The sequence below is a fragment of the Ixodes scapularis genome, unplaced genomic scaffold (assembly GCF_016920785.2).
Source record: "Ixodes scapularis isolate PalLabHiFi unplaced genomic scaffold, ASM1692078v2 PGA_scaffold2__306_contigs__length_199485367, whole genome shotgun sequence".
In the NCBI taxonomy this organism is placed as follows: Eukaryota; Metazoa; Arthropoda; class Arachnida; order Ixodida; family Ixodidae; genus Ixodes; species Ixodes scapularis.
Window position 1 is genome coordinate 49246402 of NW_024609857.1, and position 144179 is coordinate 49390580.

The following is a 144179-nucleotide window of genomic DNA, read 5'->3' on the forward strand; positions in this document are numbered from 1 at the left end:
ACTGGAACTGATGGGAGCGTTACTGGGAGCTCGACTATGTGCCTACTTAAGGAAGTTCTTAAGTCGGATCTCTCAGAAGTGACGCTTTGGACATACTCTATGATTGCTCTACACTGGGTAACGGCCTGGCTACTCAGTGGAAACCATTCGTGGCGAACCGAGTTATGGAGATTCAACAGAGGACAAAACCCAGCAACTGGAGATACTGCCCTGGAGCTGAGAACCCGGCGGAATTACTAACCCGGGGTTGTCCGGATTGTCTACAGAAGTGTGACCTATGGTGGAAAGGACCAAAGGGGCTGGCAGAGTCACAACACATGTTGGCCTACTATGCCCACTGGTACCCAAGATACTGCAGCCAAGGAAGAAGGAAGGACCTCAGAACTAACGGTGAGCCATACTGCTACGAGCTCCTGTATGCCTGTGGTAAATATCGGAAAGTTTGGGGAGCTGAATTGCCTACAACGAGTCACTGCTTGGGTGCTACGTTTTGTCAATAATTGTAGACACACCAAAGAGAATATCCAGGGTCCACTCAAAACTGAAGACATAGGGGAGGCACGTTTTAGCTTGCTCTGTCAGGTTCAAAGGGAAGCCTTTAAGGGTGAACTAAACCAACTAGAACGAGGCGAACAGTGCAGTGGCTCGTCAGATCTGCGCACTCTGAATGTATTTATAGCTGGCAGAGGGTTGCTGCGACCGAGAGGACCCCCTACAACATTCAGACCTCGGTTATGAGACGGTACATCCTGTCAATTTGGTTTCGATGCACCACTTTGTGGAACTGCTGATCTTTAGCAGACATCGACGGCTGCTACATGCAGGGTGCATGGACACTCTAACTCAGCTGCGCGAGACGTTTTGGATTATACGAGCCCGACAAGTGGTTAAAAAGGCCTTGAGCCGTGGTCTTGTCTGCAAAGGGATGATCAGCAAGAGTGCGACCGAACCAGTCGTGCTGCTGCCACGAGAACGAGTGCTGGAGGCGGGCACTTTTGCGGTCACGGTACTCGACTTCGCCGGACCTGTCCTCAATAAGGACGAAGGCAAGATAAAAAGAAATCATAGATTCTGCCACTGACCTGCGCAGTCACTAGAACAATACATCTAGAGGTGGTGAGTGACTCGTCTACAGGTAGTTTCATTCTGGCATTTCGTGGCTTTCTGGCCCGGCGCGGACCCTGCCACACGATCTACTCTGACAATGCCCTAACTTTCCACCGAGCGTCTGCTGAATTCAGAAAAATATTAAAAAAAAAACAATGAAAGAACACGAGCCACTCAATTACCTGTCCAGTCAAGGCATCAACTGGAAATTCATCGCTCTACGAGCGGCTTGGTGGGGCGGGTTTTGGGAGCGATAGGTTCGATTAGTTAAGACCCCTCTGAAAAAGGTTCTGGGGGTGCAGTTACGTAACCTTTGAAGAGCTGAGCACCATATTGACGGAGATAGAGGCTGTGATCAATTCTCGACCTTTGACCTCCATCTCCTCGCACCCGGACGAACCAGAACCATTGACACCCGCACATTTCCTTGTCGTTAAATGACTGACTTCCTTGCTAACTCGAGGAGGACAGCCTGCGTTGTCATCAGCCAAAGATTTAACTCGCCGTTGGAAGTACCGTGAGACGCTATCGACCACACTATGGAAGCGCTGCCGCCAAGAATACCTCTACACATTAAGGTCATTTCATCACAGCAGACCGGCAGCCTCGAGTACTTTACGGGTGAATGACTTGGTGCTACTGCACGACGACTTCCATCTGCGACAAACCTGGAAACCTGGCCGCGTTGTGCAAGTGTTCCCGGGACGAGACGGCCACGTCCGGTCCTGCTTGGTCCGTTTGTCAGGAGGAACAACCATTAGACGTCCCATTCAACTGTTACATCAACTGGAAGCTCATAACGAATGAGCAATGCTCATTCGGCGGGGAGGATATTAAATATTGAGGACATTTCTTGCTAAATGTGGATGCGTGCCCAACTATACTCTGCTTCACCTTGTGTTGTACCGCACGAAAGGATACAAGCGCGATCTCCTTACTGTAGGGCACATCTCGGCGGCACAAGCTCTTGAGCACCAAGGGCAGCTGCCAACGATATGAGTTCGCGCTTCTAGCCTTCACTGCGGTACAACAGAAGGTGAAACGGAGTATAGGGAGTATTCACTGGACGCCATTTGTGGGTGCTGTATAGAGCGCATGCTCAGAACGAGCTCACATCAATAGGCTGCTAAGACTAGCACTCTTGATGGTGCGGAATGCACGTTGCAAGAGAACAGTGGAAGCTCGCCATCAGCACGCGCTCAGCATTCGTGCACACAGCTATGGCCTCCAGTGCATACTCCCTATACACACCTCACAAGGAAGAGAACAATGAGCATGTGCTAAGAAGAGAAGAGGAAGAAAAGGCTACCGGCGTGAGCAGAGCCCAGTTGGAACCGTTGGTCGGCACGACACCAGCCTTCAAGAGCCCTAGCTGCCATGTCTAAACTGTAAATACGTTGTTTAGACCTCTGTTGTAAACCGGAGTAATCTAAATTTTCGAATAAACACTATCGACGCGCAGTACAGATAAATAGATAAATAGATACAGGGAAGAAATGCGCCTAAAAGTGTCTGCAGACTGTTTTTTGTGCGATGTATTGGCAGTGAGACTGCGGATATATATAAAACGTCCGAAAGCGCGCCTTTCTTCTTGCGTACATCTACGAATAAAACGGCCGTCAACAAAGGCTCGTTCGAGTAATTGCGACTTGAGATAGCGGCGGTAAAAGCGATGGTCACGCTTCTTTCCGTCTCATGGGAAGTAGGACTTTAGATATGTGAGAATTCTGCGGCGTCACTCGCAGAGGGAAGTTAGTGTAGCGGGTGTTAGGATGCACGCACCGACTCAAACGTTTTTGTTTTCTGGCGACGCCAAAATGTTTGTGTTACAACCGTGGAACGGCAAGTCACACTGTAACAGTACGCGTGAAGTTCTAACGCGGAATGTGTTTTATAATCGGCCGAAATCTATCGGAAGACCGTGACCGTCATAATAAAGAACCGGCGCGAAGGACTGTAACGTCACGTGGTACCGTCACGGCGTGTGATGTCACCCGAGCGTCACATGTGACCAGCCCATTCACAACGTGTTCTCTGCTACCATGTCTCTGTCAGCACGATGAAGCTAGCGTAATAATTTTTTTTCTCGATGCTTTTCACCGCCTGATGCACTCCGACTACTATAGATCTATTTTCTATTTATCGGTAAAGTAAAAAAAAAAAAAAAGTAGTACTGAAATGCATGATATTTTTTGGAAAAAAAAGACAGAAAAAGTATATATGTATATATAAAGAGAGAGCGCGTGTACAAGCTCTAATAAAACATGAACAATTAAAAACTAGGCAAAACAACAACAACACCTTTATAATTTGTCATACGATTGTCAATATTTCTCCCGACAAAACGAAGAACCAAGCATATAAAAAAAAAAAAGGCAGATATACGACACGGATATTTACAGAATAAGGTTTCACCCGGGGAGCATAAGCCAACAGGGAAAACCCAAGTCCGTCCGAAATGCAAACACAGAGCAACCAAAATAACGGATGCCTTTTGCACCCGTAATCGCGTAGTACGGGAAGCAGTTACAGAGGAAGGAGTCTTTGCCCCCATCGTTATTTATTTGTACATTCGCCTTTCTCTCACGGCGACTCATTTAGCAATGGGAAAAACCTGGACACCCACCCCAGCGCGAACTTTGTCTCCGACCGGCGGCCGATGCTGTCAGTTTACCGGAGGATGCGGAAATATCTGACGCGTTCACCGGTAAAAGAGGATGCGGGGTACGTATACCACCAAACAAGACCGATAAGCGTCCGCAGACCGGGTCAAAGTGTGTATGTATCTGTGTATGTGTTTGGGAAGGGGGGGGGGGGGGGGGAGGGGCTTTCCGCTGACGACGCGGCACGCAAGAATCGGACTCCGAGAGCAAACAGGAAAACCGGGGGACTCGAATAAGAATATAAATCGCAACGGGTTATAGGATTTCTATCTAGAAGATATTGGGTTCGTTGCTTGTTTCAGTCTTTCGTCCATCACGATGCGCGTTCGCCTGGCACTGCTGGTGTTTGCGCTTCTCGAAGCGTCCGCTGCCAAGAAGTTCACCAGGTGCGAGCTGGCTTCTGCGCTGGTGAGGGGCGGCGTTCCCAAACCGCAGATTCCTGACTGTAAGTCCGATAGCTTAGAACGTGCCGGCAACAGTCGGTGCGGGACGGCCGTTTGCAGTGAAAGGCGCCTTTTTCTTTAACACTTACTAAAGTAACTTTAGCGTTTACGTAGCCGTTACTTGTAGGCGTAGACATTACGTCGATCGTACGTCACTTCTGCTTTACCGCTTGTTCTGCTATGGCGTTCCAGTCACCCCGAAATTGACCAGACAATAGGGAGTTTTTGTACACAGTGCTTCCTCCTCCGTTATGTTCTTCACAACGATGACGCCGACTGCGGTTGCGTGGCGCTAGCCTTTTATGTAGGGTTCCGGATCCTGCAGCATGTTGCGAAGAATGTTGCGGGATGTCGGAAACGCTCTAAGAGAACTCTATAGTGGTGGCCTTTTGTAATGGCTAGTAGACACGACAGGACAAGCTATAAAATAGGTGTGACATTATAAGCGCGACAGGCAGCTTATAGCAGCAATGGTGCGGCGAGCTTTAAACGCCAAACTTATTATAGTCTGTTTTTGCTGCTTGCAGGGGAGACCCTCCTGTCATGTCAAAATACGATTATAGCGAACCGCTTAATTCTGGACTAGAAGCGTACTTCTGTCAAAATGTGTTTTACGTTGTCTGCTTTTCACTTGGCCTCGAGGCAGTTTGAAGTCGGCCCTTGTAGCTATAAGGCAAAGCATTGATGGCGTGAACTACGTGTCCTACATTGTCTTATAAACACAGATGGCCAAAAAAAAAAAAAAAAACATGCGTATGCTTTGAGGATTTTCCAAACAACGTGCGTTACGTATTCTAGAATTACAGAGGTCAAAAGCCTTTTATAAATGTTCATGCATGTATTGTGCCATCTGCTTCAAAGTTATCTAAACTTGTGTTTTTTTTTTTTTGACGGATTGGTTAATTTTATAATCCTCTTTTTAAAATCAAAACATTTTCTCATCTCTCTCTCTCTCTCTCTCTTCACACACACACAAACCTTTATATATATATATGTATATATATATATATATATATATATATATATATATATATATATATATATATATATATATATATATATATATATATATTACGTTTTTTTCGTCATACGACAGGGATCTGCCTGGCTCAAGCTGAAAGTAGCTTGAACTCGAGGGCCACAAACAGGAACAAAAATGGAAGCACCGACTTCGGAATTTTTCAGGTAAGTTGCGCTCCTTTTTCAAGTTAGCCTATTACTCATACCAGAAGGATCCTGATCGTGCCTAGAAAGCTGCAGCAGGGGGGTGCCCCACCCAGGTGGTAGCACGAACTGAGATACTAAGCGCACAACGCAAACATAACACAAACGCGAGCATATAGGGCCTGTGCAATGAAGATTGGTCAACTAGATTTGAGTGAAAAATAGCACCATCTCCGTTTTGAGTGAAAAATAGCAACAACTGATATTTGAATGAAAAATAGCACCAACTCCGTTTTGAGTGAAAAATAAAAAGAACTGATATTTGAATGGAACAGCACGAACTCTGTTTTGAGTGAAAAATACTCTGTGACACGTACCACTGTCGCGTTCACCGTGCCCGAGCTCGAGCGTCAGGGTTTTCGCCGAACTCTGGCGCAGCACTCGTAAGGTGGCAAGGCGTGTCCGTCGGCAAACAAATGATGGCAGAGAACTCTGGACAGCTACCGCCATCTATGAGCGATGGTGGCAAACAGACAACCGGATTGCCGGTTGTCTGCATGGTTGCCGCCGTCGCTCATAGATGGCGGCAATCTCTCCAGCCTTTCCACTCTGGCTTGCCGTCTTGCGGCCGGCCATTCCTTCATTCCCACCATAGTAGAGCTTCGCTGGTCTTCCTTCTTCACCAGAATAAAAAAGCTGATTTCTTTTTTTTTTTTTTTTTTTTTTTGCGGCTTCAGCGATTTGTAGAGGTCGCCACTATTGGGCAGTTATGGCGGTCTGAAGCAGGTCCTGCCGTGTTGTGTGCCAGATCAACAAACAACTCTCGGGTTTCAGCACGCAAGCATTGAACTCAACATGGTTTACCCCAATTTTTATTCAGTATGTTTCAAACAGGCGGCGGCGATGTGTTGGCGTAAGCAAGTCTCCAGAGGTTCGGGGATATGCGATGGAAAGACCATAGAGTTATTATAATCTACGCTAGAGGTTCAACTGGCGCTAGTGTCTATGCGACTTCCGTGACGCAAATTGAAGCAGACAGCAGACCAGTCTACTTTTGCAGTGCTCCTGTGCAATCCTATGGGAAAACGCTCGTGCGTTTTGTCTCTTCGCCCGAAAATAACACGGAACACGTTGGTTATTTGGGTCGTACCGAATAGTGCGTACCTTGATTAACGTTGTAAAAATGTAATTGCTTTAGTTAGCGCATTTTCTTCATAAGTGAACGATGTTTAACTTCGCTACATTTCAGTCCCAGACGTGTGTTCCGCAGCAGGTATACAAAAACAAGCGACGATTCAAAGCAACATTACAATCGAAAGGAATATAGAGTTCGTTCAAGGCTCGCCAGCTTTCCGGTGACGCTTCTATATTGATAATATGCCAGTCCTGTCACTATATGAAAATGACCCCGTCGTTCATGAGCGGATAAAAAATTCAAAACGTAGAGAATAAAGCACATGGGCTATGAAAAGTGTCTCTTGTATTGTTTTCTCTGCCGGGCAGCTTTTATCGGGCACTTGTTCTCAAACATTTCGAGCGTGCGGGTGATTGTTTTAACGAAGCACAAACATCTCAGCTCATAGCAGAAAGAATAAAGCGGTACTACTTATTTAAAGTCGAATATATTGCGTGGCCTTCAATTTATTTTGATCGTACATGCACGGGTAATTACTAATCCAGTTTTGCTGCGTAGTTCTTGCCGTCTCCCTTAATTTTCAGATGCCCTCCGTTCGTTGGGCACGTATATCCCTCATGCTGAAAAGCGCCGGCGTCGTGTTCGCGCTAAGAGTGTCCGACAGTGCACATAAATACACGTACGAAGCCGTTTTAGCACCATTTTTAATGCGACGAATTTGAAATAAAAATACCGTAACTGTCCAATTATTTCGTCGGCCTGACTGAGAAATGTTTCAAGCTACTTAGTACGTACGAATGATTCGGGATATTTGCTCTTATAATCGAGCGCAGGGAGAAAATGCACTAATTTTTTCCCATAGAAATGCATTACCGGAAGTCAATTTTCGACTGGTTGCTGTCTGCTTCAATTTGCGTCAGCACACTAGCGCCACTTGAGCCTCTAGCGTACATTATAATAACTATATGGTAAGGACTACCCACTGTCCTTCGACGGTGCTGATGAACGTCGATAAACGCACAATGCCTGGTTCACGCTGTCGTGTAGGTTGCGTTCAGAGTCACAATATGGGCAACACGCTGCTGACACGACAGTCACGACAGAGTGACCGGGACAACTGTTCCATCGTGCCGGCGGCCGACAACACACAATCACGAAAGCGACAAGAAACGAGAAGAAATCGCGAAGAGACCTGTACCGTCCAGTTCAGTGTCTTCCCGTCATGCGCCAACCAGTTTGCTAAAGACAAGTTTTTACGGCGGAGCTGTTAAGGGCTAGGTTCCCCAGGATCGTGTCGGGTACCAAACAAATGTGGACACAACACACTGGTTGCCGCCGTCGCTCATAGATCGCGGCAACATTTCCAGCCTGTCCACTCTGGCTTGCCGATATTCGGACGGCCATTACTTCATTCCCACCCTAGTACAGCTTCGCTGGTCTTCCTTCTTCACCAGAGTGGAAAGGCAGAAAGTTTTATTGTGTTTTTTTTTTTCTTGCCTTTTAGAAGTGAAGACCGCGCCTGCACAGCTCTGTACACAGGCACCCATATAAGGTTTTGGCTTCATCGCCAAAAAAAAAGTTGTCCCTGAGGATAGCCAGTGTATAGCAGCCAACGTATACCATGCTTAGAAGAAGTCAACTGTTAGCGAGAGTCGTCTGTCAACCTAAAGCCGCGGTCGCCTTGCTAATACGTCACACAAAAGACAGTCATCGTCTGAGGCGTGCTTCTTTCTTGTACAGCGGTCCTGTCATATTGGTCGAATAAGGCCTGTCAGCAGACATGTCCTAAGCATGTGTAAAGCAAACATGCTTAGAACATGAATCATGAGGCGTGTCTGCAGATAGTTCTGCTTTCTTGTCCGCGCCTTCTTTAGTATGAGGTTTGAGCAGTGATACCACGGTTTAAACTTTAACGGGACATTGACAGGGTATTTATACTCGCCAAGGTTTTTATTTGTACATGACATACGTGAGTCCAACTTCTCAGAAAACAATTCGCGACTCGAAATTTGTTTTCTTTCCGCCCGAAAAACCGCCGATCGAGAACTGGCCTGTTCGAGTCGTGCTCACTCTCTTCTCCGTGGTCACGTGCCGTTTTCTATGGTTTAGACACAACCACCAAAGATAATCGAAGTCGTGGGTCATTAAAGGCCCCCCACATTATTAAAAATAGGAAAAAAATAAGACCCATTTTTTGTGACTTCTTAAAAACTGCAAATACGTTCATTGAAAAAAAAAAAGTTGCACAGTCACGTGACTTCTGCGAACTCTCCCCTCTATATTTCTTCTTCCTTCCAGTCCAGTTTGAATTTCGATTTTGAGCAGTTGCCTTTTTTTTTTTACTTTATTAAAATATATGTGAGGCTGTAGAAAAATATTGATTGGGCAGTCTTTTGCCTGACACCATAATAAATCGCCTGGCAAAAGATTTAAAATTTTTTTTTTTGGCGCTGTCAGTGTCCTTTTAATGCTTCCCAAAGAGGGGGGAGGGGTTAGTTTTTCAGCTCACTATTAAAATGCGCTTGCTTATGACTAAGCCCCACTAGAGCGACAAACAGAAACAAACGACAGCGGCAAGCCTCAAACCAGTCTTTCGCGATTTGGCGAGAGTATCTTTGGCAGTCTTGCAATCACTCGTTCCTTACTTCGCGGGCACCCAAAGACTAAACGCCTGCCAAAGGTACAATCGCAAGCATGATGCGTATGCTTAAGGCTTGTCGCTGTCGTTTGTTTCTGTGTATCGCTCTGGTCGGACTCCGGCATTACCAACATCCTAACACTCGGGCCCATTTACGCAAGCTTCGTATTAAAGAGTGGACACTTTAGGAAAACGAATGGCGTTGCGCAGATAAACAACGGCTATTGGTGCAGTCCTGGAAGACACAACCTGTGCAAGGTATCCTGCTCGGGTGAGTAAATCGCAGTCCAAAAGCCATTTGTCGAAGCGTTGTATATTTGACAGAGTTTAATGGTTTTCTCTCTGTTTCTTACGTCTCGTTCTTACAGCCTTGCAGTCGGACAACATAGGGCCGTCCATCAAATGTGCCAGGCAGATCTATAGGAGTTCTGGCTTCAAAGCATGGTACGACATGGCAGTCTACAAAATGCTCCTCTCCCCCCCCCCCCCCCCCCCCCCACCCAACTTCCCAAAAAAAGCAAACATTTTTTTTTTGTTACCATAAATATAAACTACGCATCGCCGAACGCTCAATCTCTACCCAATGTAACGCTTGAGGTCTAAATCAGATACCAAAGGTTCAGCACTAACTGTTGCCTTATTCAAAAAATTATAAGTGGTTTTCTGAAAATTTCAATGGGGGAAAATAGCGGTCTATGGAGCTCTTGAATACATGGAGCTCATGACGCCAGAAACCGAAAACGGGCAAAAATGGGCCCCATTTTCTCCTTGAAAATTTTCAGAAAATTTTGTAACCTTTGTATAAAATATCCGTTCGTGCTGAAACTTTCGCAACTGGTTTGGACCCCTAGTGCTACATTTGGGCGGAGAATGATGGTCCGGCGATGCATATCTAATTTTTGCGGAAAAGAAAACACTGTATTTTTAATTTTTTTTTTTTTTGGGGGGGGGGGGGGGGGAAGGGGGGGGGGTACGTACGCCTTGCACATGGTCTATTAGAGAAAATGAAACTTTGTTTTGCGACACGCAATAATATACTACGCATCGCAGCAAGCTGCAACTACATGTGAATGGCGCGTTTTCAGGAGTGATAGAATGCGAAAGTTTGAGAAGAGGACGGTTACCAGGTTGAGATGATAAAACCAAAAAAGGAGATTTATAATTGAGCCGTCCATCTAGGCCTAATATTCGTCAAATCAATGCATTGGGTTGTGGGCGCCTGTATAATTTATTTCAGCGAAACAACTTGTCAACAAGAAATAAAACAAGATTGTCTTTCTTATTGATAAGATTGTTTTATTGAAGTAAATGCTATAGTCGCCAACAAAGTTATTTCTTAGTCTCACGAGTCACGAGTATTATGCTGGACGTTGGCTCATAAAAAAAATTAGTTTTTCGCCTTTATTTTTTTGGTCCCAGTCGTGTTTTGAAACTTTCGCATTCTATCACCTTGGCAAGCGTCACATTCTCAAGGAGTTTAAGCTTTATGAGATGAGTAGTGCACTTATGGAAGCCGAAAACCAAGGTTTCCTTTTGTCTATATCGGACCCTGTACTTCCCTTCTCCATCTCTTTTCCAATAGACCGACGCGCGGAGCGGCTCTGTTTACCAACACGGCCGGAAGGCCGCGCATGCGCGGAAGCTATGTGGGCAAAAGCGGCCCGGCTCTCCGTGTTTTCGCCATTGCGTTGTGTGGCGTGTGCTCGTTGTTGACGCTGTAGGGACGCTTCTAGCTTTATTTGTGCCTCGTATTTCCTGACAACGTATGTCGCATGCTAATCCCGACTATTTGAGCTCGCTACTCGAGCCTGAACGGCAGTGGTATCGAAACAAACTGTGCGTGGACGGCGTTGCCTTCGAGGATCCGTACGCCACAAACAAGGTTTGCTGGACTTCCGACGTGAAGTTGCTGCCACCGAAATCGACGGCTCGCGCCGTCGTTTTTTAAGTTTGTTTTCGCCAAGCCAGTTCACGGCGGACACGGTGCAGACGTGCAAGTCTCTCGAGGCCTATACGATTACTTCGAGTTGGTTTCCGCCCATGCCGGCGGGATCAGCAGACTGTGGGTCTGCGGAAGTGTATTTATTAATTGATTAAATACACACAGCGTCTTGAAGTCAAGGTGCGATATTTTTCCTACCCCCATGACCACAAGGCATGACAAGCAGTAACACTTTGTCCGTTCTGCAGTCTTGGCAGTAGCACCTTACAAGTAACGGCGTTACCAGGAACGCGTTACCTTTTTTCAGTAGCGTAGTAACCTACTCGTTACTTTTTCGACACAGAAACGAGTAACGTATTTACATTACTATTTCAAGTAACGTTGTTATGTTACTCGTTACTACTTCCCAAGTCTTCAAGAAATTACACAAAATTTTTCCGTGTTTTTAGGCGTCAAGCCATGTAAATTTCTGAGTTTTCTGTGTTTTTCTGTGTGTTTTTTCTTGTGAGTAATTACGTGAAACCGTAAAAAGATACAAAGCAATTATTTTCAGTTTCTGCATCAACATAATGTTTCTTGATATATGAGCTTATGAATAATTGTATCGTCGGAACAGTAAAACGTGTTAAATCATAATTTAAGAAGTAACGCAGAAGTAATATGCGGTACTTTTTATCGGTAGCGGTAACGCGTTCTTTTTATTTTAAGGTTACATAGCTCGGTAACGCGTACCTTTCATTTGCAAGTAACGAGTAAAGTATTTCGTTACTTTTTTTCGGTAACGCCTACAACACTGCTGTTCTGTAGCCGTTCCCCTTCTGCTGGGTAGCACGGGCGTAACGAGCCTCCGACGAGCGCTTGGCCGGTGCTTTGTGCGCGAACACCGTGGGAACAAAATCCGGGTGGTCTCGAACAGACGACGGTTGCCTTACACATAAGCGAGTCCCGGGACGGAGATTGAAATGGAAGACGCACTTGCTTTCAAGAAAGTGCTTACCACACAAACGGTCATTCGCGCGAGGCGACCATACTTTTCGATCCACGGATATTGTCCACCTTCTGTGCCTTTCAGAGTCTGCCGGGAACTTGTGGAAACTCACTCGCTACTTTTTTCGTACCTTTCGGTGCAATTAACGGCAACACAGCTTCGCGGCATGCTGAAATTCTATGACGCCCGTGCAAAACGCGCGCCCTTTTGCCCACACCACCCGGCTCCGGCTAAAAGCTCCGGCGCGATCGCAGCGTCGCCGCAGCTCCGTGACGTCAAGCCCGCGTGTCGGTCTATACGTCCTTTCCATTGTCCCTCTAGTTAAAAAGGCAAGGAACCAACTCAGTAAAGGAAAACAAATGATAGTGTCCTGGGCGTATTGTGATGGAGTTGAAAGGGCGTATGTTACGAAAACGTTGTGACGGTTCATCAAGCATACATATTGTTTATTTCTTCGTACTCATACGGTTGGTTCATCGGTCACGCAGGTACGGATGGAGAAACAAGTGCCGAGGAAAGAACTTGAGCTCGTATGTCAAGGGATGTAGGTACTGATTTCTTCAAGGTCCTTGCGTATCAAAGTTGACCCAAGGCAATGAAGATGATGCGAGCCGCGTCTACCTCTACCTTTACCCACCGTTCTAGTCAGGCCAAGTTGGTGATCAAGTCAACGCTCATTTAGCTAAATCGGCTTGCCTTTACGCCGCTGGATGGCATTTTCTTTGCAACATAAATAAAGCTTATGAATGAGTCAGCTCTTCTTTGTTTCATTTGATTACTTAAATTTCCGGACCCGTAAGCACATTTTGGATAAGCTAGCGGGACTTCCCATCGAAAGATTTCTCCAATGTCATCGGTACAAATTGGTTGTTATAATATTCAAGTTTGAGTTGAAGTCTGCCTGTACTCTGCGAAGAAATGAGAGTCAATGTTCAAAGAGTGACAAACAGTTGCTCATCCTTTTGCACAGATAAACTCTCGTTATTAAATTATGAACATTTAAATATGGAGACTGTCGGTAGGTAGGGGGATCGGGCAAAAAAGTAATCGTGTTGTGTGTATGTTTATACAACAAAGTTAGTCAGCCCGTTGGTGTCTACGCCGTAGGTAAAAAAATTTAGCCAGTGCGGTACCACTGCCACCCTGGGGTCTTTAACGTGCATCACGCAGTAGTGATACACGACCGCAAGCCGGTACGATGCACATCCAGATCGAAACGGGCAATACTGGGGATTGAAAGGATCGGAACAGGAAGGCAGTCTGCGCGCTTTGTGGTAGCGACTGAGCCACTGGAGGCACTGAAAATCGAAGCCAATAGATCGAACTACAACTCATGTGTTTTCGTAAGTGGACGCTAGAAGTTCATTATATAATTTAATCTCTTCAGTTATGTCGTATCTTATTTATGGGGTTTTGGGTAACCACACCAATTATTAAAGGCTGGACTTTATGAAGCGCAATACGACCGCGGGAAACCGACGATCTTTGCCCGGGGCAGGTTCGTCTTGCATGCGTCGCAAACAGCCACTGTTCTGACAACTCGCGCAAAGCGAACGCCGCTGGGCGGACATGCTTTTGTTTAAAGAAATATCTATATATCCTGAATTGATGGGGACCAGACAAACAGCAGATCAAACAATGCTTCGCAGTTTACCAAGGGACAGCCAACAACTTTGGTCAACTGAACAAGCATGTTAACTTCGTCCTGCTCCTCCGCTATCTCTTGTTTCAACAGCGACCTTACAGTCCAGGTTAAAACCTGAAGCTCGAAACCTAGAAGCACATTTATCGAAAAGTTTAACGTATTACGTTTTAATTTTTTTTTTTTTTGCAACCTGAACTTACGAAAAGTTAACATGAATGGTAAAAGTTTCGCGTTTAATTTTTATTCAATATATTACAGAAATTTCCGAAAAATCTTTGAACACAGGGAAAAATAGCAGTCTATGGACTTATTTTTCTCTGCGTTCCAGAAAGTGGTCGTACGAGGTGCGGAAATGCAACAAGTAACGCGAACTGAGACGCTTTTCCGGGAGGATGTGAAGATGTACAGGTGTGAAGATATGCTGGTTGGGCCCACCCCCCCTAAAATGCTCAAAGGCCGCTCACTGAAATGTTGACGTCATCGCAGTGAGATCGAGCGCAGAAAAGGCAGACACAAGTGCTTCGTCCGCGTAAAGCTTTGCAACGCGTCCCATCAGACCATCGAAGGACGCTTGACGTCGGGCTCGGACCCAATTGCTGAGTCATCCTATAGCGTGATGGCGTAGGGAGACTGTTCACAGGCTTTGAATGGCATTGGCCCAATCCTAGATTTATTATAATGTACGCTAGAGGTTCAGCTGACTCTAGTGTGCTGTCGCAAAGTGAAGCAGACAGCAACCAGTCGAAAATTGACTTCCGGTAATGCATTTCTATGGGAAAATGGGAGTGCATTTTCTCCCTGCGCTTGGTTATAAAAGCGAATATCCCAAATAATTCGAACCTGCTAGGTAGCTTGGAACATTTCCCAGTCAGGCAGACGAAATATATTGGTCAGTTACGGGCCTTTTTTTCCTCCAAATTCATTGCAAAAAAAAAAAAAAAAAGTGCTAAAACGGTTTTGTACATGTATTGACGTGCACTGGTAAACACTGTTCGCGCGAACACGTCGTCGGCACTTTTCAGCCTGGGGGATATACGTGCCAAACGAACGGAGAACATCTGGAAACCACGAAAGACGGCAAGAAGTACAAAGCAACACTGGATCAGTAACTGCCTCCGCATGCATACAGTCAAAATAAATTGAAGGCCACGTAATATAGTCCGATTTTCAATAAGTTAGTAATGTTTTATTCTTTCTGCCCTGTGCGAAGATGCCTTTTCTACGTTCAAAACATCACCCGCACGCTTGAAATCTTTGATAACAAGTGCCTGATAAAAGCTGTCCGGCATTTAAAAGAGACGGCTTTCATAGCCAACGTACTTTATTATTTAAGTTTTGAATGTTTTTAACCGCTCGTAAAGATGCAAGACGAGGTCATTTTCGTATAGTTACTGACAGGACTGGCATAGTAGCAATATATAAACGCCACTGGAATGCTGGCGAACCTTGACCACACTCTACATTCCTTTAGGTTGTTATTTTGCTTAGAATCGTTTCTTGCACTCCTGCTGTGAAACACAGGTTTGGACCTGAAATATAACGAAGTTAAACATCGTTCATTGATGAAGAAAAATGATGTAACTAAAGCAATTACACTTTTACAATGTTAATAAAGGTACATACTATTCGGTACGAGCCAAGCAACAAAAGTGTTTTATGTTATTTTCTGGCGAAGAGACAAAATGCACGCGTGTTTTTCATGGGAATGCACAGGGGCATCGCAAAAGTAGACTAGTTGCTGTCTGCTTCAATTTGCGTCTCGGAAGTAGCATAGACACCAGAGCCAGTTGAACCTCTAGCGTACATGATATTACCTATATGAGCCCAACCTACAGAAGAACGACATAGATCCAGGATCTTCAAAGCGATCACGTTTAACGAACCAATTTTACCAAACATTAGACGCATGTTCGACACCACCATAACCCAGCATATTCGCTTCATGAAGTTCAGATATTTCTTTTTTTTTAAATTTTAAACAAAGCACTTGTATTACGAAAAGGCCATAAACCCTTTTCGAATGACTGTCCTGGTTGGCAGCTGTGGAATCACTGCACAATGGCGGACTCAGACGTCAAGGTCACGGCATACTTTATTCGTTCGGTTGGATTAGAAGGCAAGACCACACCCACAGAGAAAGGTCATGAGCGCAGTGACGTTGCACTTTCGAGGCTGTTTAACTGGCTCGTCAGTTGCTAGCGTTCGACGCGCTCCGACGCTATCTGATGGAATGACTCGCGCACGTTCCGTTCCAGGATGACAGTTGTTCCGCCATAATACGATGGTTTGGACCTTCTAATAATTGGCACGTGACTTCCGAAAGAGGTACATTTCGTACAAACGAGTATATCCGAATTATTGTGAAATAAACGAAACGTTTAAAAGGCACTGGCTAACTTTTCATCTACAGAGTGTCAAAAAAAAAAAAAAATTCAGGTTTTTTTTTTTTTCTAATTGCAAGACCAAACTAGGCATCGCTGAACGCTCATTCTCCGCCCAAAGGTAGCGCTAGAGGTTACAACCAGATGCCAAAGTTTCAGCCCGAGATGATAACTTAATCACAAGTTATAAGTGATTTTTTTAAAAATTTCAATGGGAAAATGGCGGCCGACGAAGTTTTCGAATACATGGGGATCTATGGACACCAGAAACCGAAAACGGGCAAAAATGGGCTTCATTTTCCCATTGAAATTTTCAGAAAATCACTTATCACTTTTGAATAAGGTATCGCATCGGGCTGAAACTTTGGCACCTGGGAGCTCTAGCGCTATCTTTGGGTGGAGAATGAGCGTTCGGCGATACCTAGTTTATTTTCGCGGTGAAAAAAAACCCTGTACATTTTTTTTGTGACACGCTGTACATCGGGGACACCCAGGACGTCCACTGGAGGTGACTATAGCCTCCCGTTGTCTACACCACAAAACACGTTTGGTGAATCGGATCGGTCGCGTTGCTTGCGTCCGACCAGTCGTAGACGGAAGACGGAGAATAATATATGGGCGGCGCGCCTTTCTTTAGTCGTGATTGCTTGCCTTTTGTTATAGACGCTTTCTGGCAGCTGTGCATGGACGCCGCCATAACCGACCTTCGGTTTTTGCTTTCTCTTATTTCGTTCGCTTCTCTCCATCATTGCCACAGTATAGGACAGGTTATTCCCACTTTAGGTGCTACTGCGTCCTTCTCCCCATGGCGTAGGCCTTTGTGGAGGCTGGTCAGTGGCTCGTCATCTCGGTGAGACAAGAGAAGGTCGGTAATGGCGGCTTATACCCCTGTTACACGGGCACACTTAACCGCGGTTAACTCTGCTTAACTGCTGTTTCGCGGCACCACAGATACCGCACTATACTCTCTGACAGCTATATCAGAAGAAGTGAAGAGCGCGCGCGCACTGCTTCGATAGCTGCTCAAGATGCTCAAGTGCACGTTCGCCCATAGCTTTGACTGCATAGCCGCAGAATGTTGTCCGCAAGTATTGTGCGCTATCTGCGGCTTAGCTTAACTGCAGTTAAATGTGCCCGTGTAACAATTGTATTAGTCTGGCGCGTGTTTAACGCGTCTACTCCACCAATGAAGCCAGTCAAAAAGCACTCAAGGTGCGTCGTCGTGGTGCATTGTGCGGATGCGTTGTGCGTGACTGAGTTACCCGCACGCGCACAACGATGGCAAGCGCAAAGACTTTTGACGCCGCTCGATTGGCTTCGATCATCGCATTGTAACGTCTGCTTCAGTGGGAGATCGTTCCGACAACCCCGATGACAATACCCGACATAACGCCGAAGCCTGTGCGCGTGCATCGTATCGTTATCGGATGTATCGGAACAATCTACTGAAACTCCCAGATGTGAAACGGGAGTATATATGGATTGCAATTAAGGAGTAAAAGTATGCAGGTGAGCTGGTCAAAAAACATCATAATCTAGACCCCGAGACAAGGAGAAATAAAATAACAGACAAGACTCAAAACCCTTCCAAAAAGGGCGCCTGACCGGTTTTATTTTCAGTGTTCATGCGTATGGCGCATGATTTGCTCGTTTTACGAAGCGACGAACATGCACGTGCTGGGCTGAGGACTTGTAAATATTAGAATCAACGCTCATCCCTGCCCGTTTTGACCTGGATGAGCATCGTACTGGCGTGCGGTCGTGTATCACTACGGCGTGATGCACGTTAAAGGGCCCTGCAAGGACTTTTTTTAACTGGTTTTTAGTTTGCATCGAACCTGAGCGCACTGAACGTAACTTAATGAAACTATTTTTTCTCGAGTTTCACTTTATTTTAAGAGTTAGAGGCAAATTATAATGATAAAAACAAGCAAAAAGGCTCGAGGTACACCTAAGCAATCCTTATGAGTTGTGAATGCGAAAGCACGCAAGCCGCTCGTCCGCTCCCTTTTTCGTCTGCTGCGTACCTTTCGTCCCAGGGGAGCACACGCGCCGGTCGCCTCGTGTGCTCCCCTGGTGACCTTGGACGCTCCGCGCTGATGGATACACAGCGCCATATGGGGTGAGCGGTCGTGGAAACTAACGAGCGCTGCGGCCAATGAGAGCCCCGTCGACGCGCGTCAGCCAATGGAACCGAAGGAAACTATCTGCAGTTTTCGCACTTCAGACTGATGACGTCAGACCGCTTTATGAGATAGTTAATACTTTCGCATTAAAATGCCCTCCTTCAAGACGTCCTTGGTCGCTGGAGTGGCTGTGAACTAGAAGAGGGGTAGTGAGCTCAGCGAGCGTTCAAGTCTGCCGCACTCCGTGTCGACGGCTCGAGAGGGCGCCACTAAAACGTGTTCTAAATAGGCTGTATAAAGTGGGCAGCCAAAGCGGCTCGCATTGCAATTGATGCGCGATTAAACACTAATTAAGCATGACTCTTTTGGCCACAAACGACTGCAAACATTGGGTGAAGATCAGTTCAGAACAGGAGCCACTTCGTGCTGCCATACCGCCAAACCAGCTCGCCGACGGCCCTCGGAACCGGTCGGATACTCGAGCCCGTTAGAGTGCCTCAATGTTGCTTGCCGGCTGCGCCTTGAGCCAGCAACATTGAGGCACTCTAGAGCCCGTATGACCGCAGCGCCGCCGAGTACATCCGGGACCTTTCTACGCTTGCCGGTCGTCGGTGCCTGATCCCAATACCCCTTTCTAGTATGCGCCGCGTTTTCCACCACTTGGTGGCGGGTATGTCGACGGGTCATTTCTTGTTTCCGTATTTTATAAACTGCATTTGTTTCTTTTCTTATCTAAAATAGTGAACAAAAACTACTTTCATAAATGATTGAAACGGTTCGCGCCAATTATATTTTGTGTTTCGACTAAAAAGAAGCTTTTAGCGGCTCTGACCAGTAGTAAACCCAGGACCAAAGACTTCCCATATTGCGCGCTTATGGCACCGCGGGTCGCCCCCGTAGGTGGAGGAGGTTTCCGCGTCGTCGGGTTAAAATATGACAGTGATATTTAGTTACTCTCCCCATTGCCGCTGGCTTGCCCGAACCCCAAGAGATGTGAAAACTTCAGAAAAGGTAGACGACTAAATATGATTGTAGGGCCCTTATAAAGACCCCGGGATAGCGGTTGTACTGCACTGGCTAAATTTCTCATCTACAGCTGGGAGACTCGTCGCCGTTGAGGCAGACGAAGTTTTAGACTGCATAAACATACACAGACCCCAATCTTTTTTTTTTAATATTGGGATGGTGCCTATTATGTTTACCCCTAAGCTGAGACTGCAGCCAAAGCTACAAGCGCGAGATAGCCGCGCGCTATTTCTGGCGCGAGTGATCGTTCTGCGGAAGAACACTTCAAAGCAGAGACCTTGAGCTCTCGTGCTTGTGGCATTGACTCCAGTCTCAGCTTAAAGGGGTACGGAAACCAAATTCTGAAGCTCATTTCTTTGTTTCAACACGACGCAGGTAGCAGCACAACCACAGAAACATAAATATTGCGCTAGAAAACGCAAGAAAACATATTTTAAAGTGAATTAAACGATAATCAAAAACCACCTGGTAGTTGGTTATGAAGCTTCAATGGAATGTCGTGACGACAACATGCCTCTGAAAGCAGCGCCGCAGCGGTATGTCCGCTCACTGGAATAGATTGCCTAGGCCTGAACGCAATACCGAGGCGTCTTGGTGGAAAGAGCCAAAACGAAGTGAGCCACCTTGGTTTCAGCTCTCGCGCGACGTGCAAACGCGTGCTTCGGTTGTTCTCAGGTTTGGTGCGCGTGCTGGCCCCGCGATCTCTACAGCCCTTGGGTACTTCGACAAAGCGAGATTGTAACGCGTTGATGCCTCCAAGTGGCAAAACTCGTCACTACGGTACGCTTGGTCGTCCGAGGCATGATGACGTCAAGACGTCTGCCGGATCTCCCGAGATGCATCGCGCTCCTCCATGGCTGATTTTGAAGCGCTCGCCAAAATCGCGGCATTTAGAGCATAAAATATAGCCATCTGCTCAAAATACGACCGTGCGATTATTCATTACAGGCTTAGCTGATCATATTGAACTCATTTCTTGATGTTTTCTCTATATTTCAAGTTTCGATTCCGTATCCCTTTAACGGAGTATAGACAAGACTATGGTGCCTTCATGTGCGCTTTGCTTAGGGTGGAGACATCTGGCCATTTTGTTCCCACTTTTAGATTTATTTTTTGTTCAGAAGCGCGTGAAAGTGCGTGTCCCTGCACGAGTCTGTGGCGCTGACGACATTTTGTTCTCGTCGATTTCTTTGTATTTTCCCCGTGAGCGCGTGCTGTCGGCACCGGGTAATACAAAGGGTGGCATCACTCTAAACCACCGTGCTCTAAACAGAAGGTCATTGAGGCACCCTAGACAAGACGACCCCGACGCACGCTTATTTTAGCTCATTCTACCCCGACGCGCGCTCTGTACGTGGTGGTTAATTTTTTTAAGAACTTATCTCGCGCAACTGAATATCTTCAGTACAAGCAATAGACCTCTTGCTAAATTACCCAAGCATCAAAGAGAATGCAGGGATTTGTGTTCCACACGCCAAACGTGCTGGCCTCAGCAGTAGTAACTTTTCTAAAACAAATGCCTAAAACAAATTCCATCTTGCAAGCGCGTTCGTCAACGCTTTATTTTGGTTATTTACTTCGAATCTTTTATACAGGGAAGGCGTGCGCGTGTGGCGCGTGGAACAGCAATCCCAGCGCTCTCCTTGATGCTTGGTAATTTAGCATTATGTCTAGTTATTATAAGAGATTGCTTTAATATTTTAAGACCAAAGCCAGAAAGAAAGAGAGAAAGAGAAGAGAGAATGTACAAAATTAAGTGTTCAGAATGTCCATTGCTTGGTATATATCAAGACCGTTTGATCTTCCAGTTGCTCCTGCACAAGCCAGGCACTCCAGTAAGTGAGAGGGGGGCTAGGGAGGAATCGAGTAGATACAACAACCGGGCAGTGTAGAAAGCAGTGTTCTAGATTGGCGTAAACCGGGGGGGGGGGGGGGGGGGGGGGGGGTCAGTTAGGTTAGTAGAGATCGGAACGGCATAGAATGTAGTAGAGCCTAGAGTTAGAAGGGTATTTGGATCTTTCTACGGATGTGTGTTGGCGTCACATCGAGGTCTGGGGTTGGGCCAAGGTATACGCGTTGCTGAGAGTTTCGGAGCTGTTTGTTGTGGGATTTTAATTAACATTTGTAGATTAAAGCCTCATCGCTGGTCTGGGGGCTAGGGCAGGGGATTACAGGTGCCCGGATATGCATTTCGCGTGCGAGTTGATGGGCCAGCTCATTACGTGGAACCTCTGCACGACCTGAGTCCCATCGAATGTTGACTGAGGATTGGTGAAGTGTGAGTAGAGCTGCCTCGAAGTCTTCTCGGAGATCTGGAGGAACTTTACGCTGTAGCAAGGCCCTAATGGGAGCCAGTGAGTCCGTATAGATAGTATAATCTGATGTGCAAAGCAGTTGGACTAATTCTTGAATAGCGTGTTGATGGGAACTAATTCTAGTGTGATGACAATGGGAAAAGGGGAGGGGGGGGGGGGGGGCGCTCCAAGATGGACCACTGGGGCGAACTCGGAGGGTTGGAGATTGTGGTGTGTAGATTGCGTATTACGCAGTTCCCGTGGCTCCTGTCTCGGAGACGGACGCCTGGACGCCTCAGAATAAGCTACGATTTGTGTGTGAAAAAATGGGTTGCGATTGCCGGGTTACGCTCTCCTGCGTCCGTTGTCTATGTCCGGGGACATGCGGCGAGGCAAAGAGGCAAAGCGCAGATTTGAGGGTAGGGGTTGGGTAGGTATATGGAAGAAAATGTTGATAAGAGAAAGTCCTTCCTGCTCCAGGATCCATCTACCCTGCGGTGTTCCCGAGTTGCGGGCTATTTGTCGATCCTGGTGTAGGTGCAGGAGAGGTGGGAGTACCATGGCGGGAGTACCGTGGCGGGAGTATCTGGTTGAAGGTGGAGATTGAGAGGTTCAGGGAGGCCTTGTATAGACTGTTCAATGCTGATGGGAGTTTCGTAAATTGTTGTGTTCTGAGTGTAAAATATGATATAAAACAAATAATTTGATTGAGAGTTATTGCATGAACTAGTTGGCTCGCTTGTTTTTCATTGAGACCCGCGTGCTTCTTGACCACTCTGCCTGCCAGAAAAGTAACCGAGTGTCATGTGTTTATGGGTGAGCTGAAGTTGGCATGGTGTGTCCTCTTCTGTAAATGCATGCCTAGAATTTTACATAAGGAGACTCTCGGGATGGGTTGTTGGCCGATGTGTAGAGACATGTGATGAATAACAGAGCGCTGGTACTGGGTCTGTGCAAGAAGAAGCAGTTCTGATTTGTCTGGGGCAGGTTGAAGGCCTGCTTGTGCGAGGTATTCACTTATGTTGTCCAGTCCCTGCTGCAGAGTTGACTCTATTTCCCCAGGTGACCCGTGGGTGCACCAGAGGGTGAGGTCGTCCGCGTTGATGATGTGTGACAGATGGGGGATTTGTTGGAAGCGACAGGCCAGCTGGGCCGTACCGAGATTAAATATGGTAGGGGATGCACCGCCCATTGTGGGGTGCCGCGTGTGAGCGTGATTGATGGGGACGTCTCATCAGCTGTACGAAAGCTGGCTTCACTACCGAAGAGGCCAAAACGTTCTGCTCGCGGAACTACAATCCAAGCCATTGTAATCATTTTGTACAAAAAAAAAGTAAGCAATTACCACGTGGTGTACGACGTTTGGTTGCCCCGGTGATTCTATCTTTCGGTTGTTTGCTGTTGTGTAGAAAGCTGTCTTCGCAAAGCAGATGATTACATATCAAGATTACGTCACAACAGCAAATGTCAACAACCTCTTACGTCCTTCATAAAGAAGCGACCACCCTTTCTTCCTCTCCATTTGCCTCTCTTTACTTCCGTGATTTCTGAAACGATTAGAGATGACGAGTCTATCACGTACGAAACATGACGAGCGCAAGAGAACACATGGAAAGAAAGATTGCGTATGCGTGCGGCTCAAGTTACAGCGGAGACTATCTGAATCCTATGTCTCTCTTATTCTGAAGACTCGTGGACGTGGTAAGCGCGTGTATTCGGCGAACGACAACAACAACAAAGTGCACGAGAAAGGGCATCACTCCCTTCTTATTTCGGCAAGCAAGCGTTGCGTCTTCGCAGATGTACGCCGGGAGACATGGAGGAGCGCCGTCGTCTGCTAATTGCCGTGTTTAGGGTGGGCCTGCTCCTGGGGCTTCTGGGCGTTTTGAAAGCTAGAATGTACAGTAAGTGCGAATTGGCGTACGAGCTGCACCGTAGAGGTGTCCGAGATCGGGATCTTCCTCACTGTGAGTACATTGTATCTACTACGTTTTCTCGTTCTATTCCGTCGCACGAGCACGTTAGTATTCGCGAAGCCGACGGTGTGAACTCCCCTTTTCTCTGATTCATGTCTTCGGTACCAGGCGTGCGGAAGTTTAGCTCCACATTTCGGCAGGCTCGAGCTACCCATTTCTTTGGGTCACGTCTTCACCGCTGAATGACGTCGCCTTCTCTGAAGCGTCGTATACTGCACGCATCTGCGGGCACTGACGTAGAGATGGGGGAGGGTTTGATATGTATGTGTTAACGGCTTGTGCACAGTAGTGCTTTGATTTTTCCGTGGCAATACCGGAGCCAGGGTTAACAAGCGTTTTGGTTGAGAGTTAGATTGTGCGAATATTCGAATTTTTGAATATTAGTTTCTAATATAGATGATTCGATAGCTGTGAAATAAACTTGCGTTATTCGTATGCTTCGAAGTGCTGATCGCGGTGAGTGCACCCTGTTGAGCGCGCTTCTTACCGAGCACCGATGCACTGCGGAGAAGCAACACCCATAAAGCTCGCTGTCGCCGGCGTTGCCCCCCGCAGTGCAGTGGTGCTCGGTAAGAAGGATGCTGAATGGTGTACTAGTACACAATTGTGTATTAAAAGATAAAATGCAGTGTGAATGCTTATATTTACATTGCAGTGAAGTGTTAAAATTTATACTGGGCCTATTATACAAGAGCGTATGTTAGGCAGGTATGCCCTGACAGCCTGTGTTCATCCTTAGTGACTGACATGTCTTTTTTTTTCTTATTCAAAATTAGAAAGGATTTTTGCATATAGTAGCAGGAAGATTTATAAATCCCCTCGTTGAGGTATAGCTGGGCATCTTTAAAGGCTTAATGTTATGTCAACTGCTTCATTTACTTGCCATCCCGATGTAGGCATTTATTTATTTATTTGAATATGTATACATCGCCTAAAAAGACAGTATAGTAAAGGGGGGGGGGGGGCACAGGCAGAAATTATAGGCTGAAAACCGATAGTAAAACAAGAATACAATCAGTAATACACAACGATAGTTGAACGTATTTTTTAATTAAAAAAAAAAAAACAGTTCCGACAACATTGTTTTAACAATGCCACTTGGCAGGTTATTCCAATCGTCAATAGACCGTGGGAAAGACGAACATTTGAAAACATTAATTCTGCAATTAAATGGACGAATTTATAAAAAATATACTTGGACCTTATTGCGCGATTGTGTGCCCACACCCTACCACAACCTTCAAATGGCGGTATCGTTGCAAAATAATTTATGTGTAAGTATGAGACGAAAAAATTTCCGCCTCTAACTCAGAGGCATCCGATTTAGAGGCGCTTGAAGTGTAGTTATACTGGCTCTGAAATCATAATTACTAGTAACAAATCTCGCAACATGACTTTGTCTCGTTGCAATTTTATTTACCAAGTTCTGCCTAAAAGGATCTCAAATCTCACTGGCGTAATCAAGGTCAGACCGTGCATGAGAAAAAAATATAGTGTCTCCTTGAAAGGTGGGGAAGGTCAACCTAAAATTACGTTTAATAAATTCCAGTTACCGGCTAACTTTCGCTATAATATATTCAACATGTTTATTCCATCCTAAATCAGACAAAAACATGACTCCCAATTATTTAACCTTCGACGCCTGTTCAAGTGAAACACCACCAATACTGTAGGACGAAGGAACAATGTTAGTTTTTCTAGTAAATCTGACGCTAATACATTTAGACACATTTAGACGCATGCGTCATTTGATGCACCAGGCTTCAATGTTATCCAAATCGCATTGAACAGTAAACCCATCACCATTACAAGTCCCATCAATGTACAAAACGCAATTATCTGCATATAATCGAATATGTGAAAAGGTGCTAACAACAATACCATTAATAAATATTAAAGACGGGAGAGCGCCGAGTACAGACCCTTGCGGGACTCGATCTGGATGTTATCTTTATAAAAAAATGACTGTTCACCGTCAATTAACACGGACTGTTTTCTTGAATTTAGGTAATCGCCGATCGAACAATAAATTCCCGAATCTATATTTAGTTTATGAAGTTTCTACATAAGGAGAGTGCACCAGGAACCACACTGAAAGCTTTTTTGAAGTCCAGGAAGGTTCAGCCAACTTGTCGGCCTTTATCATGCGATTGTGAAATGTCATGATAGAACTCGAGCAACCACGTGGTACAAAAAAAATCCCTTACGAAAACCGCCTTGAAGAAACTCCACGAGGTCAGTGTAAATGTAAATGATGTGCTCTATATTTTTGCAGCCCACGCTTGTGAGCGAGATGGACCCGTAGTTCTGTACCAGATTTTTAGAGCCAAATTTGTGGACGGGGACAACATTTGCAAATTTCCAGCCCAGGGGCAAAAAAAAAAAAAAAACGCATTTCAAAGGTACCGTGAACAAACTAACTAAGAACCTTGAAATAACTTCAGCGCGGACTTCAAGACAGCGTTGGGAATTCCGCCGGGACCAGATGCCAAACCTTGTCTTATTTTCGTTAGAAGTTTGAAAAACAATGAGTGTCAAAATGTATTTCAGACATCAAATTAGTAGGCGCAAGTACTTCATCGAAATCGCAATATTCCACCGCCACGATATCCGAGAACACTGACTTGAAGAGGTCATTGAAACTGGTAGGCTTCAAAGTGTCATTCGACGACAACTGGCTACCCCCGACGAGTAGGGACGGAATTTCAACGATATCCTTTTTATTCGAACGAATGAACTTCCAAAATTCCTTCGGGTTTTGCCTGAGTTTCACATTTAGAGTTGAAAAGTAGTTTGCCCTGGACGAGGTTATTGCGCGGTTAAGGACGGCGCCTATTTCTTTGAGTTTATTATAAGATGCACAGTCATTAACGACGCTTCGAGGTAAACATTTTTGGTGGAACAAACATGTCAACAAGAGTTTTAATTTTATTCTTGAATATGGTCCACAGAAAGTTAACGTCACCTGCTTCGCTCATTTCCTCAGACACCGGGTAAAGCACATCAAGATTACCAGACAAACCAGCATAATCACCCCTGTCAAACAAATACACTTTTTTTTAGGACGTAAAGGAGCACTGCAATGAAAAGAACAAGACAAATTTGCGATTACAGCCTTATGGTCACTTATACCGAGGATAACGGCAAGAGCAGAGACGGCTGAAGCACGATTATTGAACATGAGGTCGACAACACCTGAACGACTAGAACCGATCTTCAGATGTTCTGTAACAAACTGATGAAGATCGTAGTCATTGACAAGGTTAACAAATGCTCAGTATATACCCGTCTGGTTAGAAGTAAACGCTTTGAGATTCGTCTAATGAATATCAGGTAAATTAAAATTACCGCCGATGAGAAAGAAAGTCTGCTTCTATCACATTCAGATAGAGGGTTATACAACGAAACAATATGGTGGGTGTTGCTTGACGGCGATCTATAGAATCAACCCACAGTAAAATAATCCCCGTTAAAAAGAGAGACACGACACCAAACGGATTCGCACGTGAAGCCGGTGGTTTGTACAAAGCAACTTCTTAAACTTTCATGAATCAACAGAAACACCCCCCCGCCGTTTTCATTCCGATCCTTGTGATAAACAGCGAAGTGCGGCGGGAAACTTCCTGATCGGAGATAGACTCCTCGAGCCAGGATCTTGTTCCAATGACTATGCTAGGATTAGTGACCGAAATAAGAGTAGCAAAATCGTCAATCTTGTTGCGAATACTTCTACAATTGACATTTAAAACCACTAGATAAATTTAGGTGCCTTGCTCAGTCTTTTTTTTTTTTTATTGTTAAGTGTCATTACTTTTGACAGAGAGTATGACTGGATCGACGTAAAACACTTGATCACCTATGTGTAAGCGATCATACCGAAGTTAAAACTTTGCATTTTGGTTTTTGGCAAATTCTAGAATTATTTTACGTTCATTCCTGGTCTTCAATGAAAAGTCTTCGCTGAGTCAGCACGGAGTGTTCCTAAATTTGGACGCGCTGAACAAAATGTCTTGTTTTAGTTTGATCCATACAAATTTCCTGATTGTAGGCCTGTTGTTATTAGGGCGGAACGCTCCTCACCTATGTGAACGTTCCAAACTCAACGCATACGCTGTTCACCAATTGAAAGCTAGCGCTGCGTTAGCGCTAGTTTTCAATCTATGAACAGCATATGCGGGTAAAATGTTCTGACGTCGCAGTTAAACGGATATCTCCGGTCAAAGTTGCCCAACAGCCACATTTGGTGCTGGTGCGCCTCCTTTTTCACAGCGACAGACTCAAAATATAAACAACCACACATTTCAAGAATGCCAGTGCGTCTGTTTTCCCGCAATGAGCGCACAAGGCCTAAAAGGCTTTCCGGTAAAACTACTGACGCCCGAAATCTTACACCGAGCAGGACTCAGGGAAGGGACACGTCATGTTCATTAGCAGTTCGTAAACTTCCACGTATTTGTTCGGTGATGAAACCGTTTCTTCCGCGTCACCGTTCGCCGGCGATCTTGTCCGGCGAGCATGGGGCTCGGCGGGTATGTGGGCGCACGGGCATGAAAAAAAATCTGCTCGTTTTCGTCATCAAATGCTTCCCGAAGGTGGTGCAACCGCCAGTACGAATGAAGCGTTATCGGTAAAACTGCACCCCGCGGAAATGCACCTACATGTTCATCATCCTTTGTGGGGACATGCTCATGTGATACCATTATCAGTGTACGCAGTTCATGGTCCCATTTCATATCGTGAAGTGAACTAGCGTGCTCGAATCATGCAATGAACAAACACGTGTCCGTTCTATTATTTTCGAAGGGATTTGCATGGCTAAAGCGGAAAGCGGCATGAACTCGCTGGCGATCAGACGGCGGAACAGAGATGGAGGCATCGGCTACGGAATTTTTCAAGTGAGTCATAAACCTCGTCTGGTGGTTTTTTTTCGGTGAATAACAATTTGTCGCCAATAAGAACGGTAGGCGCGTCTCATATGCCTTCTGATTTTTGCCTGTTTCAACGTTCTTGGTTTCAAAATAACGGTGGTGGCTATCGGATCTTCTACGTTCTTACTTTTTGTTCTTACTTTCTCTCTCGTCTATTTCGTTTTGATTTTCTTCTCTTTTTTCGTTTTGATTTGATAGAAGTGAGGTTTACCATTGTTCTACAGATTAATGACAAGTGGGGATGCGGTCCTGGAGGCTTCAGCGGCTGCAACGTCACCTGTTCGTGTACGTTAAATTCATCGCGTTTTTTTTTAAACGTGACATAGGGTACCCAAGATTTGTCCTCATCTTCTTGTACTTACGCAGCGCTGGCATCTGACGACGTCGGCCCGTCTATCGAGTGTGCCAAGAAGATTCAAGTTGAACGTGGCTTCGACGTGTGGTAGGAGCTTATTTCGTATGTACAGTGATGCCACTCTACCTGGCCCTTTTCTTGGCTAAAGTGTAGCGCTCGATGTTCTTCATATAATCGACCGCAGGTTCACGAAACACGCGTCTTTCATGCGCACTCCCAAACTGCATGCCTGCGCGCCAGCTCTCTGCCTGGCAGGCTGATAAATAGACAGCAGTTGTGCGGGGTGAACAGAGCGGAACATTGGTAAAGGGAGCGATTGGGGAATCAACCGCACAACTGTTCTTTAAGTTACACAACACTTAGAGACTAAATCATTGCGATTTTTATCGAGAGAACCAGAGTCACTTAATAAATTTTCAAAACACCAAAACTTTTTTTTTCTTTTTTTTTTTTGGGGGGGGGGGGGGGGAGGGGGAGCGGGGCGGTTCACTGTAATCTTGGGTCCATTTGCTAGATGATTCTGTTCTTGCCCACTCCACTCTGAATGAGCCAATCGAAATGCGCAGTAAGAGGTTCCTTTACAAAAACATGTCTCGTACACCGACATTATCTTACATCAGCGGTTGATGACTGCATCCAAGCGCCACCATTTTTCATTAATCTCTAACAGCAGAACTTACAAAGCAAGTATTTTTTTTCGGCTACAAAATATTGCAAAAAAAAAAAAAAAAAAAAGAAACTAGGCACCAGACGGGTCGGCACTTCATTCTAGATGACGCCACTCGCCGAGCTGAATTTTTTGGCGGTGGTGGCGGTACTAAAAAGTAATGTTTGAAATAAAAACAAAGAAACGAACTATTACCTTTTTGAAGATTGTCAGACAAAAAGGTTCGTTGTTTTTTTGTTTTCTATTGAACTAAAACTGCGCAAACAAGGCGAAGGACCAACCAAGACGTAAACGAACAGAACGCTGACTTTCAACTGGTTTTATTTAAAAAAAAATCACACACATCGAAGTGAGAAACTACGACAAAGACCCTTTAGCAAGTCATTGACTATGCATTCTTTCATAAGCACCTAAGAATGCAAGTTCCTTGTCGTAGAGCGCTATCGATGCCACACAACACACATGTCATTCTTGCACAGTCATATGAGGCATGCCTCTGCAATCTCCCTCGTCATTTAAATTTTTTTGAAAGTACATACCCAACTCGCCCAAGTTTCCACCATTCTTCAGTGGTTGATTACATATTCATATATAAAGAACGAAAGAAAAAAAATTAATATCAATAAATAGCTTTCAGTGCGATGACGCGTCACTGCGATCTAGGTTTGACTAACTCAAAGTGGGTACGAATTTCTAGGACTCAAAATGGTGACTGGGTTGCCAACCGCAACAAGAGATAAACAACAAGATTGTTGACAAAGAAGAAAAAATAATTGTACACACTGGAAACCAATCCAGTGACTCCAGAGAAAATGTTTCGCTGAGAAAATAATTAAAGTCTACGCTGCGACGATGTTTCGCATGATCATATCATAGTAACTTAGCAAGTGTCATATCTCAGTTTCGTTGTTAGGACGAAACCGTTTTCTCAGTCCTGCCATTCGCCGACCTCCATTCGTAAATCCGCAGTGATTGGTTTTTTAAGCATGGATATTTTGTCGAGTAAACTCTCGTCTTTTCTGTCCTTAGTGACGTTGCGCTTTTTTTATCAGTATTAATGCGAGATAAAAAGCAAGCGATTAAATTGAATGTTAAATGTTTAGAGAGCATGATATCCGTATGTTTTTTTTTTGTTTTATGGTGAGCAATTTGGTCAGGGCGTTATGACTGCAAGTGCTGTATTGGCACGGTACAACTGGATGTCGAAGAGATAACACGATAATTTATTTTGCTTTCAGGCCCGGCTGGAAGACCAGGTGCAAACATGAAAAATACGGATTTATTTGTATCCACGAAAAGTTTGGGTGGCGATGATAATCCTCTTCAGGCTCTGAGTATGGTTCGAGGGAATAAATCATTACTGTATTGGGCTTTTGGTCTTTACTCCTCTTCCTGGGTTTACGTCAAACATATCAATAAATCGAGCAGGCCCTACGTCAAAACCAAATATGGCGACTGACACGCCTGATCACCAGGTAACGAGCCCCAAATTACGAGAGTAATGGTGGAAATAGCTATAAGATGGTGTCTGGAACGCATCTCCGACTATTTTTTAAAATTCTTTTACAGCTTCTTTATTTTGTTTATTCATTGTCTGCCTGGTAGCATTCACCTGTGTAATAGGCCATATGCGAAATTCCCGCAAGCTATCATCATCATTCCTCTGGGAGCCGCCATTCCGGAGGGATTTTTCCATCTTCCATCTGTTGACTAGGCGCATACGGTATCCACTTAGTTTGCAGGTTAGTCCAATGTATTTGTACATTCAATGGGATTCGGATTGGATTCGGTGCAACGAAAAAAAGAAGGAGAAGAGGAGGTTTATTTAGAAAGACAGAGAGGTCGTTCCATGCAGTTTGCATTAACCGGGTTCTCTGTGCTGGGGAAGGGGAATAGGGGATGCCAAAGAAGGGCAAGAAGGGGAAATTAATAAAAACACATTAAAATAACGTGGAGCTCCATATCTGCTCCTTAAGGACGACAAATAAGTAGGGTATCACGTAAGAAACGTAGTAGGTATTTGGTCGCATCAGCCAGCTTTTCTGGACTCTCCCGTGCTCCTAAGATCTTCTGGAGAGAGAACGGTCGGGAGTCCAGCTGGGAAAGTTCTTCAGTAATCACCTCTCTTTCCACGTCATAAATTGAGCAAGTGCATAACAGGTGGTCCAGTGACTCTACTTCTTCACATATCAAGCAGTTTGCAGAAGGTCTTTTCCCAATACAGTGGAGATATTTATATGTAAATGCAACGCCCAGCCTGATTCGGTGAAGTACTGATTCAGTCTTTTTTGTAAGGTTTCTGGGCGGTCTGAACTTCAGTTCCGAATCTAGATTATCAAGTCGTGGATAGTGGTGAGAAGGGCTTGCCCAGAGGGCCGCACCTATTTTTTTTCCGACCCACACAACCGTTGCACCAGCGTCGAGAAAAAAAGAAAGACTGCCGTGAGTCTGTGGAAGATGAATTGTCAGCAACGAGCTCTCAAGAGTTAAGACGTCACCGAAGGAATGATATGGCCATCCAAGTAAGTGAATGGTCGTAATGGAAAGGCTTTGTAAAGGGTTGGCACTGGACCTTGCCGTGTTACGCAATCATATTTTAGGTCCACGACTCTCACTTTGCCGCGACCAATTTCTTTCTGGCGAAACTATCGGTATATATAAACCCTTCAAAATGGTGGAAACTTGACAAATTATAGTAAATACAATAAATGGCGCTTATTTTTTCATAAGGTCTATGATGCGGGTTGCCGTGATCCTGGCAGTGGTGCACAGCAGCAGAAGCGGATACTGCAAGGTGTTTGTTCTGCTGCAGCCCGCTCTGTATTCGGCCAGTTGACATACTTCGTTTCAGCTGACGTCCAGACGCAGCCGATGCTACAAACTGGAGCTCTGGGCGTTCAGCGTCCAATTCACGCTCGCGCACTGCAAGCACTGTTCAGGACCATATGCACGCGCTTGTAGCATCGGTTTCGTCTGGACTTAGCTGAAACAAAGTATAGAGCCGCGAACACAGTGACGTCTGTGTTTACTCATATTCTTAGCCGACGCTTCGAACCAACCGCAAGAATTAAGGAACCCGTAGCGCGTTACCTGAGGGCTCTTGGGAAGTTGTCTTCTGTTCCGGGGCAATAGACGACGCATGGGAGGTAAGTATGATGCTAGACAGGCCAATCGGAGGAACGTTCGAAAGACTACTGTGTAACTGGAGTTCCGTGTTTTTGGGGTTCATTATTATTATTATTATTATTTTTTTTTTTTTCAAATCGAGGGTATTCTTTTAGTTCACTTTCTTCCGCTTATTCTGAATCTTTCGGTTTAAATGTTTGGTGTCTGACTAAATTTGGCGTTTATTGGTGTTTATGTAAAAGAAATCAGGAGTCGGGATCGCGACTCCCTAACCTCACGGGAACAAGCGCGTGACCCGAATTCTTAAAATAAATATCCCCATAATAAAAAAAAAACAAATAAAAAAGAAACGAGGGTGGAGTTTAGAAGCATGAAGAAACCTCGTGGACAGTTCATGACAGTTTATTGTTCCAGGTCAACGCAAGATAGAGATGTAAAATACGTTTTCCCGCGAAGCTTGGGCTCTTTTTATTCGAGGGCAGCTCTGATTCGGGGATCGTTCAGTTTTCTACGATTTTCACAGAACCGGCTCGGGGGTTTCCGCGGTTTTGCGGTATTTACAGAAAACACGAAACTCTGTTTAACGCTAAAAAGGCCGACGTAGTCACACCTTAAACCGCCCTTGGTCGTGCTCCTCGAAGATCCTAACGGGGTCGCGCTTCTTGTAACGGATCTTTGGGTCTTCGGACGAATAAACCTCCTGGTAACCGTCGTCGTAAAAGTCCCTAATGTCCGATGCCACGCAGGCAACGCCCGTGGCGAACACAACGGCCAGAGATAGGAACGTGATGGAAGTTCCGAAGTAGGAGTAGCGCAGCTTGTCCAAGTCGTACAGCCAGCAGTTGCCACGCGTTTCGCACTTGCTCTCCCAGACTAGACATGACCCGTCCATGGCGGCCCCGTAGAGCAGCGGGAACGGGATGTATGCTGAACGAAGAGAAGGCAATAGAGTTAAGCCCGTCGTTACAGACGTCTCTGATGTATCGGACAGCCCAGCGATGGAATACATCATTGGTATTCTTGCAATCAGCTTATCAAGGAACAATCGACATAATGGGCTTCAATAGCAACGGAGCTTTAGCGGCACAAGGATCGGATGCCCGTTGGAAGTCAGTGCTGAAAAGAACTATAATTCTGGAACGTTTGACCACTCAACAAAATGGCGGCGCCTTTGACTACGGAGACTGCGTGCGACAGTTGGGGCGCGATACCATAGACTCGTCTCTATTGGCTAAGATGATAAAATGAAGACCGATGATTGGTGCTCCGACTACATCGTGGTGAAATCGTTATGCTCGGAGTCCTGGCAGTACAGACAGCTTGCAGGGAACTAGATTAACGGGCAGTAAAACTGCCCATGGTTGCAGTAAAAGTGAGTTATTTTTTAATGTTGCAGTTTTCTTGTTCCTCTTTTTGTTTCGCACCACTAACATTTACTTTTGGTATCCCCACCCTACAAACATTATGTTGACTCGTGACTTTATGAGAACATTTGAAAGACTGGCCTATTAAAACATGCATATCCATTATAGTCATGGCCACATATTGAATGTCGCACAGTTCCCTTTTTTTTTTTGGCTTTCACGAACATAAGATTTTTATTGATAAATATATGCCAGCTTACCCAGTAAATTTGCCATGGCATTGGCAAATCCAAGCGCCATGCTTTTATCAGAAGGACTGACACTCCTGAAAACAAGGAGATGAAGTAAAAAATATGCTTGGTGTTCGCAGGGAACACAAGGCGCGCAAAATTGGCATAATATTCTTTAGTTTAAACAAATGACATGATCGTTTGTCAAGAAATCACGGCAGTGCTGTTTCTTTTTTTATAATTAATATTCTATGAAGACAAGCTTTCTATGTTCTTTGCTATTGCGTAGGTTTTATTATTGTAGAAAAAAAATATCCAATTGGCTATCAACTGAAAAAAAAAAAAAAAAACGCTACCAGGTTTTTGGCGGGGCGGCATTGTTGTTATTTGTTGCGTTTTTTGAAGCGAGAGATATTGCTAGCGTGCTATAACAACACCACCTAGACAGAAGGCCTCCGCATGGTTTCCTCTTCTTCTATGAAACATCATCACAGTCGGATCGCGCTCGGTCGGCTATTGGACCCGAGTCCAACCTTCGACGCGCTGATTGGCCACGAGCCGCAGCCGAACACTGACGCAGCACTCGTGCCCAATCCCTCGCCTCGATCGATCTGACTATGATGACGCGTGTGGAGGCCTTCTGTCTTGGTGGTGTTGGCTATAACCACTATCAACGCAAAAAATAAAAGAAGCAGGGCGAGTCTCGAGCATCTCATTATCGTTCGGCAGCCAATAAGATCGCAGCATAAGCCGAAACGAACGCCAGACGACCAATGACGAAGAGGGAACATAATAAGCCACGCCCCCAGCGATTCTTAGGCTTTCAGAGACAATACAACATTAGATGAAGGCTTTATGACATGTTTTTAGCGACCGCGTTCTTCTATCCTACGAGCAGAAGACACTGCAGAATCGGGAAAGACAAGGGAGCCGTCGTGCAATGCCCGCAAGTTGTCGCAACCCTCGCGGTCAATTGTGAGAGCGCAGCAAAAGTGACGAGCGGACGCAGGCGTCACTGTCATGGCGGCGGCCTAAAAGTGTGGCCTTCGTTTATTGAGTCAGCCGCAAAACGAACTACAGCATAAAACGCGTCTCTCGTGAGTCATCTCCGGTGCCGTTCCACTGGCACGATCTCGGCGGCGATCCGCAGCATTGCGGGGTTGTGACCACGGCAGAAGAAGAGAGATATGTGTTTGAACAAGGTCCGACAGGGCATCACAAGCTTACTCGGGCACTGTCGGTTTAGAGGCCTTCGCGCATTCGCGGTCGCGTGTCATGCGGCGCTGTCGCGGCCCTGAAAACATGCGCGAATAAAGACGGCTCATCGAGTTGCTCTGGCAGGCCTCCTACCACCCTAACATGTGTTGCGCCATCTCACGGCGATTACCAGAAATAATTTTAATAATAATAATAATAATAATATTAATAATAACAACAACATCTTTGTTTCCCATTTACAATGGTGGCCAAATGCGAGCGAAACTTCGACATTCTTGTTCCATGGGGAGGTGGCGCTGTCACACACTCTCCCCGTTCTTCCCCGGCGGATGTGACGACATCAGTCGGGAATTGAGAGGCGTCAAGATAAAGCCTGTTCACACATAAACTCTAAGAAATAGGGGGTGTATAGGAATACATCCCTTGTCCCACATGTAACACCCCGAAACAACAATTCGACGTGCAGTCCCCAGACGTCGAACCGCGATACCAACTTTCACGAGCGGCTTGATAGTCGATCGATACAACGTATTAAATTAGCTAAAGTACGCATTAAAGGATACAGTACCAATGTTTTCTTTTTGTCCTGCTGCAGAACCTAAGTGTTTTCTTTCTTCTTGTCTTTGATACGCACATTAGGTATTTAGTACGTTATATCCCACAGCTAACAAGCCGCTTTTAGAAGTTGGTATCGCCACTCGACGTCAGTGGACTGGACGTCCAAATGTAGTTTTGGGGTGTTACATATGGGACACGTGGTGTACCCCTATACACCCGCTATTTCTAAGAGTGTACACCGCAGCGCTAAGTCGACGCCATAGAGACCAAGAGCAGACATTTGGTTCTTTCAGCGCCGAGACGCACGTGTGAACCGGCCAATAGACCTATTGATAAATTTCCCAAACATCAAGGAGAATGCAGGGATTGGTGTTCCACGCGCCACACGTGCACGCCTTTCTCGTATAAAAGATTCCAAGTAAATAGCGAAAATAAATCGTTGACGAACGCGCTTGCAAGATGGAATTTGTTTTAGGCATTTGCTTTGCAGAAAGTTACTATATACTGCTGAGGCCAGCACGCGTGGCGCGTGAAACACCAATCTCTGCATTCTCCTTAACGCTTGGGTAGCTTAGCAATAGGTCTATAAAGACTAAACGCACCAGTCGGAGACACGTTCCACCTCCCCATGCTCGAGCTGTCCTAGAATCATGTGTACAGAGACAGACGCAAGATTCCGTAATCCGGAACAGTTTCGAGCACCCTACCTGAGCATGATGAGTGTGTTACCGACGGATGCCGACGCTCCAACGAACTGCGCCAAGGAGACGATGATGACGTATTGCACAAACATGACGCAGGTGCTCTTGCAAAAACCGCTGAACACCGACCCGGAGAAAAACTCGCCATCTTCGACGAGCTTCAGACACCGGCAGTTTTCGAGCTGAACCAAAAGAAATATTCACGCTGTATATATATCCCCGACAGCTTAAAGCCACAGTCACCCTGCTCGTACATCATACAAAAGACACGGGCTCGTCTGCTTCTTGCGCAGGAGTTGCGGTGACGTCAGAACGACGCCGTGCTCTAATTGGCTCTGATGGAGGGATAGTGGGTAGACCTCAATGCTAGTGGCCTCGAGGTCTACCCACTAATTCCTTCAATCAGCCAATGAGAGCTCTTTGTTCTGACATCATTGCAACCCCCGCGCAAGAAGCAGACAAACTTGCGCTCCGCATACGATAGCGGCATTGCCCCATAGGGAAGCAGAAAACGAATCACGAAGAGAAAACTGTGAGCATAAAAAGCCACGCCCTGCGCTTCTTAGGTTCTCGGTGGCTAGTATACACACTTTCAGATGCCCACCGGGAGCTAATTGCTGGCGTTTACCGAGCGCGTACAGTGAATAACAACGCGCGAGAAAAACACCTCGGGATGTAATCTGCTTTGCATGGAACAATTAGCAAGCGGAACGACGTGCTCATTGCAAGTGCACAGACTTGAGTTTTCAAGCCGTCTTTCGAGGCCTCGTTATTTTGCTGGATGCGCTCCGTGTACCTTGCAGTTTATCGCTCTCCGCGAGCGTTTCCGCGAGAAAACAGACACGCACGGAGTTTTCTTAAGCCGGGGTCCCATTGCTCATAGACTATACAAAAGACAGTCTTCAAACACGATTAACCGGAATATCTGTGGTTTGAATGCCGCGTGCCAAGTTTCTCGTTGAACTCATTACAACGCGGCATTTGAAGCACGAATCTCGCGGTGACTTCCGTTCGAATCTGTATGGAGACTGTATTTTGTGTGCAAGCGGCGTTGACATCACCGCTGTGGTGGAGCTGCTATTGGCAAGGCGCATGCGCAGACGGTCCACTCGACGCGAATCTGGTTCCTGCGCACGCGCAGTGCCCACACCTCGTACGGGCTTGTTTGTAAACAGCGCGTTGGCCTGTAGTTCGTCTCACCTTTGCATGGACTGGTTAGCCGCGCATGCTAAAAGCGCGAGTTTATTGATTTGGATGAAGCCTCGGCGACTGCACGAGCGCTTGTGCACCGAGTGCTCCAGCATGTGGTCGGCCTTCCACGATTGGCCGAATGCTGATTATGACGTCAGGAAAGGATTTCTCATTGACGGAAATAAGATGAATGTAAGAACTTCAATTTGGACGGTGTTTGCAGTGTTGGTTTCAGAGCACAATAATTTCAAGCTTCAACCATGCTCATTACAAACACCATCGAACATGTTGTTCGCAAGGTAATGACGTCACGAGAGGGAACCATAGGGGGGCGCCACCAAAACATCTCGCCGCTAATACAGACAAAGCCTGGCGGATCGCCACGAGAAGCGGCCGTCGAAATGGAAAAGGTAGACAACGAATGAGAGGAGAGCCACATGATTGGCGCCCCGCTGCGGCGAGACGCCGAAACGCAGCGTCTCGGCGCTGCCGCGAGACGCTGCGGCGAGACGCGAGGACCCGAAAGTGTGTTTTGGTTACTCGCCGCTGCAAAAGCTGTGCGCTGACGTCCAGGTTCCCTGAGAAATGGCTCTTTGATGCTATACGCTACCAGATCCTCGCGCTCCAAATCTGCGACCGGGCACTCTATAGGATCCGTTGTCGAACTACCAGACTTTTTGAGTATAGAGGAGGCTATGGGCCATGGCTCCAGTCAAAACGGTCAAGGCTAGGGTGCCTACATGTTTCCGCTCCGCTTTAGGGTGGCGCCAACTTCTTGTTACCCTTTCCCAGATCCTCTCCCACCGCCATTTTGACCCACTTCTTATTTGGCTAAACGTACACAACGTTGAGTTTTCGTAGTTTCGACACACCGGCAACACTGTGAGTCCACTTCCGTTTCCGTTCATATGAGGAGTCGGACGAGTCGGAGGCTCAGCGGGATGGCGGTCGTCGTGGCTGTCGCTCTCTTTGTTCGGGTGTTCCATACTTTGAAGTTGCGAGAAGGAAGTATGCCTTGCGTTTATCGAAGCGTGAGTCCCCTCGACAAAATGAAACGCAACAGACCGGCATCGCACGCCGAAACCTCGCCGTCGGAACGAGAGCGGTAGGCGCTCCCTAGCCCTAACGAGGATTAGCGGAGTAGCGCGAGCGCACGACTGGCGAGTGTGACAAAATGGTCGACGAAACAGCGGAGGCTGCCATGGTAACGAGGTAGGCAACACTGGTTTGTCGGCAACAGGTATCACAAACGTTGTCGCCACCCTAAACAGCGGAGCGGCGGAAACATGTAGGCACCCTAGTCAAGGCTAGCCGCTGGCGCTTGCGCAAGCCTTCGCAGTTGGTCCACGCTAAGGTGAGACGAAGTATATAAGCAGTGTGATCCCGGCTTTAGGCTTACAGATCGCGGCAGGAACGAGCGATCGCCGGTTTGAACGCACGTGTTTTATCAGTCGTTCTATATTAGAAAATCGTCATGAACGAGCGTCACGAACGATCGACATTGACGAACGTCATGAACGAGTGACACGCTGGGAACGTTACATGACGCTAAGGTTATACATACGTAAAAGTTTATATATAATGTTTGAGTCCCGGCGGTGCTCGAACGTGGGTCGGTGCGGTGGCAATCGAATACCATGCCACTGAGGTGCGTAGCACAGCTGCGCCGGTGAGAGTGGTGTGACGTCACACCATATGACAGGTCGCCTCATTGACGTCGCTCTCATTCGCTTTGTCTCGTTCTGACTAACATCTGTTGTGCATAATGAAAAGACTAATACAAACTCCACGCGGAGTGTTGTCTGTGCTGGCTCGCGGGACGCATTTTGTGCTCTGGTCTTCGTCAGCATGATCAAGCAAACGAGACTTTCTGCTGTTTCTTTTTTCTCACATTTGGAATACTTTTGTTTAAACAGGTGAGAACTGCTTATTCGAGGTGCCAACTTAAATGCTAAACGTTTGGCGCTCGTCAATGTAATAACTTAATAAAATTAAAAAAAAAATCGATGCCGTGCTTGCGCAAAACTGTTTCGTGCAGTTATACGCATATTGTGCTTTTCTTATATTTTCGCGGCGAGACACGTGTAAGATAGAGAATGCACGCCCTGTAGAAATGCCTCGCCTTGGTCAGATTCGACGTGTCTTCTTGAGTCGGCCTGGGGCAGCCGGCGAAGCACGGCGAAAAGTAGAGCGTCCCTCCGATCTGCTCGCAGACGGGTTGGTACGCCCTGGACGTGCAGTCGCAGCCGCGGTTGCAAGAGTTCACTAGGTCCAGCCTAAGGGAAATAAAACGTGTCAGCGATTCGCAGTCAAAGTTGATCATGCTCAGATCAGACTCTCATCGAGTCTTCTGTGTGTACCGAGTGTTTGAGAGGAGAGAGAGCCGTATTTGTTTCACCGCAAAAATGAGCTACGAATCGGCTATCGCTCAGAGCCCGTCCGAATGTAGCGCTAGTGGAAATGGGACACCAGATGTCTAAAGTTTATTTCAAAAGTTTGAAGCAGGTTTCGCCATTCTCTCATGCATAAGAGAATAGCGGCCGACGAAGTCCGCTAATATACGGAGATGAATGACGTCTCCTACCGCGAGAAAGGACCTCATTTTCTGATCGAAACTTTTGAAAATCACTTATAACTTTTAAATGATATTACGGTAAGTTCTGAAACACTGGAACCTGGTTCAAAATGCGTGGCGGTCCAATAAGGGCGATCGGTGTCACGGTCCGTAGGGTATACACTCACGTAAATAAATGTTCTAATCACCCGCAATGCACTCAAAGGGTCCATCACTGCGATCTGTGAACTGAGGGAGCTCGGCGAACGACGAGTTTTGAAATCCGTTCGGACTTTAAAGTGAAGTTTGCGATGGGCCACATTGTGCATGACGTTTAACTTGCTCACTCGATGGTCGGTATCTGATCACACAATATACTGATTACTGATTAAAGGGACATCGATAATCCGTTTTCTAAATGCATTCCGTGTAAGTGTAAAAGGTTATTTTTACCCACTAATCCTTCCGGTCAGAGCTCAGCGCTCTCGGCTCCTCCTCTCCCTCCGTTTCTACCCGTATAGCGTGTGACTCTCTTTTCTAGTCGCTCACCCGTCCTTAGAGACCGTGACACCCGGCATGAGACCGAAGTCGCATTTGATGAACATGGCCACGAGGAAGCCGGCGATGAGCAGAACCTTGACGGTGACGTTGTAGGACCCGATGACCCGAGGCGTGGGCCTGGTTCGATGGATGACCCACCCCGACACGAAGAAGCTCACGATGAAGAACGACGTCGACACGAGACCTGAACAGAACAGGACGCGCCGCGCGTACAATCAAGCTGTAGTCGCCGACAGCCAAAGAAACGCGGGGCGTGTCTCTCATTGCATCGTGATTCGCTCATCCGCGTTCGAAGGTCCCAGTAACTGACGAAGTGTGTAATAAGATTAGACAGAAAAAGAATAGAATGTACGCAGGGACACTGAGCACGTCGTTTGGCCTGCTCACTGTCCCTACGCATTTTTCAGATCTATAATTGTACTCTAAGCTTCTTTATTCGCTGAGACCATTTTATTGTTCGCCGCGATCAGCTGTCTCCGTGTTCTGCGGCACAGTGAACCAACAGACTTCCTTTTTAAAGTCTGCGTTCTTTTTTAATCTTAGAAAAACCAGCATATCGATTATTAAACACACACACACACACGCACACACTAAAACAAAAGTAGAAGAAAAAAAAAAACTGCGAGGGTAAACGCATGCGTTGGACCGCAAAAAACAACTGTTCCCAAAGTCTTTTTTCGTTACAACACCTGCTGAGTGTCAGATCTGAGCTAGTGCTCATCAGCTATTCCCCAACACGCGTAAAAAAAAAAAAAGTGGAGAAATAAAAAGAGATTATGTTCTGCCTCAAAGTTTTTTCACGGCCTCCTTTGTCAGGTATAGTATAATTATGGGTGATCTCGAAATACCGGGTTATTATACGCTCTCATAAGTCCCCGAGCATACCGCGCGCCGCAATCGGAAAAGCAATCATTCATCCTTTCTCAATTCATTCAACCAATGCGCAGGTCGATTGGTATGGTACTCCAATCTCGTAGAGTTTCAGTGCGCGGCCATTATACTTGAATCGCGCTGGTTGAACCACATCTTCCGAGAGCGTATACACACTCTAAGAAAAAAGTTAACTTTTACGCAGAATACGGAGATAGTCAATCACGGGGAACGAAAAAGGGGGATTCCAGCGAATCTGGTTATTTACACTCTCAGTAACCAAACACTTTTCAAGTCACTACAGAATTTAATGCCTGCGCATCTACTTACCCGCAAAACACTCAAAGTGCGAATCTCTGCGATCTACGAAATCAGCTGAGCGAATGACGAGGCGGTACATCCATTTAGACCGCGCTGTGGCATTGTGCAATGCAAAGCGTCAAGCTTGCATTGCGTAATGCCACAGCGCAGACTGAATTTTGAGGTCTAAACAGATGTTCCGCCTCATCATCGTAGATAGCAGAGATTGGGTCTTTGAGTGTTTTGCGGGTAAGTATAGACACGCACGCACACATTTCTTAGAGTGTACATGCGAAAAAACGTATGAGCATTTGTTTTCCTGTAGAACACGGGGACAGCCAACCACGGCGAACAAAAGAAAAATCCCAGCAAATGGAAAAATTAAAAATACAACTTAGTAAAAATTACCGCATCTCCACGTGGTGAATGATGTTGATTGGGGAGAAGCTCTGGTGGTGCTGATGATACTGATTTTATTGTTGATAGGTAGTGCTGAACGTGCTGATTTGTTTTATCGCTCATAGGTAGTGCTGAGTTCAGGGTTGCGTTCCAACTTCATTATTACTGCTTTATGGTCGGCGAAATGCAAAGCCAGTGGTTCTTCTAGCGGATAAGCTTGGATCCGCTAGAAGCCGTGGGAACGCATCTCCACCGCTTAAGCAAACGGTCCATGTCAGGAAGAAAATGTGTGGTATGGAAAGTGGTTATATACGCATTTGAGCATTTGACCGCAGCGCCCTCTCGTCTTTAAACGTTGAGCCAAAGCATGCAGAGTTTAGCGCGATTATATACGCATTTGACCGCAGCGCCCTCTCCTGTATAGACGTTGAGCGGCTACATGCAACGTTACATCCATGACAGAAACCCCAGCTCTTGAGTTACTACCTCATCTCAGAGCCCCCTACTCGACCCGTGGTCGTGGCCGAGGGGTTAAGGCGATGGACTAGAAATCTGTTGGGGTCTCCCCGCACGAGTTCGAATCCTGTAGACTGCGCAAACATTTTTTTTTCGTTTTATGAAAGCACGGACGGACGGACGGACGGCCAAGGCTAGACCCTAAGGAGCTTCGCCCCTAAAAAAACAAAGCGATATGTGCACGGACGACGAAAAAGGAGTGAAACGTCATGCCCGTAGTCCCTAAGCACATAGCATTTTTCTGACATAATCGTGTTATGAGCTTCGTCATTCGCTGGGATCCTTTCATTGTTCACCACACGATTGGCCCTCTCCGTGTTCTGAAGAAAAGTAAACTCTCAGACTTTGTTTAGAGTGTGTTGGCGAGTTATATTCAGCCAGACCGTTTCCGCTTGTAGCGCCGTCCACTTTGGCTTTAGCAACAAATTTCCTTTTTGGTCAATGGATTATATTTATTTATTTTTGATTCATTTAAACTTGTTATGCCATTTGGCGGTGTAGGTTGAGAGACGCACATTCTTAAATTTTTTTTTATATTCTCTTATTTAGAAATTGTAAATTGCAAATTGTAGCGCCGTGCACCATTGACGGAGTCCGGTGTATTAAGATAGTCACGCAGCGCGGCACGCACCCGCGTTTAACGGACCAACCTGCGAAAGTGCTTGCCTTGGAGGCTGATGTACGGAACTGTGTTTCCATGTACTTGGCAGAGAAGGTGGAGAAGCCATTAAAGCCGCTGACCATGAAGATGGAGGCCAGCACTTGGAGCACGTACACACGCCGACCGAGCAGGCGACGCACGGACTTCGCGATCTCTGGAAGAAGGACCAAGACAGACATAGAACGAGGATCGCTCCACAGTTTTAACACAAAAAGTGTTTTGACCAGCCGAATTTTATGGCAAGGTCGTCACAAATAACCTTCACGAAGAACCTTCACGAAGGATCGTAACGTCGTGTGACATCACGCGACATCAACGTGACATCAGAAGTCAGCTGCCCATGGCGGCGCCTTGAAGACCACCATCGCGAAGACCACTGCTAGGCCTAAGGATTTTCACCCTCTTCAACCGCAACATCAACCCCTCAACCTCATCCACAAGCTCCATTTAAACCATCATCACCATTTTTTAATTAATCTGTAAAATACCAGTTCATCATCATTGGACGCGGTGCCACGGGCCTTTACGGTATGGGCCACGTGCCGTTCCGCGACGCCAGGCTCTCCTGAGCCGAAATGAATAAATAAATAAATAAATAAACAAATAAAATCTATCTATCTATCTATCTATCTATCTATCTATCTATCTATCTATCTATCTATCTATCTATCTATCTATCTATCTATCTATCTATCTATCTATCTATCTATCTATCTATCTATCTATCTATCTATCTATCTATCTATCTATCTATCTATCTATCTATCTATCTATCTATCTATCTATCTATCTATCTATCTATCTATCTATCTATCTATCTATCTATCTATCTATCTATCTATCTATCTATCTATCTATCTATCTATCTATCTATCTATCTATCTATCTATCTATCTATCTATCTATCTATCTATCTATCTATCTATCTATCTATCTATCTATCTATCTATCTATCTATCTATCTATCTATCTATCTATCTATCTATCTATCTATCTATCTATCTATCTATCTATCTATCTATCTATCTATCTATCTGTCTGTCTGTCTGTCTGTCTGTCTGTCTGTCTGTCTGTCTGTCTGTCTGTCTGTCTGTCTGTCTGTCTGTCTCTCTGTCTGTCTGTCTGTCTGTCTGTCTGTCTGTATGTCTGTCTGTCTGTCTGTCTGTCTGTCTGTCTAAGTGACAACCAATGCAATTGTGACTCGATCACTAGTGAAACCCGCAATGTATTTTAATAAAGGGGTAACTAGCACACAGCAACCCGCATCCTGTTTTGTCTGAAATTCACTTCCTTGTGGCCTGCTAAATTAAGTCGGTTTTCGAGCGCAGCTCTTTGGCGCCCGTTTCCGGCTTGAGCGTCGTCGTCGTTGGTATTACCGCTAGTGGTGCAAAACTATCGATAGCACTATCGATAGTATCGATAGTCGCCAGAAGTCTGACTATCGATAGTGAAAAAAACTATCGATAGTACTATCGATAGTCGACTATCGAAAAACTATCGATAGTACTATCGATAGTCGACTATCGAAAAACTATCGATAGTACTATCGATAGTCGACTATCGAGAAACTATCGATAGTACTATCGATAGTCGACTGTCGAAAAACTATAGAAAAACTATCGATAGTCGACTATCGAAAAACTATCGAAAAACTATGGATAGTCGACTATCAGAAAACTATCGTTAATCGACTATCGGAAAACTATCGATAGTCGACTATCGTAAACCTATCAATAGTACTGTCGACAGTTTACTATGGATAGTTTTGCAACACTAGTAGTTTGCGTCGCTCCCTCTTGTCTATTTATCGCTTTAATTTTTTTTTCAAACGGGGCACCAACTAGCCCAGGCACTTACCATCCCAACTTTGGTTCAGCTTTCAGTGATGACGAAGATGGGGGTTTGGGCGAAAAAAGAAGAAGGGGGAGGCGAGCGGTAGGGCGAGGGCAAGACGAGCCGGGGAGGAGGAAGCAGACGAACCGCTGGAGAAGAGAGGGGGAAACCCCCTTCTCTCTTTAGCGTTCCGTCTGCTTCCTCCTCCCCGTCCCGTCTTACCCTCGCCCTACCTTCTTGAGTTGTAACGGACTATAGTGGTGCAAGACTATCGATAGCACTAGCGATAGTATCGTTAGTCGCCAGTATAGTAAAAAACCATCGATAGTCGACTATCGAAAAACTAGCGACAGTCGACTATCGAAAAACTATCGAAAAACTATCGATAGTACTATCGATAATCGACTATCGAAAAACTATCGATAGTCGACTATCGAAAAACTATCGATAGTCGACTATCGAAAAACTATCGATAGTACTATCGATAGTTCTAGGACACTATCGATAGTTTTGGAAAAACTATCGATAGTATCGATAGTCAATTTATCGATAGTTTTGCATCACTAATTACCGCGCGTTGCATTATGGAACGTTTCCCATAATGACGTCACACATGACATCACATATGACGTCCCGAGGGTCACTAGTGATGTCACCGCGCGTTGCGTTATGGGTAAATCTCCCCGCTAAATTTAGCGAAAAACGTTCCCGCTATATTTAGCTGAAAAACTTCCCCACTATATTTAGCGGGATAATTTTCCCGCTATACTTAGGGGAAAAATTTTCTGCAATATTTAGCAGGAAACTTTCCTAGCTAAATTTAGCAGAAAAATATTAAATTCAGCCCCCCCAAAAAAAAAGATTCCCCGCTAACTTTAGCAGAAAAAATTCCCCACTAAATTTAGCTGAAAAGTTCCCCCACTAAATTTAGCGGAAAGTTTTCTCCGCTAACTTTAACGGGAGAAATTTCCCGCTAAATTTAGTGATAACATTTTCTGCTAAATTTAACAGACAATTTCTCGCTAAATTTAGCATAAAAAATTCCCCGCTAAATTTAGCGGAAAAATTTTCCCGCTAGATTTAACAGAAAAAATCCCCGCTAAGTTTGGCGGAAAAAAATCTCTGCTAAATTTAGCGGAAAAATTTCCCCACTTAATTTAACAGGAAAAATTTCCTCATATATACTTAGCGCAAAAAATACCCCGCAAAGTTTAGCAAAAAAGTTTCGCGCTAAATTCAGTGGAAATTTAGCGAAAGAATTTCCCGCTAAATTTATCGGAAAAAGATTCACCGCTTTATTTAGCGAAGAAAATTCCCGCTAAATTTAGCGGAAAACTTTCCCCGTTAGATTTAGTGGGGAATTTTTCCGCTAAATTTAGCGAAAAATGTTTCTGCTATATTTAACAAGAAATTTAGCGAAACTTTCCCAATACCGTACCATCCCGTACCTTCCCCTCCTCCTCCTCAAGAGCTGCGCTCTAATTCGGCGTTACAGGAGATTGTAAATGTCTTTCATTTTTTAAAAGGAACCATGAAACCAAACGACTGTGCGAAACATGTCATCATCCTTTGATGTATGAGATTATATCATTATAACAACAGTGCGATGTTATGGCGACGCGTCCTCTGCCGCACGTGACAATTAATTGTCACTTGCGGCAGAGAACGCGTCACCATAACGTCGCTGCGCTTTAGCGGAAATTTAGCGTAAAAAATTCCCCGCTAAATTTAGTGAAATAATACCCCGCCAAATTTAGCGGGAAAATTAGCGCTAAATGGGAGGGGAGCGAGAGAAGGGGGAGGTTACGGATGAGGAGGAGGGGCATACCCTCCTCTCGGTACATAACCCTCCTCCTCCTCAGGAGCTGCGCTCTAATTCGGCGTTACAGGGGATTGTAAACGTCTTCCATTTTCTTTTTCCGCACTTTTTCGTGTCCTTATCGTAGCACGTTTCTTGTTTTACGTACAGTGAGCCCGCGAGTGAACGGATTATTTATCGACATCTAATCATTTTTATTGTTGGTTTGGAAAAAAAGAATTGAAGGATCAAATGATATCAGTTCATGATATGAACCAGTAATGAAATGGATAAAAAATCTGTGCCCTATCAATGCGTTTTCTTCAAAAGCTTGCGCATGTACATAAGATAAGGATGCATCAACATCTTGAACACCCGAGACTTAGAAACAGAAAAGTGGACAATAGACAGAGAGGTCTTAGCACACGCGTGTATGTGTGTGTGTCGTCCATCCTTTGATCCTCAATCTCGGGTGTTCAAAATGCTGAAAGTACCAGATGGCCTGCATGTTTTCTGTAATTTATAAGGGTTCACATTTCATCCCTCAAGATACTCCAAACGTTCATGCTAAAACGCTTGCTAAACAAAGAAATACATATTGGTTCGTATAAATAAATTGTTTAATTCCTTTAGCCCAAATCCATAAACTCAATCAGCAGCTAATGCACGTATATGCTGCTCCCCCCCCCCAATGCGCTCGGAACATGAACCACTGTTCTACCCTTAACCCATGGCCTACTGCAAAAATAAAAAAAAAAAAATTTAAAATACAGGTTTTTTTTTTATGTGCCCTATAAATTTAATATGCAATAGAAAGGGCAAAATCAAACACCAAAAATTTATTATATGAGAAATCTTTGAACACATTGCAAAAGAAAAGTGGACTAAAGTTCGGTTTCACTCCATTACCGTAGCGCGTAGACAGTCCACATCCCTTTGCACGTAAAGTGAACGCAAAACGTGGAGGGGTTGGAGGAAGATTTTTTTTTTTTTTTTTTACGTTGATTCTACGTTACTAGAACCAGTCAGTTGGGAAACTTCCATAGAGACTGCTCTGAAAAAGTGGCACCGATCCGTACTCGAAAACCGAACAAATGGCAATCACAACGCCGCCATTTCTCCCGCAGCGGCTACTCGAGGAACTACACGTCTTTAAGGGGCCATTCTGGCGCCGAAGCAGATACGGTGGAAGGGGTTTCAGGGGTGCCACCCCCAATCTCCCAAGCGGACGCGCCGCGAATTACCACTGAAGTTAAGATGCGCCTATGTCGTGACGTGCTACCTGAAAACACCGCCTACTCATGGTTGTATAAAAACAATATTAATTGTGCCGCAAAACCTTACAAACTAAAGATTTTAGAAAACATCACGCGCCCTTCATTTTGTACTAAACTCGAATAAAAGTTACAACAAAAAAAGCTTTTTCCGCTGGTTTTTACGCAAAAACATGTTTTCTAAAAGCTCGAGGTGACCACAGTTAAGACAAATGATAAAGAGTGGCGCTGTTGTCGTATTTAGCTCGGTATCGGTGGACGCCAGCGACCCAGGTTTCAACGGTGAGTTTCCCAACTGAGGGTTCTAGTAACCTTGATTCTAGTCCAATGCCGACACGCCGACACAATGTCCTTATCGGAATCGGAGTCGTCTGAGCTAATAACCTCATGGCGAATCCCACTGGGCGTTTTGGAGCGCGCCGGGATCACTTGACCAGATCCGGACTGGAGCACACGATCCGAACGGGGTCACGCCGCCTACGAATCACCAGTGGAACATGATTACTGCTCCGGGATCGGCGGATGCCTTCCCGTCATTCAACTGCCCGGGAATCCCCTTTCCGCGGCCGCCGCGGTCGTTTCGAAGACGTTTTCGCTATCGCGGCGCTAACACGTGTTCGACGCACGAGCGGCAGGAATGGCTCAGGTGCTTCTAGCAAAGATTGCAGGAATGCCCGTAGCGCGGCAAATACATTCTCTTCTCCTTCCTGGAAAACGCACCGGCTGTCGAGCCAAGGGGTAAGCAAGCGGCCATTACGAATTCATCTGATGTCGAGACAATCTAGGAGCCCAGCCCGCGACGTGCTTCTTCTTCTTCTGAGGCGAGATGGGGGAGATCAGGCGAGATGCCCCACGAGAAAAAAAGTCACGTGTGTGCGCCGAGGGCGGGCCCGGCTGGCTTCTGGTTGAATCCGCCGAAATCGTGGGAGCGACTTTTCTCGGATCCAGATCGAGATCTGTAGCGGGAGCTAATCCAAAACGACCAGTGAAACACGTCGGTCTCGATCCCGATCGCCCAGTGAAATAGGCTCGCTCCAGAAAAGTCGATCCCGGAGCGCTACAAAACGACCAGTGGAATTCGCCATCAGTTGCATCGCTCCCGCTGTCAGACGAAAGATTCATTTTCTTGTTTTCCGAATCTGAAGAGACGTCCCAATATCCTCGTTTTGCATCAATTTTGAGGGAAGATTGTTACTAGTAACGGAGCGACCAGAAGTTGACGCCGCCATTTTTAAATCTTCTGCTGCCTGCATTGAAACAATTTTCTGCCAAATTCAGAGATCTACCACGATTTTATTTTCTGTGAAGCGCCATCTATCCACGGCAAAGCTAACTAGAAACACGTGGACTAGCCCAGTTCGTTCATGGTAGCGTACTGGAGCCCGAATCAACGTGGACCAGCCCAGCTCGTCTTCAGGAGTAGCGGTACAAAGCATATGGACGAACCCAGGACGTCCATAGTAGGAGTTAATCGAATCAACCAATGATAAGGACGATCGGCGACAACTGGAAAATGATACCGACCTTACTATGGTAGTAAACCTTTCAAGAAATAACGACTACTGGGAGTGCACTGCGAGTAGCTGGCCCTTATCACATGACGGGCAAAAAGAAAACTCAAGTGCTGTAGGCCACAGTTGAGATAGCTCAGGCCCGGATAAGGCATACCGTGGAAATTCTGCTGTCTAAATTACGACAAAGCGCGTGTCTTCTGCGAGAGTCCTTGTCTCGGCGAACAATGGTGGAATACATGGCTTTGACAAGATACCAAGATACTACATTAGACTATTGCTAACTTTTAAAAAGCTTTTCTTTTTTTGCGAGGGGGGGGGGGGGAGGGGCAATAACACTGTAGACACTTATCCTGCAGTATTTTCTCAGAAGGAGTTCGATAACGTGGGTCGAACCACGGCCGGACTGGAAGCGCGCGCTCTCTTTCTCTTCTTGCGGCCTTCGCAATCGCCCGGGAGTCAATGCCATTTTTTCTCCGTATGTAGTTCACTTGCTTGCCGCCAGGGGCGCAACAACCTCACCCTACTTCACCCCACTCGGAGAGTCCCTTCGAGCTGCTTTGCGCTGGTGTTCGAGCTTCGTAGGTTGTTGTTTTGGCAACTTTGGTCTGGTGTACGGCGGTGGCTATCTGGTGAAACTCATTAGTGAGTTTGGGTGCGACGCCTATGTTATGCTGTTGACTACGAGTTGATCCTCTGTTCGTCTTATTGCAAGGCCAGGATAAAAGCGGGCTTGATTGTCTTAATCCTAAGTTCCTCGCACTTCTTGACAACATTGTTGCTTTTTTTTTTTTTAAAGGCTGTTAAGCATCTTTCGCGTACAAATGTGCACGAAGTTCTGCAACTAGATAGGGTGCAACACATTGCACAATATCTTGAAGACGCGCCAATCCTAAGTTGCCAAGAGGGCATTGACAACAGTCACTTAAAGCGCTTGGCTGGTTTAATTTGCAACAAGTTCCTCAGAATCCTTCTGATTAACCATGCAAAGACGGTCACGGACAGAAACGAAAAACCAGCTGGATATGTGCACAAGCCCTCGAGGAAGCACTTTAGGCTGTATTATACACGGTGCGAAAATTGTACAGACTACTACACCCTCGTCTAGAGCAGCTGACCGACTGCATGTGCGGCCTATGAAATGATGATGCAGACAACGGAAATAGATATATTGGGACTGCTTACATTTCACGACACTGTACGAATTATTTATAATCTAAAGATCCTCCACTAGAAGGAGTCCGTCTCTTCCTGTTCTTGAGTTGCAACAGAAGTCCTGGAGGTAAAGACGAGTATAGTTTTTCCGCAATCGCATTCGCTGTCTCTACTTACTACTTTTTACTCGCGAATCTCTCGGAGATGTGCGTCGAATATTCACCGTTTTGGGCTCATCAGAAGCGCATTAGATAGTGGCTGAGGGTCTAAACGGAAGGATCGGGTGTCAAAGGCTATAAAAATCTCGGCCGCAAGTTGCGACAGCGCTGAGATACACTGTCTGACGCGCTCTGTGCAAACGGCAAAGGGTAGCCCAGGGGTAATAACCAGGGGTGAGGTGACAGCGCCCCCCGCGAATTGCGGCGGGAGGTGGCGATTGCCCCAATTGCAAAGGCCGTAAGAAGAGAAAGGGAGCGCGCGCTTCCAGTCCGGCCGTGGTCGAACTTAAGACGTCTTCTCTGTGCTTTGACGAATACCTGAGCGAAAAAAAAGGTAACACGCATATTGATGGATGACTCCACGAAATTTTCTTTTCAAGAAAGTTAATAAACAAGGTGCAGTCAAAACTGAAGGACCAGAGAAAATAAATGTAACGTCAGAAACTCGGGAAGTCACGTGGGTTGTTTCACGCGTTCGAGATTTCTTTCATATAACAACGGATTTATGTTGTGTCAGTGGTCAAAAAATATACGTTAAGTAATTATTTAATGTTTTGTTTATCAATAAATCTCTAAATCACAGGGCGGATCACATAGGTCCGTTTGCTCGAAATGCTAACCGCGGCTAAAGTTAGCCGCAGTACCTAGGCGAGGGATTTAGAAGTCACGTGACTGGCTCGGTAGGGAAGCGGGGAAACATGGCGGTACCCCCGTGAGTGAGCGCCGCTTGCTTTGAAAGTAATGTCGTTATAGCTGCAATATCGGGCGCGTTAGTCAGCAATGAATGGTGCAGGAGGCCTTCGCCTTGCCTTACCTCACTTAAATCTCAAAGCATGAGCAATGACCTCGCCGCATTTTTTAGTCTTTTGATTCTGGCCATTCCTAAGCCTAAATGAACGCGATAATTGTCGGCATGACAACGTCTTTGGAAAGTGGATTGCCTTGATTCAATCGGTTGGGTATTGATAACACACAAAAACAGACAGCATCCCAAAATACCTTTTTCTAAATTTCCCAAGCACCAAGGTGCATGCTACGGGTGTAGTTACACGCGTTTCACGTGCTGGCGTCTGCAGTAGTAATTGTTCTAAAGCAAAAACTCTAGAAAAAATTTTACCTTGCACGCGCGTTCGTCAAAGCCTTATTATGATAACTTAATTCGACTCTTTTATAAGAGGAAGTCCAGCGCGCGCGGACCGTATAGAATTACACTTCCAGCGTCCTCCTCGATGCTTGGGTAATCTGCTAATAGGTCTATTTTCACTTGAGCCGAATTACAGGTTTTTCCAATTATGATGGTGTTATATACAGTTTTTACATGCTGGCCAACCATGCTGCCGGCGTACCACCTAACGTTGGTACCACCCGCCTTTCACTGGTTACTTCTTCCTTTTCGTTTCTAGGACTGACTTCGTCGTCCTCTTTCGAACTTGGAAGAAAATTTCAACGAAGCTTTTGTGTGCTATCAATATCCGGCCGATTGAGCCAACGACATATTAGTTCCAAAGCGAGCGGCGCTCACTCACCGGGGCACCGCCATTAGACTCTATCGCCATGTTTCCCCGCATCCCTACCGAGCTAGTCACGTGATTTCAAAATCCCTCGCCTAGGTACTGCGGCTAACTTTAGCCGCGGTTAACGCTTCGAGCAAACGGGCCCCGGGAGAATAGGCCGAGTTTAGTGTCCTAAACGCACATGCCTGAGAAAAAAAAGAGGGGTGGGGGGGGGGGGGGGGAGGAAGGGGTCATCAAAAGCGGCAGTTTATCGACCGGCCTCTTTATCAAATAATAATAACAGTTTGTATCGCAAGTATATTTTGTTGATGGCTGGGCCCTTGTACTTCATGTTTTTTTATCAAAAATAAGGCATGCCTAAACGCCTTGTGGAAGGCCCTTGAAGGAAGTAGACAACAGTGTGTCACGGTGCTCTGTGGAATGACGTGGATAACAGACGTCTGAAATGCTTTTGAAAAACCGGCTACAAAAAAAAAAACAAAAAACTGTGAGTCACTTTAGATTTACGAATGACATTTAGTATCACCGCATGGCAAAATAAATACAATAATTGCACAATAGTAAAATGCAAAAAAGTAAAAGAAAAAAAAAACACATTCCTGCAGGCTTTAGGTGTGAAGCCGTACTTTAACTATTACCGACGTGTGCAACCGAAAGCGTCGCTGTGGTCGAAGTCCGCGATTGGCCAAACAATAGCTTTCTGTGTAGTGATAACGCCTGCCCAACGGCTGGTTCACGGCGAGGCAAATCCTGCCAATCACGGCGAGGCAAATCTTGTTCGTGACGTCACGAAAGGAAACCATAAGAGCGCGCCACAGAAACATCTCGGCACTAATAGTCAGGACGTGGCGAGTTCCAAGCACCTAATTATCGTTCGACGTACACTTAGATTGAGGCATCAACCGATAGGAATTCCGAAAAACTTAATCACGAAGTCAAAAACGTGAGCATAATAAGTCACGCCCTGTGTTTTTCGAACTGTCAGTGACAATAAGGAACTCGACCTTTTCGGTACGAAACCTTCTCTGCCATTCCGAAGCTCTTGGGAAATTTCTTGGCAAGTTTCCTTATCTTCTGTACAAAACTTCGTGCTAGATTCATAATGCGCTAAGACGTGGCAGATTTGAAGGGTCAGTCACCTTTCAGATGAGTGGACTTTACTCCCTTCTTGTTGGCCTGCGGCGGGTCGGCCAGTCTGGAGGGCATCACCTTGGGGAAGAGGAGCACGGGCAGGCTAGCCAGAGCCATCACACAGCCACAGACCAGGTAGCCCAGCCACCAGCAGCCAATCCATCGGGGATCCGCCGGGTCTATGTCCGGTTCGTCTGACAGACAGAACGAGCGACGTTCAAAGAACGATTTCGAAAGTCCCTAAGGCTACAATGCGCCGCCACGCACTCGGAACACCGATCGTTGTTCTACTCTTTTTAAGAATTTTGCCCATTGCATGGACGATCGTATAAAATGATGCCTAAGTCGCTGTTGTCGCTAAGCTGATTCTCGATGAAATACGTTAGCATTTAGCGCAGAGGTTCATTGTCCTCAGAGAGCTAGTCTGTTTTCCCCGGCGTCGGCGGAGCCGCCTCGGTGGCTCCGAGGCGAGAGCGTCGGCCTACGGATCCCCATGTGGCGGGTTCGAATCCCGGCCGAGGTGCCCGCAATCTGACGGAGGTTTATTGCGGAGAAGACGCCGTGTAACCGAGCTTTCGGTTGCACGTCAAAAGATCCCCAGGTGGTCGAAATTAATCCTCAGTCCTCCGCTGGGGCGTGCCAGATGCCCGTCGTTGGTTTGGCACGCAAAACCCCCAAATTTGACCCGGCGTCGGCGGTTTCGGATGCAGCCACCACAGCTTTTAGAGGAGCGCGCGTCAACTGTAGCGCGTCTTTGGAAGCGTGCGAGCAGACTCCTTCCCTCTTACATAAGAGAGAAAGTGGACGCAACGAGCGAACAAACAGAGCGAGAGAGCAGGGCGGGAATCGCGCCGCAGCATCACGAAACCAGCGCACGGTCCAGTCCAGTCCAAACCAAACCAAGGACGGCTGCATGCACCGGGGCAAAATATGCTAACATGTTTAAAAGGTCGTTGTGCAGCGGTTGTACGGCACTGACTAAATTTCTCATCTACAGCTAAGAGACCGATCACCCGTTGGGGCGTATCTCCATCAAGGCTGTATAAACATACAAACCAAGTCAAGCCAATTTTCGTTCGGTGTCACTTATTGGTGACTCCAGCGAAATCGACGGCACCTAGCGGCTAAAACAAAAAGCTGTGGTGGCAGGTTCGCTCTCCAGTCTTCTCAAGCGAATCAGATATTATTCACAACGTCTGGCAACCAAAAGACGAAGTCGTGAAAGTAGGTTAAAAAACACGCGATGAAAATCGCCAATACTCCGTCTCGTACTTATAGAACGCCGTCGAGGCTACTAGAGCGAGCGCGCGGCTTCATCTCTGTGGTTTTGTTTAGGCGAGAGGGCGCGTGCAAATGATTTGCGAGATCGAACCCGATACTCGCGCCAGCAGCTTTGACAGCGTTTTACATTTAGTATAAAACAGAGTTTAAAGATGGCCGATGCGTATCACAGATATACCGATCTCACCAGCCAGTTTGACTACGCCACCGCTGCCGCAATGCACCGAGGGAATTTTAGTCTTACTGCACGTGCGACAACCCCGCTGGAACTCTGCAGGTGTGGACAACGAAACGGCATGAGTCCTCGCATGCACGGCAGTCTCCTTCATGTGAACCAAAGTTAGGGCGGCGTTACGCATGCGCCGAACGCTTTGTGAGATCGGCCTGTGGGGCACAAGTGCTGTGCCAGCGTTGCACTATTTTTTTTCTTCAAATACGCGAGTTTTAACTGAACGCTGAGGCAGCACTCATGTCAAACTTGCGCCCGCCTTGGCCTTCTTGGGTGACATCAAACCTTCAGCTCTACGGCTTTGTTATTTAGAAGTTGTTACCCAAAGGCATGCAGTCTTGGTGGGAAAGGAGGCTGTGTACAACTCTTCGCCACTGACTGTACGCCCATTGGAGCGAGATGCCGATCGCCTTCTCTTTGGCTCAACCGGTTGAAAAAAAGAACAGTGATTTGTCTTCTGAATGCATCGTGGTGAAACTGTACTCATTTCAGGATCATCTGAGTGTGTATACAGTTAGGGCCTGTGAAAATGTCAACAGTCAGCGTCACGCTAGCGTGCGCAGACCTACAGAAAGGATCTTCGTAGAGGGACAGGCACAGTCCGGCTCCCAAGAACCCGAGTGCCGGTCCGATGGCACGTACAGAATAGCTGGCTCCTGAAAAAAAAAAAAAGTACACTCAAAAAAAGGTTTTACGTAATTGGCACACAGCAGCAGAGAAAGTTTTTTTTTCTCTCTCGTGTGGGTAAAAATAAAAGATTTTATACTTAAATAATGTGGATAACGTAGAAAATAATGTAAGACTCATTTGTAAGAAGCTTTTGCGTGTTGTGAATAATTTTTTTTTATCGCCTGTACTCCGGCAAGAACACGTGAACATTCGATAATCAGATTGATTAATTTTTAGTTTAGAGAAAAGAATGCACAAATCTACTACATTTCGTTTCATTCTACGTCGGAGCGCAACCCACGTTGGGAGCCAATGGAGTCAATCAAACAGCGCTGAAAGAGCAAACTCATTGGGTTCGTCAATTTTCTGTGAGCGTGTTCTTATAATCCAACAAAAAAAATTAATAAAGGGTGCCTTGCGGTTTTGGTATGTGCGTATGTTTGCTTGTCTTCTCACCTTTAGTTGCGCTCACTGCAGACTTGAAACGAAGTGAGCATATACGGCGAGCAAGTGCTCTAATATGCGTCTTTGGCGCATCGAAACGCCTAGGTAACGCACGATGACGAGGCAGCCAAGTTCGCGCCATAATTAGTTGAGCCGCGTTGCGCACCTCGTGCGTTTGCTTACCCCTCAAACGCGTCCACGTGCGTTTGTTTTCCCCCGACCTCAACTAACCATTGCGCGAGCTTGGCTGCTTCGTCATCGTGCGTTATCTACACGTTCCCCTGTATTGCCATTCAAAGAGACACTGCAAGGAAAAAAAGTGTCTACTAAAGGGCATAGATGCGACACGAATTTGGTTTCTTCACAATAAAAAAAAAAATTCGCGCAATATTTACGCTGTTAGACGCAATTTACGTGGAAGTTACAGCCTGCTCTAAGCTCCGCCCACAAATCAGTGGTTCAACCCATTACTACTGGACTGGCTTGGCTGCTCGACCAAACAGGCTAGCAAGCGCAGTATCTCCCTTTCGCGTCATCCGGTCCGCGTAGCATAGAGTAATATAGTAAACGTAAAGAGAGGACACAGGAGCCGATTCGCGGCCCAGATAATGCGTTTAATACCCTCCGCTACGTGGCGCTTTTCTGCGATTCGGTTAAAATTAATTAAAACTCTCTCTGTGAAAACTATTTATTTTTTAAATGGCAGTGCTTTAAAATCATTTAAAGTACTTAAAACGACTAAATAGTTCAAATCAAATACGTCACAAAAACCACGTGATGAATGGCGCCTGCCATGGTCTGCCTGCCTGCACGCTGTCGCCTCTGCATCATTCTGCATGGCCTCTGCTCGTCCCTGCGTCGCTCGTCTGTGGCGTGCGTGCCGTCCATCTGTGCTTTCTGTTGCATCGTGTTCGGTCGACTTTGCATCAATCAAGGTGACGCATGACCGCCCGCGTGCTCGCATGCTCGGCGTGAATTCGTGGAGCCGATCGGTTCGAGCTTCTCGCGCTGTTATTTCTGCCGGGCTGTCTGGCTGCACTTGAACGCGTGTAGATGTTGATTTTCGATGAGATTGTTTTAAAAAAAGAATTTAACTTACGACCCTGCACACGACATTGTCCATGGGTTTACAGATGACGGTTTTGACCGAACCTCTAAAATTGCAGATAGAGCCTTGGTTGTTATGCTGTCTGAAATTTCCAGGAGGTGCGTTTAGCCGCTTGCATACACCGTTGTGCACACTCCAACAACATCTTCTGTGTAACGCAGTCTCCTCATTTTTCTCATTCGGGAGCTTAAGACGGTTGGCTTCACAGTAAAGGCTGTGGTCTGTGGTTAGGGGGCTTCAAACGTAAGCTTGGTGTGTGTGTCGATAAGCCATTTTCTGAAGTTGACAACGAACACGTTTACTTTGTCTTTGATGTTCCGCACCTTCCCAAAACAACCAAGAGCAATCTCCAAGCCCACAAACTTTGCATTGGAAATGAGGTCATTGAGTGGTCTTCTATTGTTTAACTTTATTGTTCTATCCATGAGATGAGCTTGCAATTGGCTCCGAAACTTACTGAAAGACACATTTTTTCAAGAGCCTTTCTGTAACATGGAAGAAAATTGTGCCCCACAGGTACTGAGTGCCTCACTCTTTCTTGCAATCATATCCCTTGTTTATGCCAAGGAACTTCCTGAGGCAGCCATGGCTACAGCCTATTTCTGTGATAGGATGTGCATACTTTTTGATTGTCTAAATAGCTAAAAAATTCAAGAAGAGAGGGCAGAAGTTGCGTCATGCCATTCTGAAGGGAGAATCTGAAATACTTGATTTTCTCCACCAGTAACTCGGATGGATTTCAGCATGGCAGTTCCAAAGTAGGAGGCAGCCATAAGCCATCATTGGGTGGCAAGTTACTATAAAAAATGGCCTCACGCTCTGGGATGAGCTTTCAAGCAGCCATGACTTTAAGTTATTACTTACACGACGCCTGCAGCAAGACACACTTGAGAACGTTTTTGGAGCTATATACGACAAATGCTGGGCTGCAACACAAACCCAAATGTGCATCAGTTCACCTCAGGACTAAAACACCTCTCGATAAAGAAACTGTTCAAACTGTCGGACAATGAAAACGTAGAGGATGGCAAGGCTGGGACCTCCTAAAGGAGTTGCAAATATCTTCGCACCATGAAAGTTTCATTTCAGACATTGTGGAATGTCTTCCAATTGATAACTTCCCGCCACTAGAGGATATTTCTGAGCTGGCATGAGACATCAGGTCTAACATAATTGATGACTCGTCCACTTATTACGTTTGGGGCTATTTGATCAAACTTTTGCTTGAACAGACAACTTACAGCTGTGGCTGTTCTCAGCTGCTATCGGATGAGTCTAGTAACTTGACCAGGCCTCACCAGTACTGTCTTGTTCCTAAAGCATACCACGTGCCTGGAAAATTCTTCGGGAACTTAGTAGTACTATCACAGGCTGCCTTTCATTTCATTCGGCAACTAGAAAATCACTTTCTTCCCATAATAGAGAGTGTAACACATGTTCGAGGAGTGTGTGCCGCCTTGTATAGCACACTTTGAGGTCTGGGTGGTTTTAGCCTTTGCCCAGAGGAGTACCATAAAGGGTTTTTAAAATTGTTTTGCAGAATACGCTTGTGTTGACATGTTTGATTTCTTAACCGGAATTTGGACAAAGTTCGGTTGCACTCTTTAGTGGCTAGTAAGCAACGAGACAGGTTTAACTGTTAATAGTGTACTAACAGAGGCGCGGTTGCCAAACCAAAAACAAAAAGTGCTTATTAAGTGGGCGGTGCAGCTTGCTCTTCAAATATTCGTTTCCACTTTTTCCAGCGAATGTGTATCACGGCTCCCTAACAAAAATATTTTGTCACTTTTTACAAAATTTCGATAGAAAATAGTGTACAGAGGCTAAAAATATTTGAAAGAAAATGTATCCACTTTTTTATCACTGTCGATAGTTTTTTAGCCGCTTTTTTCTGAAGCCATATTTCTTTTCTGAACAATTTCGGGGAATGTTTAGGGACGTTGAATCTTGTCAGATTTCGAATAGAGTTCTCATTGTTTGGTAATGGCTCGCCTCCAGTGAGTTTGAGGCTATGCAAATCAATGTTTTTTTGTTTTGTTTTTATTTGCCGGAAATCGGGAATTTGTACTATCCGGCGTGTGCTTTGCACTGTTATTATACTCTTATGACTGGTAATGATAGCGATGTCTTATTTATTTTTTCACTTACTTCCCGCACTCGAGTCGGCGTGAAAGTGAATGTATCATACAGCATGTTCTCCGTGGAAAGGTTTTGTTAGCTTGGTTCCGTTAAGAATCTATTAAGAAGTGTACAATATGCCGAAGTCCTTCATATTCATTTATTTCTGTGAGTATCCATCTCTTTCGTATAAAACATACAGACCTTCTGAAGTAAATCATGTATACATGAATGTGGTTCGATAAAATGTATTCGAACCACTTACTGTTGTTGACCACAAAATGCTCCACCATCTAGGAGTCAATGCGTCGATTGTGTAACTTCAATGCTTTACAATAGAAAAAGAACAAGAAATATATATACTTCTGCTTTGTGAAGTAAGTTGAAATATTGTTTGACACATTTTGCACGGACTCTATCGTAAAAATAAAGCAAAAGTGCGTCAGTATTAAAAAAAAGAAAAAAAAACAAAAAAACAGCGGCTTCGGGAGTCAAGGAGCTCCCGAGAGCCGAGCGAGGCGGGGAGAAGAGAGAGAAGGATACCGGAGAACCGGAGCAGAAACGCCCAAACCGAAACCGAAACTAACTTGACCGGAAACGGAATCAGATTATGCTTAATACCGCCCGCTAGGAGCGCTACCTGTCACTGGTCTATCTGGGCCGCTGGGGCCTCTGGTAGTGTCCGCTCTTTACCTTGTGTATATTACTCTATGCGCGTAGTCTGGACGTCTAACACCGCCTGCTAGGTGTGCGAGCAGACGAGCGGCAGCCTCCACCATCGTCTGCTATTTCACCACCGTCTATCGTCGTCTGCAATGCTCTGGGACGCGGACGCGAAAGCTGCGCGTCGGCGTCCGTTTTCGCCTCCGTCCGTCTGCTATTCATTCGCCGTCTACAAATTTCTGCAACACTCAGAAGACACGACCATGAAAACGGCGTTCTACCGTTCTATCATGCACGAGCCACGGTCCATTCAAAGCGTCTGTCAGTCAGCGTCTATCGATGTCAGTAATACGCAACCGAGAGAACTAACAAAATCAACAAAATAAATAAGCAGCCTTTCTAGCTTTACGGTTCGTCTTTCTTTTTTTTTTTTTTTTTTCACGTGGCATTTCCGAGAAGGGTGGGTGAGCGTCATGACGCACAATAGACCCTTTCCGGAATTCAGTGCCATCTGGTGACTCAAATGGCAGTTCATGTTTTACTATACTAATGGCGGCAATGAACCTGTGGTGTGCAGTATTTAAGGGGCACCGTCACTGAAAGGTCAACGTAAACGAGAATGTGCACTTCACAACAATTATTTTTCAATCTCTTTTAGTGTCGATGGCGAAACAAATGCAGGCAGTCGGAACGAAGCGCCAACCCACACAGACGTCTTGATAGAGTTTTATACACCAAGAGGCTTTGAAGCCGAGTGTGTGCTACTAACACATTGACTGCGACCAAGTTAGAAATGAACGCTTACGCAGCTCTTGCGTCCAATTCCTGCTTCACGCCGCGCTAACATCTAGAATGTATAGGCCTCGAATCATCTCCTTAGGAGCATCTTCAACTTCTTCCTTCATCAGTAAACAGAAGGCCGCCATTAGTATAGCACATATGCCGTTTTCAGATGACGATGATAGTGATCAAAGTGGCGAGACTGAATTCCAGAAAGGGTCTATTAAAAAAGTGACTTAAAAATTGTCCCTCTGGTAGGCCAGGTGCACTGCCAAATTTAAAAGCTTGCCTTTTGAGGCGCATGATGACGGGAACATCATCACCATCATCATCATTTATTTTCCTTGAGGGCCCGTGGGGCATTATACAAGGGGGTGGCAATAGAACAAAAACGAATAGAACAGTAAACACAATTATAACACTGTAAGCTAGCTAGGTAGGTTAGATAAAGAGAGGGTAATGGTTTCAACAAATTTAGTAGTATCATTAATAGAAACGATGTTATGAGGTAGTGAATAGACCCTTTCCGGAATTCAGTGCCATCTGGTGACTCAAATGGTAGTTTATCTTTTACTATACTAATGGCGGCAATGAACCTGTGGTCTGCAGTATTTAATAGGGCAACGTCACTTAAAGGTCAACGGTAAGCGAGAATGTGCACTTCACTACAATCATTTTTCAATCTCTTTTAGTGTCGATGGCGAAACAAATGCAGCCTGTCGGAACGAAGCGCCAACCCACATAGACGCCTTGATAGAGTTCTATACATCTAGGGGCTTTGAAGCCGAGTGAGTGCTACTAACATATTGACTGGGACCGAGTTAGAAATGAACGCTTACGCAGCTCTTGCGTCCAATTCCTGCTTCACGCCGCGCTAACATCTAGCATGTATAGGCCTCGAATCATCTGCTTAGGAGCATCTTCAACTTCTTCCTTCATCAGTAAACAGAAGGCCGCCATTAGTATAGACGCTTTCAGCGCGCGCCAGATTGAGCCGCCATTGCCGACCTTCTCTTGTCTTACCGAGATGCCGAGCCACTGAAGCGGGCGTTGAGGAGCCTCCACAAGGGCCTATGCTGGGGAGAAGGACACAGTAACATTTAAAATGGTAATAACCGGTCCTACTGTGGTAATGAGGAAGTGGTCAGTTATGGCGGCGCCCATGCACAGCTGCCTGAAAGCGTCTATATTTTCAGATGATGATGATAATGATCAAAGTGGCCAGACTGAATTCCGGAAAGGGTCTATTCCAATGGTAGTGTGGAAGTCTGGTGAGAAACAGTTGATGATCAAATTGAACATACCTAGACAAACTTGATGCAAGCCGAACGCCCGATTGTCTCCAACCAAATGGCTCGCAAATTCTTACCTGTGTAGATATCTTCTCCGTATTGAAACCGTGGTCGCAATCACAACGGTTGCACAATTCACAGAGCAGCGGGGCCGCTTTTACGGGAACCGATATCTGTATTCAGCATCAACGCGCGCGCAAAGAAAGAAGAAAAGCCAGATCGATCGAAATAGCTGATCTGGGACGCTAGGCTTAGACTAGTCCCGCTACGAGAACAAGCATCCGCAGAGCACTTCCGAAGGCGCGTACCTGCGGCAGTTGTTTGTTGCAAACTACGTCGGTTGAGGAGGTCTTCCTCTAAACACCTCTGTGAACTCAAAACCGCTCGCACTCATAAAAATTGACGAGCTCCACCACTCCGCAGACGCCGACAGCCATGTTTGTGAACGTTTCAAACGAAAGCGGGAGAAGCAATCTCAGAATACATTTGAAAACAATAATGACTCTGTCTTGATTATTTGCTTATCAAGCATAAAAAATAGTAAATTAAGATACTATTACGTCACGGAGATACAAATTTATAACCAACCTTTCACACATCAATCCTCTCTCCATCTAATGAGGAATGTAAGCACCTTGTAAGCACAGGGTGGGGCTTAGCGGGCTGCCACCTCCACCATCTGCACCTAAATTGCATCTAGCGGCGTAAATATTGCCCAAACAATATTAATGAATTAAAAAAGAAAGGATACGTGTTCTTTTTATGTCCTTCAGAAATTTTCTTTATATTAGCGTGCTTATTTTTGCGACCCAGTGCGCCGAAGACGCATAACACTTGCTCGCCGTATATGGGCACCATTTTACGGGCTAAAATTTAGCGCTCGATACTGGCCTATGAGAAGAAAAATCTAAACAGATATAAAATATGAAAAAAAGCTTCCAATTTTGTGTTTGTACAAATGGTGTACCGTACCCCGTGTTGGGAAAGTTGCCGTAACGAATGGCACAGTTTAAGAAAGTGGCGTCTTTTGCCGCAACTGCTCACTAAAAACAAAGCACTTTGATCACTCAGCTTCTGAACAGAGTCTATTGTTACGACAATCTATTTTGGCCTTCCCGTTCACCCAGATACGCTTCTACCGTGCACGACCTTATCCGTTGTCTCGTCGACAGCTGGACGCGATAAAAACTCTCAGCGCGGCTCGTACAGAGAAGCCGTAAATAAAGGCAAAACAGGAGGAAACTTTCTGACATGCGACGCTTAACACGCGTACGAGAGATAACGCGGCATATGGCCGCGATAGCCGAGAGAAACACACTCCAGAAACAATTCCCGGGCATCAACTCTCCCGCACGCATGACACTCCAAGGGCCAATAACGTCTATGTACGGGGAACGGGGTGATCTCGCCGAATGACGAGGTCCAAAAATATATAGTCATCACCTTTGAAAATATGAAATATGCGGTGTGAACTGGGCATGAAAATGCCATGAGCATGAAAGTCAAAACGTCATGTTCGATGTCACAATACCGACTTCATATTTTTAGGGAAACCCCATTTTGTCAGAGAAATCGCAGTCGTTGGTTTCCTAGATGCTTTGCGAAAAAAAAAAAAAAAAGACTTGTGTGGATTTTTTTCTTGGAGTAAATGATTTCATCTGTTTCAGAAAAAAAAAAGAAAAAAAAAGATAGCAGCATATTTTTTTTTTTTTTTTTAGAAACCCCTGAATGTATATTGCACCCCGTTGCACGAAGCAGCCATCATTAGTCTTTGTTCAATCAGCTTATCCAATAACAAGGATAATCTGTTCCATGATGCAACGGTAATTGTGCAGTCCACTGGGGACTGCACAATCACTGCAGTATGACTTCAGTGTTGCTGCTATTTGGTTGATTTGAAGAATTGAGGATCAGTGATTCACACTTCACATGCATCGCTGCGGTGTTTACTATCGCAGACCATATGAGCTGAAACATTCCGTCATGCTTGTTTGGCGTGAATGCTATTCTGTGAGAGCTGTGCTTCGAACTAGGGATTGAACGCGAAATTGAGGTCGCATACTTCAGACTCTGACAAATACAGAAATAATAGAGCTTGTGGGGACCACAGACTCAGAAAAAGGCTGGATCGGGTGTTTCAGCTCGTATTTTTCGCCGGGGTACTTACATGCCTAGTTCGCACCGCCTGTGAGAAGGAAAGGAAACAACCGAGCTCTCACCAAAGTACATCGGCGAGTTCTTCTTCTTAATGCTGTCATCCATGTAGGAACTTCCGGCCACGTGCAGGACACTCTGCCCGATGCCGTTCATGAACGACGCGACGAACAAGATGGCGAACGGCAGAGATGTGGTCACACCCGTGGGATCACTCGCGGAGCAGGGCAGGTCCGGCGGCCGACTTCCACAGAACTCCATCTTTCCGGCGTCCTCGAAGCCGTCGACACCCTTGGCGAGAAGTGTCGTCGCGGGGCCGTACATTGCGTAGGGCAGCGTCACCAGGATGGAGCTGGCGGACACGACCATCATGCCGAGGGACAGCATCTTGGGTCGGCTCATCCAGCCGGCGACGTAGCCCGTGAAGACGTCTAAAAAGACCGGGCTGATGCTTTCCGCCACCAGGATAACGGCAATGGAGCCCGTCGAGAGGCCGAAGCGCCGCTCCAGGGTCGACAGCGTGCCCACGGTGTACGACTTGTAGGCGCCCTGGCTGATGCCCAGAAAGTTGAAGAAGACGAACAGGGAGTGCGGCGAGGCGAAGGTCTGCAGCCATCTCGGTCGCCACGAACCGACGCCGCAGAGGAAGTCTTGGACGTGTGTGCGGATGGGCTTCCTCTCGGAGTCCTCTGAGTTGGACATGCTGCAGCCAGCAACACGAGTCGGCTGCTCACTCTCTGGAATTTGTTAAATAAGGACTGTAAGGTCCTGAGCGCCATAAGACCGGTTCTCACTCGCAGCGAAGCGCTGATGTAGCGCTGCTCACGTGTCGTCAGCTACTTATCGTCTGCCCTGAGCAACACTCTTCACGGTGCGATGTAAAGCTGGTGAACGCTCCCGTCAGCACGCGCTTAGCGCGAGGACAGCACTCTGCTTTTAGCGCTCCGCTACATGAGTGAACAGGCCTTTGGAGTGACAGCCGACGTAGCTCGATTCGGCGTCAACTATTTTGTGCTACATTGATAAAGCTAGCGTAGATTCTGCAGTGCTCCACCGTTGTCAAAGTTGCTCGAGCGCGTGCGAATGAGACGCAAGACGACGCGTGCTTTCACAACGGTACGGGGCTGCAGCACCACGGTGGCTACGCTATTTCGGACACCTAGCTATATAAACTTCAGGGCTTGAGGTAAGATTCCGGAAATTTTTTAGTTTTTTTTTAATACTTTTTCTTTTTTTCTTTTTTTACCAGTGTCAACTAACTTAGTTATTCGTCTTTGAAGTAAGAAAAATGCTATAATTGACAAAAAAAAAAGTCCAGAATTCAGGTGATTGAAACGTGACTCAAACGCGTGCGATTTGTTTCTTGGACGGTACAGAGATCACTTAGGGAATTGGAATGTGGCATAGCTATTAACTAATAAATGCAATCCAACCTTTTTTTTTTTTTTGTGCAAAATGCTATCTTTTTATGGAGAAACCCATTAGGACTGCACTTAATACCTGTCGAGAAGATTCAAATATTATTGCGATATTAAATTACGCGCAGCCAACAATTTCGAGCCCTTTAGAATGTAACGCTAGCTTTTGGAACAGGATGTGAAAACTTTAAAAATTACGGTTGTCTTTAGTAAAATGTTTAATCGAAAAAACTGATTTACATAAGGAGAGGACGCAGTTAGGCAGCAAAAGCGGATAAGGTATGTGTGTTTTCTGCTGCATTTTTTAGATGGCGTCCCTCTTGATTACAATATTACGTTAACACAAAAACAAAGGACGTGTTCTCGTTTACTCATGTCACCGATAGCGGCGCTAATGAGCGATTAAACATTAAAAAAACGCACTCTAGTTGCTTCTGATGCCCGATGGGGTCTTTTCGTTACCAAAATCACCTTTTTCGATTTTGTTTTTAGTTTGGGAAACTGCAAGTCTTCCAATTTTATTTGAATCGTCAGCGCTCTATATAGTCAAGGAGCCGGAGATTTCAACAGGAAATGATAATTGCATCAATATTGGGTGCGGGCTTTTTGTCCATAGACGATTGCAAGCAGGGCATGTGGCCGCCGCCATGTCTCTGCACCAGATTTGTGCCTATCTTAAATTCTCTACTCAAGATATTGAATTTTAAATATTTTTCGTAGTGTTTTGTTATTTTGAAAATACATGAGCATTTGTTAGTCTATCTTAATTTCCTTTCTCACTACCTTGTACTCAGTACCTCAAATACATTTTGCAACCTTGGAAAAAAAGAAAAAGAAAAAAAGAAACTTCGCCGGAACAATCTACGGATTGTCAGGCTCCAGGAAAAGCTGAACCGATTACCAACTTGGAGCCATGGCAACTAAATAAAGGACAGGAACCCAGGCACGAGCAAAACGCAGTCTCTAAATGCAAATAAGAGATTAGAAGAATAGCCCCAGGATAGCCCCCAGTACGCCCGCTTCTATGTGTCATCTTCTCCTCTTGTCCATTTTTTTAAAGCTGTTTTTGAACGTTACGGCACGCTTGGAGCTTGCAAAGTGCTGGTGACGTCATCCAAATTTCCCACTCTGACCTCACCTTTTGAGTGGAGGTTCCGTCAACGAAGGATTCTGGCACCAACGTTCGGTACGATCACAATGAACAATTTTGGGAAATTGCCGGTTCAAGAACTTCTAGTATGAACACGACCGAACAAGTTTTCATGCGGGCACAGGCGCTCTTTGGGCCAAAGACCTAGATTGGGCATCCCCAAAGCTCCTTGTGTGCCTATTGTGGCTTAACTTTTGCTCCAAATCTTATAAATGCGCGCACGGTTTCGTTCTTAAAATCCACAAAAGAAGTTTTTCACCAGCTGGAGTCATTTATACCCTAGTGGATTTTGATTCTGAAGTCTCAAACATCTTGACCTCAGTACGTTAAGAATGGTTTGTGAACTGGTGCAGAAGAGGGCAAGGGAAGGGGGTTTAGAAGCATTTTTGTGGACACTTTCCCGTGCAGCTCCTGTGTTTGTTTTTTTTTTTTTTTTGTGTTTGCCTCTTGACCTTCCTAATCTTTTTTTTTTACAGTTTGAAGGTACCAGGTGCTCCTTCTCTCTTTTGACTGGGAGAACAAGGTAGTCGCACTTGTTTGATAATCAGTTAATCAGCGACAGGGGCTGCTATCCTCGAGTCTGTATTTACCCTAGCGTGAAAGTGTGTCGTTCACTCGCGTAGTCATCAGCAAGTCTGGCGGCTTGATCAACTTCTAGTTCGACTGTTAGGAATATGCAATGCCGGACTACATATCAAGTCCCCCGAATAGCGGCTGGGCTTAAATACTTATTGTGGAATCCCTCATGAGCCGAGCCTGCCGTCAAACTAAAGCACGGCAGGCGCGATGTCAACAATACACGAGCCCTGTTTGTTCCTAATATATTTCGGCACGCATTATGTAGCATATCCTGAATTATCTCAGAGTAAACTTCAATTGCAGCAGTTAAGGCGCTTCTTGAAATTCAATAAAGACCACACAAAAACGTGATTTTCAGATAAGTTATCACAAGTAGAGCGCCATTTTCTTACTTTTTTAATCCTATATTACCATCATGGAAAACTTGCTAAATAGTTTCGAATTTAATTCAATTACTTCTTCAAATTATTTGTACTCTACTCAACATGGTTGGTACTAAAAGTAACTTGAATACTACTTTAAATACATCTTCAAATGGGTAGTTAGCATCTTATACTAATTACTCTTGTTGAGTATTTGGTACAACACTGCTCTGCACATGCGGCAAGCACATGCAATTCCAAGCCTGTCAAGCATATGTTCACGAGGACGCTTCGCGTGCGCGTGAACGATTCTTTCTGGCTGTAGTTCTGCGCGCCATAATAAAATAAATAAATAAATAAAACTAACTGCGCCCCTAAAAGTACGTTTGTCCATAAACTCCGGCTAGGCCAACTTCTGGGGGAAATAAAGTTAGCAAGCTGCATTAGTTAAAGAGCATCTCCAAACACAAAAATATAATTACATTAAATATGTTCAATACATAAGCAAAAACAAGTATAATAAAAATTGTTAGATGGAATTGGGTTCCTCTGGCAGTAGTTGTGTTTGTAAGATACACATAACTTTATGGATCTTGAAATTATTAAAACATTGTAAAGCATTAATCGGCTGGGTGAGAGATACTTAAAAAAAATTGTTGTCTGCATGTTTATACAGCTGGAAGTTAGTCCGCCTCAGTGGGCGTCTGGTGTCTCAGCTGTAGATGAGCAATGTAGCCAGTACGGTACAACCGCTAACCTGGGGTCTTTAACGTGCACCACGCAGTAGTGATACACGACCGCACGCCGGTACGATGCTCATCCAGATCGAAACGGGCAGGAGCGAGGATTGAAAAGAGATACTTATTAAATTAGTGATAATGAAAAGGCAGATAAAACCGCACCTTGATGATGCTTTGCTCGACGTAATGTCAAGTCGGGGGGAAAAGGGGAAAAAAAGTTAAACGAACTATATATATATACAATTAAAAGTACAGCAGCCCGGATAAGATTATCTGTGGAACAATGAAATAGGTATAAATGAAAAAAAAAGATAGTGGCTATATTTAGCAACAATTAACTAGTTTGTGCTTAGTTCTGAAGGCTAACCGAAAGACTTTAGGCTAGCCTAGCTTCCGCAGTGATTTAACGCTATCAAAGCTACTTCCGCGAGCTCGTGGCTTCATTTGCGTCTTTTTTTTTTTTTTTTGTACGAGAGTGCGTGCAAATGAGAGACAATACAAAGCCACGTGTCTTTGCTGAAGTACCGGGATGCATCGCTGTGGAAGGGAGGCAAAGCTGCAGGTAGCCCGCGCTCCTGGTTAGGAGACGTGCCTTCCTAGCACGAGTGTTCCTTCTGGGGAAGAACGTTTCAAAGCCTCGACCTCGTCCCCTCACCCTTGTCGCATTGGCTGAAGTCTCAGCTTATGGCTAAACGGAGTACAGAGGAAGGTATACGCTAGCCTTGATAACATATGACAACATAGTTGGCACCAAATATAAATTCTGCAAGTTGCTGAAGTACGATGTCTTTAGCAACTACCACCCCCGTCAATAATAATAAAAAAAAAATTGCCCGCCGTAATACATACCGGTTTGTAGTCGCACCAAGACGGCTGCTCGAGCGAAGGAGTCACAAACTTTGTGACGGCAACATCGCGGGCGTCCAGCGAGCGCACGGCCCGACAGTGTACGTAGGTCCAATATCGACGCGCGAACCTCGACGAGGGAGTCAGAGCCAGGTCCGCTCGGTAAGATAAGCCAATCTGACGCTCTTAGCAGCCTCCCATACCGGTCGCTGCAATGCAATCGCCACGTGATTCCAAAACGGCGTCTGTATGCCCTCGTCTCTCAGGCGCGTCTAAATATTGACGAGGCTAATCTGGGCATCCGTCTCTTTCGATTTTCGTACTTGTGGAGAGCGTAGCTTTGATAATTTTGAGTCAAATACGAGAGAAGTATTACGCGCTTAAAAAAATGCCCGTGCGTCCACTTTCCTGCACAATACTCGGAGAGAAAATAGGGAGTTTTCGTAAACCACTTTCCTCCCTCCGCTAAGCTATCCGCAACGAAGAGACCGCTACTGCGTCTGCGCGCCGCTAGCCTTCACTCAAGAAACCCGGATCTTGTAGCGGGTTGCGGAGAGCGTTGCGGGACGGCAGAAACGGTCTACGAAAACTCCCTAATAGGGAGTTCTCGTAGACTGTGTTTCGCCCTCCGCTAAGCCCTCCGCAACGAAGAAGCCGCTACTGTGCCTGCACGCCGATGGCCTTGACTGCAGAATTTCAGGTATCGCAACAGGTTGCGGAGAGCGTTGCGGGATGGCGAAGACGGTCTACGAAAACTCCCTAATAGGTGTGTGTGTGTATGTGTAAGCGTTGAAATTTATTTTAAAACCAAGAAAGGGGAGGGGGAAGGAAGACCGGAACAGTGTGGCCACTCCTTCTAATGGGGGCCTGCCAGTCCCGGTCTGAGCAACAAAATAAAAGGGAAAGAGAGAGAGAGAGAGAAGGAAGAAAGGGAAGGAAGGTTCAAACAAGACACACACTGATCAAAAGATATTAAGTGGTGTCTAGTCCAGCACTGTCAGGTCTGCCACCTCAATGGCAGAAGGTCATGTTACCCGTCACAGTCACAGACCTTGCGCCAAGCCGGGCCCGCCGTACTGGAAACTGGAAGGAACACCAAGCATTAAAGATGGTCAGCCAAGCCGGTGTCTTCCAGGAATGTCAGAAGCAGCGCGAATGTTTTCGTAGCGATGCGCCTGGGACCTGGCGGGAAAAGCAGGTGCAAAAGGTTCTGCCTTGCTGCGCCTATTTGACGAAGTTCAAGGTGGAGTCTAGAACGCTGAGCGTCTAAGATTGGGCAGTCGCAAAGGAGATGTTCTATATCCTCGGGAACTTGGCATGTCTGACAGTGTGGGCTGTGCACGCGTTTGATGCGGTAAAGCCAAGAAGCCGTAAAAGCTGAACGTGTTCTGAGTCGGTGAAGAAGGGCTGCTTCTGGGCGGCCGAGTTTGGTGGGGACCGGTGATGGTGGGGTTCCTCCAGCTACGCCCACGTCCGGGTGTCTTTTTTGCGTCTCACGTGCGATGAGAAGCCTGGCCTCGTTGATCTTCGGCACGTGGAGAGTGCTGTTGGTCAGTTCATGTGCCTCAGCTGCGATTCGGTCGGCCCTTTCGTTGCCGTCGATCCCACAGTGAGATGGCAACCACTGGAATGCTATAGTCCAGCCTTTCTTTTCTAAGGATTCGACTTTGAAAGCGATGATGCGGGCAATCGGAGGTGCGTCTTCCAGATTGGTGAGGATTTGAAGTGCCGCTCTGGAATCTGTAAGCAAAGCCGCCTTTTCTGGGTTCTGAAAGTCGTGGAGGGTATCGAGAGCAAGTTCTAGTGCTTTTAATTCTGCGATGGTGGATGATGTGTGGAAGTCGAGGCGACCGGACTTGATAATGGCGAGTTCATGGATAACTACAGCAGCAGTTGAGGATTTCTTTTGATGACAGACTGAGCCATCGGTGAAAACTTTTATCCAACCGTCGAAAAAGCTGTCGACGTGTTCTTCCGCAAGATTACGGGAAACCACATCCGAGACCAACTTTTTGCTGCGTAGTTGGGGAATTTCTTCTGATATATTCAGAAACACAGTTGTATGAGGGGGTGGTGGAGGAGGGTCTTCATCCAATGTACCGACCGACTCCTTAAACTCTGCGTATGCTTTTCCTAGGCGGGAATTGGGACGTCTATCGAAGCGTTGTAAGAGGTTGGAAGTAGACCTTGTGAGGGTCTGCCGGGCGAGATGTCGTTGTGCCTGACGGAACGCTAGATTGATTATTGTGTTTTGTCTAGCTTCGACCAAAGTAGGGACGTTCGGCGCAGACGGGGGAAGACCGAGGCAGATTCTGAGGGCTTTCCTTTGAATAATCTCCATCTTCGTGAGCTGAGCGTCCCGTACGAGTACAAGTGGGAGCGCATAGAGCAACCTGGATTGTATCAGTCCCCTATACATTTGCAGAGTCATAGATTGCGAGGTTCCCCAGGTTTGTCCTCGGATCCTGCGAAGTACGTTGAGGTGCAGATCGCACCGAGATATTGTTTGTTTCACGGCTGGACCCCAGGAAAGGCAGTCATCAATAACCAGTCCTAGGTACATGTGGTTGCGCATCCGTGTTATGGGAGTGCCGTTTACAGAGTACGTGAAAGAGCTGGCCTTAAAGCCTCGTGGATGGTGAGCAAGTACCGCGGTTTTAGATGGCGAGATAGTTAAACCCAGTCGAGTAATTTCCTTTGAAATACCGTCAAGGGTCAGCTGTAAACGACGTTGCATTTTAGCATGCATGGCTGTTGGTGACGTGGCCCAAAGGGCCACATCGTCCGCGTATATTTGAATTCTTGGAGATCGGTCATCACGGGCGAGAGTTCGGGGAAGAGCGGCCATTGCAACGTTAAAGAGAAGCGGGCTTAATACACTTCCTTGAGGAACTCCTTGAGTTATGTGTCTGATTGTGCTGCGATCGTTTCCGATGCGACCTTTCATAGTCCGGCCAGTGAGGAAGGCCTTGATGAATGCCAAAGTACGTCCCGTGACGCCAAGGACTTGAAGCTGGTTAATGACAGTAGCGTGAGGAATCGCATCAAATGCTTTGGTAATATCAAGAAAAATGACGGCGTAACCGTGATTAGCTTGTTTGGCTTCCTCCAACGCCGAGACCAGAACCCCAATAGCATCTGCCGTGCAACGTCGACGGCGGAAACCAGAGAGTTGTTCAGGGATCGCGCCAACTGTTTCTAGTGCCCAGTCTAGTCTTCTAAGTATCATGCGTTCGAGAACTTTTCCAAGGCAGGAGGTGAGTGAAATTGGTCGGTATGATGACAAATCTTCTACCGGTTTGCCTGGTTTGTGGATTGGTATGACTTCGGAGTTGAGCCAGGCATCCGGCAGTGCCGCCGTGCTCCAGACTGAGTTTAGCTCCTCCAGTAGTTTAGGCAGCATGACGGGGTCTATGTTGTTTAAAGCCTGGTACGTTATCCCGTCCGGCCCTGGAGTGCTTCTACGACGGGTGGATCTTCTAAGTGCGTGCTGCAGTTCTTTAAGCGTGAAGTCGGAGTCTATGTTGGGCAGTTGATAAAGGGGGGTCACTGATGAGCTAATTTGAAAGCCTGAAGGGGGAGAGATTGGACGGGAGAATTGATCGGCCAAAAGCTCGGCAGTTCGTGCTAATGTAATATTTTGCGATATAGCAAACGCTGAGATCTGAAGCCGAGGAACTACCTCCGATGCGAGAGCACGTGCCATCCTCCAAGCCTGTCTTGCGCCACCGGGAGCACCAAGAGATTCACATTTTTGTCGCCACTGTTTTCGCTGGAGTCGGTTAGTATGGCGGCGGAACGCTGCGTCGATTCTTCTATAGCGCTGAATGTCCTCCATTCTTCTTGTACGTAGCGAACGATTTTGGGCTTGCCGTCGGCGGGCCCTCAGCTTGAGGTAGAGGAGGTCAGGATTCGGGCGGGAGACCGGGACCTGGACCAGCCTCGTGGCGTCATATAGGGCTTGTGAAATAGCCGTTGTAAGGTCGACGTTTCCTTCAGAGAGAAGGTCTTGGAGGTGCGAGCGATATTGGTCCCAATTGACGACTCTGCAGGTCCTATGTGTAGCGCTTGTAGAGCTTGGGGAGGAGATAATGATCGGGATATGATCACTACCCCAGCTGTCATGTTGAGGTTGCCATCGCGCGCTGAGTTGTGGTGTAGCGAAGCTGAGGTCAAGGACACTGTTGGGGACCCCCGGTCTGACAAATGTAGCGGTTCCATCATTCAGTGGAACAAGCCCTAGCGTGTCCACTGTGGCCTCAAGAGCAGATCCGCGCGTCGTTGTGTGCTTATCTCCCCAGGTGTGATTATGGGCGTTAAAGTCTCCCAAAAATAGTACGTTTTCTGAGCAGCGTGGCATAATCTTCATCATAATCGTAGGGTCCCATTTGGTTCCCGGACGGACGTACGCAGAAACTATGGTGGTGTCACAGTCCCCTTTACGTATCGTTACACCGGTGAACTCAGCAGCATCGTCACATAAGTCTGTCAAATCTATTTGACGCTGATCCAGTTCTCTTCGGACAAGTATCGTGGCTTTCGGCACTTCGTTCTTCGTGTTTTCAGTAACTGGCAGTAGGCCCTGATAAACGACGTATGGAGAAAGTCTGAATTTGCCGTATTTTATACGAGTTTCTTGAAGGGCTAGGACGTCGTATCGGTTGGTCTTTAAATGTAGGCGTAGATCTGAGAGGCGTTGTTGTATGCCGTTAGTATTCCATTGAAGCACTGTTGGACATGCAATATTTCGGGTGCGTCTCTTTGGGTGGATGTTGGGATGCAGCATTATGCTATATTCAGCAGTTAGAACGCTGCCTGAATGAAACCGCATAGAATGTGTGCCCACGAGGCATCAATGCCATCAAGATAAGCGCACGCCATTTCTGCTGCTATTCTGAATAATTTTATCCAATTTGCCGTAGGTTTTTCCGGAGCATCTCGGTGTAATCTTTTTGAAGAGTCAGCCGTTGATGTTGGTTCATTATTGGTGACTCCCGTTGAGTGTTCGGATTTTTTGATAGATGCTCCGTTGCATGTCGACTTTTCAGTGCCCGTCGGAATGGTGACACCGGGTTTTGGCTTATTAGACGTTGTTGCAGAGTTGTTGTTAGGTGGTCTTTCGATATTTTTTTGAGGATCGGTCTTGAGTGCTGCGGCATAGCTTAAACCCTTATCGTCAAGGGTTGGGGGTTGCCTGTCCTGCACTGGGGCTTCTCCACTTTTCTTGGAGGTGCTGTTGGCCACCACATTGAGAATGGGCTCTGGTATGACTCCCGACGCCTGCTTTACAATAATTCTGGCAGAGCGGTAGTCAACGGCATTTCTCTTGGCGTACGTGACGACATTTTGCTCTTCTCTCCATTTGGAACACGCTGGAGATGTAGCTTCATGTGCTTCTCCACAGTTGACGCACTTGATCACTGTGGATTTACATTTGGTGTTGCTCGTGGTGTTAGTTATAGGATGCGGCTCTGCACAACGGGAGCATGCGGAAGAACGTGTGCATGAGACTGCAAAGTGCCCAAAACCACCACAGTTGCGACACTGGATTGGACGGGGTTTAAACTCCGTCACTTGGTGTCGTACTCGTCCTAGCAGCACGAAGCTTGGCAATGGTGAACTGTTGAATGTCAGCTTTACGACACCTGTCGCCCCAAGACGACGTACTCTGGCTATGCGGCCATCCGATCGCAGGTTTTCTAGAATTTCAGGATCTGACAGTTCAGCATCGACATTTTTTATGACACCAATCGATGTGGGGCCCTCGAGGGATTGGTAGGCCCTGACAGAGACACCATGAAGTTCAGGGCATTTCAGCAGCGTCCTTGTTGTTTGTCCGTTGCGCACATCAACGGCGACGACGTTGAGGCGCTCGTTGGGGCGGATCTGAAGGATGCACTCTGGGCAGAGCTTTTCTAGGGCGTTGGAAAGCCTCAAGCTGCTTAAAGTTGCTAGCTTTTGGTCAGGCTTCGTAGCGGCAAAGATTACTGTGAGTCCTTCACTGACGTTCGGCTGTTTGCGAACTGTTCCCGAACTCGAAGCAGAGTCGGACAGTGTTTTGTGTGAGCGCTTACGTGATCGTGCCTTGTTCCACTCTTCGTTGTTGGTGTTGCTTTCATCCATAATTTCGACCCCGGTCTCAGACGAGTTCGCTACCGACTCGGACGTCCAGAACTTGGACGCGGTGTCATGAGCATCGTGAGTTGAGTCGTTCGGCATGCAGTGTTGTCCAGGGGTGATGTGGTCTGTCGATACTGGGTTTGTGACGTTGGTGGCGGCGCTTTCAATGCTCTGCTGTAAAAGTTCGATCGTGGAGCCGGGCATCATGATTGGGGTCTAGAAAAGACCACCCTTACGAGTGGCTTTTCACTGGCGACTGCTCGGACGTCGCCGGTAGTTCTGAAGCTTCTTATGGTCGGTCTTTGAAGGTCACAGCTGGCTATAGGCTACCGAAAAGGCTGTCGAATTGACGGAACAAAAATTTTACGTCCTCAATCTCAGGCGCCTCTTCTTCCTTTCTCCCTAATAGGGAGTTTTCGTAGACCGCGCTTCCTCCTCCGCTAAGCCCTCCGCAACGAAGACGCCGCTACTGCGCCTCCGCACAATGGCCTCGACTGTAGAGTTCCGGGTATCATAGAGGTTTGTGGACAGCCGCTGCAGGACGGCGAAAACGATCTACAAACACTCTCTAATCACTGCGATGTATGGCGAGATCTCGGCGAGTGACAATACCGAGAATATGTTTAAACTTACAAGAATAAGGTCTGTAACGTGATACCAAGCATGACGTCTCACGTGATTATGTCAGGCTTAATGTCGCACAGCAGTGTTCATTGATAGGTCAAGCATTGTTTCGGTGCCGCCATTCGCCGAGTTGTCGTAGGTTGAGGTGATTGTTTCCCAAGGTGATTTGCGGTAAAGTTGACGCATCGGTATTTTCAGGAGCTTCACTCCTTTGAACTCGACTTTCTTTGTTTCTCCCTTCTGTTCCACGTCATTCTTTCCAGTTTTCGTTCCCTCCTTAAAAGCACGACAGTTCAGTGTAGGCGTTGAACTAGACTGTGTACTCGAATACTATCAGAAGGGTGCTTCAACGCCCTTCTGTTTAGGGTGGTGACATCCCTTGTAGTACCCGATACCGACAGCACACTGGCAAGAAAAATACAAATAAATTGCCGAAAACAAAATGTCGTCCCAGCACTGTAAACGCCAAGATCGAGTGCAAGAAGATGATATTTCGCGCACCTTAAAAAAAAAAAAAGACGTTTGGAACAAAATTGTCAAATGTCATCACCCTAAGCAAAACGCGCATGAAGCCACCCTAACTAGCGCTATGGTTCCAAGCCAATAAATGTACTTTTTTTAAATCCCAAAAAACAATAAAAAAAAAGTTTGAACTGATAAAGGCAATCTGGCACCGCCCCCAGCGAAATACTGAGAATTAATTTATACAAAGTGGTGTTGTATCGAATTTAAAAATTTATATGTATATAAGAAAGGAATATACAAGTCAATCAAGCGTTTACCCGCAACTGAGAGCAATTCAATCAGCATGGAAGACGATGAAGTAGTTTAGGCCTGAAGGTGCCCGTACGCAAAGCATGTCCAGTAACGTTATTATATTGAGAGAAAAAAAAGGGGGGGGGGCGATTCGCTCCCATTCTGGTAAGGGGATCGGTTGGTGTTACAGCACCGCAGCTCGGAGCGCGTGGAGCGAAAGCTTGCGCTGCAGAATTCCGGGGATTCTCACACCCGTTTCGATCTGGATGAGCACCGTAACGGCGTGCGGTCGTGAATCATTACTGCGTGACCCCAGCCTAGCGGTTGTACTGCACTGGCTAAATTTCTCGTCTGCAGCTGAGATACCAACATACACACAACACCAATTTTTTTTCACAAGATAAGATATTGGCGTCGATATTGAAATTGCGGGGACACTACTGTAGCGATATCATCATCCTCAAAACGGAGATAGAAGCGTGGCCGCCCCATAGGCTCTCCACAACACTGCACTCTCCACGTTCGCGCGCGAGACGGTGTAGATCCCTGCGTTTATCTTGTCGCACAGTATCGGTGGGAAAACAATTTTAGCGGAAAATGGTGCCGTACCGTTCGGTGCTTCAGTGAAAATCGAATCGTGTTAACATCGTACAGCCTAAATTTAAAAAATCGCTTGTGTGGATCCGTCGTCTGCTCTAGGCAGACGTTGGGATGCATGGATCATCACGACGGATGCGTGTCTCCGAGTGAACTGCACTATTTATGTTAAATATTTGTTTCTTTTAAAATAGATATATCGTTTCATCCCCGTGGGAATTAAACAAAATGATGCATTCGAACCGGGATAACATGATACGGGTAATGTGGGCTGTGAAATCGCAGGTTTTATGTATTCTTGTTTTTGTAATTCTTAGAGTTTGAAGCAATATAAATATTTAGCATAAAGAGAAGTTATTGCTGTATCAGAAATTACCGTGCTATTCAGTTCCGCTGCAGTCAATGTTTCCCTTTACTGTAACATGGTGTGGGTAATTATTTCGGAGTCGGAAAAATTCAATTACGTTGCGATGAGGAGAAAGTGCCTCTTCCAGGTTACGATCTGGAAACTGTTCGTTGGCAGGACAACTGAAACAAGTGAAACAAAACTATTCTAATATATCTGCCGCGAGTGTAAAAAACGGGTGTAACCGAACAATGTAGTAGCATGCGTGTTATTAGATGCTTTTCTCGGTAGTGTGGGTTCACCCGCTTCAATTTTCTCCGTGAAGGCCGCGGATGTCAAAAGGCTAATACTATGAATTTCTTGCTAAATAATTTTTATTCAAACATAGTAGACCCTGCAACTCCAACAAACGACTCGCACCACGGCACAGATGGCATCGGCCGCAGCGAACCTCTTACTGATGAGGGCTAGAGACTCTCACGAGACTTTCCGATTACTCTACGCCCTCATCTAACGCATATCGGGCCTGGGCAGTTCATCGATTAACCCAGATTATTCAAGTAATGCTTTAATTGTGGTTTTTTTGCCGTTTAATTGGACTTTTGCACTAAAGAATGTTAGCAAAAAGTAAAAATATTTTTGACGTCTTTATTCCTTTTAGGACACAGGCTTGCACGGTAAACCCCTTCAGCATGCTTGTGATTGTCATCGAGGGTGCTTATACTGTTTATACAATTGCTTAAAAATTATTTCACTCTAAAACGCTCCGTAAGCGTCACAACGTGAAGTTTAATATGGGAATGCAATATGCCATTTATGACATACTAAAAATAGTAAAAAAAAGTGTAGTTGTAACGTCTTTTATGCAGTATGAACGGTGAAAAATCAACTAACGAATTTATCAATTGATTAGTTTATTAAATGGTAGCCGATCAGTTGCATTAATTTTTTATTCAAACAACAGCTCCAATCGACATTCCACGTTTTATGAAAGCTATGGTTTGTGCTAGTGCCACTAAATAAGCTACACTTCAGAGTAACACCACTTTGCCATATTGTGGCTTAAAATCATGGTTGCCAGTTATGTGAAACTTTATCTAAAATCACAGGAAACGTTTTTCCGTCATCCACAAATGTTTAAACAGTTCTCGACAAAGCAAATCAATATTACGTGAGCTTCCTAACGCTGAATCTAATGCTGAGGAAATCACACTTTTGAATCATGACCATCGGCAGTTCCGTCCGCTTTGCACAAGCACCAAAGTAGCGGTACCCACAACAATGTCGCGGAACGGAGTGCCGACATTCTAAGCGCAGCTCAATTAGTGGCTCTAGTTTGTGCGAGATAACAAAAATATGTGGGACCAGCAGCGGTTGTATACAAACCACAGCACTAAGATAATGGAAGTATTCGACTTAATAATAATTGCTTTGCTGAATTTCCACGCATGTGAAACGATACAACACAGCCTTTAGTAGTAAGAAACGGCAACAAAAACAACAAGCGCTTAATGAGGAAAGCTCAACTCAGCCGGAACCGCGCTTGCGTCGTCGCGATCCATGCTTCTGATGCGCCTTTCACACACTTGCAGCCGAGTACGACCGAGAGAGACCAGACCGGTTTTTAAGCCTCTTGCGATGTTTTAGGACCAGAGGCCAGAGGCCAGATTCACAAAACGATCTTACGCCAAAAATGTGCGTAAGACAAAACTTACGAACAAATCCGTATTCACGAAACGAAATTTTCGTAAGTTTTGCGCAAGTTACGACGAAATCCTACGACAGCTCCGAAGCTGTCTTACGCACTTCTTACGATCAAATCAGCATGGCCGACAGCGTCGCTCAGTTGGTCGCGACAACCAACGGATGTTTATTTTTCTACGTGCGCTTCTCACGCGTCCCGACTTCAAGCAGCAAGAAACAAGTAAAAAGTACTTGAAACAGACCACGACGAACGAACAAGAACGCTGGATCCACAGACACCCGGGAAAAACTCCAAGGGCCACGAGTACGGACTCCGACCGATCGGCAGATAGGCCTAGCAGGCACTCCGACTCGGCGCAGCGATGATCTGACGGTCCTTGGCGAAGACCGTCTGCCCACGACCGGCTGGCGTGCTGAATGGAATATGCCCACGCGACCCTTGTGAACCCTTCTCGTATTATAGTTTGATCGCTAACCTCAATTCTAGATTAAGAGGTCAATCTCTTCCTCTTGTCATCTCCTTGTTTCCCGAGGCAACGGTGACGAACGCTGTCGTCGAAAAGGGGCTCTCATCGATTCTATCTGTTTTGTGTGATATCAAGCTCAAATAAACGCCGTATGGATTACCTCCGCAACATGGTATGTACACTTTGTTATTAGTATTCCATTTTATTCTGACACGACTGCACGTCACTGTCGATCGCTGTAACAATTCGTGGGTCGCAATGCCGGTCCAACCTTTCTTGCGCTTATCAATTCGCGGTCCAACAGCGCAAATCCAGCACTTCGATCAAACGCGCGCGTCCGCTCCGTAGTGTGAACAGGCATTTACGTGGCTCTTGCTTACACTGTCGTAGTTCAAACGTATCTTTTTAACGTCGGCTTGCTCCTGCATCTCCGAGGCCGCAAAAAACACCGCGGCAATTTCTTCCCATCTACGTCGCTTCGCAAACGACTGCGGGCCGTCTTTTACCAACGATGACAGTTGTGTTGACTTGGTAGCGATCGAGTTCGTAGCAGTCAATGAGGGTGGTTACGCATCCCGGCCTCGGCATTCGGGCGAGTTTAAATCGTGTTAGCGTCGACATATCACTGCACGGATGCGAACCCCAGAGAAGAGGTGGCAGAAAGGCCGCCTGTGTTTGTTATGAAAAATCCACGTGCTCCGAACGGCTCCGAATGGCTCCGAACAAATGCCGAGCCCTCCGATTGGTTGTTCGTGCTGCCGAAGACGCCGTCGCCATAGCAACAGCACCGGTAAGTTTTAGTTTTTCCGTACGACAACGTCGCTTTCCTCCTCTCTCTTAAGAACGCGTTCGTGAATACCGATTTCTCCTCGTCTTTCGATGTTCTTAACTTACGAACTTCTTAGCTAAGTTGTCGTAAACTAAGAAGCTCTTCGTGAATCTGGCCTCAGATTCACGAAGAGCTTCTTAGTTTACGACAACTTAGCTAAGAAGTCCGTAAGTTAAGAACATCGCAAGAAGAGGAGAAATCGGTATTCACGAATGCGTTCTTAAGTGAGAGGAGGAAAGCGACGTTGTCGTACGGAGAAACTAAAACTTACCGGTGCTGTTGCTATGGCGACGGCGTCTTCGGCAGCACGAACAACCAATCGGAGAGCTCGGCATTTGTTCGGAGCCGTTCGGAGCCGTTCGAAGCACGTGGATTTTTCATAACACAGGCGGCCTTTCTGCCACTGCTTGTCTGGGGTTTCGTATTCCTGCAGTGATATGTCGACGCTAACACGATTTAAACTCGCCCGAATGTCGAGGCCGGGATGCGTAACCACCCCCATTGACTGCTACGAACTCGATCGCTACCAAGTCAACACAACTGTCATCGTTGGTAAAAGACGGCCCGCAGTCGTTTGCAAAGCGACGTAGATGGGAACAAATCGCCGCGGCGTTTTTTGCGGCCTCGGAGATGCGGGAGCGTGCCGACGTTAAAAAAAAAAATATACGTTTGAGCTACGACAGTGTAAGCAAGAGCCACGTAAATGCCTGTTCACACTACGGAGCGGACGCGCGTGTTTGATCGAAGTGCTGGATTTGCGCTGTTGGACCGCGAATTGATAAGCGCTTCGGGACCGATCCTTTACAAATGCAACTCGATGCTGACGTGACACCCGGCGAAGAAAGGTTGGACCGGCATTGCGACCCACGAACTGTTACAGCGATCGACAGTGAGGTGCAGTCGTGTCAGAATAAAATGGAATACTAATAATGAAGTGTACATACCATATTGCGAAGGTAATCCATACGGCGTTTATTTGAGCTTGATATCACACAAAACAGAGATAGAATCAATGAGAGCCCCTTTTCGACGACAGCGTTCGTCACCGTTGCCTCGGAAAACAAGGAGATGACAAGAGGAAGAGATTGACCTCTTAATCTAGAATTGAGGTCAGCGATCAAACTATAATACGGGAAGGGTTCACAAGGGTCGCGCGGGCATATTCCATTCAGCACGCCAGCCGGTCGTGGGCAGACGGTCTTCGCCAAGGACCGTCAGATCATCGCTGCGCCGAGTCGGAGTGCCCGCTAGGCCTACCTGCCGATCGGTCGGAGTCCGTACTCGTGGCCCTTGGAGTTTTTCCCGGGTGTCTGTGGATCCAGCGTTCTTGTTCGTTCGTCGTGGTCTGTTTCAAGTACTTTTTACTTGTTTCTTGCTGCTTGAAGTCGGGACGCGTAAGAAGCGCACGTAGAAAAATAAACATCCGTTGGTTGTCGCGACCAACTGAGCGACGCTGTCGGCCATGCTGATTTGATCGTAAGAAGTGCGTAAGACAGCTTCGGAGCTGTCGTAGGATTTCGTCGTAACCTGCGCAAAACTTACGAAAATTTCGTTTCGTGAATACGGATTTGTTCTTAAGTTTTGTCTTACGCACATTTTTGGCGTAAGATCGTTTCGTGAATCTGGCCTCTGGTCTCCGAAAATATAAAGGAGCACCCACACCTGCTGCTCTGCACCGCCAAGTGTACCGAGGGGATTATACACGTACACATATAGGCACTGTGCTCCCGTAACCTATCCTATGCGTCGTCCGCCAACCCTAACGCGGACAGAACATCGGCACATTTTTCCTTTTTTTTTTTTAAATTTTACTCAGACAAATTATTCAACGGGCACCAAGGTCTACTGCTTAGGATGCCGCCCTAAATAAGGACTTACCGTCACATTAGTAGGGTCATATACTCATATATACTGACAAAGCCTGGCAGATCGCCATAAGAAGCGGCCGCCGAAATGGAAAAGGTGGAGCGGCAGACAACGTAAGATGAGAAGAGAGCCACGCGACAGGCGCCCCGCTGCGCCGAGACGCCGAAACACAGTTTTCTAGAGCGAACAAGTGTGTTTCGGGTCCTCGCCGCTGCAAAAACTGTGCGCTGACGTCCAGGTTACCCGAGAAATGGCTCCTTGATGCTCTGTGCAACACAATCCTCGCACTCCAAATCTGCGACCGGTCACTCCATGGCTCCATCGTCGAACTGTCAGGCTTTGTGAGTACAAAGGGGGCTATGGTTGGGTTTATGACAGCCGGTTAATTTTGAAAGAAAAGAAAAAAAAAAAACGGATATCACATGTTTACGCTGTGTCGCGTTGTGTACATCTTTGATCTGAGATGGGAACGCGGCAGAAAGCATCCACTCGACAGGAGATGCAAACTTTGAGTCGTCAGACTTGGAGAGGCCAGATTAAAGAGAGGAAGCAACCCAAACCGCGGGAAGCGTTTGCAATCTAATGGCGGAAGTCTCCTGCGCCGATTGCTAGCCAGCGCGCATGCGTTGTGTTGCCGCCTGTCGAGGAGAAAAGCGGCTGGAGAGGCGGAGACGCTTGAAGCCGATTGACGCTTTCGCCACTTACTCGTAGCTCGTATTGCAAACACGGCCTACGAACCACGTGACCGTGATTGATCAGTTGGAAAAACTCTGAAATCTAGGCGCATTAGTCACACACTCACACGCCGCTTCGGTGGGATGCCGGAAACGCGAGTAGGTGTATACACTATACACCAACTCATGTTTACAAACAAACCGGAGCGCCCCTAGCGGACGCCACCGGCGCCGCGCATGCGCGACGGGGGTATGGGCAAGAAGCTCGCCGTCGCCCATAAACAAACCATTGAAATGCGATGTTGTCGGCGTCGGTATCAGTCCCCCTGCCCTTTTTCGCGTTCGAATTGTTGATTCTACGTCTTCCTGGGCAATGTCTGACTACTTGAGCGGCCTCAGCGAAATTAACGAGGCTCGTTACACCGCAAAATTTGGCGTGAATAATGTGACATACATTCCGCGTGGACGCCGCAGAATGTACGCTAAACCCTGATTCGCATGATTTGATTTCGCTCGAAATTTTCAGTCGCGACGTCCCTCAGTGTGCAAAGGCGTGAACCGTAGCTGAGATGGTCGACGTCGATACTGAAAATCTAAAGCACAGTCGGACCTTGTGAATCAGGCATAAAGAGCCGGTGATGGCCACTGGTAACAATGATGAACATCTCCTTGTAATTATAATGCAATTAAATGCAAAGGTGCAAGCGAGTTGGACAAGAATGATGAAAATAATCCCTGGAGAAGGGGAACAAGGGGGACAAAAAACAGGTGTCTGTCCTTTGTCCCCCTTGTTCCCCTTCTCCAGGGATTATTTTCATCTCCTTGTACCTACTGTTTACATCGAGCCTGCTTACCAACCTTCAGACTTAAGGCTTATGAGGCCTGCACTTACTTCTTATCGCAAGTAGCGGGCCCACGTTTGGTCTATGGGCCGGTGTCGTCTAAAAGAGAAGACGACAAGCCTAAACGTTTGAAAGGGCAGACGACAGTTCGAACGATCAGGCGGCCGTTTGAACTTGAAGACGCACTGAACGTAGTCCACAGGTGGTCCGCACAACTTGACGGTTTTCTGGCGTTCAGGTTGGAACAAAACAAATAAATCTGATGACCACAGGTATCCGTGAATTCAACCCAAAGTGCTTCCCACCCAAGCAATCGTTGTCCGACGGCGTCTGCTTTTCTCTTTTCACGTCACATATCCAGATTCTCGGACGAACCGAGCACATGGAAACTGACCTTCAAACCTTTCTCGACACTTTTGGTACGGCCCCAGTTGCGGCGTCTTGACGAGAAGCCAGGTTTTTGTCTGGTTCCTCTTAAAACAACGCAGGAATACACGTCTGGCATGGGAACTTCTGCCCACAGCCCCAGACCAGAAGTGCGACCGACGCGCCACCACCGCGCCGTGACGTCACAGAGTTGAGTTCGTGTATACACCTACGAATAATGAGTGCAGCTCAAGTGAGACGATGCTCTTGACTTACCTCACTCGAAGTCATTGGTCGCGCTGCTCCTTGCGCGACTATTTGCGAACTGGCGCGTCGTATCTAAAGCAGGTCCGTGCCTCTAAGATAATCGGTATCCGTTATCCAAATCTTCCTTCTGTCAGTCGGGTCAAAAAGGGCAGAGAAAGCGGAGAGGCCTTCACTGCGAGACAAGTTCTGTACACTAGAGAGCGGCATTGCGCGAAGCACATATCCGTTGGAAACTTTCGCAGAAATCCATACTGGTAAACTTTAATTCGCTCTGTTATTTTTCGTTTCTTAGAATGCACAGAGGCGCGTCTTGTTTTTCATCTGGTCGAGTTCTTAGGTTGTTACGGACTGCACTAACTGGTGTAGCCAATAACGTGAAGAATCATTGGCTAGGACAACTTCCGGTGGTATTTCAGAAGCAGTGAAGAACGCGCGTGCACAGCCTTAAGGCCCGTTCACACACTTGCGCTTGACTACGACCGAGTGAGACCAGACCGGTTTTGAAGCTTCTTAGGACCGGCTGCGATGCAACGCAGCCGGTCGTCAGCCGTCACAAAAGGCTTAAAACCCGGTCTTGTTTCACTCGGTTATAGTCAAACGCAAGTGTGTGAACGTGCCTTTAATCTATAGCTGCACGTTCATAAGCGCACGGGCGCCCATAGTTTTGCCTTCTCAGACAAAGAAGGTGGCCCTCAAGTATGAAGTTACGGAAAATACGACAGAGGCAGGGGGGAAGAAGTTTCAGTTGTCCTCCCCCAGCGTGAGCTTCCTACACTTTGGACAGCGCTTCGCCGTAAGTGCACCTCGAGCGGGCACGCGCAGATAAGCACGGCGGAAGGCAGTGAGAGAGTGCTGGGTGCTGAGAGTTCGGAAGACACGCCCCGACTTTCTCATTCTGTCAGTGGCTACAGCCGATGTTCACACATAGCGGCCTAAATGTTCGGCTTGCCAGCCGCCAAAAGTTTCCCGACAAATGTCACAAACTTCCGCTGACAAAAAAAAAAAAAAAAAAAAAAGGTGAGATATTACGGGTGTGTGCAACCCAAGATACATTCCAGATCGAGCTTGTTGATTTGTGCCGTCGACGGTGATGCCTTCTGAGATATGATAACACGAAACAAAAGACATGAATAAACAATCGCGTATCGAAAACCAGGGAAAATGTCGGAAAGGGTTAATCATCAGCACGTTCACTCACGAGTTGCGTGAAGAACAGCCTTTCGCGAAACCGCGCTATCTGTTTGATAACGGATATCGGCATGAAGAAGGTGTTTCGGGACTTGACTTAATGTTGCCCTTGCAAGCAGCCCTGCGTCGTGCCGAATGCGCGCAAACAGAAACAGCAGTCTACGGCGTTCACACAGTACCAGAATCCAGAGGTCCTTGCTGATTGAGCCAGCAAACACGCATGCAGAGGCCGTCGCGCAGGCTCCTTTCCCGTAGTACGATTACGCGGTGATTCCAAAGTAAAGTCGCCCGTTCAGTCCTCGCCGAAGGTGTGTTTGCTCAGCGCTTTACTCCCTCTTTTTATTTGACCTTTTTTGTTAACAAGGGGTGTTTCAGGAGGCCAAACAGTTTGCGTAAAAAATGTACTGAGGAGCATTGCGTCTGGGATAATAAAGTGTTCAGTTTTTATAACAAGTAAGTTCTTGATTATGAACACAATTGTATGAATTCATTAGAAACTGGGCATTACCGTGAAAAGCTCTAAGTAAGTCAATTTCAGAAAGGCAGCAAAAAGCTTTAAGTAAGTCAATCGAAACGGGCAGGGGTGGGGCTCGAACCCAGGGACCCTGGGTTCGAGCCCCACCCCTGCCCGTTTCGATCTGGATGAGAGTCGTACCGGCGTGCGGTCGTGTACCACTACTGCGCGGTGCACGTTAAAGACCCCAGGCTAGCGGTTGTACCGCACTGGCTAAATTGCTCATCTACAGCTGAGACACCAAACGCCCACTGAGGCAGACTAACTTCCGGCTGTATAAACATACACACAACAATTTTTATGTTTCCAGTAGGTTCGTTTTCAAGTTCTCTCTGTCAGCTTTGATAACATTTGTGTATAATCTTAGTGATGAAAAAACGACAGATTTGATAAAGTACATTATTTATCTTCCAGAATATGTACAGCGACGAAATGAACGGCATGGGCACGTCTTATCACCAAAGATGTTTCACGTGATGTAATTTTTATAGTATGCATACAAGCGCATTCGTGCATGATGCACCTTGAGCCAAGGCCTGCTGGGAGGAGGAGTGATTCTCCGACATTCGAATTGGGAATGAGTATAGTATCCGGCGGTCAATAATATGTTCTTAGAGGCACAATAGCCGCGGACACATGGATGCGACCGTAGCAAACAAAACGAATTAGTCGTTTGTTGTTTATACAGCGGGAGTTTAGTCTGTCAGAACATGGCGACGTTGTTACCCACTGTAAATGAAAAATTTAGCCAGTGCAGTACGACTGCTAGCCTAGGGACTTTAACAAGCATCATGCAGTAGTGACACACGACCGCACGCCGGTACGATGCTCATCCAGATCGAAACGGGCAGGGGCGGGGTTTTGAACCCAGGACCCCCAGGTTCTGCAGCGCGAGCTTTCGCTCCACGAGCTGGTGTACGTATGACGTTTGCCACTGGACACATCGGACACATGGCGTTTTTTGGATCTAATCATACTATGAACTTCGTAATATTTTGTGATCCCTTTAGTGTTAGTCATGATTGCTTTTCTCCTTGTTATACAGAAAAGTACATCTTTGGAGTGCATAAAAAAATACGCTGTTTGCACGAACGACTTTAAAGCTGGGACGTGCCCCATCAAGGCCAGCCGCGCTGGGGAAAGCACAACTTCGCAGTTGAGTTTACCATCGTTTCCTATCTCTGTCTTTAATTTTCAAACAACCCAATAACATCAATACATTTCATCGCGCTTTCAAAACCACACACCAAGCAAGGAGCGAATGCAGGCCGAGCTGGTTAGAAAACGTCACAATCTAAACCCCGAGACATAAAGAAATAAAATAACAAAAAAGACGACACGTCTCGTGCAATATTTTATTTTTCCTTGTCTCAGGGTTTACATTACGACGCCAAGCAAAGCGGGCCAGAAATTTCCATTATAGCAAAAGGAAAATAAAAAAGACCTAGAAAACCATTTAGATTATATCACTCTTCCTTTTTTTTTTCTTTCGTCCGCAAGAGCTGATACGCTCCACCGATCCACACGTGCACCATTCAAAACAGATTAAGGGCGTACTGCGCCAAGCGGCTAATCCAAGCGTGTGCTCTTACGCAAGTATTTCGTAACGATTACAGTCATGGTGTGAAGGTATCTAGCAAATCTCATCCATTGCAAACATCGAGGGCACCCAGCCCAGAAGACGAAATGCTCTTGTTACTGCGCACAGCTTTTTAAAGGTAACGACAGTCAGCATACACGACGAAGCTCATTTTAAGGAAGTACATTGCGTCACCTGTCATGTACTTTTTCGTGAAGATTGGTGCATTTTGTTGTACCACAGTGTCCACCCTGCTAAAACCTCAATGAGGTTGCAGTATTGAATAAATAAATAAATAATAAATAAATTACAAATATGTTAAATTAACGTCACCATTTTCCAGGGGTGTGCGGATACTGGCTCGAATAAGTCGAATCAAATAGCCCATACATCATCCATAACCCCCACAGTGGCCTCTTAAAAGTACTAAAGCTAGGATGGAAATGTACTATTCGATTCAACCAGCGAAATTACAGCACGAAACTTTTTAACCATGCTTCCGATTTGGGACGTGAAGCACGAGTTGCACTTCTTATCTCTCTCTCTCTCTCTCTCTATATATATATATATATATATATATATATATATATATATATAAAGGTCATATTGGACGGTAGGCATTTAGGCAACGTGAGTTTTGTCACACGGGCACCGACAGCTTTGCTTCAGTGCCACAGGACGTTGTCCCCACATATTGGTGAAGAGATCGAACTATAGGGGGCGTTCTGTCTATCCCGTTTTCCGGAGCTCCGCTGTTTTCCACAGAATTCAATGTTCTCCAACGCAAGGCCTGTGGACTGGATTCGATTCGTCATTTAATTGCCTCGACCGAGAGCGGGGCACAGACTGGGACTGTGCCGGGCGGCGGGGTTCGTGTTTAGTTGATTGAACCGAGCCCCAGTCGAATGCTGCTTCGTCAGCCACGCTTTGGTTCTCAACTTAGGTCCAAGGGGCCGGACGGTTTAATTTCCTTCGGTGGGGACTTGACGTGAGGATAGCTGACAATAGCTGAGACGAATCGTGAATTTAAATTTTCCGCGACAGATATATTTGTGTACAGCAGGGATGGGCACTATTTCAGATGCAAGTATTTAAAAAAGGAATTTAAAATACTTGAAGTATTTTGTATTTCGTGTTTAATTACACGTTAGATACACTATATGTCGATTGTAAATAGATCCAAACAATGTTTTTTTTTTGTTTTTTTTAATACTGTTCAAGCACAATTTTGGCCACGGTTCTTCGCTATCAAATACGATTTCGACAACCTTCGTTGCGACGAGAAACATCGAAGAAAGAGACGGAAGAGAAGATTTAGGAATAAATGGGGATGGGTAGAATGATTGACCAGTGTTTGGTTGGGCGCATTTATTCTTAAAGGTGTCGCGTTAACGACCAGCTGTTTGAAAAAGGCTTTGTTGCTTCAATTCTACCTTTGTAGTTAAACTCGCACTGAATACACTTTTTTTTTTTTCTAGCCTGCCTATCATATGCCAAATAACATTTTTTTTTAAATGAATCTTACTTTTTAGGCACTTGATTCTTTGTGCATACAAACTCCACAATTTATATGGGTACGGTCTTTTTTTCCAGGGAATATAGTATAAAATGTCAAACTAAAGGAACAAAAATATATGTAAACGTATTTGAAATGATCAAATACCCGTCGTTGTATTTGTGTATTGTAATACATTTCGAAGTTTTCTGTATTTGTATTTAGGTACAAGTTTGGCAAGTATTTGCAAATATATATATATATATATATATATATATATATATATATATGCGTGCGTGCGTGCGTGTGCGTGTGTGTGCGGGGCGTGTGTGTGTGTGTGTGTGTGTGCACGTGTGTGTGTCAAATTGGAAACACGCTTTGAAGCTCGCGGCCAAAGCTACATCGGGTATGTTTGGCATGACTGACAAAGCGATTCGCAGACATACGCATCGTTTTTGTGTAACTGACTACGTCATACCTGCCGGATTGCCCGAGACTGGTACCTGCTAGGCATGCAGAGCAGTGTGGGCAGAGCCCTTCCCGGCGCATAACAACCGTCGCCTTCTCGCTCCTTTCACCATTAACTAATTGTAAAGAACCGCAGCTGTTGGCCACAGAAGCAGCAAGGCGGCGAGCCCGCGCAACACGTCCATCCTAGCTGTGGGTTGATGGTATCGTAACCAGGTGCCGCTACCAGTCAATGGGAGCTCGTAGTCGTGCTCCTGATAGGAGATGAGAGATACGTAACGTCGACGTAGTTTCAAAGGAAGGTAAAGAGAAAGAAAACAAAAATGACGGTAACCTGCAACTCTGAAGGTCTACAAATTAATGCATGAAATGCACTAATTATAGAACGATAGCTTAAATTGCAACTATATCGTCGAAACTTATATTTCAATTTTGTTTTGAGTCTTTCCACTTAGAATTCTGCCTGCGCTATGAAGAGTATCGGAGTGCTATGAAGAGTATCGGCGGCCGCATCTACGCAGAAATGCACAAGCTTACGGTCGAAAAATTTGCACTAAAAAATAACCCATCTTAAAAAAAAAAAAAATCTGCAACTCTCGCTTTAGTAAAAAAATTCAGGAACAACACACTACGCTCTAAAAAAATAAAAAAAATTGCGAGGCTGCTTTTCTGCGAGGTATGTACGTGATAGACCGATCGCTGCATTGGTCCGCCAGACAAAAATGAAAAATGAACGGATTTATCTTAAAACGCCAACTGAGCATCGCCACTGAGCTTTGTACGTGCGAAAATTGCGTTCTCGAACCAAACTGTCCAGTCATTCGCTGAGTACGCTTCGTTAATCGCTGTGATTGACCCACCGAGTGCTCTGCATGGTGGATAGACACGCAGGCATTCTTTAGAGTGTACGCCTCCCGGGTTCTTCCTCTTTCCAACGTTGACTCTCTCAAACGAGCAAACTAACCCCTCCCCCTTGCTCCTATCTCAGCGTGAACAGTACAGCTGCATAAATTTAAGAGTTGACAAGGTGTATAACAACACACACTGCACAGCACACACACAAAGCATTGTCTGAGCTTCAAGGCCGCTCCGCTGCCTTTGAATACGAAAGCTGTTGCAAATGTTTCGAGGCCTCGAAGGGACCGCATTTCTTCCGGTTTAAATTCGGTCGCGATAGCAACAAAAACGCGTGCTCGCTCTCCAGTCATGTTTTCTGTGGAAATCACCCTGTTCACTCCGTATTCATTTTTTGTTTGTTTTGTGCTCCAAGAGTTATGAGGAATGAACAATACCGATCCTGGTTTTCATTGGTTGCACAAACTAAAGCCTGAATCACATGTTGCGATTTTACTTGCGATCTCGCAGTCGCGACGTCGCTCTTGCGAAAAAAAAAAAGCCCGGGCGAAGCTTCGGTGCCCGACGTCGCTGCTGCGAATTCGCAAGCAAAATCGCACCATCGATTGCCCGATTCTCATGGTGCGGTTTTGCTTGCGATTTCGCAGCTGCGGCGTCGAACCCGTCAGCCTCCACTACGCATTTTCTGCCGCACGAGTGACGTCGCAATTGCCAAATCACAAGCAAAATCGCACCGTGTGAACAGACTTAGACCGGGCTTAAAGAAAGAATGCCAACTGACGTTCCCTGTGCATCGCCGTGAAGCATACATAAGTGTTCGTAGATCGTAAGCTTGGAATTGCGGGTGCTGGCGGGCACGTGCTCGATCCGTGCTGAACGACGGCACGAGTACCCGCTAGCAGCGCGAAGCTCTTGCGAGTAATCTACCAAAGGTATATGAGACGTCAAGTCCTATGTCTACAATCGTTCCGATGCCGGTAGGGAGCCGAGCCACACTTTTCGACGTCATCTTTTGAAGAAATTCCGGTCCTGATGTGACCGATGGGCACATCGTGAAGAATACTTTCGTGCCTGTTTGTTTCTCTCCCAGTCCCATCCTATAGACACAAAAAAAACACCAACCAGCTTTTGTATTGAGCACAAAACAAACAAAAAAGTTATTTAAAAATTTCATTGATGTGAAACGAAACGATAATAATGTAGCTAACTAAAAGAAGAGTAAACGGTGATATTTTGCCTTTTGAATGACGACCTGCGTATACCCTGGGACCAGTAGCATAGAAATTCGGTGCGACTTTCTTGCTTCGTCTGATATAAAAAAAGCTGTTAAATTATTATTTGGTAAATATTTGTTTAAATATTCATTGGTAATTATTAAATTATCAATTAAACGCATCTAAGTTGCTGTAACGAGCTGCAATTTTTATACAAATAATTATGAGAGGAAATCCTACCAGAGAAACTTACGGCTGTTTCATTGGACCTAGTCCAAATTACGCGGACAAATACACAAAGACATATCAGTTTAGGTTAGCCTCTCTGGCTGTGTTCCAAAATTTACTCGATCTGACTCCGGAGTAAAGGTTTCGTACCGTGGCGTTTCAAAACTTACTCGCGCTTACTCGATGACGTCAGAATTCCGGAGTAATTACTCACGCTACCCTCCTCGATCGATGGTTAGCGTGAGTAAAGACGTCACGTGATCTGTTTGCCGTGTGCTCGTTGTCTGCTTTCTGCGCTCACAGGCGTCGAAGTTTGTCTGCTTCGTAGGCTTTGGTGGCAGACGTTCCAAATGACAGGGAACGATCAGGTGCTGTCATTTATGTGTGATTACTGTTATTTGCTGTTTTCAACACACGAATGGACTGTCCACCACATTCAGACCGTGCGCCTTCCGCAGGAAGGTATACTATCGAGACTGGTTGTAACGAAGTCAACCGTAATCGGAAATCATTTCGCTATATCCGCTATTTCGTTATAACGGACTTCGGTTAAAACGAAGAGCAAAAGGGAATGGGAAATCGTGAACGCTTCTCTGTAGCCGCTATTTCGTTACAACCGACTTCGTTATAACCGGTCTCGACAGTACCTGATTCTCTTTTTAGAGTGCGAGCGTAAGCAGGGGCTTGCATCGTCGTCTTCGGCGTTGGAGGGAACTCCGTATTCTTATGTTCAAGGCTAAAGATGTTCGGACGCAGTAGATGACGTAGAAATCATTTTTTTTTTCAGATTGTGCGTAATGACGCTTGTAAGGCAGTGAATGATTTCAAGATTTCATGTATATATGATCAGTCAACAACCACACCTTCTTTCCAAACCCCAGAAGATGTCGTTTGGATTGAAATTTCTTTCTGTGTGTGTGTGTGTGTGTGCATGTGAGTATGTGTGTTTGACAATGCTAAGGTTATTAGGTTACATGTATCACTGTTGAGTACCGCTACACCGTGTGAAAGAGTGTTCTAAATGTCCGCAAAACGTAATCAAGGCAAATTACGATGCGTGGAACGTGCACGTTTAGGGTACCATGAGTGGAATCAGAGCGAGCGCGCTGCTTAATAAAAAACGAATGTTTGATGTTTAACTGAAAGGAGTAAGTAATTTTCCCCTCAATATACAGCCCAAAAAGTAAGTTGACCAAGTGGAGCCGGTGGAGCCACCTCCAAAAACAAGCCGTCGTCACCTGTTAAAGAAAAACCTAACAGCGGCCAATATACCGTCTCCTTGAGTGCTTCACCCATGATTAAAAGCGATCGTCTGCTATTTTCCGCCAACGTTGTTGTTTTCTTTTTCGCAGAAGCTCAAGGCGAAGCCAATCCGCGCAGTATCCAGGTGATAATCCCGGCCGTTCCAAAATCGAGTCGCGGATCGTTTGCTCGTGATGTCACGTGGTATTAACCGCTGACGTAGCAGACAGGTTACTACGGTAAGATTTGGAACATAGCCCCTGTCTTCCTGCCCTGTCCTTTCTTTTTTCAAACCCTAGCGTGATTGAAGTGTCGAATCAAAAAGACGAAACTGAAATTTTAATCCTGGCATCTGAACCTGGGATCATACTTCAAAGGTAAACAAATGAATCAGGAGTTAGAACACAACGTAGTGTTTTTTTGTTAGCAAACCGTAACTGTAAACATATATATCATATATGCAGTCGAATCTCGTTCATTCAAACTCGAAGCGGGCCGAAAATATGTTGGAATAAAGCGAAGTTTGAATTATCGGGAGTTCCCTCCCATAGAGACGCATAGGATGGGACCTGCAGGTTAGTTTGAATCATCCGCAAGTTTGAATTAAGAGAGTTTGAATTAATAAGAGTCAACTGTACACTCATATATATATATTGTATAAACATTTACGGGTTGTACACTCGTTACCTGATAAAGAGTGGTCCCCGCTCGAAACGTCGCAATAAACTTCGTATTAGTAACTCCGGCAGTGCGCATCTTTGACTTTATATATATATATATATATATCTAAAGACTATAATTCCATTTTCAATTTAATCCCATGACGGATCAGGTAACTGTACCTTGCCTACATTTTTAAGAGTAACATTTAAGCCTTTGGTACAGATATTAGCAAGAAACCTCCTCTCCCGTCTACGTAAAACACCGACCGCAAGGACCTTCCTCAGAATCGACAGCCTTCCCACGTTGGACTGCTCTTCCAGATAAGCTAGCGTAGGGCATTCCCGTCTCAATGCTTGGGCCTAACTCTTCTCGAGAAAGTCCTCTTTGATGTTCCGGCTAGACGCCATTACGACAAGCATCGACGATCCCATCGCGCCAGTTGCCGTCAGACTCCCGGATAATCACGGATTGAATGCGGAAGCTGTATACACGCTAATGACCGTGCCGTCTCTTATCCCGCCCCCGCAACATTTCGTCTTTCTTCTTATGTAGTTTGTTTCCCCACGACGGTTGCAGGCAACGTCCCGGAAAGTCGTTCCGACTGCTATGACAGAACGGGTGTGCGTGCGGAAGATGCGAAACAAATCGAGCCCCGCGCACGCATAGTTTTCCTGCAAGTTTCGCAACCTGCGAAAGTGGCGGCTCGCGTCGATTATTGAGGCGTCTGCATGCGCTGACGCCTGTTCGGGCTTCAGTGCGCATCTTTAATTGAGAAAAAAAAAAAAAAAAGACGCGTACATATTGTAGGCGAGCGTCCGTGCCTGTGAATGGAGTCACGCACCACCACGGAATAACCAGCTACCATAAAATTGTAAAGACGAAAAAAAAAAAGAAAAAAGTAACGAAGTGCGTTGCTGCAGACGTGCAGATCATTTGAGGGTGACGGCCACCTTGTTAATTTGTTTGTGTGTGTGTGTGTGTGTATGTGTTAAGTGATAAAAAGTAAGCTAAGAAACGTTTTTCCACAACTATTCTCGCTGACAATATAAGAAACGCAGGGCATGACCGCCGCCATGTTCTTGCTCATGTGAGCAAGCACGTGCAAGTGCAAGCCTGCCAAATCTATACCTTCACGCGGATACTGCTCCCTACTTGCACGCATGGGACACAAGTCGGGGAACCCGTGTTTGCACGCGCTGTCTTTCTTTGAATTCAAGTGTCTTTCAGACGGTTACTATAGAAGAAGTACCGTGTGTTCGGGAGAAGAGAAAATCGTTGTTTCTAGGCCCACGTAAATAAACTACGCATTACAGAAAGCTGGAACTACGTGACAGCAGCGGTGATATAGAACGCGAAGGTTTGAGAGAATGAATTTATATGGATCAAAGAATACAAGAGAAAGACAAAGTCTCTCGATGATGAAATGAGGGGGAAAAAAAAAGAGCGCAAAAGACGGACGACGAGTGGAAGACACAAAAACAGCGCTGGCGTCTCCAACCAACTAGCCCAACTCTACACCTCATATCTGTTAGCCGACGTCCACCTAAGCCTAATAGCGAAAACAAGAGATGATATTCCGGACGCGTGTATTTTATATCTGTGATAAACCTTTGGCAGCAAGAGGAAAAATATTGTTTGCTTTCTTGCTGACAAGTTCTTTCTTTTTAATTTAATTAAAATAGGTGTTACAGGCGTCCACATCTTTTTCGTTTGATGAATATTAGGCTTACCGGTGGACGTCAGCTCATAAAGAAATTTCGCCTTTCTCTTTCATTTTTTGATCCGGGTAACTTCACGTTACTAAACTTTCTCATTCTATCATCACCACCTCTAGCGTGACGTTCTCACGAAAGTTTACCTTTCTGCGATGCGTAGTTTATATACGCAGGTCGAAAAAAACCCTGTTCTATTTTCTCCCAAACACCATGCAGGTAGTTCCCCAAACCGGTTACCTCAGTATTCAAGTGAAGCGGGTGCCTACACTGATAATAGGCATCGCGCTCTAATGGGCATGTGGTCTGAGCGGCACAAAGGATCGGGTGAACGCCTGTTTGCAGCTGAGACCGCTCGACCGCTGGAGTGTGATACCGATCGTTGCTTTGCATTCGGGTTGAACTGGTAACAGGAAGATATACGCTCTTAGAAAAAAAGTTAGTAGTACTTACCAACTAGAAGTTAACAACTGCTTTTCACAACATCCACTACCTTGTCAGTAACTGCCGTTAGGAGCGGTGAAGTTAGTAAGGTTTCTTAGGGGACCGTTTTTGCCCATCTGACACGTTCCGATGGGCCCTCCGGTGCGTGCACTGCACATTTTAGAGACATTGTCTCGTAGTTGCAGTTCGTACCGAAGGACCCATATCGTACCGTATCGGATGTGTAAAAACGGTTTCCTAAAACTCTCTGTCAAATCAAGAGGGCAGTACTGGTTACTAACCAACCCAGTATCTTTCACTACCTTTATCTAGCAACTGGCACTAACTCTCACAAGACATAGCAACAGCTACTACCTTTAATCAGTGCCTGTTTTTACTTTCAAAAAGGGAGAAACCTTTCTCTTGGCAAAAAGGTAAGACGGGTCCTCCTTCGTCGATGAACACCATAATAACGAAGAAGTTATTAGCGATGTGCGGTACCAAAAGTCGTTCTTAAACTCCCGAACCCACTTGGCGCTTGCCAAAGTCAAATTCAAAATTGGCAAAACAAAAGTATTATCGCTAGGATAAACATTACACGCATGTACTATGATCACTTACAAGAAGAGGAGAATGGCAGTGAAAGGTCTTTCAGTAGTCCAACTTCCAGCACGATGTCTCTACCTTCGATAGCGCCTCGGCGTCTCGTGAACCTCAAGCGTGCACGTGCAGCCAAAGCACGACGGAAGGCAAGAAGCGCGTACGTGCCGGAAGGAGGAGCATTCCAAATGGACTTCCTGCCGTTTTTGTCTTGCCCCTGATTACACATATTGCAACAGTCTCCAGGGTTGAAATGTGTGCACCAAGAATGTATGCTGAACAGGATTTAATCAACGAACAGAGTTACTCGTTTCAAGGGTGCCTCGAAACCTTTTGCGTTTTGATGAATCCAACATGTATGTGCACAAAACACACACAAAAAAAAAGGAGACGCGAGTTCGGCACAAGTTTGAATCTGAAATCTACGCTAGCAACTCCTTACATCCTTCTTTAAAAACAAAGCAAAAAAAAAAACAAAAAAAACATACATTTTTTAAACAATTCCACCCATTGGTCACCTGAAACAATATATAAAAAAGATACAAAACCATCCGAAGGACGGTCAAAAAGAAAACAAAAGAAGGGGGAATATTATGGTCGTAAAATGTTAAGCCTGCCATTTAACAAGATATAAAAACGACAACTTAGAATATACGTCGCTCGCAAAGCGAAACTTGAAGGTCCATATATGGTTCATATATGTACGCGTATATACATATGCTCCCGACAACGCGATAAAAGCTTTTGTTAGAAAAAAACAAAAAAACATGCATCAAGAACAAGGTCCAGGAATACGCTACGTCGATAGCAGCTCGATATCTCGACATCCCATCCGCTGCGTACGTGTTGACATTGGCGTATACTTGAGCCGTGCGTATATTAGAGACAGTGAAACGTGAGAATCACTAGCAGCGCGGCTTGCAGAGGAATCTGGAGAATGTGGAACTTGCGTGCAGTCCAGTGAGATTCGCTGTATCGTGCCAAGGCTGTGCAAAGAGCGCATCGCTGTCATCGTTGTCTGGTATTATTTGTAAGTGAAATAATTTTTTATGGCTATCGTATCACGTGCTACGATTAAATATATCCATCTTTCCCGAAAATAATAATCGGGGCGCTAAGGTTGCTCTTCAAAATAATGAGGTCACTATTACTTGCTCCAAAATAAAAATAAAGTAAAAAAAAAAAATCTTATTGCCATTATTCTCACAAACCCGGGGAGCACGAAATGTGTCGTGCATTCATTAATGGGTGCATCATGCATTTCTACACTTGGTTTCGGAATCTGATTTCGGTCGCGTTTCAGGCACAGCACACTTACGTATAATCCCCGGGTTTATCAGAATTATGAAGTCAATATCTTATTCATTCGGGACCAGAAGCATTGTGAGATTACGTGGCAAGTCACGCTTCGTCATTCTGATTGATGCCAGTTTCGCGCGTCGACAGTCTCAAACCATGCTTGCTCTTCCGTTCGATTCCTTCCAGTGCCGCCTGCAGCAAATGCGTCAGGGTTGCGAATCGTACGGTTCTGGGTTTGATTCCGGCTGTGCCGCTTAGCAAATCCCGCTAATTTTGATGAAGTATGATGAATAGTTTGCTTTTATGCGCTTTGTTTGATTACGCATTGCCTAGCTGCTATGACGTGTGTACGCTAAATGTTTCCTTGGCTCGTGTGTAACGAATTTTCGTTACACACGAGCAACACATTCTGTGTTGAAACAGTCGCAGTTTTCAAAAGGGGGCCGAGCTTACCCACGACAACGTAACTGAGTGGCTCTTCAATTAGTTTAAAAATATTCCATAAGGCCGAGATGGGCGGCGGTTGCTGATCTACCAACTAAATTCCCAAAAACGGAAATAGAAAAAAAAGAAAAAGAAATTGACACAGTTTTGTTTTGGTTTAACATTCATCTCGGGGTATGGCTTGAAGCAGAGGCAATACCTAGAGCCGATACTTTGACTAATGTAACGTGAATTTGAGCATTCTGAGTGATCAAAGAACACTCTAAATCCATTCATGTTGATCTACCGAGGAAGCTCGATAAATGACTCGACGGGAAATATGTTTCGACCCAAAAAAAAATAAACTGTACGGTGTGATACAGGGCATAATATAAGCACGTAATACGTCCTGAAAAGTGCCACAGCGCACACGTTTTTCGGAGAATGTTTTATAAATTTTCTTTTCCCTCTCCGACATTTGTTTAAGAACATAGTGTCGGGTCCTTCCCAGAGAGCAAAGAAAACAAGAAAACATTTTCAAAGCATAATTCGTAAAAGAATGTGTAGAATAAAATAGTCGGGCCCAACGTATTTATAAAATTGTTCTTGTGCAGGAAAACTGGTGTACGGATACACACACAAAAAAAAAAAGAAAAAAAACATAGCCTCAACTTCTTTATGAGGAGTTTTTATTTACATTCATCGATCCTCCAAATAAATAGTCTTATCCCCCAAATTACTCACTCGCCCTTCTACGTATAAACGCTTATTTAAAAACTGATAATACTTAGTAAAAGAAAATTTAATTTCTAGTAATTATTATTTCGGTAGGCTTTGTAATTAAAAGGGAGTTAATTTATTTTAGTGAGACTATATTTTATCTGAAGAATGCGTCCTGCTGGCTAGCTACGATTACGTGTCTGCGTGCCTCTAAAAAATTGGTGTTAGGTGTCGCATCCATATTTGTTCACATTTGTTATATCATTGCCGCGCAGCGCCGATCCCATAGGGGGATGGGTAGCACTGTGGAGCGCCCACCAACCAGCTCGTAGCACCTTGAGCGAAAGCTCGCGCCGCAGAACCCAGGTATCCTGGCCTCAATCGCCACCCCTGCCCGTTTCGATCTGGATGAGCATCGTACCGGCGTGCGCTCGTGTATCACTACTGCGTGGTGCACGTTAAAGACCCCAGGCTAGCGGTTGTACTGCACTGGTTAAATTGCTCATCTGCAACTGAGACACCCTGACACCCATTGAGGTTGACTACTGCCGGCTGTGTAAACATACACAGATTATTATTTTTATCATCATTATTATTATCATCATCATCATCGTCACCATCATCATCATCATCTGATGTTTGCTTTTTTGTAACGTCCCACATATTACCCTGGGTGTGATATTCTGTAGTTTTCAGTAAAGTTATTTCCATGGGGCATTAATCTAAACTTTTGAAATGTCTTGTCAATGCTTTCAACAAAAATGTTTCTTCAGAATATGTATCTTACTTGCGTTTCAAAGTGGTATTTGACTCGTATTTAACATAACTCGTAATTTAACATATTCACTCCAATTCGTTTAAATTCTGAAAAAAAAAAAACAAAAAAACTTTGGCATGATTTATGACAAGTGTTCCTTGTTACTATTTGAAATCAGACTAAGAAATCTTAGTGACCATCTACCAATTGTCTTTCACCCTGTAAAAAACCAGATAAGCTTGAATGAGACATTTTGATCGCAGATCCTTTGGAACAAAATACTTAAAGGGCTTTACAGAGCTTGTACCCGGTCAAGAATGAACTATTGTAACGAGAGGAAGAGACACAAATGGTGCTCAAAGAAGCGCTCTACTGTGCTAAAGTTGTTTCTGCGAATGACGCATGTTTTCCCCTGTGTGCGCGCAAAAATAAACAGGGAAACTACAGTACAGATAAAATTATAAGGGCGAGCTGGTGAACTTTCGCCGTCGTGGAAACCCATGACCGATATCATACGATATCTAAAAGAATTAGGCTCGAAATAAAGCTTCTTGAACATTTTTCTAGGTACGAAAAAGGAAAGTGATTAGCGCATGTAGAAAAACGATACAAATTAAGTTAAAAATTCCTATTAAATAAAGCGAGTGAATGACTATATGGAAGTCACGGAAAATTCCCCCTTGAGGTGGCAAAGAAATAAAAAAATATTAATTTTAGAAAACTTTTCAAATGTTTTGTTTTACACCGGTCTTATCTGATGTTCAGATGGCAAAAATTATCGTGGTCGCTGTCGGTGTCCCTTCAAATAAGCCGGTAAAAGAAACCTGCGAACAGCTTATTTCGATAATTTGCTCAATGTTGTAGCATTGAGCTCAATGTTATAAAACGGTTCAGTGTGAAATACTTCGGCGAAATTGCGACATTAAAATATGAGTGATCCTTTTATGCAGCTGGCATCGACACTAAGCAGCTTGAAAAGCCGTTAGAGTCTAAGCATTCCACTCACGTATGTTTACAACCTTGTATTTTCCACGGGCGGCCTTAACGGGCAAAACGAAACGTATACGCGTGGCCATTATATATACTCAAAGCTGATATAGTTGGGGATTTAAATTATTAGAGGCATACAGTATTTATTTTTTCGGAATTTTCAACTTTCCACATATTGCAGAAAAAAAAAACAAAAAGGCTTGGGCAAGGTTTGGGAAACGCATTGAATACGAAAACACATTTTTGGAAATCAATACCGAGGTCATCTAAGCACTTCTTATGAGTTGTGCATGCGAAAGCATAAATATCGTTCTTCCGCTCCCTTATATAGTTTGTCTGCGGTGTGCTAGCGTGGGCGGCCATGTTTCGCTACTCCCGAGGTTGCGGTCGCCGATGATATAGATGCCTCAGGCGCCACCATGTTCCTCGGCGCCGAGAAGAGCACGAACGGTCACTTAAAAGGCACATAAATTAACCTTTATTCCCTCTCCTTTCCAAACTGAACAACGAATCCAACCTTCACAAAGAAGGACTATTTGTTTTCAAGACTAACCTTCCAGAAGCCCTATTCACTTCTCCACTTGCTCGTCTTGCGGACAGCAACAACGAGAATCAACTGTCGTTAATTTCGGAGAAGGGAATTTGTTAGACTGAAAGGTGTGAGGTTGTTGTAAAACGCTCGGGCAATCTGGGGGGCAATGTGAATATACCAACAAATGGAATCTCACTTCCGTTTGTTTTCTTCTCCTGGTGTCCTTCTATCACGGCATTTAAATTCGTACGTTGTAACTTGAAGGAATACATGAAAAAAAAAAAAAGCTTTGTTTGATATTACTAAATATTGTAACATAATACAAAAGTAAGGGAGGCACTCACTTGATCGAATGACGTTTTAGCGAACGCCCACGTTTCACCGAATGACACTTTAGCGAATAGTCGGACGCCGCGAAGCAGCGTTTTCGGGTGGGCCAAATGGGTTCACATTTTTGTAATGAGCCGCCGCAGACTGTCGCCGCGAAGCGGCGTAAAGCGCAGCGCGGCGGATGGGTTAACGCGCGCCCCCGTTATTCGCTAAAACGTCCATTCGCTCAAATGTCGCTGTTCGCTAAAATGCCATTCGCTCATATGATATGGACCCCAAAAGTAAAGTATATGTAACGATAGGTTCCGTTTTTAAACTGTAACGGAAACGAGTTCCTTTCTCACAGATGGAACTTGTAACAAGAACGCGTACCAAAGTCAGAAGGAACGAAGAACGAGCTTTCGTTCCTCTTTTTGAGAAACGTGTGCAACACTGGTTCCAGGCACCACACTTCAAAGGAGCGATTCCGAATCTTGCGTCTATATCGGGGTCGACGTTTCAGAATAGAAGCTAACATGTTCCGGAATTTACTCAAAAAGCGTTTTCGCAACGCAATCAATTGGCTAAAATATTTTTTAGATGGGGGGGGGGGGGGATTTTTTTTTGGTGACATGTAGGTATTCTATTTAGGCACATAAAAATTGCTTTCTTAGTTCAAAGAGCCTCTAAGTTTTTTTTAACCACAACTTAAAAATATAGATCGCCCTTTATGTCAACCAAAAATAAGAATTACAAAAAAAAAATTGGTAACATAAAATTTTAGTGTTTGACCAGATTTTATACAATATAAAATGTTTTACACTGTCTATCGTATATTGTACATCCCAAACTTTTAGTGGTGGTGGCACCGCGATGTGAGAATCGCGCTCCCTAGCCCCTGGATGATCGACTTCAGAATAGACGTGCTCGCTTACACCTTGCTGACGTGGAAGTATGACGTAAGACTCTCATATCGCTCGTATTTAGCAAAATTAGAATTAAGGGTGATTCGCACACTTGCCTTGAGTCCGACCGAGTGGGAGGGTTGCTATGGATACAGCTGCGATGGCTCCAACAAAACGGGGTAAAAACCGGTTTTGTTAGAGCCGACGTAACTGTTGCCATAGCAACGTATATCCTCGCAGTCGGTCGGACTCAACACAAATGTGTGAATCGCACTTTACTTACGCGTCGCAGACCAAACCTAGCACTGCTGTTACGACGATCATCCAGGTGACAGCCATTTTGATAGGAACTTGAGTGGCCTCTATTGGGCAGGAGATCGAACTAAAGGGGGCGCTTTACAGAGCTTGTTGTCCCCACAGCTCGGGGTTTACTAACGCAGCGTAACGAGAAAATTGAAGCTCGCCTAGGACGGTCTGGGCACGGGCGCTTCGCTCTGATCAGTGCCTTGGTCTCACGAGGAGCGGCCTTCAAATCGTCATCTTCAATGTCTCTGATAAAAAAATAAAAAAAGATAATTCGGTTTGTTGTCTCCACAGCTGAAGCGTACCACTAGGGGCGAGACTGCTCGATCTTTTCCCCAATAGGCCGTGAAAGTGGCGAATTGTATATTGCCGCGAGCGCAGCTGACCAAGTAGGCAGCGCGCCCGCGGCCTAACGGTTATCGCGCTTACCTTTCATGCAGAAGGCCGGTGCTCGATTCCTGGCCGCGTCTACACATTTTTGTTGACGCTGTAATGTGATGTTCTGGTGAATTCAAAAACCGTCTTGCTGATTTGAGGTTAGAATGCTCTACGCACCGAACCTTCTACGCCGAATGTTCCAGAAGCCCGCACGTGTACAAAAAGGTCTCCCCAAGCCGCAGTCAGTCTCGCCCCAGCGCCCGATCCTGCGGTTTCGCCGACATCGACGCCCGCGACGCTCTGCTGTTTTATTTTGTTCCCTTTTTGTTTTGGGCACAAGTTCGCCCCATTAAACGTTTAGTCCCTTCAGTTATCATTGCCTCATCAATTGTCATTCGTGACATTTTGGTGGCGGTGCGGGGTACGCATGTCCGTTCAGCGCACCCCTACGAGGGCCCGCAGTGCAAGTCCGACCACAAGCCCCCGAGGACCCAACGAAGAGAGGACCGAGACCCGATCAAGTCGCCGCAACCTAGACCCACCGCTGGAACTTGGACCACTGCCGGACAGGACAAAGAAACTACCGAAGCCGGCGATGAACACCACGTCGCAGCCAGACGGAACGCCACCGACGTCCATTGTCTACGTGCAGGCCCCACCAAGGAAGCCGCCGAATCTCAGTGGCAATCTTCATGAAGATGTGGACGACTGGTTGGGCCAGTACGAACACGTCGCACGGTTCAACGGATGGGGTCCTGAGCAGAGTCTGCGAAATGTCTACTTCGCTCTGGAAGGCACTGCACGCACCTGGTTCGAGAACCACGAAGCGTCAATTTCGTCGTGGCAAGACTTCCAGGCGGAGCTTCCACGCACTTTTGCCAGCCACCAGCGACGTCAGCGGGTCAAGGAACTTCTTCAAGCAAGAATCCAAGGGTTAAGGCCCATACGCACATTCGCGTTTGAACGCGTTTGAGTGCGTTGCGGAGTCCTTGCGGCCAGGCGCGGTTGCTTGCGGAGCGACGCACGCCTCCCCGCAACGCTCGGTAGCGCGACGCAAGCGAGTAGAGACTTGTTCAACTTTCCGAAGCGTTGCGGCGCGTTCGGGTGCGTTCGACCAATCAGAAGCCGAAAGAGGAGAGGGGGTGACGTGTTCGCTCGCCCCACCCGGCCGACTCGGCGAGACGTATCCGGTTCGCCGGCCACAGTGCTTGCTTTTTCGTTTTGGGGAGCGGTGGGGACTGTATTTTCCAAGGCTGCGATGGTTCAAGCCTGACAAAACGTCGGGGAAGCCGGCGAGATTGTCCCAAGATCGAACACTTCGACGCTGTCGCTGTGCGCCGCCATGTTGCCTTGGATTTCGCTTACTATTGGTGAGCCACTAGCGACGATAGCGCGTTCTTGACTGCGTTCTTGACTGCGGCTGACTGCGTGTCAACGCAACTGTGCGTACAAGTTTGGCGCAAGCGGTCTTCGCAACGCAACGCGTCCGCTTGCCGCTACGGAACGCACCGCGCTCAAACGCGAATGTGCGTATGGGCCTTTAAATGAGAGCGTCAAAAGTTCCGTCAAGGACATTCTCCGCCTCATGAACCGCGCCGACCCAAACGCTCCTGAAGAGAAGAAGCTGCGGTTCCTGATACGAGGAGTGAAAGAAACCGTTCAAGACTTCATCACCGAGGAAACAAACATCGAACGTGCCCTTTAAGCACGCGCCTCCCACTATCAGAGACTTCCTGGCTTCGCTGCCCTCTCGCCGTACAGCAGCAACACCCCGGACATACGCGAGATCATCCGGGACGTCGTCCGGGAGAAAACCAAGAAGCTCCTGCCTGCTACCGAGCACCCTGCTTCTGTGTCAATAGCCGAAGTTGTCCGCGAGGAGGTCCAGCGGGCATTCCAACCTGAGGCTCCTGCCAGCGTTGCAGCACCCGAGGAGCCCTTTTTGACCTACGCCGCGGTAGCTCCGAGATCGGCGCCAGCTAGCAGTATTCGACGCCACCTCGACGTGTCCTACCAGAGCCACAGACTTTCCGACGTTGGGATGGGCAACCCCAGTTCGTTCGCACTGAAAAACCGGAGCCAAGGAAGACGGATGTGTGGCGCACGGCCGATCGACGACCGCTATGTTATCACTGCGGCAAGGCCGATCACGTCGTCTATCGGAGGTACCCGTACCGACAAATGGGCCTGTGAGCCTTCGCGCCGAGCGACCCGCGACCCCGCCTTGGGGATCGACCAAGGGACATCGAGGAGTACCTCCGACGACCCCTGTTCCCGGTGCCGACCCCACCCCGAGGTTTCCGTTCGCCTTCGCCTCGACGTGCGCTTTCGCCTTTCCGCCGCTCTCGTCGGGACAGCCTGTCGTCCCTATCTCGTCGGGGAAACTAAGCGCGGCAACGCCTGGAGGTGGCGTTGCCGAAGACGACCGAAGCAAAGAGCCTCCAAGAACGACGGAGCGCTCCCACTCTCCCGACGCTCCGCATCACAACGACGCGCCTGCATCGGTGTCTAACAACCTAAACGTTATTTTCGACGGCCACGACGCATCGGCACTCGTATACGACACCGGAGCAGACTACCCAGTCTTGAGTGGGAGGCTCTCTTGCCGCTTCGAAAAGTGACGACGCCGTGGGAGGGGCCGCAAATACGAACTGCTGGGGGACACCTCATTACGCCTGTCGGGAGGTGCACTGCTCGAGTCGAGATTCACGGCGAGACGTGTCCGGTAAAGTTCGTCGTTCTACGAGACTGTTCGAGGGACGTTATCCTCGGAATGGACTTCCTCTGCGAGAATGGCGCCGTCATGAACCTCAGAGCAAACCGGCTTACGCTACGAAAACCTGCTCCACCACCGGAGGAACCCAAAGCGATGTCATCCGCGGTACGAGTCCTCGCAAACCACGTGAACTAAAAGCTGCGGTCGAGTGTTTTCGCACCCGTCGGGGTCAATGAGACTTTCTGCGGCGACGTTCTGCTCGAAGGAAGCCTCCAGTTTCTTCTAAGAAGAGGGATCGGCCTCGCAAGAGGCACCGCGGAGCTCCAATACGGACGCAATATTGCACTCGTAACGAACTTCCGACAGGAGGCTCAGCACCTTACGAAAGGCACCGCCGTGGGTCACGCCGAGGAACTCCCGGACTCAGCCGCAATCGCCGGAATATCAGAAGACCTCTCTCCGTGGCCACCCAAGACAACGCCGCCTTCGCAGTTTGACATCGACCCAACCCTGCCCACCCCACAACGACGGCAACTCAGTGACTTCGCCGAGTTCAATGAGTGCTTCTCCACGTCATCAAAGGTGCGCCAAACGACCGTTGCGAAACACCGGATTGTCACTGAAGACAACGCGCTTCCTGTTCATCGGTCGCCGTACCGTGTCTCTGTGAAAGAGAGAGAAGTCATCCAGAACCAGGTCCATGAAATGCTCGATGACGACATTGTCCAGCCCTCAAACAGTCCGTGGGCTTCACCGGTAGCCCTGGTGGAAAAGAAAGATGGGACTCTTCGGTTCTGCGTGACTATCGCCGACTGAACGCCGTAACAAAAAAGGACGTCTACCCGCTGCCACGCATCGACAACGCCTGGACCGGCTGCGCCACGCCCGATACTTTTCGTCGATGGACCTGAAGAGTGGGTACTGGCAAATTGAGGTCGACGAACGAGATCGTGAAAAGACTGCCTTGGTCACGCCGCGGGCTGTTCGAATTTAAAGTGATGCCCTTCGGACTGTGCACAGCACCGGCGACGTTCAAGCGCGTAATGGACACCGTTCTTTCCGGCTTGAAATGGCAAAGTTGTCTCGTCTATCTCGACGACGTCGTGGTATTCGCAAGCGACTTCGACGAGCACCTGAGACGTTTGCGAGCCGTGCTACAGGCTGTCTATAGAATGCAGGACTGACACTGAAGCCGTCAAAATGTCGGTTCGCTTACGGCGAGCTCAAATTCCTGGGCCGTGTCGTGAGTGCTCAAGGTGTAAGTCCTGACCCTGCAAAGACATCCGCTGTCGCCGAATATCCGAGGCCATCAGACAAAAAAGCCGTACGAAGATTTCTTGGGCTGTGCGCTTACTACAGACGTTTCGTTCGCGATTTTGCCAAGATTTTTGCACCGCTCATGCATCTGACGAAGGACGTCGTGAACTTCCAGTGGGGGGAGGAGCAAGAACAAGCGTTCAACGAACTGAAGGAAAGACTCCAGTCGCCCCCTATCCTCAGACACTTCGATCCATCAGCGGAAACGGAAGTTCACACCGACGCCAGCAACGCCGGGCTAGGCGCGGTGCTCGTCCAAAGACAAGACGCAGCGGAGAGGGTGATCGCTTACGCAAGCCAGACACTGTCCAAGGCAGAGACAATTTACTCAACAACCGACAAGGAATGTCTCGCTGTCGTCTGGGCGTTAATCAAGTTCCGCCCGTACCTGTACGGGATCCCGTTCCGCGTTGTCACGGACCACCACGCTCTCTGTTGGCTCGCCAAGCTCAAGGACCCCTCAGGACACCTCGCTCGCTGGAGCCTTCGACTGCAAGAATTCGACATAACCATCGTGCACAAGTCTGGCCGCAAGCATAATGACGCCGATTGTTTGTCTAGGGCCCCAGTCGAATCTCCTCCCGACAGCACCGACGACGACGATGACGCCTATTTTCTCGGAGCAATTACAGATACCGACATGGGAGCACTTCAACGAGACGACCCCGAACTTCACGCCGTGATCGACTACCTCGAAGGTCAAGGAAGTTCCGTTTCGCGATTCTTGGCCCGAGACTTGTGAAGCTTCGTTCTGCAACGAGGCGTGCTCTTCAAGAAGAACTTCGGAACCAGCAGCCCTGCCTGGCTTCTGGTTGTTCCTGCCAGCCTGCGAGAAGAAATCTTTCAAGCGTGCCACAAAGACCCGACAGCTGGACACCTTGGCTACAGCAGGACGCTCGGCCGGATTCGTGAGAAGTACTATTGGCCGAGACTCCCGAAAACCGTCCATTTGTATACACGGTCGTGCCATGAGTGCCAACGACGTAAAAAGCCTCCGACGAAGCCAGCAGGACTCCTGCAGCCGATATCTGCCCCGACTACGCCTTTCCAGCAGGTCGGAATGGACTTACTTGGGCCGTTCCCAACATCGACGCAAGGCGACCGTTGGATTATCGTCGCGACCGATTATCTTACACGATACGCCGAGACGAAAGCCCTTCCGTCGAAAACAGCGGTGGGAGTCGCCAAGTTTTTCGTCGAATTTATTCTCCTTCGACATGGCGCCCCCGAAGTCTTGATAACCGACCGAGGGTCGTCGTTCTTGGCTCAGCTCACGCAAGAGATCCTTTGGCTCAGCCACGCCAGCCATCGTCGGACCACAGCGTACCATCCGCAGACCAACGGCCTAACGGAGAGGCTCAACAAGACGATCGCCGACATGATCTCCATGTACGTCGACGTAGAGCACAAGACATGGGACGAGGTATTACCCTACGTCACGTTCGCCTACAACACCGCAGCTCAAGAAACAACCGGGTTTACACCATTCGAGCTGGTGCATGGCAGAAAAGTGACGACCATGCTGGACGCGATGCTGCCACATGAGCCAATGGATGACGGATGCGACGATGCGGTCGATCAGAGAGCAGAAGAGACATGCCAACTAGCCCGCCTTTGAACCCACCATCAACAGCGTGTCGACGCTCGCCGGTACAATCTTCGTCGCCGCACCATCCACTTCCAGCCCAGAGACAGAGTGTGTGTGTGTGGACGCCGATTCGTCGCCGCGGACTCAGCGAAAAACTGCTGAAGCGCTACTTTGGGCCTTACAAGATCATCCGACGCCTCGGAGATCCAACTACGAAGTTCTTCCCGACGGAACACGACCATCGACAAGACGTCAGCCGCGACCCGAGGTGGTGCACGTCGTCCGGCTCAAGCCGTATTACGAACGATAGAGCTTTGCACTCTCGTCGACGAATGAACTGTGAACTGTGGCTCGCGATTCTGCTGTACTTTTGGTTGTGGTTTTTTTTTCCATTTTGGGCCGCATCGGGACGATGCATTTTTTTAAAGGGGGGAATAATGCCGCGAGCGCAGCTGATCAAGTAGGCAGCGCGCCCGCGGCCTAACGGTTATCGCTCTTGCCTTCCACGCAGAGGGCCAGGGTTCGATTCCTGGCCGCGTCTACGCATTTTCGTTGACGCTGTAATGTGATGTTCTGGTAAATTCGAGAACCGTCTTGGGGGCTAATTCGAGGTTAGAATGTTCTATGCACCGAACCTTCCACGCCGAATGTTCCACAAGCCCACGCCGGGCTCCACCTGGCAAGCCGCAGCCAGTCTTGCCCCAGCGCTCGATCCTGCGGTTTCGCCGGCATCGGCGCCCGCGACTCTCTGCTGTTTTATTCGGTTCCCTTTTTGTTTTGGGCACAAGTTCGCCCCATTAAACGTTTAGTTTCTTCAGTTATCATTGCCTCATCAATTGTCATTTGTGAGAATATTGTATATTGTTTAAATTGCGTCTTGGAGCGTTGTGTGAACATCATTTGTGTTAATAATCTTTTCAATCCAAGCCTGATGTCAAAATTCGCCCATCAAACTTTAATGCAGAACCTGATGGGGAGATTACGTTCACGAATAAAATACAGAGACCAGAGGCTACGTTTCCAGATACCAGACCTGCAAATTCATTCGCCCATTATCTTGGATATAGCTGCGCTTTAAGCAATATGTAACGTCACATTTCCCGCAAAAGAACTTGGGAAAGTCAGTCGCTGGCAATCTAGAGAGGCAACTGGGCGAACGACCAGGCTGAAATTATGGCGGTGACGAATTGTTTCCCGCAATATGCTCTCCTTTATCCGCAGAAGGGAGGATGTTTGTATCAAGTGGAGCGATAGTGAATGGAACACATTGTCGACGAGCCGCTTCCAGCGTCTGGAAGATGGTCACGATTGTGCTCATGACAGCGGGAGGTTCAAGGACGAAAACATCGACGGCCTCTCGTTCGCGGTGCCCTCGAGCGCATGCCTAACTCGCTCAGTTTCTGGCATGTTTGGATCAACTTTTTTGCCGAGCATACGATTATTCTCACTGTCACGACCTATAGGGGGCTCTATAGTTCCTTTCAAAATGGCTGGCATCTGGATGAACCGTCGTAGAACAGCAGGACGAGGTTGGGTCTGTGAAATACGAGCGATATGTAAGAGCCGCACCCGTCACTTCAACGTCGGGAAGGGGAAAGCAAGCACCTTCATTCGCCAGCCGATCATCCAAGAGCTAAGGAGTGCGATTCTAACACCGTGCATGTACGCACCACCACTGAAAGTTGCGAATAGTCTTCTGAACGGAGCTGTGACAGTGTGGCTTCTTCCGAGAGGGGGAACCTTGCGATCTTAGAGTCGCGGTAGCGCTGCTAGCGCATCATACAAGAGACTGTCACTGTCTGCAGTCATGTTCGAAGCACACATGTGCATGAAGCAAATGAGCTTTTCGAAGTTGCTCGAGGCGTGTGCGCTGTTCATTGTCTCATCATTTCTGCAGCGAACGCCGTGTGTTTTGTATAATGTGTAGAGCGTACACATTATCCTTGTATGCGGGTGCAAAACGCTACCCAAGTAGAGGTGTACACTTCAAAATAATGCAAACTCTTCGCTAAAAAAAAAAAAAAGTGCGTTTACTGCTAAGCTGATTGCGCGGTGTATACTATGCCCTCGTCGGACCAATCAAGAGCCTCCCTTTCGTCACCTGACCTCGCTCTCTGCGCGTGGGTATTCGCGACTCCAACTAACTATAGGTGGCGTCACTCATTTTCTAAAATGGCGGTTATAGTGAGGGTCGGAGATGCGTGCCGCTGTTGAGCCTGTCTAGTGTGCTGGCTTCACTGAGCGACACAAATTATTTCTGGTAATACGAGGAAGCTAGGGTGTTATGAGTGCAAGTCACCTCTTTACCCTGAAAACAAGAACGGTGTTTAGCGTAATATTTATTGAAGGATGTGCATTTTAATTTTGGAGCAACCCGAAACCAATTTCTATTTTGGATTGCATTTCTCGGTAGAGGTCTTAATTTCGGATTCTTTCAGAACTCAAGATGTGTCTCACATCGTAATTATTTAGTTAGAGAAGTTGTTCGCGGAAATTTTATTTTGTGACATACATGTTCAATCCAGGCTGATATTTGTAGTTGTTGAAAAAATCAGTGCTGATATTTGTGCGTTCTCGCTGCCTCTTCTCGCTCAGATAATTGTCATGAAAAATAATGAACTGCGGGCCTTTTAATGGGTATTTGGGTATTTAGATGATTAATTGGTTTAACATTATTCCCACCACAAGAATAAAAGACTAAATCCAATTTTTACGATATGTCCACAAAACGTATAAATTAATAAACGCTGTTCTCACTGCAACAACCCAAAGTCCGAATCCGAGTCAGACAGTTGAAGTGTGTGTCTGTATTTTTATAGCAACGCGTGGCGCCTAGGACTTTATATTACATTCAGTGTTTGACTGTTTATCTCTCCTGATAACGACGTCAAGAGTTTTTCATATGCTAAAAAAACAAAGAAAATATACCTTTCTGGAAAGACTATTTTGGTTAAATGGCGTATTTTCGTGACCTTGCTGTTAATTGGGGGCATACATTGCCGCGATTTGTATTAATAATAATAATATTAAAATTCAGATATCTTATTACGTAATTTTTAAGCTTTAATATAATTTGTTGCTTATGATCTCATTTCAAACGCTTGAACAAATATGACAATCAAAACTGTACTAATTCTCATCACTGCTGCCAATTTCAGCATTTTTACTTACCAAATAATAAAATAAAAATAGTGTAAAATCAATGAAAACATTCCAGCTAATGTGAGAAATTCACGTAAAATTACATTAATTGTGGGTAAAGTACATTTTGCTATCAAAGTCGCGACTTTCGACAATCGGCAAAACCTCCAAAGTCGCCGCCAATATCCTTCCAGACCATAAGCCCAAAGAAAAAAAAAATTATATTTTTAATTTTTTCGTAACATTTAGTTACTTTCATTTTTACGCTCCGTCGTTTTGCCAATCTCAGCCTTTTCAGTTCGAAGGAACGCCTACCTTCTTGCACGTCTGCTCACTGAAGCACGTTTCGTTGGCGGTGGAAGCCGCGGTGATGCAGTAGTGAGTTTTAGTATGGCGTATACGAGCGAACGCAACCGCTACGTGTTCGCGTCAGCTTTGCTTGTTATGCGCGTGCGCGGAGCCCAAAATTGCGGTCTTGGATGGCGCATGGCGATGAGGCGCACGTACAACGTGAGGCACGCAACTCTAACGTAAACGCAAACCACTTGCGTTGGCTTCTATGCGCATTTTATGCGCGATACTAAAACTCTCCAGTAAGGTACAATCCCACACCGTCAGCAGCACTACGTTGGGACAGTGAAGAGTGTTGTTTGCATTATGCCATTCGGAAATGACATTTCGCGAGCCATGATCGCGAGCAGTTCCGCCGTGCCCGCTGAGCAGGAGAATCGGGGGACACTGACTAGAGTGCACAGGATAATTTAGAAAAGGGTTTATTGGGACGCTGTCTGCTTTTGCGTGCTATCAGTACCCGGTCGATTGAGTCAAGGCAATCCATTTTCCAAAGACATTGCCATGCCGACAATTATCGCGTTCATTTAGGCTTAGGAATGGCCAGAATCAAAAGACTATCTAAAACATGCGGCGAGGTCATTGCTCATGCTTTGCATTTAATCGAGGTAAGGCAAAGCGAAAGCTTTCGGCACCATTCGCTGCTGACTAACGCGCTTGATATTGCAGCTACAACGACATATCAGTTTTAAAGCGAGCGGCGCTCACTCACCGAAGCACCGCCATGTTTCCCCACATGCCTACAAGCCAGTCACGTGATTTCAATATCCCTCTCCTAGGTACTGCGGCTAACTTTAGCCGCGGTTAGCGCTTCGAGCAAACGGGCCCAGGTAGAGCGGCAGACAAGAGTCATCTAACGGGCGCCCCGCTGCGGCTAGACGCCGAAACACACTTGTCCCGAGCGATCGTGCTTTTCGCGTTCCTTGGGCTACCGCTTTTCTCGTCGGGTTTGAAACCCATGTTTCGGGTCCTCACCCCTGCAAAAGCTGTGTTCTGACTACAGGCTCCCCGAGAAATGCTCTGTGTTACCAGATCCTCGCGTTTCAAATCTCCGACCGGACACTCTATGGCTCCGTCATCGAACTGCCAGGCTCCACGGTATACGTGGCCACGTGCCTCGCTTCAACACTCTCATTGGCTCACGGGAGCTTTAGCTTTCTCCGTTTGCCAAGTTATGGGGAAACGACGTCTCATTTTCTTGCGTTTGTTCACAGTGCACACAGGCGAAACGCTTGAAAAGACATCGTATTGGGACACGTATTGTTGCTTACGTGCCCACAAAAGTGCATCTGGTTTCTGGGATGAGGACGATTCGTCACATGCGCACTCGTCACAGGACGATTGGTCACAGGACGATTCGTCACATAGGAAAATTCGTCACAGGATGACTCGTCATGCGGGCAACTGGTCACATCGATCGGGCAGGGGACTATAGTAAATTGTAAATTTCAACAACTGCCCACATTCCCTGATGAGGAGTTTCACGACTTCCCACTGTGACATAAACCAATGGTTAGAAAAGCTAATCTTACAATACTCATCCGCTTTTCCTTTCATCACATTACGACTCTTCAGCAGGTTGATCTCAGTTGCTGGCTTGAACAAGCAATAATCCGACTGGCAGCCAAATCAGTTTTTACTTTTGCCTTGCATACACCTCTTCGAGAAAACCAACAAGTATCGGAATTCTTTCTACTGCATGTGTACGAGTACCCTTCGTGCAGCTGCATGGCTCCACCTCTCTCTGTTGCGATCACCTCCATCCTTTTGAATGTAGTCCGAGTTCAAAATGGACCTTTTCCGAGAAGCGTTCTGCGCACGCGCGAGCGCCCGATGCCAAGCGGCGGAAGTCGGAACGAAAAATCGAGGAAATTCGGAAGGAGGCTGTATATCAGCGAGTAGAACACGTAACTGCAGCATGCATATAATTGTGTTACACAAAAAAAGAATGTCGACGGAAAGGAAAACACGACGTTTGGGTTGACGCCACGGATGCCCCTCTTTAAAGTCGCGTTGGGCAGGCGCAGCTGCTCAGAGTGCGAAGAAACTGGTAGCGTAGCTCCCATTATCGATTGGTAGCGCAGGTAGGTCACTTCCTCGATTTTTAGTTCGTGCAGCCACCGCCTGGTGCCGTCGGTATGTGGAAAAGGTCCATTAGTCGCTTTTATATGGCCTCCGCATTCACCGTTCGAAACGGACCCAGAAGCTAAAACGTCTGTTACAAATTTTTCGACCTTGAGAAGCGAAAGACATGCTAAGAGAAGAGGTGACTCACTTTGTCAGGCCGAACCAACATTCAATGTTCGGAACCGAACCAGAAGCTAAAACGTTTGTTACAAATTCTTCGCCTTTCAGAAGCCCAAGACATAATAAGATATGAGCTGACCAACTTTGTCCGCCCGAACCAAATTGAACAATACATTTTCGGGTGGGACCGGACATTTCATCGAACGCCGTTTCGTCGAACGCCGTTTCGTCGAACGCTGTTTCATCGAACCCGTTTCATCGAATTCCGTTTCATCGAACACCGTTTCATCGAAGCCGTTTCATCGAACGCCGTCTTATAGAACGCCGGGGTGGCATTCCCGCTTCCTGAAGCTGGTCGGTGGTGCTCATCCCAAGTTCTGGAAGTTTTTGACTTGCATCGCCACAGAACATCAACTGACGGAAGACAAGCTGGAGGCGATGCTGAGTTCCCAAGAGCCTCCTCGCCAGAAGATGGCCATAGCGGCAAGGAATGAGAAGGTCCGCCTTTTTTATGAGAACCGACCCACCATGGCTGTGGGGGACTTTTTGAGAGCAATTGCTCATCATTTGAAACGGTGAATGGCTGTCACACGAACACATGAACCGCCGAAAGTTTTCAAATAAAATTTGAAGTGACGTACTTACTTTTGACTTCATTGAGTCTTAAAACTAAAAAAAAAACAATGTTCGTTGTAGTTTCATAAATAGCACCTCACCTTTAGCTACTGCAAGCTTCGGGCAGTAAAAAAGTATCAATAGAAAGACATGAGAGGCTAGGAGGCTCATATGGCTAAAGTTGTTGCGCCTCCGCAAAACCTTAGTCGCCTTCTGGCCTCCATGAGTTGGAGTGCGCTCTAACCGGGAGTGCGACTTTTTATTTATTTGTTACAATACCCTCAAGGCCCATCGGGTAGTACAGGGGGGTGAACAGATAAGCACAATGTGCGAAACAAGCATGACGATTCGTACAAATATCCTCTTGGGTTACTTGCATCAAAATAAATTGTAACAGCTATAAGTTTGGACATTAAAAAACCTGACAATGAAATGGGTGAATGACACGAAAATGCACTCGATCCGTGCATAAAAGAACATCTTTCACACTTTTTATTTAAAAGACATTCGATGAAACGGCCGTCAGCGATTCGATGAAACGGCGTTCGATGAAACGGCGTTCGTTGAAACGGCGTTCAATGAAACAGCGTTCGATGAAACGGCGTTCGATAAAACGTCCATTTTTTCGATGAAACGGCGTTCGACGAAACGGCGTTCGATGAAATGTCCGGGAACCATTTTTTGGGGGGGGGGGGGGGGGGGGAGACGAACTATTTTAGGACCGGTTGACCGCGTGACGAGTCATCCTATGACGAATGTTCCTGTGTGACGAATCGTCCTGTGACCAATCGTCCTGTGACGAGTGCGCATGTGACGAATGGACCGTATCCCCTGGTTTCTGACAGTTGGGTCTTGCTGTTTGACAACTGCTAGGATACAAAACCATTCAAATGACACGTATACTGAAAAAAAAAAGAACGAATGTGAGGTGCAAAAAAAAAAAGTTAAAAAAAAGGGGGGGGGGCTGTCCTGTCTGTCATTCATGAATTTTTGGGCCGTCCCTGTGTGGGACCTTGGAACAGTTTATCACAAGGCTAAACAATAGAGAGTTTTCGCAGACCGCGTTCCCCCCTCCGCTAAACCCTCTACAACGAAGGAGCCGCTACTGCGCCTGCGCGGCGATAGCCTTGACTGAAGAAACCCGGATCTCGTAGCGTGTAGCGGAGAGCGTTGCGGGACGGCGAAAACGATCTACGAAAACTCACCTAAATTTTCGCAGACCGCGTTCCCCTCTCCACTAAACCCTCTACAATGAAGGAGCCGCTACTGCGGCTGCGCGCCGATGGCTTTGGCTGTAGGTTCTGGGTATCGTATCGGGTTGCGGAGAGCGTTGCGCGATGACGAAAACGATCTACGAAAACTCCCTATTTTCTCTGATCGCCCTGCGCCTCCCCCGAAGTGACCGGTTCAAAACGAGATGAGATCTGTAGATAGGGGCAGCAGCGAGGGGGCCCCCGTCTGTTGTGCGTATGCAGTGAGCGTACTCCAACTTGTCCAATTCGACCGGACGGGCACAGATTGTGATCTACACAAATAAAAATACTTTTCCTAACCATGGCGTCCCAATAAACGCTCTCATCAACGACTAGCACGAGAGTTAGCCCCCTCTAATGGGGAACTCATATGACGACTGCGGCTGTTTGGGCAAACGATGTGTTACAGTGCGCGTGGTAAAACATCTGCAACTTGTGACTTTCGGCGAAGCGATAGTATATTTCAAATGAGACTTCTCTGCGAGAATGATCTACGCCAGATCTCTGTGAAAAAGAGGTAATTCAGAAACTCCAATCGAGCATTTACAGAACAGGGTCCAAGTTGTCGACTAATTTTCTTATACTCATTCCTCTTCTGTGTTTCTTTTCTTCTTCCTTTTTTTAATTTTTATGCCGGAAGAAGCAGCCGTTTTATGGACCCACACGCACACGCAAAAAGAAAAAAAAGTGAGAAAGAAACGAAAATAGCCGGTAACCTTTTTCCCCAACTGAAAAAAAAAAAGGAAACGCGGGAAAGAACAGTACCCTACACCATGTTGAATAAACCTGAGACTGGGGCAGAAATGAACTTACAAGTCGAAGGAACAGAAAAGGACAGGACGACGTCTCAAACTCATGTTAATTTCTGCCCCAGTCTCAGATTTATTTAACATGGTTAACGTTCACCAGCTCGCCGGCACCCTTACTATATTATGTCTGATAGTACTCTAAAGCCCAAGTAGCATGCCTTTGTTCGGGGCACCCTCAAGCCTCCGGGCCTTTCTCCGTCTCGGAGAATCTGTAAGCCCCGTGGAGTCAGAAAAAGAAAAGGCACTCGCGACGCAGCTTACGTGACCTAGAGGGGTAACGTTTAGCCTTTCGCATCGGAAGGCTGGGGGCCGCCATAGGAACCGTGAGGATCTAATTCAAGCCCCGACCAGGGCGCACCTAGCGGCAAACGGGTCCGTTGCATTGGGCATCTTCTGCCAGTCGCTGCGTTGGTTGTGCGTTGTAGTGGGTTAGCGCTGTAATTTCTGAGATGGCTATTCCGCACCAAGAAAGCCGCAACAATTGCTGCGTGGTCGGCAAGATCGCGCACGGCACGAAGTACTACATCGTCCCTTCGAAGCCGTACGAGGCGGAGTACTGCGCGACCTGGGTACGACTTGTGCGTCCATACAGGTTAGTGGTGTTTCTTACCTTCCAGTTCGCGCTTTGTTTAAGCTGCTGACGAATATTACAATTAACTTTTTTTCTCTTCTAGCGACGATGGAACAGCATCGACACCAACGGCAAACTCTAAAGTATGCAGCAAATACTTCACCGGAATCGAGAAGCGGAATGCGGTCGCCCTCCTAAGCCTACCGTTGGATGTTTCCATCGGCCTACAGGAAGATAGTAAAGAGAATCGCGGAACGGCGTGAAAAAAAATCGCCCAGTTATTGTCAAGCTGATTCAGAAATAAACGTACATAATTACCGCAGTCCACTCAACGGCAACAAAATTTTTTTGCGGGCGCGCTTAATTTTGTTTGCAGAGTACGGCGCTCCGTGACATCCACTTGTCTGTCGAAAAGGACCTCCTTCACGTCGCACACGCGGCCAGATTCATGAAACAGTTTTCTCTTCGTCATATTGGCACCACGGAAGAAGCTTTCTGGATCCGTAACCGCCTTAAACCCCGTCGTAATCACCCCGGGAACACTGTCCGCTGTGCTGCTAAACGCCACTGCTTCCCCCCGATGATTCTGCACCGGCTACCGAAGAAGCTTTCCGGATTCTTAGTCGCCCACTGTCCTCTGTGCTGCTCGTTGCTATTACTTCGCGATGATTCTGAGCCGGCGGCACCGGCTTCCGAAGGAACTTTCCGAACTCGTAACTGCCTTAAATTCCGTCGTAATCACGACGGGGACACTGTCCGCCGTGCTGTAAGTCGCCATTGCTGCCCGATGCTCCTGCGGCGGCTACCGCCAGGTCGCGGCGAACAATAGGCGACCACCGCGACACGGCCGGCTTGCTCGCTTCCTATAGCCAATCAAGCTCCAGTTCAGAAGTGACGTCACGCACTGATACACGCCCGAAGAGCATGGTGACGTCACTTCTGACTTGCGCACGATTGGATATAGAGGCTCCTAACCTTCCTAGCTGTGCGGTTCAGCACACATGAAACGAAGTATAAATACAATACATAGTTTGCTAGTGTCGCTAATACAGGATACTGACTGCTATTTCTACCTACTGCTTCTTTCGCTTTCTGGTTGGTAGACTGTTGATCCTTGCAATGGCGCGTACAACGGATCGCGAAAAAAGTGCGGAGAGATCGGTGGGGCTGCAGGTCTTTTATTTTGCTGTCAACACGTGCTACAACAGTATTTACAAATAAAAACAGTATATATATATATATATATATATATATATATATATATATATATATATATATATATATGAAGGAAAAAATCGGGGTAGTACAGTGGCAACTGTTTTACATGAAATATCTTTGGTGCCCTAAGGTAGTGGAGGAAATACAAGGTTTGTTTATTCAATGTAGAGTGCCTCGGTGAGTGTTTACCTCAGGATGAAGACACCGAGTGCTGCAACGCTTGTCATCAGTATGTGAAAGAACAAACATATAAATAAACTGCTGCCTTTTGAAAAAAAAAACAGTGAGTACATTAAAAAAAGAAACGAAAAAAAAAAAGTTTGGGCGGCAAATTTGCGGAGATGTCATAATTCTACAAACGCACGTGTGCATGAAGGCATTCCAATTTAACCTATGTTCTACGATCTCTACGGACGTAAGTCGTTTATAGCGGAGAAATAGCGGAAAAATCGTTTATAGCGGAGAAACAAAGCACGGAAACAAAACGGCCAGGACAAGGTTTCGCTTGTGCATGATAAGCTAATCATAAATGGTGATGCTCACGGATGGGATGATATTACAGAATCTGTGATCAAATTAAATAAGCAATGACGACCTGTTTCAGCATTGAAAACCGTGACTGAGTGTGGCGTCCTCCTGATTAACTGTCAAAGCATAAAAAATAAAATTGATGACTTCAATGGGATTTTGCAGATTTTTAATCCCGATATTGTTTTCGCAACTGAGTCATGGTTGTACGCTTCAATCAAAGACTCTGAAATATTTCCGTGTGATTATCGGGTTTATAGGAAAGATAGAAATGCTCGTGGAGGAGGGGTATTTATCATGGTCAAAGAATTGTTCCACAGTGTAGAGATTAATGATATTCATTGTAACGACATAGAATCCGTATGGTGCAGATTAAGCACTCCGGAAATGGGCACGATGGCATTGGGTTCCTTTTATCGTCCTCCGGGAGCCAGCGTTGAGGCTATCAGGTCATTAGATTCTATCTTGTCCACACTTCCTGACGATCGTTTTATATTGGCTGGGGATTTTAATTTGCCTGATTTAAAATGGGACGGGAATGCACCGTCCGGTGGCGTTTCTTCGGCATTTAATGATGTAATCAGTACGTATGGCCTTAAGCAGTATGTCTCGACTGCTACTAGAGGTGCCAATATTCTAGATCTAATACTATGCAATGACCCAAATGTGGTTCGATGTGTGAGTGTCCTACCGGGAATAAGCGACCATCACATAGTTACTGCTAAGTTTATCCTGCCGCAATTAGTCCCTGCCAGCCACGATGTTAAAAAAGTGTACATCTACGGTAAGGCCAATTACAATGAAATTATAAATGATCTAGAGGACGAACTAAATATGTTTATGTCAAAATCATTGACTTATGATGCCAACTCACTGTGGACTGACTTCAGAAATCTGCTGTCAAAGCTTGTCGATAAGCACATTCCTTGTGAATATGTAAAGGACAAACCAAAACCCGACAAACCTTGGATGAATTATAAAGCAAAAAAAGTAGTTAGAAAACGCTCACGTATGTATTCCCAGTATAAAAAAAATCCTACTGCCAATCTTGAGTACCGTCTAAAAGAGCTGGATATAGTTTATAGGAGCACCATAAGTACGGCCAAAGAGGATTATTTCTCTGGACTGGCAAAGGCTATCAACATAAATTCGAAAGCCTTTTGGAGTCACCTTAGAAAAACACGAAAAGAAAGAACGGGCATTCCGAGTATTACAAATACTGGTAGAGTCATAACAGATAATACAACTAAAGCTAATTGTTTCAATGATTATTTTCAGTCAATATTTCTCAAAAACGGTGACTACGAACATTTGCCGATTCTTACAGATAGAGTGGAAAATGCTATGCCTCCCGTCATAATCACGCTAGAGGGAATAAGATATTGCTTAAACTCTTTAAAAGAAGACAACGCCGTCGGTCCAGACGAGATGTCCCCCAAGGTATTAAGAGCCTGCTCGTGTATAGCTTCACAATACTTTTATGTAATTTTTTCTAAATCTCTTGAAAGCGGATTGCTCCCTAAAGAATGGAAACGAACGTATGTTGCACCAATTCATAAAAATGGTCCAAAATCAATTGTTGACAATTACAGGCCGATTTCCTTGAGCTGTATATCATGTAAGATATTTGAACATATTGTCTATAGTAGTATAATTAAGCACCTAGAAAATAATAACTTTTTTTGCCCTAACCAACACGGTTTACGTAGAGGTGTCTCCTGCAGTACCCAATTAATTGAGCTCTATAATGATTTAGTTAGTGCGGCTGAAAACAGACTGCAAACGGATGCCATTTTTGTGGATTCCCGCAAAGCGTTCGATTCTGTTTCGCATCAATTGTTATTACACAAAATGAGTGCTTTAAATATCGACCGTAATGTGCTCCGGTGGATAAAAGACTACCTGAGTGGGAGGAAACAGTGCGTCGTCCTGGGGGGTAAAAGATCAGAATACGTAGATGTAACTTCGGGGGTACCTCAAGGGTCAGTGCTGGGACCACTTTTATTTTTAATCTACATTAATGATATAGCGTCTTCCATCTCTTCTAATATCAGATTATTCGCGGACGATTGTGTAATTTACAGAACAATAAGGAACGTTAACGATGTCTCTTCTTTGCAAGAGGATTTGAACCGGGTTAGTTTATGGTGCGGGACCTGGGAACTGGGGTTAAACACAAGCAAATGTTTTCATGTCGCTTTTAGTAAAAAGAAACATAATATTGATTCGGCTTACGCTATTGGTCGAGACTCGTTGCGGAAAGTGTCTGAAATTAAATATCTTGGTGTCATTCTTTCAGAAAACCTTTCGTTCAATCAGCACATAGATATGATCATGAAAAAGGCTGGCAGGGTTCTTAGCTTAGTCATCCGCAATCTTCGCTCTGCTCCACAAATCTTGAAAGAGACAGCGTATCGCTCACTAGTTAGACCACATCTAGAATATGCGAGTGCCGTATGGGACCCGCACCAAAAATATCTCATAGATAAGATAGAAGGCATTCAAAATCGCGCTGTGAGGTTTATTCTGAATAAGTATTCTCGAGCAGAGTGTGACACAAATGAAAGTTTGTATGGGTATCGAGCCTTTAGAAAAAAGACGTAAGAAAAATAGACTTAAACTTATTTACGCTATCAACAATGATTTAACTGGAATAGACAAGTCTAATTATCTAGAAATGCCCCACTATATATCGAGTAGGAGGGACCACGTAAAAAAGATACGCGAAATAAAATGTCGAACTAACTATATGATGTTTTCTTTTTTTCCGAGAACTATATCGGAATGGAATAAGCTGCCGTCTGATATTGTATCAGCTAACAGTGACTCTTTTATTAGCCTTATTAATGCAATGTAAGTTTCTGTGTTAAGTACATCATTGTTTTTTTTCGTAATATTGCTATTGTGTGCTGGTGTGAATCATGTTTATTGATGTTGTTGGAAATCGCTGATGTGTGCTGTTATGTGACTTTCCAATTTATAATGATATATGTGAATCATGTAACCCACTCCTCTGCTGTAATGCTCCGGCGCTGCAGAGAATAAATAAATAAATAAATAAATAAATAAATATTTCCTTATATTCATGCCTATTTTTGGTTGACGCCGTGTTTGTTTCAGCTCGCAAAAGACGGTACGCAAGCTCCGTCTCTCACGCCCGGCAGTGGATGAAACCACCAAAGTCATATCGTTGCAAGAAGGTGCGGCTAATCGGGTTTAGCAAACCTTAAGGAGGTCATGCTGTTTATTTTTTTCTTAATTTCCACTTTAAAATACCCTGCAGCTCAATACAAGGAGTGAACAACGCATGAAAGTAGCACTTCCTGAACGTTAGACCGCTAGGAAAGTAACACCTCAGTGAATACACATACCAGCTGTCAGCGGTGGCCGGGTGATGACGTTCCGTTACTTAGTAATGCGACGTTCATTGGAGAAAACATAAAATAACGTTTATTATACTAGATTAACTTCTGGTTACATGAACAGGTCTCTTTTGCGTGCCGTTCGTGGCGTGCCTCCGATCGTTTTGTTTTCGTTGTTGTCGTAGTCGAATCTGTATCTTTTCTCCTTTGATCCCTGTTGCCTGTGTTTCTCGCGTCTTCCTTCTCTCACTCCCACGCCGGGACGCCGGCATCGGGGGTCGAAGTCGAGCCAGTCGAGCTCGTTAAATTCCTCTCGCGAAAAGTCACGTATTGAGGATTCATTACATATCCCGCCGAGGCAAGACTGACAAGCAGACAAACGAGCTGGGCCAAGCTAACACAGCTTTTCGTTTTCGGTATGTTTTGAACTAATCTTATTCACTGTGCGAAAAAGAAATCGATGCAAGTACTGAAAACAATTATGCAATTTCGACGTGTTTGTAATTCGGTAATTTAAATAACTGTATTTTTTTTTTAAGAAAGTAAGGACATCATGATTAAATAGGAACTTCCGTGCTAAAACGTGCAGTGCGAAGTGAAGACCAATACTTTTTTTATGTCCACAATAAAGGGCTATGCGGCATCGATCGTACCGTTTCCTTTTGTTCCCTAATGCGAAATTACCGATGTAGAAGCGCTGTGGAGGCGACATGAAAAAACATTTTTTTTAAGCAAACTGAGTTTTGTAGTGGGACGGGAAAAAAAATAATTAACGAGTTTTTATGGTAAACCCTTTACCTCTGAGTAGAACTTCAACCAAGCGACGGTTACGGGCTTTCATGCCCATTTCAACGAAGTTGGGAGGACGATGTATGCCGCCTTGTGAGTACACATGTGGAGCAGCATGTTTGTGTTAGAAGAATTGTGTGTAATCGCTGCGCAGTACCTGTCAAAAGAAGATATTTTAGCACAGTCTGAACCGTTTCCGTCTACGTGTGCTACGAATACAACAACTCTGTTCGCAGAAGAAGTGATGAGAAAATGCGGTGTCCTTGATGATAGGATTGTGGTTATGAAATCAAATGTTTAATCAACCAATAATTGCCACCTGTCCAGTCGCCTGGGACCCCGACAACTAATCTCGTTCTCTGGAAAGTTAATTATAATATTTACACGTCTTGTGTAGCTCATCGAGCGAATAAGAATGTTCCAACGATGAGCTGAACCTATACGAGTTCCCGAATCCAACACAGCGCTTTTGAATTCTAGCACTGTAGATAGGTCTGCGCACAGTGTATACTTGTGTGAAAATATTCGTCTAACAGTTTTGCAACGCTGGAAAGCATCAGAATGACTCAGAATCACTGCGGAGTTGATACTCGGGGAAGATAAGACGGGGACTTAGGTACTAGGGAGAAACGGACCGTGGTATTTGGAGGCAGTGGAACTGCCGCGGGACAAACGTGCTGCATACCCTCCAAGGTCATTGCTTGGGCGACCGCGGGCGTCCAGAAACCTTTCTTTTCTTTTCTTTTTAGGGGGGAAAAAGGGAGGGGGGGGGGGGTCTATGCGCTAACTGTCTTCCTCCTTCGTGGCTTTTGACAGAGGCACAACAAGAGACTGGCAGAACAAACGCGCGATTCATTTCTCTCGATGGATGCGTTCTGTCTATGAATGCGTAGTGATTTCTTTTAGAGCGCAGCTCTTAGGGGCCCGTTTCCGGCTTGAGCGGTGTCGCCGTCGCCGTCGGCGTAACCGCGAGGTCATGTGACCTCGGGGGTCGGGGGCGGGGTCACATGACCCCCTGAGGTCACGTGACTCCCCCCTGAGGCCATGTGACCCCCCTGAGGTCACGTGACCCTCTGAAGTCACACCCCCTGAGGTCGCGTGACCCCTTGAGGTCACGTGACACCCCTGAGGCCACGTGACCCCCCCTGAGGTCATGCGACCCCCCGAGGTCACGTGACCCGCTCCCCCCGAGGTCACGTGACCCCCTGAAGTCACACGACCCCCCCTGAGGTCACGTGACCTCAAGGAGTCACCTATCTCTCAGTACGCTTCCATCCTCCTCCTCAAGAGCTGCGCTCTAATCGGGCGTTACAGGCAATTGTAAACAACGACTTTCATTTTTTTCCTTTTAGTAGTTGGTAGGTCTTGCCTTGACTCGGGTCCTGTGGGTGAGTTGTCTTTGTATGCGTACTATTTTTTTTTCTGTTTATGGTAGCTTTTGCGCTGAAGAGGTATCAAAGCAAAAAAAAAAAGAAAAGATTTATTAAACTGTGCCTCGACACAAAAAAAAAAAAAAAGAGAGGGAAAAGAAACCGCATCTCCACGAGGTGAATGATGTTGATTGGGGCGAAGCTCTGGTGGTGCTTGTCAGCGTGGACGCTGAGCCGCAGCATTATGCCGAGCCTTTCGTTCGTTTTCATTCATGTCACGCTGCGGTCAAATGCTCAAATGCGTATATGACCACGTTCCCTACCACACATTCTCTTTCTGACATGAATGAAAACGAACGAAAGGCTCGGCATGCTGCGGCTCAGAGTCTACGCAGACAAGCACCACCAGAGCTTCACCCCAATCAACATCATTCACCACGTGGAGATGCGGTTTTTGTTTGTTTTTTTTCCTTCTTTTTGCCCTACACGAGCACGGGAGCACGTGCTCACGTGCTCGTGAGCACGTAAGCGCGTGAGCTCACGAGCAGGAGCACGTGCACCCGACGGCGGACGGACATACGGACATGGCTACCCTAAGGAGCTTCGCCCCTAAAAGGGTTTGTTGTTTTTGCGATTAGTAGCGTTTTCCAAACCCGGAGCACCTCGCCTTCGTTCCCGTGACATGTCACTCGCTTTCGCGCAGCACCCCTCGATTCTAACGGAGTGAGATAGAGTATAGTTATAGCTGATTAACACGATGCATATTTCTAACAAACAATAGTTTTGCGAACTCAAGGTTTCTCTCAAAGGGATAACTCACAGGTACAGTTTGATGCGCAATACCTTTGATGTATTGACTCGCGAGAGATGCCCCCAACACGGCTAAGTCTGGTGGTGTTCCAGACCCAACATCTAAATTTTGCTCCCTTACCTGCTACTATTTCGCGCACTTTTTGTGCCATGTGAAAATGAAAGCGCATGACGAAAGTGACGCTCGTTTTCCGCTCGATGGAAATTTCACGCCAGCTCGTTGTCTTCTCGCTGGTACCTTGAGCGTTTCACAGCGATATGGAACGTTCAGCAAGAAAAAAAAAAAACGTACGATGGCACCTTTCGTTTCGTACATTCATTACTACTATAACAGCAAGCCGCCTCGTATCCTTTTGTTTTTCTTTCACGGCACTAATTTCTTTCCGCGCATTATGGCTGTTACAACGCCAAGTTCATCTGCACTCTCGAATTTGAACTTAGGCTCAGATGAGGGACCGACCAGTTTAAATCAGGGGAATATAATTAACACTGTAGCAAAGTACATCTATCATATGGATCGGAAATACGATTTGACATATTCCATCTGAACAGATACTGTGCACAGCGAATGCAATAGCGAGTCAGCGTGTAAAACACAGCCACACAACGCTACCATAACATCTCTGCGATTTTTGCATAGTACCGAGTACGGTAAAGAGAAAACAGAGTTATTAATTCACATAAGCGAAGCAAATCTGTCTAAAGCCCCCACACTCCGTAGGTTCAGTCTACCTAAGGTTACCAAAAGACTCGATCCTGTCATTTGTCGAAACAGATGACAGACATTGGCAAAAATGATTAGACTGAATAAGTGAGTCTACCGCACGTATTTTACTAACCAACGGTCGCGCGCCTTCCATACGATTTCCAATTGTCACTGCGCACCTTGGACACACTTTGGGGAGCAACACATATTTACGCCGCCGCCCGAGGTCTTCATTCAACGTGTAGTGCTGACCAAAATAAAATGCTAACCTGACTCTCCATCGCTCGCCGCAAAGTACGATTTCGAACTTGAGATAAAAATTTCGTCACTTGAGATAAAAACCTATAGAAACGAGCGTTGTAGAAAGGGGACCGACATTTTTATTCCTACCTCCGAACAGATACGAGCGCGCCTCACTGCGTCACACAGCGCAGAGGCCGGACTCGGCCACCGCGCGTATTATTTCTCACTGACGTCCGATGCAATGCACACTGAGCTGACTGACCAGAGCCATGCCAAGCGCGCGGGGAAAGAAACTTACTGCTCCACCCGAGAACAGCGTCACACGACACGTTTGGGAAACTATTTCACGCAGCGGATAACGCCGGCCTTTTCGCATTTCGATACTGGTGCCATCTAGAAATCGCGCATTCAACCACGTAACGAGCCGCGCTGTATCGGGTGTCTGAAACGGACGAATAAATAGAAGTACCGCGCCCTCGAGCGTGGCTTCTCACCATGTTCGGTGCCACGACGCAAACTTTTTTTTTTTTTTTTGTCTAAACATAGAATGTGTCGCTTGTCGTTGTTGTTCGTCCCTTTGGCCCTCCCCCCCCCCCCCCCACCCCTCATATTTAGTACCCTTATCAACACGCTCGTCCTTTACGTACATATTTTCAGTTTCGTCACTCGCCGAGCTCGCTCCGTACATAGAAGGGTTCTTCCTTGTCAGTTCATTAAAATGAGTTGTTTCTTTCTTTGCATTAAACTATTTTAGCGTAATTCTTAATTTTTTTTTGCATACGTTGTATACTTTTCATAAGATGGACGAAACAAATGATCACGACGTCCATGCTTTGGTGTGAAATGTGTGCAAAGCACCACACTCTCAACAAAAGGGTAGTCGTAGGGTACTACACTTGGGATAGTCAGAAGCCGTCACAGATATCGCTACCCCCCCTTCGTTATACAAACAACCCCATGGGCAGTCACACGGCACGCAATCAGCAGGTAATCACAGTGAGCACCCCCAAAAGCAACATGGCGGCTGGCAAGCGACAGTGGAGCAATACGAGTAAGGCCTAGCGAGCTGGACTGCTTTTTGCTAAAATACGATTCTCAAGTGCGTACGCCCGTTCGCTGCCTTTCGTGCGCACAAAGCACTCCGAAACGCGCCTCGAAGCACCGTCACCGCACCCAATACGAGTAGGGGCGATGATGTGAGGGGAGGGGAGGGGAGGGGTGGGGAACGGGGGGCTGGCGCATTCGGGGGGTTTGTCCGCGATTGCTTTCGCGAGGCCGGCTGTATTTACTTCGCGGCCAGAAAACATTCAAAGAAGGAAACAAAATAGCGACAAATGGAATTATGTCTTTATTGAACAGAGCATCTGCTTGCTGTGCTTGCCGCAAGTGATCCGGCGTTTTCGGTTGACAGCGGCGAGGCGAAGCATCACCGATTAAAGCGGCGTCGGTTCCGATCGTTCAACACTCCTGCTCACCTGTTAGCATTCGTTATCCACTTTCAGGTCCCTGGTAATCCTCACCGCGTCTGTGCACGCACTTGGCACTATTCACCCCAAGGAACACCCATTCAACTGGCTATGGGACCGATCCCATTTGGACGAGAGGCGAGAGGCCGAGAACCGAACCAGACCGAACCCTTTGTGGCTGCTACGTGGAGCTGGTGGAGCCATGGAACGCCTCCATGTTTTTCACTCAAATAAGTAGACACATAAACGCGCGACTCCTTGAATTGGGCGGCGACACGCGCCACCTAACGGACAGTGCTCAAACTAAAGAAAAAAGAAACCAGCAATTCTAGCTCTGAGCGCCTCGCCAGACCATGCCGTATGTACATATCCCACGCCACACTTCACTCATACGCAACATACAGACATCACAGCATTTTATACATCAACGCATTCAGAAACAGCACAAGATACAACATCACATATTGACACTCTACATTCCTATACACACGCCTAGTCGACACCACTAGCCAGTGCCTCCTATATAAGTTACACTATGACTGTCAGCTTCTCTCCAGGACGTGTCCAGACCCGATGCTTCACCTCACAACACGCACGTACAGCTAGGTAGCGCCGCCTGGCGGACGTTCGATTTGGCTATTATTCTAGCATGTTGTATTTACCTTAATATTGAAGATACATCATATAAACGTTTTTTTAACAACAAGCCGAACACTGTTCTGGATGTGACCGCCCTGATTCAAATGAGTTTCGCTGAGACAAAATACGAAACTACGAAACGAGCACGGCCAGGCTTCGCTTATGCAGCGCGAACGCGGGGAACGCTTGGCCGCTTGACCGTCTGCTTTGGCGACAGTTTGGGGCTTTGGCGGTCACCTTGCATCGCGCGCATAGAAATAGTTGGCGCCGGGTCGTGTGCGGGTGAAAAGGTAGGAAAATAAGAAGTAATATTCCATTGAAAACGGCTAGCTGGTCCCAAGCTGTCAGTCAAAAACATTTAGATTTCTTGCTGTCGGTGCTGCTGGGGCGACATCATTGAACCTCCTACGGAAGAGATCGTTGGCTTCACGACACGGCACGTTTTTACGCCTAGGTGGCTCCACCGCACGGCAACCACACATGCTATTTGCCCTCTCCCTTCCGCTGGCCAGTGCTCGGAGCTGACAGGCATAGTGTAACTTATAAAGGAGGCACTGCACCAGCGCATATACTGCTGTATTTTATGTGACCGATTAGGATGGTGACTACTGTCATGTTTTGCATAAATACGAAAAGAGTGTGCAAGATTTAGCCATATATATTCGTTTCCTCTACTGCCCTTAGGAAAGCGCTTGTATCTCTAATGTAGGGCCATTGCAAAAGTGAACTGCAAGTTATAAATAAATTTGAATAGTTGCTACACGTCACAATTTGAACAGTTTCGTTTTCTCGCTTGCCTACACTTCAAGTATACAGAAGCCTGTTTAATTAATTGTATTAATTATCGAAACCAATTTCTGCAATCACAACTTTCTGAACACACTGATGCATTTTCTTTTCTCTTTTTACATATCCAGACTGACTTTAGCGGCGGTTGGGTACACGTTGAGTACACTGAGCACGCGCAGGTGATTTTAGCATAGAGATCATACATACTAAAGGCCCGTTCACACTCTTGCGACCGACATCGACCGAGAGAGACCAGACCGGTTTTTAAGCCTCTTGCGACTTCTTAGGACCAGCTCCGCTGCATTGGATCCTGTCCTAAGAAGTCGCAAAAGGCTTAAAAACCGGTCTGGTCTATCTCGGTCGAAGTCGGTCGCAAGAGTGTGAACGGGCCTTAACTCTAGAGGAAACAGGGGGGTAAAGGTGGGTGAGGAGGAGTGGCAAATCCCGTGCGCCGACACCCGGGGTCCCGAGTGAACGATCGCAAAAGAGAGCGACAGAACACGAGAGAAAGAAAGCAACGTTGTCATGGTAAACGCGAAGAGTGAAAACTCAGCAATATAAACCGTGATAATTTAACGTTGTAAACTAACTTACGAGCTATTCTAGCGCTTATAGACCAACACGCGGCCCTGACGTCACGCAGCTGCGGTGGCGCTGTCGACGGCACTGCGCATGCGCAGACGCTTCACATTTCGCGAATTCCGTTTCTGCGCACGCGCAGTGCCCACACCCGGTGTGGGCAAACGCGGGCTTGTTTGTAAACAGCGCGTCGGTCTATACAAAGCAATAAAGTCTTTACGCTGCATTAACTTCCCTTCTGTCGAAATCTCGGAAATCTGGTGGTTGCGCAGTTTCGTATTCCTCAACCGCGCCCACCCGCGCCCCACTGGCAAAGCCGGGTATGTGGTTTAGTTTAGCGTTAACGCGAGGCCGTACATCTGCGCGCTATGCAAAAAGAAAGCTTCGAAAGGAACGCGAATATCTTTCCACCGGTAAGTTCGTGGATTGTTGAAGTTCACGAAACTGCTCTGATGATGTAACCGTGTTTGGGACCATAAGGGTCTGCCTGCATGATCCGCCGCTTGCGGCAGCCAGAATGTATGGGAAAATGGTGGACCTTTTCCTCTAGTGTTAGTATGTATGATCTCTATGAGAGGAAAAGGTCCGCCATTTTCCCCTACATTCTGGCTGCCGCAAGCGGCGGATCATGCAGGCAGACCCTCGGGGTCCCAAACACGGTTACATCATCAGAGCAGTTTCGTGAACTTCAACAATCCACGAACTTACCGGTGGAAAGATATTCGCGTTCCTTTCGAAGCTTTCTTTTTGCATAGCGCGCAGATGTACGGCCTCGCGTTAACGCTGAACTAAACCATATCCCCGGCTTCGCCGGTGGGGCGCGGGTGGGCGCGGGTGGGCGCGGTTGAGGAATACGAAACTGCGCAACCACCAGATTAACGAGATTTCGACAGAAGGGAAGTTAATGCAGCGTAATGACTTTATTGATTTTTATAAGCGTTAGAATAGCTCAGAATTTAGTTTACAACGTTAAATGATCCCTGTTTATATTGCTGAGAGTTTTCACTCTTCGCGTTTACCATGGCAACGTTGCTTTCTTTCTCTCGTGTTCTGTCGCTCTCTTTTGCGATCGTTCACTCGGGACCCCGGGTGTCGGCGCACGGGATTTGCCACTCCTCCTCACCCACCTTTACCCCCCTGGATTTTAGCGAAGCCCGTCCGTCGGTCCTCCCCGAAGCGTTATTTCTAGGGGTGTCGCGAACCGGCCGAGGTTCGAGTTCGACCAGGTTCGACTTTTTCGAACCTTTTGCGGAAATCGAACCTTTTGTGGAAATTTTTACGAACCTTGTATTGAGGTTCGACTCGTGTGCGCATGCGCGACCGGCTGGACAGTTGGCTTCGGATTGGATGGTAATTGCTAAGGGATGAATTAAGGGCACAGCTGATTGGTTATTTCAATTAATACAGTACAAAACAATTACGTTATTAACGTCTTCAGTGACTAAAATTGGTTTCTTTTAATTGCTACTGTTCATAAAATAAAATAACTCTTTGCATAAAAATAAATTCTCCAAACCTAGACATGCGTGTATCAAGGTATGGCCATGTGCACACTGTCCGCAAAGTCGAACCGGTCGAATCTGGTGAAAAGTTTCGAAGGTTCGTCGAACCGGTTCGACCCAGTCGAACCCCGAAAGTTCGACCTAAAAATTCGGTTCGACAAAAGTTCGCGACACCCCTAGTTATTTCAGTTTTCTTCTTTTCGCTAAATATGCGTTCTATGCGCTCGCGCTCGCGCCAAGAGGACGGTGCAGAATTGCTGCTTTCGGGTCCGTGCAACGTTACTAAAACACTCAGTTGGGAAACCCGCCGTCGAAACCTGGGCCGCTGGCGTCCACCGAGACCGAGCTAAATGCGACAACAGCGCCACTCTTTTTCGTTTGTCTGTACTATGGTCACCACGAGCATTTTGAAAGCCTGTTTTTGCTTAAAAACCAACTGAAAAGACTCTGTTTGTATGAAATTTATTGGAGTTTAGTACCAAATAATGGGCGCGTGATGTTTTTATCATTTTTAGTTCGCAAGGCTTTGCGGAACAATTAATATTGTTTTCATACAACCATGCCTCAGCGGGCCTTTCAGGTAGCACGTCCTGACCTAGGTGCATTTTAACGTCAGCAGGGGGGCTAAGCTCGGCGCGGCGAGATCGAGGCGAGTTTTCCGCCAAACTCGCCGACCGCCGCGATTGGTCGGCGCCGTGCATGACGACACGCGCCGACACTCCCTAGATCGTGACGTTAAACGGAGGGTTTGAGGCGGTCGGAGAGTAGCATATTCGGAACTTGCGGCGAGATGCGGTGACGTCATTGTGACGTGGCAGAAGCCGCCGCGGATGGGAAAAGCTTGCCGGCTCCGACCTAGGCGAGTTTGGGCGAGTTCGGCGCGAGATCAGGGAGAAGCGTCCGAAACGGCAGCGTTTTCGTTCGTGTTTTGCCGTCGGCGTAGGTATTTAAACCACGCCAATGTGTTTGACATGGACGACGTTGATTTTCAACAACACTATCGCCTCTCGAAAGACGTGGTAAGGTGGCTGTGCGATGAACTGCGTTGCGAACCGGGCTTGAGGCGATGGAGCCGTGAATGGACTGTTGTCCCCGTCGTGAATCCTACATACAAAATCTACAAAGTGAAACCTGGAAACAAATGTGTTTTTACGGCAATCAGCAACCAGGAACGCAATTTATCATTACCTACAGGCTTTTACAATTATTTTGATGGGTTGTTGCGCTGCGTAGATGCAAGATAAACGCCCTTGATAAAATTGAAACTAAAAGAGATGATAGAAGAAAAGCAATGTACATGAATGGCGCAGACTAGCAACTGTGTGATTTCTTTTTCATCTTTCTCCTTCCACACCGTATTTTGACAAAAAAAAAACAAACAAATTGGCCGTTAGTTGTTTATACAGCAGGAGAACATGCCAGAACATTGCAATATTGTTATTTACTGTAGATAAGCAATTTAGCCAGTGCAGTATGACTGCTACACTAGGGTTTTTAACGTGCAGCACGCAGTAGTGATACACGACCGCATGCCGGTACAATGCTCATCCAGATCGACACGGGCAGTGGTGGGGATGAATCCACGATCCTGGGCTCTGCAGCGCGAGCTTTCGCTCCACGTGCACCCTACCTTGAAAAAAAAAAAAAGAAAAACACGATGTGTCTGTGTGGCGGTGTGGGGGGAGAAAGATGAGAAAGAAATTACACAGTTTTTTGACTGCGCCATTCCTGTATGTTGTTTTTCGTATATTCTCTGCTTTAGTTTCAATCTTTATCAAGAGCGTTTTTCTTGCATCTACGTGGCGCAGCAAACCATCACAATGTCTAGACAACTAGGCCATGTCCAAGCAATGTTTGTATAATTAGCATCCCTCCTGTTACCTATTCTTATTTGTCATTTACGATTTAAATAAAGACAATTGGGCTGTATGTATGTTGATACTGCCGAAAACGTCGTCTGCCTCAACGGGGGCGATTCTCCGAGGAATTTAGCCAGTGCCGTACAACCGCTAGCCTGGGGTCTTTAACGTCCATCCCGCAATAGTGATACACGACTGCACGCCGGTACGATGCTCATCCAGATCGAAACGGGCAGGGGTGGGGATTGAACCCAGGATCCCTAGGTTCTCCAGCGCGTGCTTTCGCTCGACGTGCTCCGAGCTGGTGTGCGCTAGCCCAGCCGGCCACCGATCCCCCGATTTAAATAAAATAAGAACCCTTCACTTTTGAGCGTAGGGAAAAATTGGAGCTACGCTGGGGAACTCGCCGCCGCCGGGGGGTCGGAAATGTAAGAGGGGGAGTGGGAAACTCGCCGGGGCGGAGTCAAAAGAAGCTCCTCCCCTCCCTCGTGATGTGGCATCGGAGAGATTCCCGCCGGAGGCGAGCTTAGCCCCCTAGTTGAACGCGGCGCGTCCGCCGGGGGGACGGGGTGGCACCCCTGTAACCTCTGTATCTGTTCTTGAAGCCAAAATAGAAGTCACGTGCAGTTCTTCGAGAGGCCGCTGCGGGAGAAATGGTGGCGTTGTGTTCGTCATTAGCTCGGTGCTCGGAGACAGATTGGGGCCACTTTTTCAAAGCTGTCTCTATGGGAGTTTCCCAACTGAGTGTTTTAGTAACGTTGGGCCCGTGCTTTCACCCGCAACTAACGCGAAATACGTATGCTAAATTATCTAAATCCTTGTTGAGACAGTAGTGTTTGACTGCGTGCGTCTGACTGCGTTGCGGCAGCATGAAATCAGGACATCCCTGCTGCTTATATCGCGTGCCAAGATGATTCCTTGAATTGGATTCCACGCTTGATACGAAGCACAGACGTGCCGGTGAGTGGCTTTCGGTTCTCGACGCAACGCTGTCAAACGCTAGTGTCTAAACCGGCCTTGTTTGAAGCATATTTTATCGAGTATGCTCGATGAAATGTGCCAAATGAACCAGAGAAGGCGAATCATGTACCTCGAGACAGAGAAATAGAGAAATACACGGACATGATCCCAGATATCTGTGTACGTTCGTCCTGTCCGGCCTCAGTCGTGGTGTTTAATGCTTCATACTTCACTGCACTTGAAAGCAAAAAAATTGGGTACGACAGGCGCGCAAGTTCGGCGGAACCGAGGAGGCCAGTTGCAACTGATCTGCACGCCGAACTGACCGGTCACACCTTTACTGAGAGCACGCTCTTTACTGAACCGCACAATAAAAGACGACGAGAGTATCTCGTCCGGCGAACATTCAAGTCAACTCACGCCTGTGCGTAGCTTCCTGTGCTTATCTAGAGATTTGGTTAAATTCCTCGAGCACGACGCCAGGGGTGCTATGTTGCGCTTTTTGCACTCCCAGAAGACTTGGAAGAGGGAAGTGACGTCAACGACTAGAGCAAACGCAGATTGGATGTTGACAGAAGAAAACAAAATCAACATCCAATCTGCATTTGCTGCGTTGTTGACGTCACTTCCTTCTCCCTAGTCTCCTGGGAGTGCAAAAAGCGCAACATAGCCCCCCAGCTGCCAGCTGTTTACTGCTGTACATGGTAAAACCCGCGACGGAACCAAAAAAGGACAACCGCGATACTTTTTATCTGCCTCGGGTTCTAGCAGGTGCCTACCAAGGTTGCCTGTACTTGTTTGTTTTCTGCCAGTTTAGGCGAACTGAGCCACACGCTTGTTTCGACCGGTTCAAATTTGAATAAATGATAACGAACGCACAAAGAAAACAAGTTTCAAGTACTTTTTGAGATTTTTGAAGTGACTTTTACTATTGAACGATGGCATGCACTTGAATGTTCAATTCAAGAGTTTATAAAACGTGACTACCCCATGTTTGTCACCTGCCGACAGGTGACAGACATGGGGTAGTCAACTCTCAATGGCTCGAGCCCAGTGGGTAGTTAAGTAAGCCTGTGGGGTAGTTACAGCCGTCAAAACGCACGATGACGAGGGGGGTGCTCACTTTTTCTTAGAGTGCATAGTGAAACCTGGGCAATGTGCACGCCTCGAGCTTTTCAATTTTATATCTCCGGTGAAATAAAAATAGCTAAGGCGTTCACGTATATAGCTCAATGTTTTGCCCAAGAACACGACTCTCGCGTATATGTTCTACATAAATATTAAGGAAAGGAACATTAACAGGATCATAATCGTATGGACTGACATGGAAGCCCCCAGCAGCGATCGTCTTTCCCAGGTGCTTCGCAAGAAAGCATGCGTTCCAGATTTATTAGCGCGCACTCGTGCACGTCTGAGAATGTAGAAATGAATCTGATCTATCTCGGTGAATTTTTTTTGTTTGTTCTTTTGCCTGCGTGAACGCGTGCGAAGGCAGCTGACGAGGGATTGTCGGTCGTCATAAGTCTCAACTCGCACTGGATCATCGCCTTGATTTAAGACATCCGAGTCGGTGAGAGAAGTTGAACGGAATAACGGCTTTGTTTTCTCTCTATACGGCGAGCGAGCATTCCAAAACGCGTCTCGGGCGCATCGGAACGCAAGGGGGAGCTCGCTAATCAAAGGGCAACGCAGAGAACGGGCAGAGAACACGCGATGACGAGACAGCTAATGGCGCGCCGTCATTGTTTGAAGCCATAGGCTCCCCTATACTCACAAATCCTGACAGTTCGACGCCGAAGCCATAGAGTGACCGGTCGCAGATTTAGAGCGCGAGGATCTGGCAGCACAGAGCATCAAAGAGCCATTTCTCAGGGAACCTAAGCAGAACCTGGACGTCAGCGCACAGCTTTCGCAGCGACGAGGACCCGAACCACACTTGTTCGCGCGGGAGAAGTGTGTTTCGGTGTCTCGCCGCAGCGGGGCGCAAGTCACGTGGCTTTCTTCTCATCCGTTGTCTGCTGCTCCACCTTATTTAGGCGGCCGCTTCTCGTGGCGATCTGCCAGACTTTGTCAGTATATAGAGGAAGCTATGGTTAAAGTCGCGGGGTAAACAGAAGCACGTGGGCGCCATTGAGAGGTAAACAAACGCACGAGGTGCGCAAGGAGCAGACCGACTTGCACTCCGTAGAGTCACTGACGGAAACGCATGCCGTCAACGGACCCCGCGCATTTCTTTATCGTTCCGCGACCAATAAATAAAATTCTGGAATGGGGCGATAAGAACTCAGAAAAACAGTTCAGAACGCAAAACACGCGAACATAACAAGCGACGCATTTATGGAAACGTCGAAGACTATAGACTATATTAAAAAAAAAAAAAAAAATTCTGGAGCGTCTACTGTCCCAGAAAATACAGCTCGTCGAATGAAAAGACTGAAAATGTTTTTTTTTTCTTTTCTTTTTTTACGGGTAGAAATTGAGGGAGAGGGGCAAAAGAGAGCTTACGGGAGACGCCAGGGCCAGCTGTGGTTCGAACGAGCCTAGAGGGTCAAGGCAAAACTAGCTGCCTTTGTCTCTGCTCACTCTTCGAATGAAGCACTGTAGCACTGCGCATGACGTTTCGACGGGTTCATTCGGGGTGACAACGCAGACTGCTTTTCTTTTCTTGTTTTTTTTATTGGACATGATTTTCGCCTCAACATTCGCCGAGTCTTTTCTGTTAATTGCAGCGTCTACCTCCCCTTAATACGCCAAGAAAAAAAAATTTTAAACGTTGCTTCAACGAATGCACGCCCCATTTGCAAAATATGCAGTATCTGTCACTGGTTGGGAGTTGATTGGACGGAGTCGACCATGTATGCTTCATCGTGCATTGTATTGCATCGTGCATCGTCCGTCAAAAAAAAAAAAAAAAAGCGTATATTATGGGTTTTTGCGAAGGGCTCGGAAAGCTAATCACTACGATCTACGGAGAAAGCTCGCTGAACGACGTAACCATGATAGCCACCTTTTCGCCGAAATATGACGCGTGTGAAGGGACATCACACTATTCGTTTCGCAGGCTGGCGTCATGTAAACGTCATACTCTTAATCACATCGCAGATTTCATGTTTGGTTCGAAAGCTTCATTAGACGTAACCATTCTGTGAATAGTTTCCTCCGTGCATTGCCGTGATTGCCTCAACTCAGCGCTGTACAGGAAAGTACATAAACAGGCATCTTTCGCCTGTGTGTATTTATAGATTGATGCAATTTATGAAAGCGTCTACGGTCAGCTTTCTTAATTTTCCCGATTGCTGGTAATGCTCAGGTGCTGCGAATGTACAGCGTGCCCTCCCCCCCCTCCCTCCTCCCCCCTCCTCCTCCTCCTCCTCCCCCCCCCCCCCCCCCCCCCCCCCCCACACACACACACACACGCATCGCCGACGAATGCTACGTTCTCCGCCCAAATGTAGCGCTAGTGGCCCGGGCCAAGTGCTGAAGTTGCAAAACTAACCGACACCTCGTTCAAAGATTAAAGGTGATTTTCTGAAAATTTCAGTGGGAGAACGAGGCCCACTTTCGCCCGTTTTCAGTATATGGCGCCATTCAGCTCTATGCCTTCGAGAGCTTCGTTCGGACGCCATTTTCCATTGGAATTTTCAGAAAATCAATTACATTTTTGAATGAGGTAACGGTTAGTTCTGAAACTTTGGCATCTGTTTAGGACCGCTTGCGCTTACGTTGGAGCAGTCTTAAGTAGTATCGCGATACTTGAATCGCAATGCTGTAACTTGTTACTTTTTTGGTAACCTTTAACTGTAACTCGTTACTTTTTTGGTAACCTTTAACTGTAACTCAATACATCTTTAATGACTGTAAAGATAACTTAAATACTTTTTTGAAAAGTAACTAAAAAATATCTGCAAAAATACAGTTACTTTTAGCGAAAAAAAATGACCCCATTTTATGAACACTACAGCGCGCGCGGGATCGACCCTGTGTGGAGGTTGTGCCCCACATTAGACGCAACAAGAAGAAACAAGAACTCAAAACTCCTTTTTGTCGGAACAAAGTGCCGAAGCAGAGGGCAGACGTTTTTCTACTTCCGACTTTTCTTTTTCATCCCGCGGAAAAGCGCATTTAGCATTTGCTTTATTTCAACCTTTTCTTATGCGTGGCTCTGGCTTCGTCTTCACCCTTTCCGGCCTCATGGAACGCCCTTGCCTCTTCAACCAAGCGACAGAGCCACTTCGCGGAAACACGTGACGCGACGCGTTGACACCTAACGTCCAATTTGGAACTGTCTAACGCCGAACGAGGGCCTGTGTCGTCGCCGTCGGTGCCGCAGCAGTGGCGGCGATTGCTTTCTCTGCGAAAGCGAGTCGCCGCCAGTAAACACTGTCTCACCCCCGGCCCCCTTGGATCCGGCCCTGGCCACAGAAGAAGTCTCTACTGGTCGACTTGCTTTTTCCCAGGGGCAGCGAGCCCGTGATCTCCGGTCGAGTCTTTTGTTCCGCGTTGCATAGAAGAAATTAAAAAGAAAAGCGGAACATGACTATATCAACAGGTCGATCAACTGCACCGTAATCCCTGGAGCGGTCTTAAACTCTTTAATGCAACAACCCACCTCCCTCCGATCATGGGCCGACTGCAGCGGCGTCAATGACAGACAGTTTACGTCATCTCATCTTGTTGTTACACCACTGATACGAGAACACACGGTCACATCGGCGACAATTCCAGTCTTCGTTCACAGCGCACAACACTGCCATCACCATGTTGCTGCTATGTTGCTGACAAGCAGAAATACAGAACTTCGTTGATTGTCGGTTGGCACTCGGCATCAGAAAACAGAACCAAACTCAGCAGAGAAGACACGCAGGCACCCGGCAGCAAAACCTGCCTGTCTTGGACTCAGTTCTCGAGGTTTTCATAGCGTCGTCTACGTCGACAGTCGTTCCGCAATCCGGAGATGGCCATCTCAGCCCAGTGTACGTAGCGCTGCTGGCAGTGCTCCGGAACTGTGTTGTTTTAAACGGCTTTGTTTGCTCGTTTGACAAAATTAGGCGTAAAAACGACAATGCAACCCGAAATGTTCTGCACGTTTGGACTAGAAGACGGAATTATAGGCGACCTCCGGAGTCGCTGAAGCTCGATCAACTCAACAACATTTATTGAACAACGCGCGACGTGCTCGAAAAACGGAACCAAAATAAGATGATGCGGGAGCGCGGAAAATTTTTTCCCGTCTGCCTGGAGGAGAAAAACGTCTCGTTCCTCCCTTCTACTCGTGTCCGCTTGGGGGCGTGTCAGTAGAAAGGAGGAAAACGCGCCGTTGCTACCTCTTCGTCCATTTTTTTTTTTTTTTTTTAGAATGCGAGCGCGTATTTGATGTTGGCTATCGGAAAGAGGCGATGCTGTTCTCATCCCACAGGGTTCGAGAAAGGTCACGTGTAAAAATCTCACTTAAAGATAATTATTAGTAATCAAAAGTTAAAAAGAAATTAATACCAGTATATCCCTGGGAATGAATAAAATCGACGCCAAATTATTTTTTGTTTTGTTTTGTTTTGTTTTTTTGAGTCGCGTGAAAGAACAGGCGAGCGATGCGGGAGTCCCATTGCCGATACCGCCGCGTGGAAGAATATCCGCTGCTCATGCTTCCGCAAGAGGAACCGACACTCAAGTTCCGAATGCTTCCGGTCGAAGAGAGTGCTCCGCTTCTGGCGAGAGAAATATCGAGACAGAAGAACCTTGATTCGAAGTGTGTGTTGACTCGAGACAATTACACAGTCAGGTGTGTTCTGTCGAGGGAGCACCTACACACTGTAAGAAAAAAAAAAACGTTTGAGAGTTAACTTTCCTGCAGAAGACGAAAGACAGCCAATCACTGTGAACAAAGGATCCCACAAAATAAATAAACTCAAAACAAGGTTAGGAAAAAAAAAAAAAAACGATGTGCACAGGGACATTGAGTATACCATTTCATTTGCTCATTCTTCCCGTAATTGATGTTTTTTTTTTTTTTTGTGATCTAACCACGCCTCGAGCCTGGTCATTCGCTGAGATTCGTTTAGTCGTGATTGACTGCCTGTGTTCTGCAGGGAAGTTAACTCGCACGCCCTTCTTAGAGTGCAGGCTGCGTGACCAGAGCACTAACTTCACGGAGACGGGCCCACTCAAACTATACCCCGTTTGTGGTACGCGACAACTATATAAATATAATGCATGAACTGGCCGAGGCGTTTGCCGTTGAACGCGCCCGTCGTAATGACATACGAACGCTGACAAGATGCCAGTGGTTCTCTGGCCAGTTGGAGGCTCTGAAGGCGCAGAGGTTCGGAATACGCGCAAGGAAAGTCATTGAGGTCACAGCCTTGGCGCGGCATTAAAAATATATAGCGTGGATTTCCGAGGAACAGTTCCTTGTGTTGTTGTTTCTCTCTATTCTATTCATTCTTGGTATTGTTGCTTTTAGAGTCCCGTATTGTGAGAAAATGGAAGCGTATACTGTGTTCCCCCCAGGGTCACAGGGTACGCAATAAGCCGCTTGATTTTCAACGGGCAAAATAAACGCTTCGTCGACCTTTCTGAGCTGCTTTCTTAGTTGTTTCAACCTCTTACGTCTAGGAGGCGGCAGCATTTGCTGCAGAGGCCAATGGGCACGAGATGTTCGGTTGTTCGATGCGTGTGTTCTCCGCTAAATGGCAGCGCATCTGGATTTGCAAATATTGCCGCGCGGCGTGGCCAAGTTTGCAACGCACGGTGCTGCCACGCGAAGAAATGAGGTTCGAATCCTGTTCGGCCCGGTTCTTTCTTTGATCAATTTTTGTTCTTCCAGAAAGTTCCAGCCCATTCTCGACTTTCGTCGTACGTTCTGGTTCAGAACATTTCCGAACGTACCGCGTCTATAAAAGTGGTGATGACGCCCTGCTTCGCGACAGCCGCCCTTCCATCACTGACACACGCGATGCGTGGTACCTTTCTCTCTAAGTTTGTAGGCACAAGCCTGAATTTATGATCAGTTACCAATTCATCTTCTGGCCTTTTTTGTTCCAGGAAAATGTTCGATTAGGGATAATCGCACTCTGCCGGCGCGCAGTTCATTGCACAAGTGTGCGGTGCGGGGGCGGGGGCCGCGTATTGCCTCGACTAAGAGACCGCGCGCGAAGCGTTTGAGCAATTCAGCCATAGGACACATGCACTGCCCGGGGCCGGAACGGTCACATGGTGTTTACCGTAACTGGTAATTTCCCGCCTTCAGTATACCTTGGCGATAAACCACGTGGCCTCGGAAGAAAAAAAAAGTGTAGTATTTCTAGGAAGCGCTTTTTTTTTTTCTTCTTCTTTGGGGTCATGCAATTTTTGCAGAAGCATATCGGAGTTTCCTCGCGAGTAATTGTTTGCACCGACCGCGTCAGCAGTGCGAAATAGGTGGTGATGAATTGCAGCTCCGGGTTTCTCCTCTCTGAAGGAAATAACGAGGAAGTCGGTGAAGGTGTCGGCAAAAACGAACAAAAGTGATGTTAGCGCCACATCCCAGGCAAGCTTAATGTGGCCAGGAGCCCTTAACGCCGGTGTTTAGAACATTCACATATATTTCAGACGAATATAAAGAAATGGTATAAATTAAAAAAAGAATTACAAAAAAGAAAGGAACTTCTGGAAGTTTTGCAGTGCAGCCGATTCCTCGCTAAGAGACTGGGATATGTACCCTTACCTTTATCTGAAATTCTTTCGAGGCCATGATCACTTCATCTTTCTTCGTTTATACTTTACACATTCCTACCTCTACGTTAGGCTTTTCCTCGACGATTTATTATCTGCATTGCCGACCTGTCAGATGTGCAATGAAGAAACCGGTGCTGAGAACAAGGAACCGACGCGCTAGTTCCGACAAGTAACAGACACTGTAAAAAGATTACCAACTTTTTTTCTTTTCTTTCTTAAGAGATTGTTCGTAAAAATGTTTTTTGTTTTGTTTTTCGAAAGCAATTAGATTACTGTAAAAGCCTTTATTTTCGCGGCCCCTATTTTTCGCGAATCGGTCACAGATGACATAATCGCGACCACTAAATTTCGCGAATTCCAGACGCCTGCATTGAAAATCTTAAGGACCGACATTTTTGCGCGCCCTTAAATTTCGCGAATTCTTCAATTCGGGAAATTCGCGGAAATTGACGGCTCGCGAACATTAAGGGTTTTACAGTATATTGTCATTGCCTCATAGGAATATAATCCGTACAATATCCGAATTTTTAACCCCGCCGCACGGGTAATTCTATTTTGAATAGAGCACAACTGCTGAGGTTACAGCGTTTTCGTTGGCATCAGCGGAAACTCTGGCGTAACATCAGACAAAGAGAGCCACGACAGATCTTGACTGCTGTCTCAGTAAAATAATCTCATTCTGAGAAAGACCAGATTTACGGTGTGGAGGGAGGCTCAGTTCTTCGACGATGATATTTCCACGCACCATCAACCATGATGATCAAAACCGGCAATAAGTCAACGGCCGCG

General features: G+C 46.5%; 3 protein-coding genes across 3 annotated transcripts; 1 reads left to right on the forward strand and 2 right to left on the reverse strand.

Moving 5' to 3' along the window:
- The first annotated feature begins 4043 nt into the window (after positions 1 to 4043).
- On the forward strand, positions 4044 to 12777 carry LOC8023211 (lysozyme c-1-like). The gene is made up of 5 exons (XM_002399398.5): positions 4044 to 4215; positions 5310 to 5398; positions 9361 to 9421; positions 9519 to 9594; positions 12569 to 12777. Exons 1-5 carry the CDS (start codon positions 4089 to 4091, stop codon positions 12633 to 12635), a joined length of 420 nt encoding a protein of 139 aa, XP_002399439.3. The 5' UTR covers positions 4044 to 4088; the 3' UTR covers positions 12636 to 12777.
- Positions 12778 to 32990: 20213 nt separating this feature from the next.
- On the reverse strand, positions 32991 to 70197 carry LOC8023212 (solute carrier organic anion transporter family member 74D). The gene is made up of 10 exons (XM_040223069.2): positions 69998 to 70197; positions 64965 to 65636; positions 56241 to 56327; positions 54170 to 54355; positions 43717 to 43881; positions 40970 to 41165; positions 39989 to 40142; positions 36682 to 36857; positions 34229 to 34293; positions 32991 to 33531 (listed from the first exon to the last, which is right to left on the reverse strand). The coding sequence occupies exons 2-10, from the start codon at positions 65599 to 65601 to the stop codon at positions 33209 to 33211; spliced, it is 1989 nt and encodes a 662-aa protein (XP_040079003.1). The 5' UTR covers positions 65602 to 65636; positions 69998 to 70197; the 3' UTR covers positions 32991 to 33208.
- A 4600-nt stretch (positions 70198 to 74797) lies between these two features.
- Positions 74798 to 76271, reverse strand: LOC120850546. Its single transcript, XM_040223070.3, has one exon. The coding sequence runs from the start codon at positions 76211 to 76213 to the stop codon at positions 74798 to 74800; it is 1416 nt and encodes a 471-aa protein (XP_040079004.1). The 5' UTR covers positions 76214 to 76271.
- Between the last annotated feature and the right edge of the window lie 67908 nt (positions 76272 to 144179).

Bases quoted from the DNA above. Each gene is read 5' to 3' on its own strand.
- LOC8023211 (XM_002399398.5), top strand. From the start codon at position 4,089: ATGCGCGTTCGCCTGGCACTGCTGGTGTTTGCGCTTCTCGAAGCGTCC. The intron at 5,399-9,360 runs GTAAGTTGCGCT...GGCGTTGCGCAG, and splicing joins CCGACTTCGGAATTTTTCAG to ATAAACAACGGCTATTGGTG. The intron at 9,422-9,518 runs GTGAGTAAATCG...TCGTTCTTACAG, and splicing joins GTGCAAGGTATCCTGCTCGG to CCTTGCAGTCGGACAACATA.
- LOC8023212 (XM_040223069.2), bottom strand. From the start codon at position 65,601: ATGTCCAACTCAGAGGACTCCGAGAGGAAGCCCATCCGCACACACGTC. The intron at 54,356-56,240 runs GTAGGTCTGCGC...TCTGTCTGTCAG, and splicing joins CCTCTACGAAGATCCTTTCT to ACGAACCGGACATAGACCCG. The intron at 33,532-34,228 runs GTAAGCTGGCAT...CTCTTCGTTCAG, and splicing joins TGCCATGGCAAATTTACTGG to CATACATCCCGTTCCCGCTG.
- LOC120850546 (XM_040223070.3), bottom strand. From the start codon at position 76,213: ATGCCGAACGACTCAACTCACGATGCTCATGACACCGCGTCCAAGTTC.